This window comes from Ochotona curzoniae, unplaced genomic scaffold (genome assembly GCF_017591425.1).
Source record: "Ochotona curzoniae isolate NIBS_2020 unplaced genomic scaffold, NIBS_Ocur_1.0 contig_3520, whole genome shotgun sequence".
In the NCBI taxonomy this organism is placed as follows: domain Eukaryota; kingdom Metazoa; phylum Chordata; class Mammalia; order Lagomorpha; family Ochotonidae; genus Ochotona; species Ochotona curzoniae.
The window spans coordinates 17,665,920-17,774,323 of NW_024465894.1; the positions used below are offsets into that span (position 1 = coordinate 17,665,920).

Sequence of the window (108,404 nt, forward strand, 5' to 3'; positions counted from 1 at the left end):
TGGTGGAGACGCACTCCCAGCACTGTGCTCACTGCCCATGAGCAGGTAGCTGCACCAAGGTCTGGAGAGGGGAGCCTCCACCAGAGAAGATGGGCATCCAGCCTGAGGCTCTCCCAGGAACCCTTATGGCCCAGCTCTGGTGCTGCAGCCATTTGGAGAGCAAACCAGCAAATGGAAGATCTTATTGTCTCTCCATAATTTTGACTTTCAAATAAATAAATAAATAAATAAATAAATCTTTAATGGCCCTTGCAAGCACTGGGATCCCATATGGGCACTGATTCACATTCCAGCTGCTCCACTTCCCATCTAGCTCCCTGCCTGTGGCCTGGGAAAGCAGTAGAAGATAGCCCAAAGCCTTGAGACCCTGTACCCATAAAGGAGAATATTAATAAATATTAATAAATGGAACTCCACTCACTCCTTTCATCAAACACAGCTCCCAGAGTCAAGGAGCCAATGTACAAAGTTAGAGGGGATACTAGGAACATAGGAAATCAAGGCTTCTATCAGGAGGGTGCCCACACATCAACCAGGCACAGCCAGCCAGCCGCACACGGATAAGAGACACATGGTGGTCCTCCTGCCCTGAGTGTCATCACTGGGACACGAACTGGTGCCCATATAGGATCCCAGTGCCCATATGGGATCCTGGCGCTTATAAGGCCAGGATTTAACCATTAGGCCATCACACCAGGCCCAACCCCCCGGGTGCCCTTAAAGCTGCCAGAACAGTGATGAAAGTGACCGAGATGCCACTTTACCAGAACTTTGGGAACTAACTACAGGCTTACGACAAACTGAGGAATGTTTACTTTTCCCAGAAAAACACTGCTGTGGACAGCAGGTGCTGTGCAGCGGTGCACACCTGCACCCGTCCTCCATTCCCCACCTCCATGGCCGCCATGCCAGCCCCGGTTCACTCTGCATTCCTGCTTTTCTCCCTCATCTCATCCAATCCACCTGTGAAAGCTGTCATTCTAACAAAAGACACCCAGAATCCAGTGGTCTTTCAACACTATAGGCAACTCCACCCTGCTCCATGTTAAAAGAGATTTGTCTATTTATTTGAAAGGCAGAGTTACAGAGAAGGAAAGACACAGAGAGAGTGTCCATCCACAGGCCAGAGAAGGCAAGTTTGGGGGGGTTGGGAGGGGGGACACACTCTGAGACAGGAAACCTACATGGAAAGGACTTCTGTCCCGTATCCACTGCAGTTAGAAGCAGAATGTGGAGCCCCGCGGTGTTGGCCTAGTGGTTAAAGTCCTCTCCTTGAACATGCCAGGATCCCATATGGGTGCCGGTTCTAATCCCGGCAGCTCCACTTCCCATCCAGCTCCCTGTTTGTGGCCTGGGAAAGCAGTCTAAGACAGCCCAAAGCTTTGGGACCCTGCACCCGTGTGGGAGACCTGGAGGAAGATCCTGGTTCCTGGCTTTGGATCAGCTCAGCACCGACCATTGCAGTCACTTGGGGAGTGAATCATCGGATGGAAGATCTTTCTCTCTGTCTCTCCTCTGTATATCTGACTTTGTAATAAAAATAAAATAAATCTTTAAAAAAAAGAAGAAGAATGTGTGGTGCCTGGGGGCGGGGTCCAGTGACCTGGGGTTTCCAGCAAGTTTTAGCATATACCCAGGAATGTTGAATTTGTTTTGTTTTGCTATTTTATTTAAAAGGCAGAGAAAAAGAGATTCCATCTACCCATTCACTCCCAAAATGCCTGCAACAGCCAGGAGTAGGCTGGGTCAAAAGCCAGGAGCCAGGAATTTCATCTAGGTCTCTCACGTGGGTGGCAGGGACCCAGTCATTGGAGGTACCCACCCCAGGTGTGCATTAGCAGGGAGCCAGGACTGTCACTCAGCAGGCATGCTGATATGGGATGCAGGCATCCCTAGCCCTTCCGAGACCTAAGCCGTGTTGCTCCTGGGCTCAGGTGCCCCCAGTGCGGGCAGCTCACCACATTCAGAGAACAAATGTCCTTCACCGGCTATTCTGGCTCCATCTCCCATCACTGTCTTTTTTGCTTCTTCCCAGCCAGGGTAGCTGTATTACCCCAAGTGTGTTCTAATAAACACACAGTCACTTCTGAATCACGGTGGGTACGCTAGTGAAAAATAACCAGGACTCCACGAAATGGAGGAAGTGCAGCTTGGAGGAGTGCCTGCTTCCCCTGGGATGGAGACAAGGGGCTAAGGAAGCACACGCCACCCTACCCAGGTTGCCAGCACGAGTGTAAGCCCAACAGGTGCCAGAGAGCCAGGGGTGGGGGCTGGCTGGAAACCCACCCTGCAGGATATCAAGTTAAACCATACAGCAAGCCAGATTTCCCTGCAATGAAACCACCTGGTAAGGGTGCCACAGGGAGCTCATGGGTGCTGTTGGCCACTCTGCACTACAAAAGCAATCTTGTGAGGCAGCCTACAGGGAGAACATAGCGGAACCAGTCTCAGTCTCTCCCAGCTACGTCTCTTTAGCACCCTCCACTGGCAAACCTTTGATTGGCACCACCTGGTAAACAACATTGCCAGCCCACTCTGATGGGCACCGAACCCTATGACCTTCTGATGTTCTGAAAAACAAAGGGTGATCCCACCCCAAGCCTCTGTCGTCATTGTCTAGGGTGCTGGCTTCAATTCCCAACCACACCTGCCTGGCTGGCTCCCTTACATCCTGCTGGGTTCTGCTCAAATTGCTCTTGATCCGCAGGGGCCTCTCCCGACCACCCTAAGTATGTAGACTTGCGGTCACAGCACGTCCCAACGGCTTCTCCTGGATCCTCTTGTTCTCCACAAAAATGAATGTCATCTGACATTGTTTATCCTTCATCTGACTTCCCCTCCAAGAATGTGAGTTCACCAGGGAAAGGAAGTTTGTCTATGTTGCTCACTCTTGGGTATTCAGCAGACTGGAGCAGGGCCTACTGCACAGTAGCTTTCAGTAAACACAGACTTGGTGGCTGGCTGAATTGTAGTAAATAAGGCGAGTACACGAAGAAAAGGGAAAACAGAGTCTCCTCCTCATGTGAACTTCCTGGAGACTCTCCCTCAGGAGGCGTTTGGCTTTGTTTTGTTTACGTGTTGATAGGAGTTGTGCATACAGGCAGAAGTGTGTACCTACTGGAAGTATGTGGCTCCCTGAGCTTGGTCACCAACCCAGCCCACCCAGGTCAAACTCAGAACACCAGCAGCTGGATGCTCCCTTGCACGGTCATTGCTGTCCCTTGGAAGCATTTAGATGTCTCCTAGATGGCTCTGCATTACTGTAGCTCTTCCATATTCCTCTGTGTATCAGAATCTGTTGTGTAAAAACATGACCGTTTTTCCATTTTACTACAGATGGAGATTTAGATAGCTTCCAATTTGAGGCTGCTATGAATAGAGCTGTCAGGAATGTTCTTGCAGCTCTTTTTGTAAGCAGGTGTGCCTGTCATGTACACACCCAGGAGCGGACCTGCTTGGTCACAGAAGTTAGCTTCACCAATCATCCCAGAGACACAGTCTCCGATGTCAGCTAACATTCCCTGACACGTGGACCACCAGCCCCTTGCATGGCTCGGTACGAGATATTCTGGAAATGGCCCTGTGTGTGGTCTAGAAGGGAGAAAAACAGAGACAAATAAAGTGTATTACCTTCTCCTAAGAAAATACACATCACAAAACACTGTAAAAGAACAAGCTCTCTTAACTAAATTAGAATTGAAAGGCTCAAGATCAATAATAATGATGTCAGATATTTATTAACCACAGACATGGGTTTTTTAAAAGATTTATTTATTTTAATTAGAAAGACGGATATACAGAGAGGAGAGACAGAGAGGAAGATCTTCCGTCCGATGGTTCACTCCCCAAGAGGCTGCAACAGTTGGGACTGAGCCAATCGGAAGCAGGGAGCAAGGAGTTTCTTCCGGGTCTCCCACGTGGGTGCAGGGTCCCAAAGTCTTAGGCTGTCCTTGACTGCTTTTCCAGGCCACAGGCAGGGAGCTGGATGGGAAGTGGGGCTGCCGGGATTAGAACTGGGATCTCAGGTGTTCAGGGCAAGGACCTTAACTGCTCCGCTATCATGCCGGGCCCCACCGATATGTTTTCATTTAAACTTCAAGGAGATTCCATCATCCTGAAGTAAGTTTGACTTCAGGGCTGTCACTGTGGCATATCAGGTAAAGCTGCCAACTGTGATGCCAGCATCGTGTATGGATGCTGAAGTCCCAGCTGCTCTGCTTTGGATCCAGCTTTCTGCAATGTGCCAGGGAAAGCAGTAGAGGATGGCCCAAAGCCTTGGGCCCCGGTTTCCACCTGGGAGAACTGAAGAAGCTCCTGGCTTTGGCCTGGCCCAATCCTGGCCATTGCCACAACTTACAAGGTTGGGCCAGGCCAAAGCCAAGAGCCCGGAACTCCATCCAGGTCTCTGACATGAGGGTCCAAGTACTTGACACCATCTTCCACTGCTTTCCCAGGTGCAATAGCAGGAAGCTAGACATCATAGGTGGTAGTTTAATCTGCTACATTGCAGCATCAGCCCTTTTGATATCATTTCTTAAAATTTTTTGACAGTTTTCAAGCACCATCCCTTCCCTTCCTTTCTTGCCCAATTTCTAGCCTAGCCCATGGGAAGGCCTATGGGATGTTCCATCGAGCCTAGGTGCTCTTGTGGGACCCTCACCACAGCCCCACCCTTAAGGTACAATAAAGAGGGCGTCACTCCTCTTTGCTCTTGGGCTCACCTGGACCTGCTGGAGCAACTGTCCCACCTTCCCTTGAAAGGCCTCATTCCAGCTGACATGGGTGTAAGGTCCCCAGGTCTGACACCTGAACTGAACATGGGTGGGAGAACCTCGTAGAACATTCTCTTTCCATCTGGAAGTGATGAGAGCCTAGAAGCTATTGGTCGCCAAGTGATTCATCATTGTGTTTGTGTGTCCAGGCAGGGCCGACAGAGCTGGACACACTCCTTGCCTCTGTTCCAGTAGACAGTCTAGTACAACAGGTAGAAAAATAAACAGACTAATATATAAAGACACTATTAGCTTCCCTTGCCATTAACCATACACAACTTCAACAGGGTATTTTTAAACATTGTCTGTTTGTTTGTTTGTTTATACTTGAAAGGCACAGATACAATGAGAGACAGAGGTCTGCCATCCCCTGGTTTACTCACTAAATTTCTGCAACAACCAGGACTGGATCAGACCAAAGGAGTCAGGAACTCAATCCAGGTGTTCCAAGTAGGTGACAAGGACCCAAGTACTTGAGTCATCACGGCTCCCTTCCAGAACGTGTTAGCAAGAAGTTAGAATCAGAAGTGGAGCTGGGGCCCGGCATGGTGGCCCAACGGCTAAAGTTTTCACCTTGCATGCACCCGGGATCCCATAGAGGTGCCAGTTCTAATCCCGGCAGCTCCACTTCTCATTTAGCTCCCTGCTTGTGGCCTGGGAAAGCAGTTGAGGATGGCCCAAAGCCTTGGGATCCTGCACCCGTGTGGGAGACCTGGAGGAAGTTCCTGGCTGCTGGCTTCGGATTGGCGCAGCCACCGCCGTTGCAATCATGTGGGGAGTGGATCATTGGACTGAAGATCTTCCTTTCTGTCTCTCCTCTTCTCTGTATATTTGACTTTCCAATAAAAACAAAATCTTAAAAAAAAAAAAAAAAAAAGAAGCAGAGCTGGGACATAAACCCAGGGACTCCAGTATGTGATATGGACATCTCAAGAGGTGATAGAACACTTATCAACTGAGTCAGTTATCAAATTTAATAAGCTGGAACAATGTAGCTCGGCTGTGATGGACAGGCACCTATGTGCATGGCTGTTAACGGGTATGCAATAACACAACTGGAGGCCCATTTGGCAGAACAACTAACATTTTAAATAAAATCCTCCTCTTTCTCAGTGACTGCCCTTTTATGAATTTGTACACGTGTGAAGATCTAGCCATGCAACTAACAAGGGACACGCCCTGGCTCTTCCCTGCTCTTAAATCAAGTGTAGTTAAACGGACTCCCAAACCCGGCACTTGCACATACTCTGTCCCTTTCCAGCTCACAGAGCAATGCTGCCCCCTGGTGGACTCAGTTTTTATAAAGCACATTCCTCATTTCACCATTTTAAATTTTAACTGTACTCAATTTTTCAGACACGGCAATATAGTTCCATAGTTCAATATTGAAAAGGTTTAAAATGAGATTCAATGAAAACCCTCCCTTCCATTCCTGGACTCCTCATGAGGGTCCCTTCCCCGCCAGCAAAACAAATTGCCTGATTATTTACATACGGTATTCCAGAGGTATTTTATTCATGCACCTGCCTTCTGTGAGTGACAGTTTCTTTGCAGCTCCTGCTTTTACACCAAGAATATAGCTCCTAACAGCTTAGAAAATGCAAAAGGAACAATATTTCCGCACAAAGCACTCATTAGTGTCTGGTTTGAAGTCATGAGAAATCAGAGAGGATGTGAATTCTCTAGCTAGGAGGAATGGCTACGTTTTGCTACACCCACCGGTAGTCACTGCGGAGTCCCAGGCAGCAGCGTTGGAAACGGCCGATCCAAGCTGTGTGTAGCGACATCACTCAGGAGAGGGAATAGAAAGCTCAAAAATAAAAACAATTCCCTCCTTTAAAATAGAAAGAACACAATGGCAAGACAATGAGGTGCCATTTTTCAGCTGTCACACCAGAAAACTGTATTTCTCCTTAATGACAGTCATCAGTTCTGAGTAGCAAGCTGGGGCAAGGATAGCTACAAATGACAGGGGATAATGGGGTAATTGACTCAAGCCTTCAGGATAATTCATTAACTTTTTGCTCATTGAAATGCTTATATTCTTTGACTCAGACATTCCATCTTAATTAAATATAGAATAATCTTCATGCAAAAATATGTTCCTCATATTATGTTAGGGAAATAACGAAGGTAAATGTCCCACTACAGAGGATGAGTTAAGTAAAGATTTAATGAGATACTAATATCACCATGGTGTTGGTGAACATTTGGGGAATATTTTTGTTATTCAAAGAAATAGAATAAAATGAGATTACAAAACCCAGCAAGGAGATTGCTTTACTCCATTTTCTGTTGCTGTAAGAGAACAGAGGCTGGCATCTTGCTGGGAGTTGCTAGAAGCTCTTGGAGGGTGCAAGAGCATGGCACCAGGGCAGGCCTTGAGCTGCTTTAGTGAAAACAGGCAGGCCCATGAGATGATGAGACAACAACCCACTACCCTGGGCAAGGCACAAATCCCCTTCAAGGGCCTCCTAAGACCCTGAAATACCCACCACCTGTCCACACAGCCCTGTGACATACCAAGTGTCAACATGGAAGTGGCAAGGAACAATCCACAGTCAAGCCACAGCAGACAAAAGGCGAGTGTTCAACACGCGGGGTATTGAGCCTCTCACCATTTTCTTCCTACCCTCTGTGGATTTTTTTTTTTTTTTTAGGATTTTCTTATTGTTCATTTGAAAGAATTACAAGGAAAGGAGGAGACAGAATTTCCATCCATTGTTTCACTTCTCAGACGACTACAGTTGGCCACGTCAATGGAGCTTCCCTCTTGTCTCCTGTGTGGGTCCACAGGGCCATCTTCCACTGCTTTCCCAGGAGCATCAGCAGGAAACTGGGTCAGAAGTAGAGAAACCAAGACTCAACCTGGAATCCATATGGGATGCCAGCATCACAAGCAGAGGCCCAACCTACTGTCCCACAATGCCAGCCCCATCTGTGGATGTTTTTAAAAAATAAGTCATGGCACAGCGGGTTTCACCACCACTTGGGGAAGCCACCCACCCTGTATCAGAGTGCTGGTTTGAGTTCCAACTACTCTGACCATTCTGACCCAGCTTCCTGCTAATGCACATGGAAGGCAGCGGAGGATGGCCCAAATACTTAAGCCCCAGATGGAGTTCCTGGCTCCTGGCTTCAGCCTGACCCTGTTGTAGCTATTGCAGCCAGTTGAGGACCAGCAGATGGTTCTCTGTTGCTCTACTTCTGAAACAGTAAATCTTTTTTAAAAATACATGAATGAATAAAAATAAAAGCATACATAAACTGTGAGATAACATGCCTATGGAACTAACAAAGCAGGACTTAGATTTAAAGCTAGCATGAAACCTGAGGCCTATAATTTAGTCTTCACCACTACAGAGATGTACCGACATGAACTAGGGTTACTGTGAAAACTCGAACAGAGGAGATGGCTCACAGAACTCAGGGAAACTGCTGAGGACACAGATGGAGACAGGAACCAATAACTTGGATCTCCAATATCAGTGGCAGGGACTCAAGCACTCGAGCCATCACCTACCACCTCCCCAGGCTACACACTAGCAGGAAGCTGCCATCAGGAGTGGGGCCAGGACTCCACCCCAGGCCTCCAATGTGGGACATGGGGATCCCAAGCAGTGTCTTAATCTCTGCACCAAACACTGACTATAAATTAGCTTATTTTTGTTGCTGTTGTGCAAGTTTTCAATATAGTCTTGATATTAAACTTCAGAGGTAGATAGTGCCTTAGAGTAACTGAGATTTCTTAACTTTAAATAATGGGAAAGTAATACTCAATAGAATCCTTCCAATTCTGCATTTTGCATCTGCCTGGGTGGGTGACAGGTAGTACCACCCTCCCTGAAGAGCTGGGCAACTGGAGCTAGTACAGTGGCTCATTTGGTTAATCCTCCACCTGCAAGCATCAACATCCCATATGGGCATCAGTTTATGTCCCACATATTCCACTTCCCATCCAGCTCCCTGCTCATGGACGGAGAAAGCAGTGAAGGATAGCCTAATGCCTTGCTACCCTGTACCCATGTGAGAGACCAGGAAAAAGCTCCTGCTCCTGATTTCCAATTGTTTCAGTTCCAGCCATTGCAGCCATTTGGGGAAGAGAACCAGCAGACTGAAGCTCTCTCTCCTCTGTAAATCTGCCTTTCCAATAAAAATACATCTTGGGTCCAACACAACAGCTTAATTGCTAAATTTTCACCTTGCAGGCATCAGGATCCCATATAGGTGACAATTCTCCATCACAGATGCCCCACTTCCCTTCCAGCTCTCTGCTTATGGTCTGGGAAATCAGTGGAGGATAGCCCAAAGCTTTGGAACCCTGCATACACGTGGGAGATCCAAAAGAAACTCCTGATCAGCCCAGCTCTGGTCATTGCAACCATTTGGGGTGAGCTAGAGAATGGAATATCTTTCTCTGTTTCTCCTCCTCTCCGTAAATCTAATCTGCTTTTCCAATAAAGGTAAACCTGTTAAATACCCCAGTGCAATGGCTCAGTGGCTAAGTCCTCACCTCGCATGAGCTGGGATCCCATATGGGAACCAGTTTATGTCCCAGCTGCTCCACTTCCCATCCAGCTCCCTGCTTGTGGCCTGGAAAAGCAGTAGAGAATGGCCCAAAGCCTTGGGACCCTGCATCCAGTAGATCTGGAAGCTCCTGGCTCCTGATCAGCTCAGCTCCAGCGATTGTGGCCGCTTGAGTGAACTAGTAAATGGAAGATTTTTCTCTCTAAATCTTCCTTTCCAATAAAAATAAAAAAATCTTAAAAAGATGGGCAGTTGTTGTTAGCCATGGCTCAGCCAGCCATGCAATCGTAAGGACACAGAATGCTATTTTTATTGGAAAGTCAGATATATAGAAAGGAGGAGATAGAGGAAGATCTTCCATCCACTGATTCACTCCTGGAGCAGCCAGATCCCAAGGCTTTGGGATGTCCTCGACTGCTTTCCCAGGCCACAAGCAGGGAGCTGGATGGGAGTGGGGCTGCCAGGATTAGAATTGGCACCCATATGGGATCCCAGTGTGTATGAAGGGAGGATTTTAGCCACTAGGCTACCACACTAGGCCCCAGTGTACATTTTAAAGCCATATTTACCTCATTTCCCATTCACTGTTGTGCTTTCAGTGTCAGAATACATCATCAAATCAGATTCACCATGTTTTCTTTTAACACCCTGAGATTTTGCTTAGACTACTACTCCACTTTGAGTTAATGACTCAAAAGCAGAAACCAACTCAGTCCTTTTGCACATGGCTTTCCTCTTGTCCCTTTATAACACCCTAGAAGAGGCAAGATCTTACCGACTTTTCATGTTGTTGACTGGTCACATGTGCAAGGAACTTACTCTGTAACTTGATTCCTTCCTCTGGTCTATAGATCTATCTTTCAGTTGCGATCACTCCACTTTTGTATTAAGTTCTAAAAGCAGAAGTGTGAAGTTCCAGATCATGCTTTTCAGACTGGGCTATTTGGGATCTGGTCCTGGGTAGTTAGTAACTTGAGGATCAGCCTAGGTCAGACCAAATTTACATCAACTATACTGGATCTGTACAACTACTGCTGTCTTAATCCTGTACCTTCCAACCCACGAACACCTACTCAGGTTTTCTTACGGGAATTTTAAGCATACATCCTTTAATCTCGGCTTGATTCCTGGATTTTGGAATCCTTGGGTTTTGAACTTTGGGTTTTTGATATGTAGATATTCTCTGGCATCTTGTTTACCCCAACAGCAATCTTCTTTGCGGATTTTGTGTGCTCTTCCATCTTATAACTCTGCTGAACAAATCCAATGGCATGAGCAGCACTCCCTGGGAGCTTCTAAAATAACCACTTGCAGTTTTATCTCTTCCTTTCCAATTTAAATCCCTTTTCTTTCTTTGTCCTTAATGCTAACAGAAGTTTCAAGGTAACGTTGACAGCAACATCCCTGTAAAGCCCAGAATCCTCGTGTTCCTAATCTTAAAAACATTTTCAGTCTTCCACTACAATATGAAATATTCCATTGGTTCCCTATTGAATCACCCTTAAATTGCCAGTAGTACACCTTCAGTCTTTTCATTAACATCTTTGCGTTTCAACTTCTTTTCTATACATTTGAAGTTGATGTAGGAAATATAGGTGTGATTACTACTTATCAACTAAACAAAAGCTTGAGATGGGAGAAAATTCTGGAGATCCCACAACCTAAAAGTTGCATTAGGGAATGTGCATGCCTGACCCCAGGATAAAGTTGTACCAAAACTGTCATTCTCCACACAGGATTTGCTTCATATTTTACTAGACAAAAAATGTAACAGGACATACTGATGAATGAATGCCTTTCCAAATGAACAAATCAACCCATACTCCTCACCAACAATCATGAGTATTTATTTCAACAAACTCGTTTTGATGAGTCAAATGTTTTATTGCAGTTCAATTTTATAATTCTATTCTATGAGGCTGTATATCAGATGCAAATGTGTAATAAAATATTTTATAGGGAAGCAGCTAAGATTTGGGGAATTTTCTCAAGGCAACCCTTTTTGACTCTTAAGCACCCAATATATCAAAGATTTCTAAAAACAAATAGATACATCAGGTGCGTTTACTAGGAGTTTATTATAAACCAGTTTCATAGGCCACAAGGAAATAAAAGGACTATATACAGCCTTACAGGAAACAAGCAGGAAGCTGAGGAAGGCCAAGATGAGTCTAGGGCCTTGGTGGGTGCATTCCCGGGGGAGGGGGCCCTGTAAGGGAAACCAGACAATCCGGTGAGACTCCGTGAACAACAGCATAACAAACAAACAGGTCTGCGGTAACATGGCCCTGGGGAATCGGGCCCACGCGTCTGTGGATCTACTTCCATAACTCTGTGGCCAAGGATCAAAGAAGGCCTGAAGTAAGAGTAAGAAGTTTAGTCAGTGCCTGATCTGCAATTCAAATCCCCAGCCCTGTCCCCAGCCTCCCACACCCTAAAATTATCAAGTGACCAGGAGGATCATGATGGGTCTACTAACTAGGGAAATCTCTGGCCGACTCCATTTCCGAGCCTATACACACACAAATGGAAAATCCAATCTAGCGATGCAATGGCCACCAAGCTGGGCCATGAGTTACCTTAGAGGGCACTACAGAGCTTGGTGGGAAGAGTACTGAGCTGGGAGTCAGAATGCTGAGCTCTTTAAGGGTCCATTTTGTCATTCACACAAAGGCTCATCAACAGGAAGACATAATAAACACTACAGCAAAACCCACATTATCAAGCCTCAGGGCATAAGACAACTATGTAACCTTTGTTGGGGACTTCCAGCATGCTAAAGATACTACCTTTAACACTGAGAGGTACCCAGGGTGCTAAGGCCAATTTAAGAACTATTGTCTCTTATTTCCTTTGCTTTCTAGGGACAAAACTGTCTAAGAACCCATCTCCCCGGGCTTATGGCCCCAAAATCCCATCTCTCCCCCACTTTCCATCCCACTACTCTGGGGAAGGCAGCCAAAATCACTGGTGCGGACACTTACCTCGCATCCCAGGCGGAGGGGGCCGCATGCCTGGAGGGGGCATGCCCATCGGAGTGCCTCGTCCCGGGGGAATTCCCATTGGGGGACCCATAGGAGGCCTCATACCAGGAGGTGGGCCCATCATGCCTGCAGGAGAAAGGGCCCAAGAATATTGCTTAAGTGAAAAGGTAGCAAGAAACAGACAAAGCCACCCACAAAGTAGAGACAGATGGACCACTCCAACCACTCCTAGCAAAGTAGCATGTGAGCCAAAGAGCTGGGGCTTTCAACAGCCCTCCTTAGTCAGCTCCACGGTCAGTCCACCAGGCTGGATCTCAGAGTAATCCTGCTGAATTCCACAAGCTCCTCATTAGTTTCAGCCACGGGAGTGTCTCATCATGAATCCAGCTAAGCCACCTCACGCCAGCTAAAAACTAGGCAAGCCATGGACTCTTTACCTGGAGGAGGTGCCCCTCGGCCCATAGGTGGGGGAGGCCCAGCACGGCCTGGCGGGTACTGGGTTGGAGCTCCTGCAATGCTGGCTGTTGCAGCTGCAGCTGCAGCTGCAACTGTGCCTCTTCCTTGAGGAGTCATCACCTGAGAGGACATGGGATAGCACAGTCAGGCAGAACATGTGTTTCCCACCTTCCTTCCCACCTTGAGCAAGAAAACAGCAGACACTAAGCGCTTCAGAGCAAGAACTCAGAGCATCCGGTTCCTATCCAAACCCAGGTAAGTCAGTCAAAATATCAAGCTTGAATGTCCCAAAACCATTTTCTAAGGCCTGGATTTAGGGATGTCCAACTTGGAGCCATCACTGTGGGACAATGGGTTCAGCCACCACCTGCCATCACATAAGCCTCTCCACTTGGTCCAGCTCCCCGCTTACATGCCCTAAGACAGCTCAATAGTTTGGGACCCTGACACTCGCAAGTGGAGACCAGAATAAGTTCCTGGTTTGGCCCTGGCCTAGCCGTGACTGCTGTGGTCAACTGAGGAGTGAACCAGAGATACGAAGATCTCTCTCCCTGCTCCCACCCTACCCTTCTTCAGGCTAATATTACCTTTCAAATAAATAAATCTTGAAAAAAAAAAAGTGGGGAAAAATACCCAACTTAAGGCACCTGCATTTCCAAAAGTGACTGGGTAAGAACATATTTCAAATGTCATGGAAATATTTTTGCTCACATACATTTGGCTGAAAAACCTTTTGTACATATCTTTTAACAGCATCCGCTTATAGTGGCAAACTCTCCCTTTCACTTGACTCTGGTCACAGCAAAGTATTTATTGACAGCTGAAAATCACACACTCTGGACTTCCCAAACCAGGGTCCTTCCCTTGATCCTGCATTTTAGCCCACAGAAGCTGGTGACTTTCTCCCAATTTCTCACCTGCTGAGATGGCCCACCAACCCCACGAACTGGGCCGGCAAGTCCTGCAGGAGCCTGAGGCATGGGAACGCCAGCTGGGATTCCTCGGCCAGCTGCCCTGCCAATCCCTGGGCCCCCTGCAGCTCCAGCAAGGGGTACTCGGGCAATGCCAGTCTGAAAAATAAAAACACAGGCTAAGTGTAAATCGCTCAGTCGTCTAGAAATTAGAAGAGCACTTTTCGCAGCAGTTCCTCAGAGACACAAGCGTCAGGACAGGAAAGCTACTCACTTCTACGCATTAACTCTGCACTTCCTCCATTCAAGATTATTTGTCTGTCACTCTTGTAGCAGGCTTGAACCTAACTTGCCACAATTCAACCATCTAAATGTATTCTTCAGAGGGCCAGAATTCCTTTAAGAAGGGCTCAGCAGTCAAAATAATTGATCAGGCATCAAAGCAACATGAAATTTATTCCCACCTCCTTCAGTTCTCATCTGAGTGACAGTGAACAAATAACCTCATAATTGTTTCCTCACCAGCAAACAATGGGAATATTTTACAACTGATGTATAATGAGGGCTCGGCGTGGTGGCATAGCAGCTCAAGTCCTCACCTTGAACATGCCAGGATCCCATATGGGTACTAGTTCTACTTCCCATCCAGCTCCCTGCCTGTGGCCTGGGAAAGGAGTAGAGGACAGCTCAAAGCCTTGGGACCCTGCACCTGTGTGGGAGACCCGGAAGAGCTCTTGGCTCCTGGCTTCGGATTGGTTCAGCTCCAGCCGCTGCGGCTGCTTGGGGAGTGATTCATCGGACAGAAGATCTTCCTCTCTCTCCTCCTCTCTGTATATCTGACTTTGCAATAAAATAAATCTTTTTAAAAAGTTCATAATGAGTCATGGAACAGTCAACTCTACTATAACTAAAGTTATTTCTTTGAGCCAAAAAGGGGGTAATATCCGTCATAAGCATTTACAATTGGACAAAGCTGTAATATATCCTTAACACAGAGACCCAACAGAATCAGGCTCACGAGGGCCCAAAGCCTTGGGACTCTGCACCTATATGGGAAACGCAAAAGAATCTCCTGGCTCCTGGCTTTAGATGGGCTCAGCTCTAGCCACTGGACTGACCCAGTGGATGGAAGATTTCTGTCTTGCCTTCTCTTTGTAAATTTGATCTGTCTAATAAAAATAAATCCTTTTAAAAAAATCTAGCTCAGAGCAGGCCTCCTGCACACAAAGCTTCCCGCTCCAACTTACATCCTTGGGAGGAGGCCCCTCCACTGTCATGGAGACCAGGTTCTCTCCTCGCAGCAGCACCAGACCTAGGACCCGCTTCTCTTCCCTCTCAGCTTGTTTGGAGTTCTTCGGCCTAACAGGTTTAGAGACACAAAAGCAAGGGTGAGAAGATGAGTGAAGTTCAGGTGCACCTGCCTGGGGCCTCTAAGACTTCATTACATGCCATGTCCAAACAATGGTACATAAACTTTTCCCTACAACAGCCTCTCTGGGAACTAACACATAAGCCTATGGGTAGTTCTCCAGCTGTTTTCTATCAAGCTTGAAGCCCAACCGCACAGGAGCCGTGAAGCCTCATCTTCAGTCTTGATCACCCTGTACCTTCCCTTAGACCTTAAGGTCTCCCCAGTGTAAGGAGGCAGCTAAACGACGACCCCTTAAGGGCCGCATCCCACCCACTGCATTACATGCAGTCTTTCTTATACCAGTTCACCCTCACAGGTCTCCGCAATTCTGATCCTCACTTCAGACCAGTAACAGAAGCAATTAAGAAAAAGAAATTCCACTCACATGGAAACTGTTATTGCACGTCTTTTCTTCAAAAGCACAGAGCCCCTCCCCCCCAAGCTGCAACAGCCAACGATCATGAAGTAAAATGAACAAAATACATAAACAAACTAGAAAAAGGTTACTGTAACAGAATAGGGGTCAGGGGATGAAACAAGCCAAAGCCAAGACCCTAAAAATAAGACAAAATACTCTTGATTTCAAGAAACAACTGAGAGATTTCATTTCAATACGTTTACCAGTTTTCCATGGAAGCATATTTACCCTTTTTCATTTTCAAAATAAGTATGCACTGTTATTCCTTTTTAAGAAAAACCCATTTCAGTAATGATTTTTTTTCTCAGAAACTTTCCTGTATTTCTAAAAATATTTTCTAGTATATTTCTACTATCCAAACATGTGTTTCATTAAAAAAAAAAGAAGAAGAAGAAGAAGAAGAGATTCATTTGGCATAGCTGCGCACTGAGCTGCTGACCCCCCTTCAAGGAACAGCTGATACTCCAGCATCCCTACCAGACTTGACCTCAGGCCACAAGACACCAGCAGCCTGAATAAGTCACAGCTGGTGACAGTGTCACATGGACAGAGCATGTAACAAAACAGCGGGCTGGCCATGGATGTCACCTAACCTCTGGAAGCCTCAATGTCTTCAACATAAAGCTGGACAAATAGACCACGCCGTTATCTGTCACAGCTTAATTAATCTCTTAATTCTTAAGTGTAGGCAGTTAGCCAATTAACTCACAAAATCACAGTAAAGCAAAAGTATCTCCAATTGTTTCCATGAATGCCAACAAAAAGCACTGGCCCCAACCCCATGGGGAGCTGAGCACTTACCCCAAGAGGGTCAGCGGCTTCTTAAAGCAGTGTCAGAGAGCCGTTAGGCTACAGCTTTACAAACAGGCCCTTAGGCCAGAAAACCAAGCTCTCCCCCCTCACACACCTGTGGGGAGAACATGAGAGCCCTTTACCCCAGGACCCGGGGCACCCAAAGTCGAGAAGTAAAGCTAAAAAGCGCTTCTCACGGCTTGCGCCTGCCAAGCTCTGGAGAGCAAGGCTTGCCCGACTAAGGCGGGGGCTAGCTTTGGGCCCACTGTCCCCACTGAAATCTGCCCTCTATAGGAGAGCAGCAGAGAACCAACCAGAACTCCTACCCAGACCCACCTACCCAGGCCCTGCCTCCCCTCCACCAACTTCCCCACTCAGATGGTACTCACTTGATCTTGCGGAACTCGTCACAGTCGCAGAGGATCAGATTCATGTGCTTGTCGAAAGCCTTGAAGGTGCCGATGAAGATGCGGCCGTCCTGCAGGATGCACCTCATCCTGTAGTCGATGTGTTGCAGCATCTTGCTGCTCTTGCCCACCGTCTGCAAAATGCCACCAGGAGCGTGAGCTGCAGCTCTGGGGCCTGCACACCCCCTGGCCCGCACTAAAAGCACCCACCAGGCCTTTCCTGACTGACTGGATTTCCAGCTCTGCCTTCTACTCAATACTCTCTCGGGAATTCTCCCATGCCACCAGGATTTCAGCCCTGATCCCTTCCCCGTAACCTGGTCCTTTCCCTTCATCTAAAATTGGCTTATCCACTATGACTGCCTGTGTTATATTGGGTCAGTTGCAAGTGTACCTTCAACTGGATCAAATCCACTCACCAGAGTTAGCAATCTGCCATTATGCAGGTGTGACTCAAGTGCTGTGAAACATCCAAATACCATCACAAATATGGTACAGGCAGAGCTGAAAAGGATTGGCACCAAGTCCCCACCACCCCACACATTAACAAACCTGTTACCAGAAAGGAGCTGAGCAGCCCTGAGGTGACAGGTGACAGGGATGGAGCCTGGAAACCAGCCCACAGTGGGTCTCCCAGACCACCTGTACGAGAGGGAAACTTCTGCTACCTAGGACCTAGTCAGCGTGGACACATCACTGTCCTGAAGTCATCTGCTACATTCAATTCTTAATTTACACTAGGGCATCTACCTACAGCCTGGCTTGGATAACTACAACAACATCATCATGTGAAAGGACAGGTGCTCTTGAAGATTTCCAGAAACAAATCATGGGGCACTGGATCTGTATTACCCACTTCCCTGGAGTCTGACCCATGGGGGTCAGCTCTAACTCATCCTGGTCTTTCAGCCTCTAACACCTAGTGGGTACTCACCACGGGCGGGACACTGTGATAAACCACAGCACTGGGAGCTTTGTCATTCTTATTTTACAGACAAGGCCACCCCCAAGCTGGATAAAGGTTTATTCATTTGCCCCATGTCACAGCTGGCAAACAACCTGTCTGAATTCAGTGCCTGTTCTGAGCAATTCTGAACAGGCAATATCCATTCGTTTCTGTCAATTTCCGCCACTCTGGCTAAAATCCTTTAAGGCCACACCTCCCCAGCAACGAGGACACAGGGATACGCAAGTCCCTCGGGGACCACGGTGGTCTTCTACCCCACCTGCTTTCCCCTCCTGCTACCTGCACTGCCTTGGCTCTTGGAATTCTCGGGAGGTTAAAACATTCCTCCCGCGTTCGACGGGAAAACTTGGGATCCATCAGTCCAGCTCAGAAGCCATTTCCCAGGGAAAGTACTCTGGCCCCGCCCCCAGCCGGTACTTCAGCCGGAGGTCGAGTATACTACACCGCTCCACATCCCGAATCCCAATACAAAGCGCGCTCAGGGGGTCGGGGAAAGACGGGCCCTCCACTTGGTGGTGGGGTCCCGGCGCCTCGTTCAGCCAGACATTCGAGATCGTGCAAACATGCCGGACAGACGAGTCGAACTCTGCTTCATTCTTAGGCCCCACCTCCTCCCAGGCACGAGAGTCAGTAAGCCCCTCCGGGAACCGCCCTCAAACCCTGCACCTCTTCCAGCAACTCCAACGCTCATCTCCCTTTAGCAAGTCCGCGTATTTGCCTAAACACTCCCTGGTCTTCCCGAGGTTGCAGCACCTTCTCCGAAAACTCCCAACCCACACCAACTTCGTCAAAGTTCACTCAGAGCTTATCGAGTCCCGGGCACTACCGCTACAGCGGCGTCGGGTCGCGGTTCTGCCCGTGTCCCGTTCAAATGACCCTGTCTCCGCTGCCCGGCTCTGTTTTGCTCCCTCCTCCCCGTCAGGAATCAGCGGCGGCGGCTCGCGGCCTTCACAGCCCTAAGCGGACCCAACCCCAAGTTCCTCCTGCATCAAACGATACAACAAACTCCACAACAGACTCGGAAGCCCTCGAGCCGGCGGCCTGCGCTTCCTCACCATGGTGACGGTTCAGATGGCTCCGATCCGAGGAGGATTCACTTCGACGGAGGAATACAGGCCCGAGTGCACAATGATTCCCGCCGTTGCTGGCGGAAGTGCGGCCTTCAGTAAAATGCGACCGGGTCGAGAGCTACTTCCGGTCTCTGCTCCCGGCCCTTGGGTTCCGGTTCCAGGCCGGAGATTTTGTGTTCCGCGCAGAGGCGGGGCTTGGAACGTCGCGTTCACATCCGGTTTTGACCGTGTTCTGGGTTGCAAGTTGAGCACTTTGCTAGTTTAATGGCGCGGCTACCTGCCACGTTTCTCCCTGCTGCCCGTCCCCGCTCACCACCCACCTCCTCTCCCACCACCTTGTTGGAGCACTGTCTGCAGCCATTACCCTTGCTTTTCCTTGTGGTCTTTCCGCAGCACCTGCTTAAAGCTGCTGGCCATCCCTTCCTCCCCCCCCCCCCTTCCCCGTGTGCGTGTGGCTCAGGCCCTGCTTCCTTCAAGACTTGATTAAACAGCATTTTTTTTTTAAGAAGACTTTCCTGGACATCCCCTTTAAAACTGCAAGTACTCTCCTCACCCTCGTCTCTGCTTTTTCTTAACACTATGCCATATATTTTCTTATTGTACTATCCTCTGCCCAATACAGTGTAAATTCCATGAGGGAATGGGTTCTTGTACAGGGTTCCCTTACGAAATTAACTAGAACACTGCTCTGCCCAAAATAAGCACTCAAAAAAAAAATCTTTGTTGAATCAGTAAATGAATCTCATTTGGTCTCATGATTTTTTTTTTTCTTTAAACAATTTATTTCATTTGAAAGACAGAGCAAGCAGTTCAGCCCTGAAATGTTCCTATTGGGAGCTAGGACTTCAATCCAGGGCTCCCACATGGGAGATCTTACGCATGTGTCCTCAGGCTTACTGCTCATTTATCTCCAGTTCTCTCTCCCGGCCTATGTAAAACGTCTCTCAGTTCTCAAACTCCTTGTCCATATTCCAGGACACCCAGGGCTTCACTTCTTACACTAAGAAGGGACACAGACTCGTCCACACTCCATACACACCTGCAATGGCTTAGATTTGATTCCCTGGAGAGAAAATGAGATGAGAATGAAGGGCTCATTGTTGTGGAATGAGGGCAGCACTGGCTACAGGAAGCTCACTTGCAAGGAGTTTTCAGCAGAGTCCAGTGGAGGACCTGCACATCTGCTGGACCCTGGCGGTTCTCCCAGCTGAGTCCTAGGGTGCCCTGTGAGTCTGGGGTGCCCTGCTCAAATCTTCCCTATGATTCCTGCACCTACACAGCCTCCCCCAAGTGTGTCCTTCTTAAACTCCCTATTGGGAAGCTGCATAGCCCGCACCTGCAGCTCCCCTGGCTGAGCGCCCAGCCCTTGGCCCACACAGGAGCACACCTCTCTCTACAAGAAGCAGGATTTTCTCTCCAGCAGCTGAGATCTTGGTCTGCACAAAGTTGTGTGGGACAAATGCCACAGTGTCTGCCTCACACACCCCCATGCAGATTCTCCCTGAAACTTCTGACACAAAAGCCTTGCCCACATCCCCCCACAAAGAGCTCCCCGAAGGTGCCATCTTGAGCCCATCTCTGTTGCTCTCCCAGGCCACAAGCCGGGAAGCTGGATGGAAAGTGGAACAGCTGGGAAACAAACCAGAGCCCACATGGGATCCTGGTGCTTGAAGGGGGAGGATTAGCCAATTGAGCTATTGCATCAGGTCCTCTACTTAGTGTTAATGACTCCTATGACCCATGTGGAAACTTCCTTCACAGTTTTTTTAATTATAAAAAAGTGGTGAGTGTTTGGTTCAGGGGTTAAGAGAGCTGAGCAGCGTGTTTCAGAGCCTGTCCACACATAAAATTTACATGTACAACGCTTACAAGGCTGCTGATGTGAGTTTAAAATGAATGAGTGGCTTGATCTCATAAAAACTCCAAATTACTGTGAGAAGGTTATTTTGTGAATACTTCAATCTGTACTTGTATTCACAGCAACTGTTACACATGAATTAAGAGCAATTGGAAGTCCCATTTGAAAAGGAGTGACTTTGAACTTGATTTCTGATGAAATGTTTAGTATTAACTAGATTTACCCTAATTCCTCATGACATGTTAGGCTAAGAAATTTTGGCACAATCTGTAATACTCATTTGTCTTTCCATAGCTCATTTTTATTTGCTGTTTCTTACAATTTTGTCAAGGAGAATATCTGATTTTAAGCCTATTTACAAACATCCTGCTTGTTTGTAGACATTTAGCTTCATCTTCATTTTCATCAACTTAACCTGATAAAGAACTTTGGAGTTACTTTAGATATGAATGTGGTGAAATCATATTTTTACTTGCCCTATTTAATTTGCTTTAACAACACTTAGGTGGTGACTTTGAGGTGCCTGTGTTCTGAGCTTGTTTGCCTACGTAAAATTCAAATGGCACTTATAAAACTCATACATTTTATTTTAAAAGAGTGATCTAAGCCTTTGTTTCACACTGATGTGATTTGTTCTGATTTCCCATAGGAAGTTGGGTTCAGAAACGTAGCCACTTTATTTTCATTTACTCTAATTGGCAGTGCTATTTAGCAGGGAGAAGGGTCTTTCTGAGTGGTTTGTTGGCCTGTCATTCTGAGCTAATGCCCCATAGCTCACCATAAGCCAGCGTAGCTCCTGTTCAATTTAAAGTAAGCTGATTAGTTACGTGTATATTTGCTGTAATTCACAATCAAAAGTCTTTTGCTTTTGAGGTTAAAGTGAATCAGAGTCCGTAAAATTATACTGTATAAAGTGGCTCCCAAAGTAGTGCTTATCCTGACGAAGGACAAGTGGTTTTGAGGTTGTTTTCGGTCGTTTGGTTTGTGCTGCAGTCCCCCTGACTCCCTGTACCACTGCAGTCCCTGTCACTGCCATGGCCAAGTGCAACCTGGCCGACAGAGGGCGTGCCACCGAACCTCCAGAACCGAGGTAGGCGTGGGAGCTCCCATGGCCAGTCAACTCCTGGTGTGGAAGGACCTGATGGGTTTTGTTTGCTCATTCATTTGTTTGTTTGTTTTTAGGGACGCCCAGGTGCTCCCCTCTGTCCAGCAGGCCAAAACCTGCCCAGGGCCTTGGCTGCCTTCTTCTGATTAAAGTAGTGGGAGAGAAGCTGGGCTCTGTCAAGGCCAGCATGCTGGGACCTTTGAAGTGGAATCGTGGCCTCCGCCCAGCTCTAGAGGTCAATATCTGGGTTCAGAGTCAGGGTCAGAAGCTGATGTCCTCTCCCCAGACCCCATCTTGGATCCCTGCTTCCCCTTACAATGCTCAGACCAGCTGAATCCAGGATCTGAAACACAAGGTCAAGCCATAGCATTCTCTCCAGAGACTCTGAAAGTTGTCAAAATCAAAATAAAACTGCTTGTGTCAGCCCTATACAAATACGTCACTAAATAAAACTGGAGGTTTTAAAAAACAGGTTCTTGGGCCTAATTGCCTGATAGTGGCTATCACAAAAGATTCTGCCAGAATCACAGTGTGTTGCCGTGGCAACCCACGCAAGCTGGGACAAGGCCGTCTCCGCAGCAACAGTATCGTCACCTTGGTGATGCACCACCGTGGCCCAAGATTATTGTTTTAAAATATCTGATGGAAGCCTCTTCATTTTTACCTTTCAAAAACTTGGAGTTACTTCATTTACCCACTGGGATGCTCTGCTACTCCCAAATAAACAACATTATTCCTTGGAGAACATTCTGTGTTGTTGCCACCCTTTAGATTGATGACATTGATGCTGCTTGCCACATGGCCCTGCCAGGCCCAACCACCTGGTGCTCTGGGGATCTCCATCCTATATGACCTTCACCTTCTCGCTCAGGGGACGAGTGTCCACCGCTGCAGAAGCTGAGACCCTGATTCTTACCCAGAAAGCCAAGGCCTCAGCTTGGCCTTGGTGAACTAAGTCCCCAGCTTGTTTGTTTTCTTCTTTTTCAAAGATTGATTGGTTTATTTGGAAGGCAGAGTTACAGAGAGAGAGAAACAGCTCACTCCCCACGTGGCTGCAATGGTTGGAACTGTGCTGATCTAAACCAGGAGACAGGAACTTCTTCTGGGTCTCCCCACGTGGGTCCAGAGGGTCCAAACACCTGAGTCATCCTCTGCTGCTTTTCCAAGTGCATTGATAGGGAGCTGGATCAGAAATGGACAGCCGAGACATGAACCAATTCCCAAATGGCAGCCATATGGGATGCCGGCACCACAGACACAGTGTTATCACAGCATAGGGTTCCCCATTTTATTAGCTCCCCTAGGAAGGAGCTCCCATAGGATCCCTAGAACTTTGGTGCTTCAGAAAGTATTGCCATAAAGAAATGGAAACTGTAGTGCTGGTGCCATGGCACAGTAGGCTAAGCCTCCACCTATGGCACCAGTAGCCCATATAGGTGCCAATTCTTGACCAAGCTACTCTAGTTCTGATCCAGCTCTCTGCTTATGACCTAAGAATGCAGTAGAGGATGGCCCAAGTGCTTGGGCTCCTTCACCCACATGGGAGACCTGGAAGAAGCTCCTGACTCCTGGCTTCTGGCTTCAGCCTGACCCAGCCCCTGCCACTGCTAACCAAAGTGGGACACTTCTGGTCCAAAAACTGAGACTGAGCAGGGTGACAGTGAGCAAGAGTCAACAGAGCCCTCTCTTAGCATTTTAAAACTTTGGAGTGTTATGGTTCTAGCCCTACAATCTCACTCAATCCCTAACAGACCCTTGTACAAGTCATAGCAGAGTCACCTCCACCCAACAGCTGAAGAAGCATAGGAAGAGAAACCTTCAGTATCTTACTTTTGATCCACAGTCTTGGGAGGAGGTTGAAGAGAAAGTTGCCCCTGTCTGGATTGAACTACTACGAAGTTCCTGGTATGAACCGTCCTTCTCCAGTAAGGGCAGAATTAATGGAGCCTCTGAGTCTTAGCTCCCTCCGTTCTTTCCCTGATCCAGCCTCTGGAGTGCCAGAGGAGGCAGCAGGCCCGTGACCGTGGTCACCACTTGCTGCATGGTCACTTGTGGGCATCTCCCAATCTGTGTGCTTTGATGTATGGCAGCAATGCCATCGTCCTTTCCTGCCAGCCCTGGATACTGAGTGTAGATCTAATAACCCTTTGCAAACATGACCTTTCTACCCATTCTTCAGTGCTAATCAACAAAAGTGTGGGGACTAACATTCTGTCCAAAGAAGCCTTAGGAACCCCCTGCTTGGGATGCAAGCCCAAGCGAAGCTCATGGGGACTCGTTGCTGCTGCCTGGATTTCCCAGCCCTCTCACACTCTGAACCACAAACAGTGAGCTTTTTGGTGCGGGTCAGTAAGAGGAGGACAGTGGCCTTGCTGTAGCTCTGGCTCACATTGTCCAGCCAGGGTGCTATTGCCATGAAACTGGATCCTCCCCTTTGTGCTGGTTTACAACATTCTGTGAGCGATACTGGATGTTTTGTAAGCAGATAGCCATAGCTAATTATATATACATATCCTTTTAATTGGAGAGGTAAGTTAACAAGAGGGCCCAGGAATCTTCCTCTTTTAGCAAGGGATTTTATGGCAAAAGCACCACATTGGGGTTTTGGATGGCCTATAAGGTTGCACAAGTAACTTCTGATGCTGTTATATTGACTTTCAGGGAGTTTCATGTTGTCTAATCAAGTCACACAAATCAAAGAGAATAATGCAGGGATGACATCCTTTTAAAAATGATATGTGTTCAGGCCTGGTGGCGTGGCCTAGCGGCTAAAGTCCTCACCTTGAATGTGCCAGGATCCCATATGGGCGCTGGTTCTAATCCCGGCAGCTCCACTTCCCATCCAGCTCCCTGCTTGTGGCCTGAGAGAGCAGTCGAGGACGGCCCAAAGCCTTGGGACCCTGCACCCGCTCGAGAGCAGTCGAGGACAGCCCAAAGCCTTGGGACCCTGCATCCGTGTGGGATACCCGGAAGAAGTTCCTGGATCCTGGCTTCGGACCGGCATAGCATCGGCCATTGCAGTCATTTGGGGAGTGAATCATCGGACGGAAGATCTTCCTCTCTGTCTCTCCTCCTCTCTGTATATCTGACTTTGTAACACAAATAAATAAATCTTTAAAAAATGATATGTGTTCATTTGAAAGGCAGAATGAGGATAAAAGAGAGAGAGAGAGAGAACTCTTCCATCCATTGGTTTGCTTCCTAAATAGCCTCAATGGCTGGGTCTGAACTGGGTCAAAACCAGGAGGTAGGAATTCCACCCTGAACTCCTATGTGGGTAGAGGGGACCCAATTACTTGGACTATCCTCCACCACCTTCCCAGGCCATTAGCAGAGAACTGAATCAGAAGCAGAATAGTCAGAACTCAAACCAGCACTCTAATACAGGATACCAACATCCAAAGCAGCAGCTTAAGCACTGCTCTACAAAGCCAGCTCCAGGGTTATCATCCTCCAGCAGCATCCGCTTTAGTGATGAACCCTGAACCACAAGGACACCAAGGCCCAGAGTCAGTGTGACCTTCTTAATGTCGCTTAGTCAAAGCCAGAATATTCCAACGTCCAGATTCTCTCCGTCTTTGTCTTAGACCTCCCCAGGGGCCACACGGGCTCTGCAGCTTTGCATTCCCTCCATCTGAACCCAGGGTCACAGCTCTGCCTCGCCAGGCTGCTGCAGGGGACAAGGAGGTCTGATAGGAAAGTTTCTTATACAGCCAACATGGATATGCAGCAAACACACTGCATTCAAAGAGTTTTGAAAATCAGCCTTCCACACTGCCTGGCATAACATCCCACTCCTGTCCACATGTGTATGGGCCTTAGGAAGCACTGGGTTGGATTTCAGTGGTGTATAAAGAGAAAAGAAATTGCTCCAGGTTCAATGTTTGGCTTCTAAACTTGGAGTCTTAATTCCATAGCAATAGTTGTGGCAGATTTTGTTATAAGGGGAATTTGTCAGTTCCTAGACTTCCCCTTCTGCCACCAAGGAGCCATGAGGACTTGGTGTCTGTGTGTGTTCACAGACAAATCCCTGGAAAGGATGCCAGGGATCTACCAGGTGTGTGTTCTCTTGGAAAGGAAATAAGTGATTGTTGTTCAAGGTTGGCACTAGAACATGCAGGGATTGCCCCTGGAGAGGAAGGTGGTCTAGGAAGCTGTTCTCCCCCAAGCAACAGGGAGTTGGGAAGGGCAGGTTCCTCCCTGCATGGGGGCAAGGCCGGGGCAATGCCAGCACAGCCCTGACTCCTTCCTCTGGGCCCCGCAGCTGCAGTTAGTTGATGCTACTACCACAAGGAGTAATGGGACAGCCTGGTGAGCAGTCCCCTCCCTATCCTTATGCCCAGGCCTGGGGAAGCACTGCAGGAGCTGGGTAGGTCGGAGATTTAGGCAAAGTGTCTATTAGGAGCAAAAGTTAAGAGGCACTTGAGCTGTTCTCCAGTTGGGCATTTGAAAAGTCCGGCACACAGGGCAGTTCCTGTGCCACCTCCCTTCACTGCACAAATGTTGTGACCAGGTGGGAACAGGCACTCCTCCTGACCCTCTTGGAGGGGACATGAGCAGGCTCATGAACCTGGCCAGAGGCTGGGTGTATCCTTGACAGCCACAGATTTGCCCTGAGGAAGGTGGTTTTTGTTTGTTTGTTTGTTTTTTAAATTTTGATTGATTTTTTAAAAAGCAGCAAAGAAAAATTTTTTTTTTGCAAAGTCAAAATCTTATTTGTGTCACAAAATCCTTTGGCATGCCAGTAAGAGTCACAGAAATTTCTCAGAACCTAGATTTTTTTAAAGGCAACAAATAAAATACTCGGATTACAAAGGCCAATGATCCTGAAAAAAATAAGAAAACCATTTTAAGTATCTGCCATATTATGACACATGTGCTTCCTAGTAACTAAACAACAAGCTCTCAGGAGGTCTGTAACCATTATGATTTCAAAGTGGTGATAAGCATAAATGATACTTTGAGATCTCCCCTGACAGCTTAATGTGGTATAAAAATATCTATGTTGGGACAAAATCACATGTTTTTGTCTTCAGTCATAATTGAGAAAAGTAACAAGTTTGAGTTACAGGGCTAGGAAAAATGAGCACACATTATTGTCCCTGTCACTGTTCATAGACCCACAAAATTACACCCACAGCATTGAGATGCCAGGGATGCCAGGCTAAAAACTTCAGAATCTAAAGCCTAGTGGCCACCTCCCTGAGGGTATCTCAGAATCTCTTCTTTTTTAATGATTTATTTATTTATTTGAAAGACATAGTTACAGAAACAGATATTTCATCCTGTGGTTCACTCCCCAGATGGCTGGATGTGGCTAAAGCCAGGAACATCATCTGGATCTCTCAGACAGGTAGCAGGGTCCCAAATACTTAGGCTATCTTCTGCTGCTTTCCCAGGTGTTTTAGCCAGGAGCGGGATGGGAAGTGGAGCAGCTGGGCCTCTAACCTCCACTCATACAGGATACGGGCATTATAGGTTACAGTTTAGCTCATGGTGCCACATGACTTTGTCCCTTCAGAATCTCATGTGAGGATTTTCAAAGCAGCCAAATCTACCCTCCCTGAGGCTGGAGGTGTGGGAAGAGCGTTGAGGTGGGTTGAGGGGACATTCATTAGTGTGACCTCAGGAATTCTGGGTCGGGATGTGAGGTGGGGGCAGGATTGTGTGGGCCGGCCTAGGACTGTAGAATTCCAACATCCGGTGTTCATCTCAAGAATCTGCATTTTTAAAAAGTATTTATTTCTCTCTCTCTCTCTCTTTTTTAAGATTTATTTTTATTTTATTGCCAAGTCAGAGATACAGAGAGGAGGAGAGACAGAGAGGAAGATCTTCAGTCCAATGATTCATTCCCCAAGTGGCCGCAATGGCCGGAGCAGAGCCAATCCAAAGCCGGGAACCTGGAGCCTCTTCCAGGTCTTCCATGCAGGTGCAGGGTCTCAAGGTCTTGGACCATTATCGCCTTCTTTCCCAGGTCACAAGCATGGAGTTGGATGGGAAGCAGGGCTCCCAGGACACAAACCTGTGCCCATATGTGATCATAGCACACGCAAGGCAAGACTTTTAGCCACTAGGCTACCACACAGGACCCTTAAGAATCTGCATTTTTAACAAGCCTGGGTGGTAACTTGTGCAAACATCTTAGAATCTCACTGGTGCCTTGCCCCTGTCAGCATCATAAAGACCCCCAGAGGTTCCTCCCATCTTCCCTGGCTGGTATGCCAGCAGCATTACTGCCAGAAGATTGGTCTGTGGCTCCAGGCCCCTCCAGGGCCCCTCATATGTAAGTGATGCCTGAAATGTGAGGCCAGTGCCTCCGCACAGGGAAACCTGAGCAGAGGAGTGTGCAGCCCGATTGATGGGCTGGGAGCTGCCACCTCCCTCCACACCTCTCTCCACATTCAATCTCTAACAGCCTGAGGAGCAGGGAGCACTGCCCAGCTCAGGAAGAGAGGCCAGCAAGCATGAGGACAGGCAGGCGCCCCTGGCTGGAGGCGAGCATGGCTAAGCAGACTGTGTGAGCCCAGACAGGGCCCGTGGGAACCCTGCCACCATGAGCCTCCAGTCCCAGGGCCTGGAGGAGAAAGGTGAGTCTGCTCCCTTATCTTTGTGGGGCCCACCCACCGGGTTCATGGGCAGTAGTGGCTACAAGGAAGCAGATGTGGCAGTCAGCATAGAGAGGGCAGGGTTCACCTGCAAGCCAGGCAGACCTCAGTCTGGGTACTCAATGTTTCTGGGCCTTGTGCACAATGTACAGGGGATATTTAAAGCCACAGATGCAAAGGACCATGCTCAGACCTGTGGGACTGTGAGTGCTGGCTGCCATCATGGCCTCAGAGCCCATAGGGTCACTGAGCCTCCTGTTGTCTTGGTTACATTTCTTATTGGCAGTCCCTCAGCACATGTCCGTTTGCCTTCTAGCCTATCTGTCTGAGGCATGGGATGGTAAAGATTCTGACATCATGACTGTATCTAGGATGTCAGAAATGTCACAAGCTGGGGGCTCCAGGTCTGGGTTCCCATGGTGAAATGGGGGAACTGCCAGGGGATGGTTTCCAAGAACACAGACTGATGTCAAATCCCTTCTTACAGCCCGAGGAGGAGGGAGAGGGCAGGCCAGGAGCAGCTCTCCAAGCACAGGTGAGAAAAGGGATGGGTTCCCGGGTCATCTGCTGTGCCCAGCTCAGCACCACCAGCACAGCTATCCATCTGCCCAGCCCATGTGCTCCTTCATCTTCCCTCTCCTTCTACATTGTGCTTAGAACCTACCAGAGGCAGGTATTTAATGGCAAAGGGGCCTGAGATTCAAGCAGAGAGAGCCAGACACTCAGCCATGGGTACCAGGAGAGTACAGGACCCTGGACAGCAGCGAATGTTCTCCAAGCCTGGGCTGGCCAGTGAGAAACTCACAGGCAAGGCGACCTGGCTCCCAAGGCCATGCTCTCACCCTCTGACAAGTATCAGAGGCAGTGAGGACTAGGGGTCCTTCCCCTTGGGTCTGTGACAGAGCCAGCTGGCCCCAGCAGAAGCCACAGGCAGGTGGCAGAGGAACCCTCAGATGCCTGATGGAGAAAGGGGTAGACAAAAGCTGCAGTGCAGCTCAGGAACCCTGCACACCATGTCACAAGACATCAGAAAGTGACATCATTCTCTCTGCTTCAAGTGCAAACCCTACACCCCAATATAATCTCGGGGGCCATGGACTACAAGGGGAATGGAGGAGGATTCCCTCCACCCTATTCTAAGAGGGCCCTCACTTGGACCCCCTCCAATGATTGTGGAGGGGCTGGCCCTGGGATCCTCCTCATCTTTCCAGACCTTCTCCCTTTGATATTTGCCCCTGTTCATATTACCTTCATTTTATTTTGTAAGGTAGAGAGACAAACAGAGAAATAAAGAGAGATCTTTCATCTGTTGATTCATTCCCAAATGCCATGCTCAGGTCAAAGCCAGGAACCAGGAGCTTCATCTGGGTCTCCCACATGGGTTCAGGGGCCCAGAACTTGGGCCATCTTCCATTGATTTCCCAAAAGCATTAGCAGGGATCTGGATCAGAAGTGGAGCAGCAGAAACTCAAACTGGCACCTATGTGGAATGATGACATTGGCGGCAGCAGCTTTAACCCACTATGTTACAATGCCAGCCCTATTCTATGTTTTAATTAACTAGCTAACAAACTAACTAACCAATTTCAAAAGCAGAGTAACAGAAAAAGAGAGGGAAAAAATAAAGGGAGAAAGAGATCTGCCATCTGCTGGTTCACTTCCCAAAAAGCAACAACTAGGGTTGAGAGCTCCATCAGGGTCTCCCACAAAGGTGTCAGGGGCTCAAGAGCTTGGGCCATCATCTGCGGCCCCCCACGTGCATCATCAGAGAGCTGGGGCAGCACCCTGATATGAGACACAGGCATCCCTCCTGGCAGCTCACTTGCTGTGCCACAACACCAGACCCAAGATTCCTATTCTAAAGTTCCTGTGGGTTCCCCTTGGAGGGGACTTGATATCCTATTACTTCAGTTTACACTGCACAAGGAGAGAAAAAAAATGTCAGAGAACACACAACTCCTTTCTCAAAATCATTACAATTAGCCATCCTGTTAACTGGAATGAAGGATCAGAACGCTCGCCTTTCCCGCAGCGCCTGGCAGGTGCACTGGGCCATTAAGATAACTGCAGCAGAGGACGAGCCAGACCCTCTCAGCTCTTCCAGCTTCTCCCCAGCCTGGCTTGTGCTCTATAATTTCTGTGACTCAGCCAGGTGCACAAACATGAGGAGGCCTCTTAGGTTCAAGGGAGCGTGTGCTGTGCTTGGAGGGCTTCCTAGTGAGACAGCTGCCTGTTGAGCTCCTAAATTATGTATCATGTGGAGTGCTTGGGAAAGTGGCTATGAAAGAAAAACATATCAAACCAAACAGCTTGTTTTCTCTGTAGACGAGGTTCAGGGAAGATTCAAAGGCAAATGCTAGCTTGTTTTCTATGTCACCCACTAATTTCCTTGAGTTGGGGATGAGATTGCAACAGGAAAACAATTGATGAACTCCATGTTACATCTACCTTTTTTTGAGAGAATGTTTGCTTCTAGTTCATTACCAAAATGGAAGTCCTCTTATTAACTGATTGAAGACACTCGCAGAATTTTCTAGAGGATACAAACACATATTAATGCCTTTCTCACTTTTAAGCTATGTGGAATTAGTCTTGATGGGGACTCAGGAGTCTCTTCTATTTATTTATTTATTCATTTTATTTATTACAAATGTGAAGGGTGCACATACCCATGTGGACCTCTGATTCGGATGGAGAGGGTTGAGGTTGTGGGGGGAGGTGAGTGAGATAAATGTTTCCTTTCCCTCCAGTGTCCATTGGGGCAGGAGGGGGAAGGGAGAGAGAGTCTCTTTTTGACCCTTGCCTCCAAATCTGCTTCCCTTTCCTCTTTAAGATCTTTGCTGAATCCTAGAACTTTCCCACCATCTTACTCCATCCTCCTTGCCCCAACTGAAGGGGCTGAAGCCTTCCAAAGCAGTGAAGAATTTATCTACTGGACAAACCCATCTCTCACTGACTAGTACAAACTGGCTTCCTAACTTATTTATTATTATGCCAGTCTTTCTTTACATTGCCTTGCCAAAGACTCTCTTCCTACTGTGGACAAGGAAGGAGAGAAAGAGGTTGGTGTAGGAGTGGACTAATAAAATCTACCGTGTCACACATGCAATGACCTATTTTTGAATCTCTAAGTAGCATTGCATACTTTCCAGTGCACCTACACCATTATCTCATTATTCCCTATAGAGATCTCAGCAGCAATTTGAAACCAAGTCCCAAAGGTTGTTAATGCCAAGGTCACCGCTGTCTCATGATTCTTGCTTTCACAGCCAAGTAAACCTTCCTTGGCAAACATGCTCGCCAGACCTTCACTACAACTGGGGACCAGTTCCCAGCCCACGTCGCCCTGGGCCACACTTCCACAGTGATCTTTTAGTGCAGCTCTCACCCTACAAAGTGTGCTGCAGGGTCACTCCCCCAATTCCAGAATAGGTCAAATGGGCCTGCAGATGGTTTTCAGCTGAAGGTCATTGTAGTTGTTTTCCCTTATCCTTCTTTTTGCTTTCAGTGATTTCAATTAACCACGATCAACTCCAGTCTAAAAATATTAATGGAGAATTCCAGAAATAATTTAGAAGCGTAGAACTGCATGCCATTCTCCGCAGTGCCGTGAGATCTCACACTGTTCCCCTCTCCATCCTGCTGAGGTTGTAAATGATCACTTTGTCCAGTGCATCCACCACCCTCCTGCTAGTCAGTTCAGAGCTGTCTCAGTCATCAAGTCAACTGTCATGGAATAGCACTGCTGCCTTGTGCTCAAATAACCCTTATTTTTACTGACGGCTGACCTCGGAGTGCAAACACAGTGATGTATGGGCCAACGTAGTGGCATAGCAAGTTAAGCTGTCAGTTACAAAGTGGATATCCCATATCAGAGCCCTGGTTTGAGTTTAGCTATTTCATCCCCATCTACCAATCTGCCAATCTTTCACCTGGGAGGGCAGTAAAAGATGGCCCAATACTTGACTCCTTACATCCCATGTGAGAGACCAGTATAGAGTTCCTGGTGCTGGCTTTGGTTTGGCCCTCAGCTGGCTATTTTGGCCATTTGGAGAGTGAACCAGTGGATGGTAGATCTCTTTCTCTCTCTCCCTCTCCCTTCTTTCTCCCTTCATCTCTCTGTCTCTCTGTCTCTGTCTCTCTCTGGGACTCTATCAAATAAATCTTAAAAAAAAAAAAAAGAAAGAAACTCTTGTATCCCATATCGAAGTGTCCCATTAGAGTCCAGTGCAGCTTCCTGCTGATGTGCACTCCGAAGGCAGCAGTGCTGGCTTAAGTTCATATCCCTGCCACCCGTGTGCACCCTCGTGATAGCAGGCTTTTTTTGGGGGGGTAGTGAATTCGCAGATGGAACATTCTCCACCTGTCTCTGTATGTTTGTTTCTGCCTTTCATACAAAATGAAAACAGATAAATGAAAGTTTTTAAGAAGTAAAGTCATGCTTGTAAAGACAGAGGCACAGCACAAATTCCTCATCAGTAAAATGAGAGTTTTTCTTTTTGCCTTTGAGGGTGAATTGAAGGCAGAAGCAAAGGTCTTGGCACTTAGGAGATCATTGAACCTCCTGACTTCAGCTTACCTTGCTGTGTTGCTCTCTGAGGACAATGTCCCAGGGCCTGGAGCTCCAGCTCGCTGCACAGCACTTGTCTTCCCCGTCCACAGTGGCTCCCCATCCAGGCAGATTTCCCCAACTGCATTATGGCAGCCCAAATTCTGGGCAGAATAAAGTGAGATTTGCCACCCATCATCTCTGGCAGCCATCCTATAGTGATGACATCTAGACACTGAAACCTCAAGTTGTCAAATTCTCACCTCTTCCTGTTCTTTGCGCTGCCTCCCAGGGCTGTGCAGGCCTTGCAGGACGACAGAAAGGTGAAACGCCTTTTTGCTTGGTCATGTGAAGAACAGTACCTGTGGGAAAACTTCAAAAACTCTGGATTGGGTGGGCATGTAGTGCAGTAGTTGAGGCACTCCTTGGGACATCTGCATCCCATAGTGAAGTGCTCAAGTACAAGTTCCAACTCTGATTCTCAGTCTAGCTTCCTGTCATTACACACTCACACAGATGATATTTCCATTGCATTTCCCTATGGCACCTAGAGGTGGCTGCCTGTCCAGAAGTCAGGTTCCTTGGAAGCAGAACTTGGGATAGGGATTTCTATATATAGTAATCTGCTCTCAGGAGACAAGGAATAAGGGAGACTGGATCCTGCAGGGACGGATGGGAGCTGAGCAAGGATCCATGTTCAGCTGGAATCTAGTTTCCATCTAATCCCATCGGGGAGTCTGGAGCATGAGTAAACCACAGACTTGCTCTGCCTTGAGATAGAAGAACTGGATTTTTGTAACCCTGGATCAGTCAGTGATTGCTGAAGGATGGCCCAAAGAGAGGAGAGGGATATAAATCCGCAAATATTTATTTCTCAGCAGGGTGGTGTCCACCATCCCAGGGCTCCCTGGAGAACAGAGAAGTTGCAAGCTGGCAGAGCCCACATGCACAGCATCTAATGCTGGTGCACACACTGGAGTCCCCAAGAGGACGCTGAGAATATGCAGCCTAGCAGGGTTTCCCAGGTAATGCTCAGCAGAACCAAGCTGTAGGCCCAGGCAGCCAGGATCAAATCCTCAGCTCCACCTGTGCCCACCCATGGTCAACCTGATCCGGCTGCTATTTCACAGGGTGAGTTTTCGGAGTGTGAAAGGGCAGAACTCATGGTTAGGAAAGCAGACAGGCAGTCTCACTGAAGGAACTGGGGTGCGGAAAGGTCATCTATCTGTAGGCACAGAGATAAAGAAATGCGAGAACTGGGACTTCTGTGCAGACCAGCTGGCTCCAAGTCTGTGTTCTGTTCATAAATGAAAAAAACTCTTGGGGCAGTGTCATGGCTTAACCAGCTACCCTTGGTATGGCTATCCCATAAGAATGCTGATTAGACTCCTTGCTGTTCCACTTTCAATCCAGCTCCCTGCTAATGTAACTGGGAAAGCAGCAGCAGATGACCCAAATACATAGGCCCCTGGACCCACAAGGGAGACCTAGCTACAGATCCAGGCCCCTGGCTTCACCCTGGCCCTGTCCCAGTTCTTGCAGCCATCTGGGAAATAAACCAGCTGATGGAAGCCTTCTGTCCCTGTCTCTCCTCTCCTCCTCCACCTTCTCTATTGTTCTGCCTTTCAAATAAATCTTTTTAAAATCTTGATTTTAGGAGTGTCTGGGTCATGACACCCTCAGATGTCAGTCCTGGTGCTGTGTTCATTAACAATCAAATTAGAGGATTAATATACCCATGTTATGATCTGAGACTTGGAGAGAGCAACTGATTCATTCAAAAATGGTCCAGCTAAGAAGGGGGGTGGGGAGAGGTTGGTTATTAACACCAGACCCTCCCGGATATGCCTGTATTTTATTTGTAAATGCCTTACATGATTGGTTGTTCTTGAACTAGCTGTTGAGCAAATGGCTGTGGAAAGTTCACCCCACAGAGAAAATTGTACTCCACTGGCTCTATCACAGACTACCACTCAGAGGGGAAAAAAATACATATATCAGGAGTGTTGAGGAACTGGCTTAACCCGGCAGGGCAGCTCTCACCCTCCACTCCTTCCTCGTGCTGGAAAAAGGCACATCAGCAGACAGCAGCCCAGGCCAGGCCTTGATGGCTCAGTGATCCATCCTTACTGGATGGATGCCCACCCCTGACCTTGGCACTGGGGGCTGGACCATGACTCAGCTCTCACCCAAAGACCTGGCCATCAGAGGAGAGAGGCAATCCCTACCCCTGGCTCCCAAGGTCGGTGGCCTTGGGAGCTCTGGGGAGAAAGGATTAATTCCCTCACCCATCACAAGGTTCTAGACTGAGACCTCCTATAACAAAAGACAGATCAATAAGAGAGAGAATGCAATGTGTTTAAGTTTTTCTGTGACTTGGCAACTTTCAGCTAAGACCCAAAGACCTGGGGAAAGCTATACTTCATAGATAGCTGTGCAGACTTAAGGACAAAAAGGGGTAACCAGCAGGGGAACCCCAGCAAGGCCAGTTAGTTCAGGTTCTTGCTCTCTGAGTGACGTTTCTTCCCTCCCTATACAGGGCAGGACACCTGTCACACAAGGGTCTCCAAGGGGAATCAGTCATCTGTGGCTTTCCCAATCAGCTTAAAATACTTAGTGTGCCTCCTGCGGGTTGGGGTGTCATGTTCTGTGCCCAGAACGAGCCTCCTGGAATTCTGGTTTCTCTCCGTGGGGGCAAGGGGGGGGGGGACACTTTCCAGGGACCAAAGCCCCCAGAACAGTCAGTTTTCTGCCCCTACAGGTGACAGATCCGGGAGGAGGCCCTCAAGGAAACCAGTCCCCAAAGCCGATGCGGCACAGGGCAGGCATGGAGCCCAATCGGGCAGAAAAGAGCGAACCCTGGGCAGCCCTAGGCTGGGGTCCCCCAGGAGGAAGCAGGCGGAGAGCAGGCGACGTGACCTGGAGCTGCGGGGACGGGAACGAAGCTTTGCCGACAGGGCCCGCGACAGCAGGAGGAAGAGGGACGGGCGGGCTTCCCTGAAGGAGCAGAGCGCGTCCTCGAAGAAAGGAAAGAGACATCGGAGGAAAGAGGAGGCGTGGGAGCGACAGAAGAAACCCAGGTGTGTGGGGCTGGGACCCAGGGCCGCCCAGACCTCTCCTGGGAGGAGCTGATCCCTTCCTGGTGAGGCAACCCCTGCCAGCTTGCAGCCTCCAATCTGGTTACTGCGCAGGGGGCGGATGAGGCTTCCAACCTATTACAGATGAGCCTCCTCACACAGGCTGGTGAAACTGAGTGGACATGGCAGCGAGGGGCCACCAATGCCATCAGCTGAAGGAACTTCAGGGGATTTGGGAGCCTTGGGAGGGTTAAGGCTGCCCTGCCCTGCTTTGGACCTGTTCCCAATTCAGGAAGGGGTCTGGCTCTGAAATTCTGGGTGATGCAGGAGTCTCAATTCTTTCTTTTGCCTATTTTGCTCCGTTAGCACTAGCACATGTGGGATAATGGACAGAACAAGCTCATGGAATCAGAAAGTGGAGATTTCATTTTTCCAGATGTATTGCTACCAATTTTCTGCTAAAATTTCTTGCTCTCCTTTCCTCCCATTTTTACTCGCTAGGAAAAATAAATATAACCACATCTCGGGAATCCCCTGTGATGTTAGGTAGGGTTTTGGAAGCAGTTGGAAATATTAGATTTAGGGCAAATATTTGATGTTCCCTCCTTCTGCGTCTAGCAGTTCTCTGCCCACACAAGTTTCCACTGTCCTGAGTGGACCCCGGGTGAAGGTGTGGCTGATGCTGAATGAGGGGAAGAGCCAGGGACTCATTGGTGCTATTTTCAGCTGTGTATTAGGACAAGATGTAGAGAACTGAAGAAGACCCCAATCCCAGCCAGACAGACAAGTTGCAGGCTGCAGGGAAGATAGCATAGTGTTTGATAAAGCGCTGTACTGCTGGGGTGCCAGGTACCAGGCTTCATCCATGCACAAGGTGAGCATTTCAGGAAGGTCTGGAGAACAGACAACCCCTTAAATCAAACAGGACACCCCCTAAATCAAAGGAACACCCTTTGCAAAGATGTAAAGTCAGTTATTGGGAGTGAGTGTGAGGTCTGGCAGAATACCCGTCCTGGGCATTCTCCTGTTCCAGGACACCCTCTTTGCTCCCTCAGGAGTTCATCAGAAGCTAAAATTAATAGAGACTATTGCAAGGGAACGTCTGAAACCTGCAGGAACTCAAGCCCACATCCTGATTCTGCCTTTTATGAAACTGGCTTAGTTGCCCAGGTACAACTGTTCTCCAAACGGCTCAGCTGAGAGTCACCATGGCAATCATAAAGAAGTCCCTGGGGAGGCTCTGAGGAGCACTCCCAATTGTTGGATTTTGCTGCACAGAGCACCAGTGTTGGCTGGAGGATGGTGCGAGTGATTCCACAAGGGTTCCAGCTGGATGTTTTCCACAGCCATGCTGTCCAATGTAATAGCCACCAGTCACACATGGCTTCAAGCACTAGACATTTAGATAACAGGACTGAAGAAGTGAACTTCCAACTTAATTTTAATCCAGTGCTAATACAACAGTTGACACAGCAACAGTGAATTCACTTAACTTTGACAGATGACTATAGTTTTGTAATGGCTATAAAGCATTTCTTATAGGACACAACTAGCTAATTTTGTCATTGTAGAAGCAAATATCAAAAGAAGATGATGTTGTACTACTTGACCAAGTTATTAGAGAACTCTTAAGTGTGCCTAAAATGACGTGGGTATGATTTGCTTTTCCAAGTACAAATTTATGAAATCCAAACTCAGATGGAATAGGTCCAATGAAAATGTGATATCTGGGTTGACACACACTGTGAGTATAGAAAGATTCTGAAGACATTACCAAAAAAGATAATTCTGTAAGTATCTCATTAATAATCAGTACATTGATAATATATTGAAAGTGCCATTTTCAAGTGAAATATATTGTGAAATCAAGTTTATTGAGTACTTTTTCTATTTTAATGTGGTGACCAGAAAATGTGTAATTGTAATATATGACTCACAATCTACTGTGGGCCAGCACTGCCCTGGAGTGTGGCACATCAGGGAAGACTCAGGGAGCTCCTTAGGGCAATCACCCTGCCGTGTCTTGGGCTACAGGGTAGAGTTGGACTCTCTGACAGAGGTGGGTGTTGCAGGGCTTCTGAGGAGGGGGCAGGTGAGGTCAGCCAACTGAGTGCCAGGGAGCCTGCTTCTCTGTGAGGCCTCCCCATTCTACAGCAAGCAGTGACACCCACCTGCCTTCCATCTCTCCCCGGGCTTCCCTGGCTTGGCCTCCAGGTCACTCTCGTTAGCCTCCAGTGAGGACTCTCTGTCTGAGGAGGAGTTGGCCCGCATCCTGGAGCAGGTGGAAGAAAAGAAGAAGCTCATTGCTACCATGCGGAACAAGCCCTGGCCCATGGCCAAGAAGCTGACTGAACTCAGGTAAGTGGGTGGGCAGTGGACTAGGGCTTCTCAACATTCAGAAGACTCAGTTCCTTCTAACGGGAATGGGAGGCCCTTCCTGCTCTCAGCCTCCCACCTCCCCAGCACAAGCACAGCACTCAAACACAAACACATTACAGGTACCATGAGAGCCAATGCAGAGATGAGCCATGACTGCTCATGGAGGCCCTGCTGCTTGCCAGCACCAGGAGGGGCATGGAAGGGCAGGGACCCTTAAGTGTGCAGCTCTCCCATTACCTGGCCACCCTCATTGTCTGCTAGTTTCTGTGTCTCTCATGACTTCACACATACATGTCTTTCCTGGGGGAGCTCTCTCCGACAACCTCCTCCCTTACCCCCAAAGGACTCCAGCTTCTCATGTTCTTTATTATTTTTTTAAACCTTTTTGTTGTTATTTTAATATTGATTACATGAGTGAAGGGATTGCAGACTCATGTGGGCCTCTGATTAGGGTGGAGCGGGTCAGGATGAGGGGGAAAGTGGGGAAGACAGACATTTAAGTCTTTTCTCCTGGGTTAGGGGAAGGAAGAATAGAGGGGCAGGGGGAGTACACCACTCCTTGCTGTCACACTGCACTGGCACTCTTGGATGGAGATGGTCATTTGGCGTCCTCTTTGAGGCCCTGGTGCAGGGAAAACTGTATTGAGGATGTTACTTGACTGGTCTTGATTATTCTGAGAAGTTGTCAGCTTCAACACACCAGAGGGTGAGAAATTTTTTCTAAAGTCTGTTGGCTGATCATGTGTACCTCCATGTGCCCACAGACCTAGCTGCCTGTTGTAAAGCTTGGCCTGCAGTATTGTTCAACCTGTCCTGCTTTCCATCTTTTGATGAGGTGCTCAAACTCCTCTGTCCCTTGCTTATTACCTGGGGCAGCAGTAGAAGATGTCCCAAGTCCTTGGGACTATGCACCCACATGGGAGACCAGGAAGAAGCTCCTGGCTTCTAACTTTGGATCAGTTCAGCTGTAGCCATTGTGGCTGCCTGGGGAGTGAACCAGCAGATGGAAGATCTTTCTGTCTGTTGCTTCTTCTGTCTGTAAATCTTCCTTTCCAGTGAAAATAAATAAATCAGAAAAAAAAGAAAGAAAGAGAGAGAGAGAGAAAGAAAGAAAGAAAGAAAGAAAGAAAGAAAGAAAGAAAGAAAGAAAGAAAGAAAGAAAGAAAGAAAGGAAGGAAGGAAGGAAGGAAGAAAGAAGGAAAGAAAGAAAGAAAGAAAAAGAAAAAAGAAAGAAAGAAGCACCCTCCATCAGGTTAGCATAGCCACTGGCTACCTGTGGATAGTGAGCAGTGACGGTCATCAGTGCAACTGAGACATCAATGTTCTTGTTCTTTATTTCAATTTAGATTCATGTACCATGCAGTGATTTATAGTAACAACAGATTGTATACTCTAAGAACTGCTGTAAGAGTAGATAAATGCTCTCACCACATAAAAATACTAAGTATGTGAGACACTTCCTGTGTTGATAAGCTTGATCTAGCCATTTCACCATACATGTGTAGATCAAAACATCGCAGAAGGCAGCATTCATATATACACTATTTTTGTTTCTCAGTGAAAAAAGTGGGGAAACTTGCCAACAGCAGCATGTGACCAGGGGCTGAGCTCCAGGCCTTGGGCTGTCCTCCTCCTAGGCTCCTCCCTCCAAAGCCTTTCTCCCTGCCTCCTCCTGTGGTTGGAGCTGAACAACCACAGGTCATTCTTGTATAGCCTTACCCCACCTAGGGGGTCACCTGAACACTTGGAAAAAGAGCAACTTTGATGCACATGGGAATGAAATCTTGGGGACCCTGAAGATCCCACAAGTCTGTTCAGCTTCCTCTGAAAGAAATCTGGCATCTCCTTGGGACTTTGAGAGGTTGGGCCTCTGTTCCAGGCATGGTGGGAAGTGACTAAGGTCTGAGGAAACCCGATCTCTCCCACTGGAGCAGGTCTCTCCAGCTAATAGGGACCCCCTCTCTCCAGCCGCACCCCTGCCTCCTTTTCCTTGTTCTCCAGAAACTTCCATCCAAGGCGTCCCAGCCCTGGGTTCTGTTCCAGCTGGTACATCTGCCTGGAAGATCTTTGCTTTCTGCCAGCCCACCTGGCCAGTTCCTATTCACCCCATCTGCTTCCCAAGGCACTGTCTGCTTCTCTCTTAACTTGATGTTCTTGTTGGCAGAGCTGTGTCTTATATGTCATTTAATACTTCTCCTGTTTAATACATCACCAACATTTGCTCAGTGTGCCCAGTGTGCCTGGCACTGTTGTGAGTGCGGTATGTGTAACAAGTCATTTAATCCTTGCAAGCACTCTGAGAGGCAGGTACTGTTGGCACAGAGAAGTAGGGTTCTTGGAGCAAGCAAAGGCAGCCAGGTTAATTCAAAGAATGTACAAGAATGTACGCTCCTGAGGGCGTAAATGTTGGCTACCAAATCTGGAGTGAGGGCCGCAGGAGCTGGAGTCTTCAGAGCTGCAATCATTCCATGGAGCAGGGCATCAGAAACTCTTGCCAGAAAGTGGTTGTCTTGTGGAAGAACTGTCTTGCCTCTTGCTTAATCCCATTTAGGCTTTCTGTTGCCTTTGATCTTTTTCTGTGTGTTTTAACAAGTGGCTTTACCCTTAACTCATTTAGCCTCTGAGCAAATGATAGTTGGAAAAGTTTACTAACAAATTATCAGCAGACAATTCAGCTGTCAGAGTTTTTGAAATTCCTTTGTCTCAGCTTCCACACTTAATCCTCAGCGGTCTCCTAGTCAGTGAAACTATTTGGTTTTATTGAATGTAGCCCATGAAATGAAAATCCAGGGGAGGAGAAATTGTTTGGAAGAAAGGAGATTTTTAAAAGTCCCAGATGGAGTTCCAGGCTCCTGGCTATGGCTTGGCCCAGCCCTACTCATTTCAACCATCTGGGGAATGAACCAGTAAATAGATGAATAGTGAGAAAGTGTGTAAGATAATTCTAAGTAAGAAGGGTAAAAGGGCAGAAAGAGAAGTAAGTTTTCTGCATTTTATTCTAAAAATATACAGCTATGTACTGAATAAAAAGCTTATAGAGACAGCAAACGGAATCTTAAAATAATATCCAATTTACCCATGGGAAGATGTAAGAAAGAAAAGTAAAAATTAAAATGCAGAGAATACATAGAGAACAAAAAGCAAAATGAAAAGTTTAAGCTTTAATATATCAGTGATTACATTACATGTAATTATTATGTGATATAAATATGCCAATGAAAAGAGATTGACAATATTTTAAAAACTAGATCAATATATTATGTCCTTCCCTCTAAAGCTCATTTTAGGGCCTGGTACGGTAGTCTAGTGGCTAAAGTCCTTGCCTTGCATGCTCCGGATTCCCATATGGGTGCCAGTTCTAATCCCAGTGACCTCGCTTCCCATCCAGTTTCCTTCTGCGGCCTGGGAAAGCAGTAGAGAATGGCCCAAAGCCTTGGGATCCTGAATCCATGTGGGAGACCCAGAAGAGGCTCCTGGCTCCTGACTTCAAATCAGCAGAGCTCCGGCCATTGCAGCCGCTTGGGAAATGAATCAATGGACAGGAGATCTTCCTCTCTGTCTCTCCTCCTCCCTGTATATTTGACTTTCCAATAAATATAAAATAAATCTTTTAAAAAGAAGCTCATTTTATTTTAAACTATTTTCTTTAAAGATTTATTTATTAAAAAGGCAGATTTGCTGAGAGGAAAGGAGAGAGAAAGCTCTTCCATCTGCTAGTTCACTCCATCAAGTGACCAGAGTGGCTGGAGCTAAGCCAGTCCAAAGCTAGGGCCCTGGAGCTTCTTCTCAGACTCCTACACAGGTGCAAAGTCCCAAGGCTTTGGGCCATAGCCGCTGCTTTCCCAGGCCACAAGCAGGTTGCTGGGTAGGAAGTAGCAACCAGGACATGAAACCGAGTGAACCTGTGCATGGAAGATCTTTGTCTCCTTCTTTCCATAAATCTGATCTGCCTTTCCAATGAAAGTAACTAAATCTTAAAAAAAAAAAGGGGGGGGGCGGGGTTGTCACTCTTTTTCCCCACAGTTTACTTGAGTGTCTTTATGATACAGCAGATGGTTCTTTTCCAAAAAGGGTAATTCAAGGAAGGAATCACATGTCCTACTCTAAGAAGTCCTGAGCCATCACGTCTTCCATTTCCTGCTTATTGGAAGCAAGTGACTAGGTTTGGCCCACATTCCCAGGGAGGAGAATTAGGCTCTTTACACTTTGAAAGGAGAAATGTCAAATAATCTGCTGTTTTGTTTTAAAATCGCCACCTGTGGGAAGCCACACATGCCTTGGCTGCCCTGGGTGGCTCAGCGCAGTCTCCAGGGCAGGTGCCAGGGACTGGCGGATTTGGATTTCCTGCTGCACTGGGTTCAGCTTCTAATTCTCATCACCCCAACTAAAAATGGCCATTGCTTCAGGACAAAGGGAACCACAACAGCCAGAGCTGGGCTGAACTGAAGCCAGGAGCCCAGAGATTCTTGCAGATCGCCCACACGACTGCAGGGGCGAAATGGGGCCACAGTGCCATCCCTGAGTATTGATTTTCTTTTGCTTTTACAACACAAGAAGCTTATCAATTTGTTTATTTTTTTATTTTTTAAAGTCAAATATACAGAGAGGAGGAGAGACAGAGAGGAAGATCTTCCACTGGCCAAGCTGCTGCAATGGCTAGAACTGAGCCAATCCGAAGCCGATCCGAAGCCAGGAGCTCTTCTGGGTCTCCCGCAGGGGTGCAGGGTCCCAAGGCTTTAGGCTGCCTTGATTGCTTTCCCAAGCCACAAGCAGGGAGCTGGATGGGAAGTGGAGCTGCCAGGATTAAAACTGGCGATCCTACTGCATACAAGGCGAGAACTTTAGCCACTAGTCTACCACACTGGGCCCAAAGCTTAGCAATTTAAAATAACACTCATTGGTTACTTTACAGTTCTTTAAATCAGAACTCCAGCAGGGAGCAGCAGGATTCTCTGCTTAGGGTATCACTGGGCTGAAAGTAATGCATGAGCATGGCAGTGGTCTTCATCAAGGTTCTCTTCCAGGCTCACTGCTTCATGGAAGAATTCATTTCATTCTCCTGCTGTCTGTGTAGCCTCTTCTCAGAAAGAGAAGCAAGAATTTTGTGCTCCTGAGTTCTCTGACTTCCCCTCACTTACCACAACCCTCTCTGCCTTCCTCTTTTTGTTGTTCTTCCTGTTGTTTGTTTGTTTTCTTTGAAAGGCAAGAAAGAGCAGGAAAGACAGGGACAGAGATGCACAGGCAGACATCCCATGCACTGATTTCACTCCTCAAATGCCAAAAATAGCTGGAACTGAGTCAGGCCAAAGCCGGAAGCCTGTAAACTCAAACTAGATCCCCCACGTGAATGTTAGGAACCCCATGAGGCCCTTGGGCCATCGTCTGCCACCTCCGGTGCACTAGCAGGACTGTCAGACTTGGATGTGAGCCCAGGCTCTCCAGTGTGGGATGCTGCAGCCGAGCGGCATCTCCAGGCCCGCACCAGCTTCCGCCTGACTCTCAGTTTTAAAGCCAGTAGTCCTAACTACAGCTGCCATGTGTTTTTGCTGTGTAGCACAGCTTATTCACAGATAGGAACCAAGGAGTAAAGGCTATGGAGAAGAAGGAGAGAATTTTGATTACCACTGTATCTACTCTGTAGGCACTTGGGAAACTTGTACTTGACATTTGGAAAACATCAATGGGAAAAATGGGGGGAAAATGCTCTGGCTTCATAAAATTTTCATTTTAATCAGGAATATGAAAATGCATGAGGCTTTCAGCCACACACACACACACACACACACACACACACACTCTTCACAGTGCATGTTTCCTTTGATTAGATGGTGATTAAATTCCTGCCCTTTTTTCTAAGCAGGGAGGCCCAAGAGTTTGTGGAGAAGTATGAAGGAGCCTTGGGAAAGGGGAAAGGCAAGAGACTGTACGCATACAGGATGCTGATGGCAAAGGTGTGTGTGCAGAGCTGGTAACCCTGTGGGAAAGACCCGCTCAGCTCCAGCATCGGGGCCCAGGAGGGAGGGCATCCCATGTGCATTTTCAACTTCACCATTTGCGCCTAGCTGTCTCCAGAATCCTGAGCATGAAGGTCAACTGAGCCCTCCAGTTCATCCATGAAAAAGAGCCATTTTCTGTAGAAGTATCTGTCAGGGCTCTGACACATTTGAGACTCATTTTCTCCCTAGTGAATAAATTCACCGAAGTCTTAAAAAAAAGGGGGGTTTATTTATGTTGGAAAGGCAGATATACAGAGAGGAGGAGAGACAGAGAGGAAGATCTTCCATCCAAAGATTCACTCCCCAAGACGCTGCAACAGCTGGAGCTGAGCCAATCAGGAGCCAGGAGCCTCTTCTGGGTTTCCCACACGGGTGCAGGGTCCCAAGGCTTTGGGCCATCCTCGACTGCTCTCCCAGGCCACAAGCAGGGAGCTGGATGGCAAGCAGCGCCCATATGGGATCCTGATGCATACAAGGCAAGGACTTTAGCCACTAGTCTACCACACTGGGCCCTTCACCAAATTCTTAATGTTAAAATTGCTGGGATCTTATTTTCCAAGCCCAAAGGAGGACACATGGAGTTGATGATGTTCCAGGAAGCTGAGGTGAGACCTGTAGATGGCAGTCATGAGGGCAGCCTGCTTTATGGAGTATGTCATCTGGGCCGCTGCCTTAGGGGATATGTTCTGTGAGTGGCAGTTTAATGTGGGAGTAATGAAGGACATTTCCCTTGAAGTGTTGAAGTAGCTACTTGCTCAGAAGGCTGCACTGTTTGAGGACTTGAACAATCGTTGGGCTCATCATTCTGGCTTCCCATAGTTGCCTTTGGTTTTCAACAGTGTCTTGGCTTTGTCTTCCTAATATTTTCTCTTGTAAAACCACTTGGCCATGTTCTAACATAGATATTGATGTTTTAATTTATTTTTTAATCCTTAAGGTTTGGAGGACTCCTTGTTGATATAATATTTAGCTTTCACTTCTATGAAGATTGTATACTACTCAAGCTTTCTATCACATTCCTCAACAAAGTTATTAATTTTAATAATCTTTTCCATGTTCTAAGTTTATTTCCATATTGATTACATTCTAGTTGCTTTGGCAAATGGAGCAATTTGTCATTAATTTAATAACTAGTTATTTGTGATATGTAGGAAAGCTTTAAATTTGTGTATTAATTTTGCATCTGATTTATTATACTTGATAATTCTAATCATGTCCATTTGATTATGTATGTAAAATGATTTTTGTTGTGTTCTTCTAAATCTAATATATCAATTATTCTTTCAGATTTTTTTTATTTTTAATTGAGAGAGTTACACATGAGAGACAGAAAGAGATTTTCCATCTGCTGGTTCATCCCCCAAATGCCCAAATGGCCACAATGACCAGAGCTGAGCCAATCTGAAGCCAGGGAACTTCTTTTGGGTCTCTCATCTAAGGTCTTGAGTCATCCTTGCTGCTTTCTCAGGCCATAAGCAGGGAGCTGGACTGGAAGAGTAACCAGGACTCTAACTGGTGCCCATACAGGATGATGGTGCCACAGGCAGAGACCTTAGCCTACTATGCCACAACACCAATCCTTAATGTATCAGTTCTATCCTAAAATGGGGGCTAGTAATTCTAGAACAACTTCAGGTGATAATGGGGATGATAGATCTGGAAACTAATAACCCAGTCTCAGAGCCCCCGTCTCACATAGCCTGAAGGAACAGAGGTGGGGTTTCTACCCATTCCCTAGCCCCATTTCCTGGCTCTGTCAACCAAGGGAAGATGACACTGCCAGGGCCTGACCTTCTCCCAAGCCTCTCCGCCTCTGCCACAGCTCTGGGATGTCACTCATCAGCTGTGAACCCGCACAGCCTCAAGGGCTGTTGTATGCTTTCCCAGGGGTGGGCCGGGCCTCCAGGAGCCTCACTTGGCACTGTCTGTTACCTCTGCTCTAGTCCTGAGCCTCGCAAGCCTATATGCTATCCCGATTTTATCAGCACCCTGACAGCAGATCTGTGTCACAGGCAGTTTATGAACCTGATATATAAAACCAGATACTGGATGACTAATTCACAAGCAGAAATAACCAATGCAAGAAGCAGGAAGTTCTAAGTCCACATCGGTGGTATCTTTTAGTTTTGACAGTCAAGTTAGTTACCTGGAAAGGAAAGTCATCATCCCAAGTCCCATCTACTAATTACAATGAAAGCCACAGCTGGAGACACCCAAATACTCAGCCAGGATGGCTGGCAATGCTGTGCTTACAGACAGACTCCTATTGGAAGCCAAATCAGCCAGACACTTGCTGAGAACAGAGTGAGAAATAGGGCAAACAGTGGGAGTGTCTGCCATCTACTATCCCCACGTCCCCCCAGAACTTTTGCTTAGAGGATCCTCTTCCCCTGTACATCTGTGACTATCTAATTTTTAAAAAGATTTATCTATTTTTATTGGAAAGGCAGACATACAGAGAGAAGGAGAGACAAAGAGAAAGACCTTCTATCCTCTAGTTCACTCCTCAAGTGGCTGCAATGGCCAGAGCTGAGCCAGTCTGAAACTAGGAGCCAGGAGCTTCTTCTGGGTCTCCCACGTGGGTACAGGGTCTCAAGGCTTTGGGCCATTTTCTACTGCTTTCCCAGGCCACAAGCAGGGAGCTGGATGGGAAACGGAGCAGCTGGAACATGAACTGGCACCCGTATGGGATCCCAGTGATTGCAGGGAAAGAATTAACCCAATTGAGCCACTGCACAGGGGCCAATCATCTCCAAATGACAGATGATTTCCTTCTTGCTGCAATAACCATTCAATCAGGAAGGACATAGCAGTCAGGCTTGGAAAGCAATCTGATTCTTCCCGTAAATTTTCCCTTTGTGTCCTTTAGTGAATTTATAAAAGGAAATGTTAGCTTTATGAATATTATCTTAGGGGCCCAGCGCCATAGCATAGCGGCTAAAGTCCTCACCTTGAACACACCAGGATCCCATATGGATGCCGGTTCTAATCTTGGCAGCTCCATTTCTCATCCAGCTCCCTGCTTGTGCCCTGGGAAAGCAGTTGAGGAAGGTCCAATGCTTTGGGATCCTGCACCTGCGTGGGAGACCTGGAAGAAGTTCCTGGATCCTGGCTCTGGACTGGCACAGCACCGGCAGTTGTGCTCACTTGGGGAGTGAATCATCGGACAGAAGGTCTTCCTCTCTATCTCTCTTCCTCTCTGTATATCTGACTTTGTAATAAAAATAAATCTTTATTATCTTAGGAAATCTTTTAATAATAGCAAGTGGTCTTAGGTTCTGCTCCTTTCCACCTTGCAACCTGCTGCCAGAGTGAGAAAGAGGAAATGAGAGATATCTTTCATCTACCAGTTTGCTTTCTAAATGGCTACAACAGCCAAAGCTGGACTGGGCTAAAATCAGGAGCCAGCAACTCCTTTTGGGTCTCCCATGTGGATAACATGGGCTCAGGTGCTAGAGCTTTCATCGCCTACCTTCCCAGGTACATTAGCAGAATCAGAAACAGAGAAGCCAAGATTCGAACCAGTGCTCCTGTGTGGGATGCTGCACACAGCAATGGCTTAACCCACTGTGTCACCACTCTGGTCCCTATTAGTTGTTTGATTTTTAGATTCCAAATGGATTTCTTTCTAGGCAGTGGGGTTGATGAAAAGCAGTCCCTTAGGGGATTGACAAAGCAACTTGATACATAAGACGGCTGCTCAGGTTTCTGGTTGATACAAACGCTGGTGTCTGATCATAGCTGGGCGAGACAGAAATGCCTCAGGTAACTCCCTCCATGGTTGTTGCTTTCCCTGGAGAACAATGAGAAACCATAGATTGAGATCTCTTTACCAATTCCACCAGCTTGGTCATTTAGCAACAACTCCTATCACATGTAGATCTGAGAAGTGTTGTGATATTTCTTTTATCCAGAAATTGTACACAGAATTTCTAAAGTTCACGTGTATACTTTCCAAACCTGAGATTTTTATCAGCTGTGTAGTCAGATGGAAAATATTGCCAATACCCTGGCTTCTCTCACCCCACCCCTGACTTGTGAAAGGTAAATGCTTGGATATCCACTGCTGACAGCCTGGGATCAAACGCTGTAGAGAATGGGGACCCTCGTGGTGACATGTCAAACATCAACATGCCATCCAGTGGACCCCCTCTAACTTCCGATCCAGCTCCCTGCTAATGTGCCTGGGAAATTAGTGAGAGGATGTCCTATGTCCTTGGCCCTGGACCTGGAAGAAGGTCCTGGCTTCAGATCCCACTTCCAGCCACTGCAGCCATTTAGAGAGTAAACCAGCAGATGAATGATCTCTCTCTTTCTGTCTCTCCTTCTCTGTGTAAGTCCGCCTTTTAAAATAAGAATAAATAAATATTTTTTTAAACTTCATAAGAAAAATAACTGAGAGTTTCGCTTGTTTTATTTCAGAAATGGGTCAAGTTCAAGAGAGACTTTGATAATTTTAAGATGCAATGTATCCCCTGGGAAATGAAAATCAAAGACATTGAAAGTGAGTATTTTTGTGCCATTGCCTTTTAGTTTTCTGAAGAATTTTCCTAGAGCTAGGATTATGTCCTTGACCTTCTGGTTAGACCTTTGTAGGTTCTGTTATATTGGAAAAAAATAATGAGTGGGTTTGGACTAGTCACACCAAGATTTAAATTCTACATCCTCACACTCTAGTTTGTAAAAGAGGCTGGACAGGTAAGTTATCATTGCAGAGCCTCAGATTGTTTATCTGGGGGAAAGAAGGGTGATCAGGCTATTTGTTCCAAAGACTGATGTAAAAACTGAATCCAGCACATACAAAATGTACAACAGTGTCAGTTCTTGGCCGTGACAGCACCTTAACCCACTGCGCCACCCTCTTCTCCCCCAGGTCACTTTGGTTCTTCAGTGGCATCGTATTTCATCTTTCTCCGGTGGATGTATGGAGTCAACCTTGTCCTTTTTGGTTTAATATTTGGTCTTGTCATAATCCCAGAGGTAAGATGAGAGCTTCCTATATCTGTTGGTAGTGCCAAGGCTTATCATGATCACCATCATCATTTTCATTAACCAAACACTGTTTTACAAAACAAGTCAGTCATTCGGTACAAAGAATGGAACCAAAATTCTTGTGTTTCTGAATTAATTACAAGATATCATTTCTCAGCCTTTTGGCTAAGACCAAGTGAATTAATTACAAGATGACTTTACATTTCATTATACCTTAATCAGTGAAGTAGTAAAGAGCTAATATCTCAGTGAGTTTTTCTATTTTTTTTTTTAACATGTATTAACTTATTTGAATAGCAGAATGATAGAAAGAGGGAGAAAAAAAAACCTTTCATCTACTAGTTAACTCCCCAAATGACTGCTGTGGCTGGGCCTGGTCCAGGTCAAAGCCAGGATCTTGAAACTCCATCTGGATTCTCCCCTCTGGGTAAGAGGTCCAGGTACTTAGACTATTCTCCCCTGCTCTCCTAAGCACCCCAGCAGGGAGCTAGATCAGAAGTAGAACAGTCAGGACTCAAATCAGTGCTACCACATGGGATGCCAGGCTCACGATGAAGGTATAAGCTGCTGTGCCACAAAGGCAGCCCATGCTTTCTGGTTTGCTTTTTGTTTTGTTTTGTTTTGTTTCTAACCCTGTGAAAAAGAATGATAGGATGCATGATGTTATCATTTTTTACCAGTAAAAACTTTGCCTTTGAGTATCACTCTTAACTATTCCCTCTCTCTTACAGTAGATGTAAGTAGACCTTTACCTGCAGATAACTGAGAGACAAAACAGGGTACAAGTGACACCTGCAAATCACATGGCAGGTTTGTGTTTCATGAATTAAGACCCCAGGTCCCCATAATACTACCCTGCATTCTTTCCCAAAGGAACACGGGTTCCAGAGGCCAGGGTTCTAAGTGACACAGTCCTATTGAATTGGCTGGTGCTGGTGCTGGGTATGCAAGCACCTGCAAGTATACCTACTTCAAGAGCGCTCAGCATTAATTCTCCCTGGGTGTTCAGCATTTTCTTTCCTATGGATTTATTCATTGATTCTAGGAAGACCTGTCCCTATCTTGCTGTAAATGATTCTGCAAGCATGTTGAAGGCAATTCTTTCTGCAGGCACGTGTGACTTTTGTACACACCCATTTTTCAGAAAACGGATTACTTTCAACACCATGTGAATTAAAGCAGATTAGTCAAAAGAGGATGATGGTGCATTATAGCAGCCGTTGGTAGCAAAGGAGTGTCACATCATTTCTAAAAGCATTGGATGCTTTTCTATAGCACCTATGGATGAATGCCAACAAATATGTCACTAACCCTCCCGTCTAGTTCCTTGCATTCACACTTGGAGATCAGCAGTATGTGTCCACTTAGCCCTGTTTATATTTCACTCAGCATCACTCTCTGACTCAGGAGTTAGGATTTTAATCCTCTGACAAATGTAAGCAAATGCTCCTGCACCCACTCTAGTTCTCCCCAGGGAGGAACTATTGTTAGGAGATAACTGATGTCCAACAATATGCAGTTCATTAAGTAAGCTCATTATAAAGCACATACAATCAACTATGTACTTCAGAATACTTTTTTTGAGAAGCACCTTATAGCATGGAGAATTTGTCATAAAATATTACATTAACCAATTAAGTAAATATATGCTAATAGATAGTTGGATAATCAGAAATGACCAAAAGGAAATACACAGATACCTAACAGTGATTCAGAAGGGGATAAATTATTTTTAAATATTCTGGTGGTTTTTCCACATTTTGTACAGTGCGTGTGTATTACTTTGGAAGCCAGGAAGGGGGTTAATGTCACTCACAAAAAAGAGAATGTCTGTGTCCTGCTCTTGAAAGGCAAGTATTCAAACCAGGACGGGTCGTGAATGTGTGTGCATTTGTGTTTGCTCTACGTACACTCCTGCATTCTCTCTTTGCTCAAGGTACTGATGGGCGTGCCCTATGGAAGTATTCCCAGGAAGACAGTGCCTCGGGCTGAGCAAGAAAAAGCCATGGACTTCTCTGTCCTCTGGGACTTTGAGGTACCATTGCTAACCCTTCAGTGCACTTCCGTTGTGGGGCTGCAAAGCCAAAACAGTGCATGAGCATGTGTGAAATACTGAATTTAATTGTTGGAAAACCAGAGCTATGATTACATCGGAGCCCAGGATGAGGAACTTACAACTATAGCTCTCTAGTCTCCATCGTTTTTTTCCCACCAGTCCCTCTCTCAGCCACACTCACTCATGGATTTGAGATCCGATGAGGCTGTTGCTCCCCTCACTCCACCATCTGTGAAATCTTTACATGAGGAGATCCCACAGTAGGGATTTCTCCCCGAGTTCCCACAGTAGGACCACAGGCTCTCTCCCCTCAGTCCTTTGCTTAGTCTCACATGACAGCTGCTACTGAACATCTAAACAGCTTCTCAGATTCAACACCTGGCCAACCAAAGTCCACACCTCTTTCTCCTGTCTTCATCACTGGAGCCACCATTCGTCCCATCATCCAAGCGAGATGTTTGATGGTCAGGTTGTTCCCCCTCCTCATCTCAACCCCCATCCAATCACTACCAATGAGCCTGTCTGCTAAGTATTTCCTGACTCAGTCCCCTTTCTCCAGCCCTTGTAGTTTTGCTACAAGTGTTGTAAGAAGCTTCTAGAAGATTTTAAAATCTCCTTTCCCTCCACTGCCAAAGTGACCTTTCAGGATTGCATGCCTGATCTGTGACTCCCCACCATGGCTGATCACCAACTCCCATTCCCAAATGGAATAAAATCAGTGTTTACGACAGAACAGTATTAACCCTGATACTGCCTACCTCTATTGACCCGTGACTAGACCCACATCTGCCCAATACCTCACACTTACTGTCCCGAAGTTCTTAAGATTAGGGGGAGTCCCCAAATGCATCCCATGCTTTCCATGCCTCCCTGCTTCTGCTCAGGGTCCCCTTGTCAAAGCTGCCTTCCCTCCTCTGTGAGGCCCCATACCCCTGTATCTCTGACTGAGAGTCCAAGGAGCCCCTGCCCACAACAGGTCACCGCTGCTGCTACCCCTCCTCATTCTCTGTCAGATTTGAGACCCATCAGAGATAGACAAAATTAAGTTGGAGTAATTTTCCAAATGATTTCTAGCAGGAGCCCCCAACTAAATTGCTAGAGTACCCTTGTTCTTTATTTCACCCAAGTTTCCCTATTGACCATCTTGTGTAGCCAAAACGTTGTTAATTATTAATCATCCCTTGCTTATGTTTAGCAAGGCATGTAAGAAGTACTAGAACTCTAAATTGTTATTAAATCTTAGAATGTACTAATTATATCTAAGTCAATTACAATAAAAAATTTGAAGTTTGGTGTTAAACCATGAACCTTACTATGTACCATTTTCCTTGGAGATTTTGAAACTTTGTGAAAGCTCACAGATTCTCACCTACCTAAATTATGCCCCCTGAGGGTGGAGAAAACAACTTGTAGCTTTACGTGCATATCTGTGCATGCAAGGATGCACACACTTGCACCCATGTGCATGCTCACACACATGCACACTTCATCCCTGATTTCATCTCAAATGCTAGCAGCACTGTCCCCTCTCTCTCATATCTCCATTTGCTTTATGGGACAGGGAAATAACAGGAATGAAGAGGGGAAGCACGAGACCGGGACAGATCCCGGAACCACGCAGGGAGGCAAAAGAAGTAAGAACATTCAGAACTTTTCCTTCTCAGACTCTGGTTAAAACACTAAGAATCGTGGGTAGGATGGAAGTTGTCTGGTGCCTGTCTGCTCTGAGCTCACAAACCCGCAGCTCTTGGACTTGCTGTCCTGCAGGGATACATCAAGTACTCGGCTCTCTTCTATGGCTACTACAACAACCAGAGGACCATTGGGTGGCTGAGGTACAGGCTTCCCATGGCTTACTTTATGGTGGGGGTCAGCGTGTTTGGCTACAGCCTGATGATTGTCATCAGATCGTAAGTACACCTGTTTTGTGTGCAGACTTTGCCTTGTCTTCAAAGAGCTTACTCCCCTGGCTACCTGGTACCTACTCGCCCTCCTGTGAGGCATTTAGAGAGACAATAAGGAAAGCAGATGCTCCAAAGAAAAAAATGTTTTGTAATGTGTGGCATAAAAGATATAAACTGGGTAATGGGGCAAGTTCTTGAAAATGAAGTGGAAATGACTATCAATGAGTCCAGCAGCTGCCACAGGGGGAGTGTGTGCAAAGGCCCTGAGGCAGCAAATATCATCTTGTGTTCCCCAGACTAGCCTGAGAGGAAGCAGATGAGACTGGAGGTGTGCAAGGCCTGTCTGGGTTCCTCCAGAATGTGACTTCCTTTGAAGAACTCTGTCACTCTAGCTTGAATGTTGGAACCAAGCTTGGCCTTACAAAATAAAGACAAAAAAAATCACAATAAATTAATGCATGTTGCAATAGCTAACATGTCTGGACCCAACTACACCTAAATCTGGGGTCAGAAATGTTCTTTTAACATGTCTGTGCCTCTGAGTTCATATTCTCAGGACAGCAAATTAGGCACAGCTATTGCATGGCCTTCTTTGGGGTCGGAGGACCCCATCCCTTAAGGTCAGGGGGGGAGGTGGAGGTACAGGATCCTGCAGGAGGCTAACCAGCAGGGCCCACTCCCTCTTCAGCAAGACCTTGAGGAGTTATTTCTCCCAGAAAACTGTGGGTATCTTTGCCTCCAGAACAGCAGCAGAACACCCCCAGAAGCCAAGCCAGAAACCCTAAAAGGCCAATGAGTAAATACCATGGCGGAAAATGCTACTGTTCATAAAGCCCTGCCCAGGTCTCTGCAATGACCACTTGGTGATGCCTGGATCCCCGGCTCTGTCAAGCAGAAGAGAAAAAAAAGAAAGAAAGAAAGAAAGAAAGAAAGAAAGAAAGGAAAGAAAGAAAGGAAAGAAAGAAAGAAAGAAAGAAAGAAAGAAAGAAAGAAAGAAAGAAAGAAAGAAAGAAAGGAAGGAAGAAAGAAAACAGATTGGTTTTATTCTTTTTTATTAATGTGATTAATTTTTTAAAATTTTTACTTGAAAGTCAGAATTAAGAGAGAGACCAAGAAGAGATCTATCCTTTGGTTCACTCCCCAAATAGCTACAACAGTCAGAGCTGGGCCAGTCCGAAACCAGGAGCTTCTTCTGGGTCTCCCACATGGGTGCAGGATCCCAAGGTTTTGGGCCATCCTTCATTGTTTTCCAAGTAGAAATAGAGCAGCTGGGACTCAAATTGGTACCTATTTGGAATGCTGGCTCCACAGTTAGAGAATTAGCTTACTGAGGTACTGTGTCAGATCCTTGTTTTATCCTTAGCTATTATATTATTATTTTTTTTTCTTTTTTGAAAATTTATATATTTTATTATGTATTTGAAAGACAGAGAGATAAATACTAGGAGAGAGGTCTCTCGGGCCTGGCACAGTGGCCTAGAGGCTAAAATCTTCACCTTGCACGTGCTGGGATCCCATATAGGCACAGGTTCTAATCCCAGCAGTCCCACTTACCATCTTGCTCCCTGCTTATGGCCTGGGGAAGCAGTCGAGGACGGCCCAAAGCCTTGAAACCCTCACCTGCATGAGAGATCTGGAAGAAGCTCCTGGCTTTGGACTGGCTCGGCTCTGGCCATTGTGGCCACTTGGGGAGTGAATCATCAAACAGAAGATCCTCCTCTCTGTCCTCTTCTCTGTATATCTGACTTTGCAATAAAAATAAGTGCATCTTTTTTAAAAAGAGAGAGAGAGAATCTCAACCACTGGCTTATTTCCCTGTTTCAGGCAGGTTAGTTCATGCTGAAACCAGGAGCCAGAAACCTAATCCAGGTCTTCCATGTGCATGGCAGGACCCTAACTACCTGAGCCGTAACCCGCTGCCTCCCAGGAAGTACACTGGCAGGAAGCTGGAATTGGCAGCAGAAGCAGGAATCAAATCCAGGCCCTTGGATCTGGATTGCAGGCATCCATGTCAGTGATTAACCACTATGCAAATGCCTGCTACTACTTTTCCTTTTTATCATCCCAAACAAAGTATAGAGATAGACAATGCTCCCATGGTGAGCCAAAACAACTAAGTCCTGTGGAACAACCAATCTAAAAACCCAACAAGTAAGACAAAACTAAGGAGGAACCTCTCAGGGCATCTGATTGAGCACCTGCAGGCAATTCGGTGATCCCCACAGGGGTGAAGTATAGGCGACAATAAGATATGAAGGACAAGTAAGAGAACATAGGAAGGTCTAACATACTTTCATTTTGCTTAAGAAAATGGGTATGATTGCACTAACAAGTACCATAGGATTTATTCAGCTTTGAACTAGAAAATGGGTATCGTAGAAGTGGATGTTGGGGCGACCATATGGCTTAGCTGTTAAGATGCTGGTTAGGGTGTGTATACCCCACACCTAGGGTCCTAGGGTCCCTTCCCTTCTCTGATTCCTGACTCCAGCTTCCTGTTAATGCAGATCCCAGGAGGCAACCAAGATGGCTCAAGAAAATGGGGTCCTGCCACCCATGTGGGAGACCTGAATTGTATTCCCAAATCCCAGCTTCAGCCCCCGTCTCACCTCAGCTGTTGTGGGCATTTAGGGGCATGAACCAGCGCATGGAAGCTTGCTCTCTTTCTGCCTCTCAAACAAACCAACAGGTTGATTGTTTAAAAAAAAAAAATGTATCATGAAAGAAAGGGATGTTCCATTTTGAACATCTGAGAAGGCAAAATATTCCTGTTTGAGTTGTATTAACCACAGAGATAATACCCTTACTTATTAGAGCAGATGCTGTAAGAATTACATGTGCTATCATGAGTTAGTGTAACATGAACATGTAGCTGGTTGGAAGTGTCCCCATAAAGAGTTCTCAAACTGCATTTGCAGGTGAATCAAGCCATAGGAAACTGGGCTGAGGGTAGAAAACACCATCAAGCGACCAGCCTCCTGCAGCCTCCTTATTACCCCGCTGACACCCTGTGTGTCTGCAGGGACCCTGGATTTAGAGGGAAGGGTCCCTGGCTGTCATCAGAACTGTCTCGGCTCAGGTCTCTGCCCGGGTCCTTCCCTCAGTGGATGTCTGCTGTCTGTTCATCCTCCCTGTGCTCAGGCCAAGGGTTGGTGTGCTACAGCAGAAACAGGACAAGTATAACACCAGTGTGTGTCCAACAGGATGGCCAGCAATTCCCAGGGGAGCACGAGTGAGGGGGAGAGTGACAACTTTACCTTCAGTTTCAAGATGTTCACCAGCTGGGACTACCTCATAGGGAATTCAGAGACAGCCGACAACAAATATGCCTCCATCACCACCAGCTTCAAGGTAGCCACCCAGAACAGCTCCCACTGGCAGGGCAATCTCTGGGTCCCCCCAGCTCTTGGAGAGTTCTCCCAACTGAGGCAGAAGGGAAAATTTCCCCACAATTTGTGGCCAGGATCTTCTTTTTTAAGTTTTAAACATTACTGAAAAAGAATTAAGAGATAAAGAGATATGTCATGGTCATGGATTGGAACAGGGGTTTGCCAAATTATGATCTTAGGCCAAATCTGCCTACTGCCGGCTTTTATAAATAAAATTTTTGAAGTAAAGCCATGCTTATTTATTTGCATATTTTCTACAGCTGCTTTTGTGCTACAATGACATACATAACTGAGTAGCTGTGAGAGGAGTCGTATAACAAAATAATGTTGCAAAGCCAATGATATTTTCTACCTGGCTTTTTGTGGAAAAGGCTTACTAACCCCAAAATTGGAATACTCAATATTGGTCAAATTCAGCCAGAATATAATTGATGTGTAAATTAAAACAATCCCATCTCAGAAGTTACTGAAATCTCCCTAGGCCCTAGTTCTGCAGGGTGGGTAATGATGGTAACTAGTATGTTGGTTTGGTATTAAGGTTAAGAGAGAGTTTAGTATCACAACTGGCACATGGCAATTTAAGTCTAAATGGACTTTGCTATTTGTACCAGATAACAACAACAACAAAGTATATTTATATCAAGAATATATTCAATTATTCATAGGCACAGGATATAAAATCCCCCCCCCGTATTATTTCATCTATAGAAGCAGAAGGTAACTTTCTCAGATTCCTGGCCTGAAATTATTCACATCTCATTTTCCCATATTAAGGAATCAATTGTGGATGAACAAGAGAGTAACAAGGAAGAAAATATCCATCTGACAAGATTTCTGCGTGTTCTGGCCAACTTTCTCATCATTTGCTGCTTGTGTGGGAGTGGGTACCTCATTTACTTTGTGGTAAAGCGATCCCAAGAATTCTCCAAAATGCAAAATGTCAGCTGGTATGAAAGGAATGAGGTAAGAAGGATGCCCCCAGTGAAGACTGACACTGAGGTCACACTTGCCCACGCCATTTAGCAGACTAATTGATGAGCTGGATTATAGGATTTGATTTACAAGGTGAGAGGATGTCATGTTGCCGTAAGGTAGCTGTAACTTCTTGAATGAAGAGTAACATGTTATTAAGCCTGGAAAGCTGGCTTTCCTAACTAAATGAAGTTGGATTATAATTAACGTATCAGTCAACTGGATATCCCAATTGTTGTAACACCAATTATTAATATTTATTTATCTTAGGCCTGGCATAGTAGCCTAGCAACTAAAGTCCTCACCTTGCATGCCCTGGGATCCCATATGGGCACCGGTTCACGTCCCAGTGGCCCCACTTCCCGTCCAGCTCCCTGCTTGTGGCCTGGGAAAGCAATCAAGGAAGGCCCAAGGCCTTGGGATCCTACACCCGAGTGGGAGACCCAGAAGAAGCTCCTGGCTCCTGACTTCCTAGCTTAAGATCAGTGCAGCTCCGGCCATTGAAGCCGCTTGGGTTGTGAATAATCAGATAGAAGATCTTCCCCTCTGTCTCTGATCCTCTCTGAATATCTGACTTTCCAATAAAAATAAATAAATAAATAAAATAATTCCCTGGATGGGAAGTGAAGCAGCCGGGACACAAACTTGCATCCATATGGGATCCTGATGGATATAAGGCAAAGATTTAGCCACTAGCCTATCACACCGGGCCCATAACACCAATTATTTAAAAGTATGTCCTTTCCTCAACATCTCCGCAATGCCATACAGCACAAACCAAGTGTCTGTAAAAGCATGGGTGTGATCTGTGTGCCCCCACCATTCCTTGGATCTGTTTATCTGTTTTACAATAGTAATACATTCGTATCTACTGACTTTATGTGTTGCATCTGGAAAAGTATACTCTGTCATGGAGATCCACAGTAAAATCCATTCAGGCTTTGGGCCATCTTCGACTGCTTTCCCAGGCTACAAGCAAGGAGCTGGATGGGAAGCAAGGCTGCCAGGATTAGAACCAGCACCCATATGGGATCCTGGCACGTGCAAGACAAGGACTCTAGCCACTAGGCCACGCTGCCAGGCCCTGATGCACATTTCTTTGCAATGCTATTTTTATAGTGTCTCTCATGAAGAAAAGGGAATCTTTATTCCTAATTCCTTAAATCCAGCTTGCTAGGGCCATGTGACTTGCGCAGTCAATCAGACTGTAGCCACCTGCTCTGTTACTGTTCTTGGGAAAGCTGAGACCTCTACCTGGCTGTTGTAATGAATGATGAGAGACACAGCTGTCAGCCTTACAGCAGTTATGATGTGCAGACATTGCTGATTGCTCAGGACAGGTTGATGTCTGCCAGGATCATATAGCAAGATGTGGAGACCCAGGGCATCTCTAGGGCAGAGAAAGGACATCAGGCAATGAAGACCGATGGTCTTGGGCATGCAGGGCTGACAGCCTAGCAAGTGACATCGATGACATAAGTGACTCGGGCTCGGTTGGCTTCTCAGGTGGAGATCGTGATGTCCCTGCTCGGGATGTTTTGTCCCCCTCTGTTTGAAACCATTGCTGCCTTGGAGAATTACCACCCACGCATTGGACTGAAGTGGCAGTTGGGACGCATCTTTGCGCTCTTCCTGGGGAACCTCTACACGTTTCTCTTGGCCCTGATGGATGATGTCCACCTCAAGGTAAAAACTCCCTAGTCTTTGGGACCCATCATATCTCCTTTGTTAGTATAATTGTTTCATTATGCATAATTCATGTTAATAAAATAAGTGTTGGAAGGTCAGAAAAGTACAAAGAAAAAAATCCCCACAATCTCTGACCCAAATAGCTGCCATAAAGGATTAGCAGCCAAGGGGATATGCCATGCTGACCTAACTGTTCATAGGTGCTCCCCAGACCCTGAAGGTACATCTGCTATGCCTGGCCCTGGGATACAGCAGACAACAAACATGGTCCTGTTTCATGCATATCCACACTCTGGGCTGGGAGACAAACTCCTCCAGAACAGAAAGATGTGGGATGCGTTCCCATGGGGGCAAGCCCAGGGCAGCATGACAGGGCTTAGAGAGTGACACTCTAGGAAATCTTAACCAACATGCTAGGAAAAGCAGGAGACAGTGCTGGTACCCAGGAGTTTCATGATAACAGAACAATGGAGTGGAGGAGACAATGTGAAAAGTGAGACTGGAGGGATGCTGGCTGCTCTCCTTCCTTCCCCAGCTTCCTCCTCATTACTGATCCACAGGAGCGCTCTCTTGAGGGCAACAGGAAACTACTGGACGGTTCTGATTGTACCTGACCTCACCTCCACCCACATCTCTGGCTTTCCGCTTCCTCCAGAATTCTTTTCCTCCTTTGCCTTCCATTTCTTCCACAAAGCAGAATTCTCTCTTGCCTCTCTCCCTGTTTCCTCCCCATGCTGTAATACAGTTCATCAGGTGCTAATCTTCTCTTCACTGCTAAAGCCCCCACTGGCTTCATCAATCCCCACAATTGCCCACAACTCCTTTGTTTATGTTCCGTGTCTATGAGTCCAGCCTTGTTCTTCACTAGTCTGCTTTACATGTCCAGAGCGAACTCTAAATGAGTTATTTTTGAAAGAATGAATGACGGGATGGCAGATGGAAGATGGAAAGACACCAACCTAAAGAAGAAAATAGCTGCATGGGAAAGACGCAGGGACTGAAGTCAGTTGTCTTCTTTCCTGCATAGACTGAAAGCTTGTGGAAGACATTTCTGGAAAGACTGTATTCTCAGTCAGGGTCAGAACTGGATGACAACATTATGGCCTTTGTCAGCTTGCCTTGTTGTTGCCATGGAAACAGCTGGACCATCTCTGGCTCTTTCCAACCCCGTGCTTTTCTCTTCTGTTCTAGCTTTCTCATGAAGAAACAATAAAGAACATCACCCACTGGACTCTGTTTAACTATTACAACTCCTCCAACTGGAATGAGAGTGCCCCCCGGCCACCCCTGCACCCTGCAGACGTGCCCCGGGGCTCTTGCTGGGAGACGGCGGTGGGCATTGTGAGTGTCACCCTCTCTGCCAAGGTGATCCCTACTCAACGCTTGGTTGTTCCTTCATTGATGTTTCTGTTTCTTTTTAAGAGTTATTTATTTGAAAGGCACAGTGAAACAACAAGGAGAGGGGAATGAGAGACAAGGAAAGATCTTCCATCTGCTGGTTCACTCCCCAAATACCTGCAACTACCCACCTGCTGCACTGCCAACAGAAAGAATCCTCATGTCAACACAACCATCCCCACTCATCAGACGGTGGAATTAATCACTTCATGATTCCTTTGGGACAACCCGCTGTGCAACTCTGAGATGCAGCCACATCTCTCGCCCTCCTCCCTGACTGCCCATCATTTTTCAATCATTGATTAAAGTGCATTTCTTAGGGCAGTGCTGTGGCATAGCAAGTTAAGACCACTATGCCTGGTACAGTAGCCTAGCAGCTAAAGTCCTTGCCTTGAATACACTCAGATCCCATATGGGCACCGGTTCTAATCCCAGCAGCCCTGCTTTCCATCCAGCTCCCCTTGTGGCCTGGGAAAGCAGTCAAGGATGGGCCAAAGCCTTGGGAACCTGAACCCATGTGTGGGAGACTTGGAAGAGGCTCCAGGCTCCTGGCTTCAAATCGGCACAGCTCCAGCCATTGTGGCCACTTGGGGAGTGAATGAGCAGACGGAAGATCTTCCTCTCTCTCTCTCTCTCTCTCCTTCTTTCTATATACCTGACTTCCCAATATAAATAAATAAATAAGATAAATTTTTGAAAAAATATAAAAGACCTCTTACAATGTTGACATCCCATTTCAGAGTGCTGATTCCAGCCCCAGGCACTCCACTTTGTATTCACTTTCTTGCTAATGTAACTCTGTAGGCAGTATTCCCTGCCATGCATGCGGGAGTCCAGGATGGAACTCCTGGTTCCCGGCTTTGGCCTGGCCCAGCCTGTCTGTTGCAGCCACTTGGAGTATGAATGGGTAGATGGAAGATTCTCTCTTGTTCGTTCTCTCTCTCTCTCTCTCTCCCTCTCTCTCTCTCTCTCTCATTCTGCCTTTCAAATGCAATGAGCTCTATCTGAGCTCACCTCCATTCACCCCCACCTCCACGGGTAGATACTTGACTTGTGTAGGCTCATTGTTTACTTAGCAGCACATTCTGAATTCTTATTGAGAAATAACCTTGAAGAGCCATCAGCTGTTCAATCAACAAACATTTCTTAATCATCCCAGAAGATACAGAAATGAATAAAGACTTGGGTTCCCTAGGAACTCCAGATCTATTAGAAGTTTCAGACAATGATGGTGTCTGGGAGATCCTTTCCATTTTTTCAAGAAATTAAAAAAATAATATGCGCAGATTACAGAAGCAGAGCATGCTTCATTCTTTTGTTTTTGGCTCATCTGCTAGGTTCTTCTGTGCAAAAATTGTTTACTTGCTGTACATATTAAGGGGAAAAAAATCACAATTACCAGGTGCTAAGGAAGGCTGGTCTCTGTCCTCGGGGACTGATGGTCTGTCAGTCTTAGCAGGAGCAGCTGTCACTGCAGAGCAGGTGGAGGGAGCTAAGAGTGAGGCTTAGATCCTGACTCTGCAGGAATATGACAGCCACCACACACTGGGCATCACTCGCACACCAGGCAATTTGCAAGCATAATCACTGACTTCTTCACCAGCACTGCAAGGCTGATAACCTTTATCAACTTCAAGAGGTTCAAAGATTATCTCAAAGGCACAACAACGGCAATCTGTAGATGTGGGATCTCAAAGCAGCATGCTTCAAAGCCTACCATCCTGTTTCTGCACTACTTCTCTGCCACAATTCAGAGGATCTCAGAGATGGCTTCCCAGAGTGAATATGTGGCTGCAGCCCTACAGCACAGGTGGCCAAGGTCGAACTCTGACAACCCACTTTCTCTGTGTTCCTCCCTGCAGGAATTCATGAGGCTGACAGTGTCTGACATGCTGGTAACGTACATTACCATCCTGGTGGGGGACTTCCTGCGGGCTTGTTTTGTCCGGTTCATGAACCACTGCTGGTGCTGGGACCTGGAGGCTGGCTTTGTAGGTCCCTGACATCCTGCAAGTACTTGCAAACAGATGCTTTCTTGGGCACTTTACTTCCTCAGATGCTCTTGTCACCCTCCACTCAGAGAAGCAGAAGAGTGTTTAATCTGTTGCCTTTAAAGAGTTCTCTTTTAAAATAATAATCTCTGCTTTTCCTTGGTGTAATGAACAAAACAACCTATAAAAAACTTTGTCTATTTTGAAGGCAGAGCCAGGGCCAGGGGGAAAGATTCTTAATAAACTAGATTCTTCCATCCACTAGTTTATTCCTGCACATTCCTGCAACAGCCATTGCTGAGCCATGTCAAAGTCAGGAACCCCAAACCTTACCCAAGTGTCCCACTTGGGTAGCAGGGACCCAAGCATTTGGAACATCATCTACTGCCCCCTAGGCAGGCTAGAAGGGAGTTGGGTCAGAAACAGAGCAGCGAGGACTGTTAGGCAGAGGTTTAACCAGTTACTCTACAATGCCCATTCGGCAATGTGCTTTCCTATCTGGGGAAAGAAGCACTTGGCCTTGGGGAAGTACTACACTTCAGTGTTAAACAGAAATAAATATCTGAGCAGGTTCTATGTTTATTAGGGAGGCTAAAAACCCGGAGTGGCTATGAATGTTTCCAGAAGTCCTGGAACATGCCAAGAACACAGTAATCATTGACCTGCAAATCCCAATGGTGTCACTTCTGTGAGCTCTGGCCCACTCACCTACCCCAAGCTGGTCTCTCCTACAACACCTTACTGCCCTTCCCCCCGCACTAATGACTAGATAGTGAGTAGAGCTCCTGGTGGAAGGCTCCGTGTCCTGTTCATCTCTAAGGTCCTCACTCTGTACGGACCCTTGGTCAGGTGTCTGCCATCCATTTTTCTCTTTTAGTCACCAGACACAGTTTTAATCAACCTCCCTCAGCTCCTTCTCAACAGCAAAAAGACTGTACTTGTCTAAGAACAAGGAGAGAAGAACCTCATGCTCAGAGGATGCCATCTTTGACAGAAAGGCACAAGGTCACAGGGATGTCACTGTCCTCAAAGTAATAAGTTCAACAAGGCCCCCAAATAACACTGACGTTCATTCAGAAAATAAGCATGTAGGAAAAGCTGGGATTCTTTCCTTTCCTTTCCTTTTCTACTTTTCCTTTTCTTTCATTTCCTTTATTCACCCTTCCCTTCTTTTCCTTTCTTTTCACAACAGAATTCTCAGCTAGCTAATCCTCCATCTGCAAGTGCCAGCATCCCATATGGGTGCTAGCTCATGTCCTGGCTGTGCCATTTCCCATCCAGCTCCCTGCTTGTGGCCTGGGAAAGCAGTTGAGGATGGCCCAAAGCTTTGAAGTCCTGCACTCGTGTGGGAGACCCAGAAGAAGTTCCTGGCTCCTGACTTCCTAGCTTCAGATCAGCTCAGCACCAGTCCACTGCGGTCACTTGAGGAGTGAATCATAGGATGGAAAATCTTCCCCTCTGTCTCTTCTCCTCTCTGTATATCTGGCTTTCCAATAAAAACTTTAAAATCTTTAAATAAATAAATAAAAGCAAGCTTTAAAGAAAAGAAAAAATATCTTACATGCAGCAACAGTTGGACCAGGCCAAAGTCAGGAGCCCAGAGCTCTACTCAGATCTCCCAGTGGGCGATAGGAATCCAAGAACTTGGCCATCACCTGCTACCTCCATAGAAGCACATTAGCAGGATCCGAGACTATGCAGCAAAGCCAGGACTTGAACCCAGGCACTATAATATGGATATGAATGGGCATCTGAGCCACTGTGCCAGATGCCTGTCCCTCTAGGAAAAAATCTTCAAAGAGAAGAATGAGGAGCCTGCATGGCACAGTACGTTAGGCTGCCACTCATGACACTGGCATCTCATATTGGAGTGCCAGTTCAAGCACTGGCTGCTTCCAATCCAATTCCCTGATAATATGCCTGGGAAACCAGCAGATGATGACCCAAATACTTGTGCCCTTCCCCTGCCACCCTTATGGGAGATCAAGATGGCTCCTGACTTCAGCCTGGCCGTTGTGGGAATTTAGGAAATGAGCCAATGGTTGGAAAAATCTGTGTGTGCCTTAAAAAAATGGGGCCTGGTATAGTAGCCTGGTGGCTAAACTCTTTGCCTTGCATGCACCGGGATCCCATATAGGCACTGGGTCATATCCCTGCTGCTCCACTTCCCATCCAGCTCCCTATTTATGGTCTGGGAAAGCAGTGGAGGATGGCCCAAAGCCTTGGGACCCTGCATCCACATGGGAAGGTCCTGGCTTCCTGGCTTCGGATCAGCTCAGCTCCGACCTTTGTGGCCATTTGGGAAGTGAACCAGCTAGAAGATGTTTCTCTCTGTCTCTCCTCTGTAAATGACTTCCCAATAAAAATGAATAAACCTTTTTTAAAAATTGTGGTTATAAAATGACTCCTTTTATCAGAATATTGAAGAAGAGGAGAAGAAAAGGAAGAGGAGGAGAAGAAAAAGAAATTTGAAAAGCAAAATCCTTAAATCTTAGATTTTCTTCTAGTGTCCAGGGCAGGCTCTTTGGGAATAGCCTTGGACTAGACCACAGGCTGATAGCGGTCTAACACGCTTCTCTGTTGCCTCCTTTGCCCCTCTCTTCCTCTCCTGCCTCCCCAGCCTTCGTATGCTGAGTTTGACATTAGTGGAAATGTCCTGGGTTTGATTTTCAACCAGGGAATGATCTGGTGAGTAATCCATGTTATCTATTGCCTCCAGAGATCATCTCCTCTAGGGACTCAAAAAGCCTGCACGCCCCAGACCTTGCTGCTCAAGTAGTTTGGAGGAGTTCTGAATCTTCTTTCACACACAGAAGAATAGAGGGTGGGACTAGAGAACAAAGGCAGTTTCTAGCCCTTCCGCGTGCTGCCAGAGAAGTAGAGAGGGAGGGAAAGAGAAAAGGAAAAGGGAGTGGGAGAGGGAGGGGAAAGGCAGAGGGGAGGGAAGAAAAGGAATGAGGGAAAGAAGGACTAAGGAAGGGAAAGGAGGGAGGGAGGAAGGGAGCAGCAGAGCAGAGGGGAGATGAACTAAGGATGGTCCTGCTCTGAGCAGTGAGGCAGAGGAGGCTGGGAATGTCAGCCCAAGCTTTAGAAATGCCACGAGCTCCTGCAAGCCACTCTGTAATTCTCTTAATGCTTCCCAGAGCAAAGCTGGCAATTTTCCACTGCCTGGTGGCAAGGCAGGGGTGCAGTTCAGGCCAAAGCCCCAGGCAGCATGTTCCTCCGGTACCTGGGATAGAAAGGCTCTGGTTAAATGGAAGGCTGCCCCCTACCTCGGGGCTCCATGCTCCTGAGCCAGCCCCCCTTTTTCTCCTTCTCTCCTCCTCCCTTCGCCTTCCCTGCTGTCAGCTCAATCAGGGCTCTGGTCTGTATCCCTCCAGGATGGGCTCCTTCTATGCCCCGGGACTGGTGGGCATCAACGTCCTGCGCCTGCTGACCTCCATGTACTTCCAGTGCTGGGCCGTGATGAGCAGCAATGTGCCCCACGAGCGCGTGTTCAAGGCCTCACGCTCCAACAACTTCTACATGGGCCTGCTGCTGCTGGTGCTCTTCCTCAGCCTCCTGCCGGTGGCCTACACCATCATGTCACTCCCACCCTCCTTTGACTGTGGCCCGTTCAGGTACGCAGCCTTGGCTGCTTCCCTCCTGGCTGCCGGATTCCTGTTCACATTTTAGGTCAGCCCAGGAAGAGCCACGGAGCTTGGCCGTTCCCAGACGCTCCATCTGTGTTGCCCAGGATGGCGGCCACCAGGCATGCATGGCCATTGAGCACTTGAGATGAGAAACTAAGACACTGAATCCCTAACTTTTTTTAACATAAACGAAGAATCATGCAGTTAAGATGATGGATGTACACTGGGTTTATCCACACCTGGGGCCAAAGGTTAAGTGAGGCCGGTGAGTAAGAGCCTGCACTGTGCTGGTGTGGCTCCTTCAGCTGTGCACCCCAGCACCTCAACCCGCCTTACCAGCCCTGCCTCCTCCCATTGGGGGAAAATTTGCCTTCTGCTTGATGAGGTCCAGAGCAGATGTTAGCAGGAATATTCCAACAAAGTGTGGTCTATGCAAACAGGGTTTCAGTTAGAGCAAAGGACAGGCCAGTCTAGCATGGATGAAATGGCTCATCCACAGGAGACTCCAGGCTTGCAGGCACCAGACTGAGGGAGCTCTAAGGAAAAGCCAGTGGCAAGGCTGCACAACCTGTTGCTGATGCTGCTGCGAGATCAAAAATCAATGAACGTGCGTTCACCCAGAGGATGCTGATGAGGAGCAGCGGGCTACTCACAGATGTCAATCATCTGGGCAGAAACCAGGACTAGAGCTAGCAGTATCCGGGAGAGACCGCACAGGACCCTTTTATCTGACAGCGAATTCCCTTGACATTTATGCAGAATTCACAATGTTTTTCAGAATGTTCTATCAGGAGAAACACTGCTAGCATGAAGAGAAAGGGGCAGAGTGAAAACAAGGCAGGAGGCAGGTTAATTAAAAAAAATCCACTCAGCCAAAGCCTATGCTACAGCTAAAACCTACTGGAAGGAAGAAGGACAGTTCCCAAGACCTGGAGGGAACAACTACAGCCAGAGAAGCTGGAGCCAAGAATCCACAGGCTTTCCTGTGAAACCTAATAGTGTTGGCTGTTGGGGTTTCAAACTGCTGGTTCCTTTTTTTTTATATATTGGAATAGCTACACTTCCCCTATGTATTTTTGGGAGTAAGTAACTTGTTTCTGGTTTCTCAGCTCCACAGTACAATTTTGCCCAAGATGAATCATACCCACAGTCTCACAGTCACCAGATTTTGATTTTGATACTGAGATCTAGGGATTTTGAACTCAGGACATTTAGAGGAGATTTTCAACTTTAAGTTGATGCTGTAATAAGTTGAGAATTCAGACATAGGGATAGGATAGGTATATTTTGCATGTGGGAAGTGTATGAATCTTTAGGGGTCAGAGTACAGATTGTGGTAGGTTGAATAATGGCCTTTAAATACACCAGGGCCCTAATGCATGGGACCTGTGATGTTTCCTTAAATAACAAGTGGGCCTGTGCCATTGTGATTGAGTTAAAGGCCTTGTGATAGGGAGGATTATCATGAGCTATCTAGGTGGATCCTGAATAACAGATGCACTTCCAAGAAGGAAACAGAGGGCCACCTGCGATATGACAATGGAAGCAAGAAGAGACTGGAGATGCTCTGTGGTTGGATCTGTAGAAGGAAGAAGCCACGAATCAAAGGCAGGCAGCCGTAGAAGCTGAAAAATGGAAGGAAACACACCTGGAGAGCCTCTCGAGAAAGGGGACAGCCATGCCAACACCTGGCTGTGAGCTATGAAACTAAGGCAGACTTCAGCCTCCAGAATGTTCAAACAATCCACTGTGTTGCTTGAAGCCGCCAGTGTAGGAACTTGTTGTACTAGACACTGCAAACTAACACAACATCTGTATCAATGAGTAAAGAATCCACACTTACCCATGACTTGAAAGCATAATACTTGAAATCCACTTTTTTCCCTTTGTTTTTCCACAAAAACCATGTATGAGTAATACAATGTCATGACATAGTGGCACCTGTGACACCTGAAGTGCTGTCATGTCATAGAGGCATCATTACAGTGTGTGGTGTGCTGCACAGCAGTCCGAAGCAGGAGAATGGCCACACGTGGTCTCTGACACCATTGCTCATCTCTGCCCTCACAGCACCAAAAAACCACAGGCCATTATACATGAGTGGGCATGGTTGTGTTCCAGTAAAACTGTTTACAAATACCAAAGTTGGTACTTCAATAATTATGTGTCACAAGATACTCTTTAGATTTGTTTTCAGCCACTCAAAAATGTAAAAATTATTCATAGCTTACAGAGTTTATGTTATAAAAATAGGTGGCAAGCTGGATTTATCCATGAGCTGTTGCCAGTCAAATGCTATATCTAAAGTTTATAGGAGGACAACACGGGCTGCCAGTAACAACATTTTGGCAGGCACTAGAACTAGGCCCAAATGAGCTCAAAGCTACCCCACCTTTGCAGCAGAGAAATTTCTTTAATGAGGAAAGCATTACCTGTCTGCTCTTATACTATACTACCTACTAGTCACTTGACTATTGGGTACTTGACATACATGACTAAAAGACTGACTTCTTAATTTTATTTCAACTGATTTTTAACTGGTTGTTCACAGCCACAAATGACAGTGTAGTCCCAGTGAGGACAGCCAGGATATTCAGGCAGGCCTCAGGAGTACAATTATACAGATGGTGTCCCACAGTAGGGAGCAAGGATTTGAACCCAGAAATCCCAATCCCAAAGCCCACTTCTTGGTGCCAGCCAGGAGCCACCAACATAGGGGTGTCTGGACAGACATTTGTAGAGCCAGCCAGCACTGAAGCATCCAGGCAATCTGGTCTCCTGGAGCTGTAACTGAAGGTCGACTGCGGTTACTCAGAGAGGCACTGTGAAGTAGTTTCCATGCGGGGAGTTCAGAGGAGGTCCTTTGCCGAGCATGTTACTACATCATGGGCAATTTTCTTCCATTATAGTTTGAGCAAATCCCTGTTTATCTTGCTGGAGGAGCCAGAACAGACACCGAGTTCTGGCTCCTCCAGCAAAATGGCAGCAAGCAGCAGTTCTAGGCCTGTTGGTGTTGGGTGTGCCAGATGAGCTAAGCTGCACACTGTAACACATCCTCTCTTCTTTCCAGTGGGAAAAACAGAATGTACGACGTCCTCCATGAGACCATTGAAAATGATTTCCCGACCTTCCTGGGCAAGATCTTCGCTTTCCTTGCCAACCCAGGCCTCATCATCCCAGCCATCCTGCTGATGTTGTAAGTGACCCAGGGCCCAGGGCTCCACCACAGGCAAACCAGCCCTTGCAACTGAGACTTCCTTGGCAGGTCCTTCCGTCTTAGCCTCTTGGTCTGCATTCCTCAGAAGCACACTCTAAGACAGAATTCAAACGCAAGTGTGTTACAGAGGAGTGGGTAGGGAATGGAGACAGGGAAAGGGAAGTGCATAATGACCATTCTGATGGCTCCGCTCTGATCCTGCCAGGGAGGTGCCTCAGCCTCACCTCTCCCTGCAGGTATAGGCCACCAGTGAGTGCTCCCATCACTCACTGAAGGGGGAAATCTCTAGAGTTGGAGATTTTGCCCAGTTATGTTCATGGGCTTGAGAGGAGCCACAGAGGAAGAAAGAGGGTTTATTCCAGTTCACATTTTTGGAAGTTCCCGAGCCGACATCATCCCATCCCATTGGTCTGGCTTCTGCCAAAGGCCATGAGTGAATAACTGATTGCAGAGGGAGGCTCATTTGGTGACCCAGAGGCTGAAGGAACAGCTATGTCAAACTCGGCTTAGTCAGTGCTCTCAGGCAATTTTTGTCAGAGATGAGAGCTTCTTAAAATCTTCTTGGGCCAAGCAAGATGGCTCAACAGGTTAATCTTTCCCCTTGCAAGTACCATGATCCCATATGAGCACCAGTTCATGTCCTGGCTGCTCCACTTCTCATCCAGCCCCCTGCTTGTTACCTAGGAAAGCTGTGGAAGATGGCCCAAAGCCTTGGGACCCTACATCCATTTGGGAGACCTGGAAGAAGCTCCTGGCTCCTGGCTTCAGATCAGCTCAGCTCTGGCTGTTCAGCCACTTGGGGAATGAATCAGCAGATGGAAGTTCCTTCTGTCTCTTCTTTCTGTAAATCTGTCTTTCCAAGAAAAAAATGAATCTTTAAAAAGAAAATATCTCAAATCTTTTCCAGAAACATGCAGGGCTCTGGGCATGGACAGAATCCAACAAAGCATGCGCATGACTTTCTAGAGTCCTAGGAATATCTTGGAGCTTTTAAAATCCCATCCTCTGTGCGTGTGTGTTGTATTCCTTATTTCTTCCTTTTAAGCTTTCTCATTAGCCTATTACATACCCCAACTGCTATCCACTACCTCACATGGTCATGATGTTAATTTTTAAAAAAGATTTATTTTACTTGAAAGAGTTATACAAAGAGAGGGAGAGAGAAAGAGAAAAATCTTCCATCCTTTGGTTCACCCCCTGAATGGCCACACAGCCAGAGCTGAGGTGGTCCAAAACTGGGAACCAGGAGCTTCTTCCAGGTCTCCCACATGAATACAGGGACCCAAGGACCTGAGGCATCCTCTACTGCTTTTCCAAGCCATAAACCTGATCTCTATCTGGAACAGAAGTGGAGCAGCTGGGACTCAAACTGGTGCCCATATGAGATGTTGGTTCTGTGCCACTGTACCAGCTGTAGTTATGTTCATTTGTATACATTCTTGAAGAAAAGGCTGTTCGCACTGTTGAGCTTTGCAGAAATGAGGAAAGGAAGGGATTAGTGAGTTGAAATGCTGCCAAGCTCCCTGTTCTTGCTGAGATCCTCTGTTTTCCTTGAGTAGACACGCTAGATACGCTGCACACCTGGCATTAATTTCAGAGTTCTGAGGAAGTTGATTCTGGCAATCTTCGCTTTGTATTCTTCTTATTTTTATGGTGGAGATCATTTTCAGAGGTTTTACCCCTGCCATTATGGCCAATGTCTGGATTGAAATTTCGTCCTTGGACAGCCTCTGACAGACCTCTTTAATATCATCATCCCTGCTAACTCCATGGTTATCTCTTGTGCTTTGGATAATGTCCACCTGCCTGTGTGCTACAATTCCCCGAGACATTCAACATCTGTTGCTTCTCCTCCTCAGAGCTCCCTCCACCTCTGGCAGGTCTGATGGGGCCAGCCTCCCCAGAACCCAGGGAGAGTTCCCCAGCTGCCCCAGGGCCACTGGCCTGGAGGGGAACTGGAACACCCAGCCTCAGCTAGCCTCCTCACCCAGAGCCCAAGTGGCACATTTTTTTCTTGCAGCCTGGCTATCTACTACCTGAACTCAGTTTCCAAAAGTCTTTCCCGAGCCAATACCCAGCTGAGGAAGAAAATCCAGGCGGTGAGTCTGTTGGGAGTTTCATCCAGGGGAGTTGTGACGGTTTTGGTTTTCACTGACTTTTACTTTAAATTCGATTTTTAGGTAAATGGAGTTTTTCTTAAACCAAACCCAAACAAATCTGTCTTACAGGATGTAGCCTTGCTTTCTGGGTCTTGAGGGGTTGGAACAATGATGTGGAGAGGTAGCCAGGAAGTGAAAGAAATTCAATGGGGCCCACAGAGGTAGGACAGGATGAATCTCAGGCCCAGAATGAATCCTACAGATGAAAGCAGTGCAGATTCTAACAGAAACACTGTGGCTAGGACACTGTGCCTGTGCGCCTTGGTTTCGCACGTCTCCTGGGTCCCATCACCTGAGCCGCCTCCCTCAATGTCCCAGCTGTAGGCTGACTTCTGACAGCTCTCCCATCCCTACTCCACATACCCCGCAAGATCAGGCCCTGACCAAGTCCCATGCTCCTGCCTTCCAATTTCTGTCCCTCTCATCCCCTCTGTGTGGCTGCTGGTTGTACACACCCTCAGTTCTTTCTGCCTGCCTCTCTGGGCTCCTGCCAGATACAGAGACCATTAAGATAGGATTGGAGTGGTTCCATATCCCTCCAAATGCTGTGCACATCTGGGAGCCTTGAGCTGTCCTCTCCTAGCAGAAGTGAGAAGCAAATAGCAAGTGGCTGCAGGTGGTTAGCAACCCCATCCTGCCCTCCAGTGCTCGCCCTCCTGGGGCCTGTGTCCCTGGACCAGACCCAGAGTCCGTCTTTCCCTGCAGCTCCGTGAAGTCGAGAAGAGCCACAAATCTCTCAAAGGCAAAGCCACGGCCAGAGACCCAGGGCATCCACTGGAAAGCAGTTCCAAAAATGCCATCCCACTCCAACTCACCAAGGAAGGTAATTTCTTTTTCATGGTGAGCACTGTCTGCAAGGCCATATGAAATGTGTCAAGAGTCCATGATGTGACATGAGGCTAACAGGAAACTTGAGTTTAGAATGCTGACAATTATTCACTAGGAAGCTGCAGGGCCGCTCCAGAGAGCTCCAGTTCAAACTACCCACAACGTCTCTCCTCCTCTTTCTTGTCTTGGTTCATTTCCCAGAAACCACACCTCACTCTGCCAGCCAAAGCCAGACCCAGGACAAGAAGGCACAGGACCCCAGGATGGATGCCAGTGTCACCGGCAGGAGCATACCATCTGCCTCCCGGCACCTCCCTCGAGCTCATTCCCCTGGTGTCAGAGCAGATCCTGGCCAAGCCCGGTCATAGGCTCATCTGTGGAGGTCAGGCTCAGGAAAGGGTGCCCAGAGGCCTCACTACTGATAGTAAGACTCAAAGGTGCACGGTGTAGGGTGAGGGGGCGCTGAACTCTGGGCCCCAACTCCTCCCCACAAACTTATTTCATTTGTGCTAACAAGGACACTTTGATGCATTGTCCCAGCCCTAGCAGGGGAGCTGGCGTCACCCCTGTGGCAACCACTGTCACCTGTATCTTGATACAGACAACTCCAGACCTCACGCTCACAGTGGCTTCCCTTGGCTCCAGAATCTGGAAGGAGGACACAGGCCCTCGCCGCCCACCCTTGTAGACCTTGTCTGTGGGGCTCTGCAGGGTCCTGGGTTCTGTGCTAACTCGGAGGGGGCTGCAGAGGGGACTGTGTTTGTGACCACCACCTCTCTCCAAAGGATGTGAAGCAGTTTAAGCAAAATGTCCAGGTCACTTCTGAACCACCAGCATGTGGGCCTTGTGCTCTAGACATTTTGGATGCTTCTTCCTCCTCAAATCTACCAGTCACCCTCCAGACCTCTGCTCCAAGGCCACTCTGCATGAGCTGCAGAGTCATTCCAAAAACCCCACCTGCTCAACCCAACTCGGCCGGCAGCAGCACCATAAGGACATCTTCCCAGTCTTCCAAAGCATCTCTCCTGTTCTCCCATGCTGTTTTAGTGCCACAAGTGAAGCCTTTATCCCACTGCACTACGATGAGATGGGATCAGGACCACGACAGAAAAGTGGCTGAGCCTCACTAATGTAAAACCCAGGCTGTGAATGGCATGCAGTGAGCAATGGGAGAGGCCTCGGCCAAAGGCACTCCTGCCTCCCAGAGTCCAAGCTGAGCCACACAAAAAAACACCGTAAGAACAAGCCCCTCTGCTTCCACGGCATTTCCCATCCCACTGGTCAGGGAACGAAAATACAAAATAAAAACAAAAACAAAACCTACCTTCCCATCACTGTCTCAGGACAACATGCTCACAAGTTTCAGAGTCAAGGTGATTCTGTCATCTCTATTCCAGCGCAAGCCTGCAGAGACAGGAAAATGGGTGACATCCCCAAATCCCGCTTAGGGCACCTGTTGCCACTAAGCACAATGCATTGGAGCTGCCCAGTAGTGAGACAAAGCAGGGGTAACAACAGTCTTCTTGTTGACCTAAAAGAAACAAAATACTGTACAAGGCAGAAAAATGTTTTGCATTCACCAGAGTATAAAGGGCATTTGATAATCTGCTTATCGGTGCCTGGAAGATGGTTTACTTGACGCATGTGGCAAAGGTATGACACAGAGCCTTGTCCCTAATGCTTCTGTGACTGCTTGGCATCTCATCATGATTCTCTGCTGGGTGTCTCTCAACGGTGTAGGCCTCAGCCTCGTTAGCAGGGACAGCGGCTTAGCAGGGAATGGGGTGACCGACCAGGACTGGCCAACAGGTCCGGGTGCCTTGCAGACAGCTTCTTCCTGCCACTACTCTGTGTTGAACATAGTGTAGCTGCAGGATGCAGGAACTGTGTCATCTTACATCTCCACAAGGGAGTCCCGTCCCTGAGCCAGACATCCTGCCATGCCACAAGGTCCCCAGGAGTTCCCAGGAGAACTCCAACAACTGGAAGTCAGGTACCACCAGGAGGCAAGGCGGAGATTTTAAAAATTTCATAAGCTACATAATGAAAATAACCTTGGGATCCTACTCAACTCCTTCCTCTTCCTAGCCCAACCTCACATCTTCACACACTCTGCAATGGTGCAGGAATGGAGACTAATGTCCAAGAAATATAGCATAAATCATCTCATCCAAGCTCATCTCAGGGCAAAGCCAAAGCAGACACTGCAAGGCCTCGTCTCCATAGAGCCCAGGGCTAACTCCCAAATATAAAACTGCCCTGTGCCACCTGCTATATTCTACTAGGAAACAGACGGATCTTGATCTGACCTACCTGAGACCTTGTTGTGACTTAGAAAATGAGACCCTGTGGCAAAGGCTTTATCCCCAGAGTCCTATGTGCAGGGACTAAGGGCTGAAGGTAGGCCTTGGATAGACTCATGGGGCTGTCAGCTTTTGTACTGTGACCTCCAAAATCAAGAGCTGGGGAAAAAAAATAGTAGCTTATCTCAGGAATTCTTTGTCAAGATGAAAATCCAGAAGGCTCAACACAGGAACCCAGGTGATCTTCTCCAGCCAAGCAGGAATGGAAGGTCTAAAGAGGACCACCAGGCCAGCACCGGGCCCTCAGTTCCATCCTACAGAGATAATGCCAGCTGCTGGGGAAGGGAACAAGAGGGGTCATCTCCTAGAGCCATCAGTATCCTAGTGACTGCTAGCAGGCATCCAATGTCTACCAATACGTCCAAACACCCATGACAAACACAGACTCCAACCAATTGTCCTGTCTTAATGGAGCACGATTTTATGGAGGGAACATAGTGCTTTATAATAGCATATCCCTAAAGCATTGACACCTTAAAGTAATCACTGTGCAGGATGAGCATTTGGCCTAGTGGTTAGGATTTCAGTTTGTGCACCCATGTACCACACCGGGGCGCTTGGGTTCAATACCTGGCTCTTCTTCTGACTTGACCCTTTTGGCAGTGCAGACACTGAGTGATGACAAAAACGGTTTCCATTATTGGGCTTCTTCCAGGCACATGGGAGACTTACATTGAGGTCCTGGCTGGGGCAAGCGTTGGCATAGAGGTTGAGAGACCGCTGCACTCTGTATCAGTGTTCTGCTGCCACTTCCAGCTTGCTGCCACTGTGTAGCGTGAAGGGCAGCAGGCGATGGCTCAGGGACCTGGATCCCTGCCACCAACACAGAAGACCCAGATGGAGTTCTGAGGTCCTAACTTCAGCTTGGCCTTGCACTAGTTGTGCCTATTTGGGGTGTGAGCCACCAGAACTGAAGAACTCTCTCCTCCATCCCCATCTCTCTGCCTTTCAAATAAAATATTTTGTAAACTAAATCAGGACTCAAAATAAATGCAAATGAACTAAATTTTCTAGCTAGAAGGCAAAGATTATCCAATGGATATTTTTAAAGCCCATAGATTTTTAGATTTTTTAAAAAAAATTTCTTGCAAAGTCAGTTATACAGAGAGGAGAGACAGAGAGGAAGATCTTTTGTCATATGGCTCACTCCCCAAGTGACCACAATGGCTGGAACTGAGCCAATCCAAAGCCAGGAGCCAGGAGCTCTTCTAGGTCTCCCAGGGTCCCAAGGCCTTGGGCCATCCTCGACTGCTTTCCCAGGCCACAAGTAGGGAGCTGGATGGGAAGCAGGGCCGCTGGGAATAGAACTGGCGACCACATGGGATCCTGGTGCATGCAAGGCAAGGACCTTAACCACTACGCTATCGCACCAGATCCGAGATTTAGTTTTAAAACCTAAGGATTTGGGGGATATAGATGTTATCGTTTTTAGCTTCTCGTAAATATCATCAAATGTTCGAGGTTATGGGGGCATGTACTTGGTGCAGTAACTACAGCGCCACTTGGGACACCCATGTTCCTTATCAGAGTGCTGGGGTTCAAGTCCCAGGTCTGCTTCCAATTCCAGCCTCCTGTTGATGTACACCCTGGTAGCCATCAGATGATGACTTAGTACTTGGGTCCCTGCCACTCATGTGGAAGACCCTGACTAAGCTCTAGGCTCCTAACTCCAGTTTAGATTAGCTGCAGTCTCAGCCATTATCAGCATTTGAGCAGTCAAGCAGCAGATGGGAGAGAGTGCCTGTCTTGGTCACTGTGCAACTCAAACAAAAATAAAAATTTAAATGTTTTTAAAATTGTAGGTTGAATTTGTTTTTCAGTGCTGGGAATAGCTCTTCCTGACACCCATATGCAGGATCACACAGGGCCATTTGTCCTCCAGTACAGCGACTTTGTGTCCAAGGTCACACTTGGCTACATGAAGTCCTCAGAGTATAGAGACTGATGTCCCTGAACCAGCTCCTTGCAGTGGACTCTACACAGCCAACCTCCAAACGTTACTGAGACAGGTCCCACAAGGTGATGTGTCTGAGAGAGTGTGCCCAGTGTCTAGCAAATAGGAAGATACTGCATGCTCAGAAAAGATGGAGATACTTTCAGGCCCAGGTTGTGAACACAGCCTCACTCCTACACAAAACCTCTACCCTGGGAACCCTCATCTATTGCTATCTTCAGCATCACTTCCAGAAAATACAAGCAACCCAGGGCTGACAGCCTTCCTGGGGAGCCCCTCCTTCCTCTGCGTCCATACAGAGCCATGGCCTTTGTGTGAGTCAGGACCGCGGAGGGCGCCGGGGCTTCGTTGCATGGTTCAGCAAAGGGCCCAGGAGCTGCCGCCGTGGTAAGGAGTTTCATACCTGCACATTGAGTGTAAGGTGTCCCCATCTTGTGGTGGGCCCACGCAATTTCCTTCCCTCAGACTCTCCTGATTGTTATGTCCATAGATCCCCATTTATGCTGAATAAAAACAAAGTTAATTTACACCAAAACAGCATCAAGGTCATGTGATACAGTGCATGCTCCCCTCCCAATGGGTGAACAGGGTCACCTAGAAAAAGACCCACATGCCCCATGGCTCCTACCGGCAGGCACATTCCTGGCAAACCTGCAGCCCCACTCAGACCTGCCCACCCAGGCAGCACACACTCAGTTGAAATCTGTTCTGCAAACTTTCTCCTCTACTTGGATTAATCTCCAACCAAATGCTGCTTGATGCAGGATCAAGAATCTCCTCAGACCCAAACCATTCATCCCAGCTTCCATTCAAAGCTTTTCCCATTCTAAGTTCTGTTTTTGTCTAACTACTGACTGGATGAATTTAACGCCCCACAGGAATTTTGCTTCCACATTTTCTCCATTCTCACATTCTCCTGTGACTTAAAGTACCTTTTAGCCACAAAGCCCACCCCTGCTCACTGCCCCAGGCTCCTACTTGGTCAACCTCCATGCTAAGGCATTGCAGTCTCTGGGTTATGTCTTTAACTTGGAGATCATGGGTTTTTATTACCACTGTTTCCATTTTTCATTTATTTGAGAGCAAGAGAGACAAAGAGGTCTTCTCCAGTGGTTCACTCCCTAGATATTAATGACAGCCAAAGCCAGACCACTCCACAGCTGGGAGCAGGGAACACAACCTTGGTCACTCACGTGAGTGGCAGGAACCCAATTACTCAAGCTATCACTACCACCTCCCAGGGTGTGTATAGGTGGGAAGTTGGAGTCAAGAGCTGGACTTGACCCAAGGACTTGAACCCAAGCAGTCCAGTACGTGATGAGAGGTGAACACCCACTCCCAACTGCTGTTTTCATTCACCCCCCATCCTCTGCATGGGTGGCTCGCTTGCTTCCCTTTCTGCTCCCCATCACCTCTGCACCAAGGTCCTCCATGAGACAATGCAGTGCTCCCTAACACTTGCAGCATCTTTTATGATGTTAATTTAATTTTGATTTTTACTGTGTTCCAAGTACTTGGTATACAGTATACACACAATTTTTTTTAATTTATTAATTCTTTAATTGCAAAGTAAGATTTGCAGAGAGGAAAGACAAAAAAAAAAAAAGGTCTGCTTTCTGGTTCAGTCCCCAAGTGGACACAATGGCCAGAGCTGAGCTGATCTGAAGCCAGGAGCTTCTTCCAGGTGTCCCGTGTGGGTGCAGGGTCCTAAGGTTTTGGGCCGTCCTTGACTGCTTTCCCAGGCCACAAGCAGGGAGCAGGATGGGAAGTGGAACAGCGGGGATATGACCAGTACCCACATGGGACCCTGGCAAATACAAGGTGAGGACTTTAGCCATTAGGCTACTAAGCTGCGCTCCACACAAATTTTTAATGAATATAATAACTGATTGATCTCTGTAGCTTCCTGAACACAAGGAGTTAATAAATGATTCCTCATCTGTGTCTTGATTTTTAACTATTTGTGTCCTCTTTCTCCTGAGAGGTTCTTACGTAGGAAGCTTGGTCCCTCGGCTGGTAGGAGGCAGTGGATCATAAAGAGGTGGGTCCCGGTGGGAGATCCTTAAGTTACTGGGAGCCAAGGTCTTTTCCAGCGACACCTAGTAGATCTCCCAAGACTCCTGCTCTCAGAGTAGACCTCACCCTACTTACCTCCACCTGTTTTCTGGCTCAAGATGCCCCAACACACTCTATCATCTCCCTCTGCTATTGGGACCCTCCAAAACTGTGAACTCAAATAGATTTTTTGTAAGTAGCCTGGGTGAGGTAATTTATTCATGACAGGAAGCTGCTTCATAAGAAACAATGTCTGGTAACACACAGGTCAACTGAACTCAACTGTTTCATTGGGCTCAGAAAATAGAGATGCTGCTTCAGGCTCATCTCTCTGCTCCCTTCCCCCACTGCACTCCCTCCCACCCCCACTGCGGCTCTGATCTTCCTGTCCAGAAAGTGCAGGTTAAAATGACTCCTCTGGGCCTAATGCACATACAAGGATGCCTGCCATCAGGGTCACGCCAGCCTGGAAAGAACACACTGTCCCTTCTCCATGGCAACCAGGCTCTGCATGCTAACGTGTTCTCATAAACCCCACTGCTGTTTTGAAGAGCTGGGGAGGAGAGGATTCCGACTCCATTAAAGCCAGAAGGATTGGAGATGCTGATCAACAGCAAAAAAATGTACACACTGCGGCCATCTTCCCCTGGTTTCAACACTTGATCAACAAATCACCCAGTTACCATTAGAACATGGAACTAGCACAGAATCACCTTCTACTGGTTAAATCCAATCACAGACCCAGGCCAGAGAGGTGGGGGAAAACACAGGGCCTGGATCATGCGTGGCCATCTTGGGAGGCCATTCCCACTCGTGGTCCATTATCTTCCCACTCCTCCACGCCACTGTGGGCATCAACTGAACCTGAATGGATAGTCTGCCTTAGAACAACGGAATGGATTCTGGCAGGCAGAGGAAAATGAAGACAGAGGCACCAAAGACTGAGCCCACCCGTGGGGAGGATCTGACCTAGGCAGGAACAGTGAGGCTGACAATCAAGGAGGGAAGGATCTAGAACATCACACACTGGTAAAAACCGCCCAGAGGGCTGGGATCATGGTTGTTAGGGTAGGAATTTGAGTAAGCTGAGAAAGCTGAAGGAATGCTGCATACTCCCTTATCCCAACACTATCCTTTAGCATAGCACCTGTGGAAGCTGAGGACTCCAACCCACCCAAGTCTGACTGGGGCTATCTTTTGACTCCCAGGTTTTTATATACTTTATGTGTGTACATAAGAAAGTTATCTGTACATACACATTAAAAAAAACCCTATTTATTTATTTGAAAGGCATTGTTACATAGAGGGAGACACAAAGATCTTCCACCCACTTGTTCACTCCTCAAATGGTCACAATGGCCAGAGCGGAGCCAGTCAGAAGCCAGGAGCTTCCAGGTCTCCCATGTGGGTACAGGTGCCCAAGGACTTGGGCAGGGAGCTGGATTGAAAGTGGAACAGCCCGGCACGATGGCCTAGCGGCTAAAGTCCTCGCCCTGAACGTGCCGGGGTCCCATACTGGTGCCGGTTCTAGTCCCGGCAGCTCCACTTCCAATCCAGCTCCCTGCTCGTGGCCTGGGAAAGCAGTCGAGGACGGCCAAAGCCTTGGGACCCTGCATTTGTGTGGGAGACCTGGAGGAAGTTCCTGGCTCTGGATTGGCACAGCACCGGCCGTTGTGGTCACTTGGGGAGTGAACCATCGGACGGAAGATCTTCCCCTCTCTCCTCCTCTCTGTATATCTGACTTTGCAATAAAAAATAAATAAAATCTTACCAAAAAAAAATTGGCAACTGGCACAAACATGGGATAATGTTTATATATAATAAAGGTAGTGATTTTATGTGTTATGCCGTGGTGCCAACCCCATATGTATGTACTTCTATGTATATTTATGTATACATATGTATATCTTTTTTTTAAAGATGTGTTTATTTTTATTGGAAAGGCAGAGATACAGAGGAAGAGACAGAAAGGAAGATCTTCCATCCAATGATTCACTCCCCAAGTGGCCACAACTCACTCCCCAAGTGGCCACGACGGCTGGAGCTGAGCCAATCCGAAGCCAGGTGTATCTTCCAGGTCTCCCACATAGGTGCAGGGTCCCAAAGACTTGGGCCGTCCTCAACTGCTTTCCCAGGCCACAAGCAGGGAGCTGGATGAAAAGCGGGGCCACCAGGATTAGAACTGGGGCCCAAATGGGATCTTGGCGTGTTCAAGACAAGGACTTTAGTCATTATGCTATCACGCCAGGCCCTACATATGTATATCTTACAGTGTGACACCCTTTTCTACTTTTTAAATTTTTTATTTGCAATAAGGAGGTTATACAGAGACACAGAGAAAATTTTGTCTGCTGGTTCACTCCTTAAAAGGCTGCAAGCACAGGAGCCAGAGCACCACTCAGGCCTGCCACATTTCGGCCTTCTTCCACTGCTGTCACAGACAGTGCAGCAGAGAGCTGGATCAGAGGGCTTTCAGAGCAGATGCCATATGCCATCGCAGCTTTGCTACCCACCATGCTACACCAGCCCCAAATTTACACACATTTTTAAATGTTTTAGACACCTGACTTCTTAGTGGGTAAGCACCTGTAACTTCAGCAAGAGTTAGCACTTTTTGGAAATAACGAAGTAGTTGAAAAACTGACATCTTAGGGTTAGTACTTAATACTACACTTGCAATCATGTTTAACTTGGTGTATTCAGCCAAGTGAAATAACAGATCGGCTCTGCCAACTCCACTCTAAAATATTAAATGCCATAACTGAACTGTCATCCGGACATAAATAGGTTTGGACTTTTTTAACTCCTCACTTAAAGCAAAAGGGGTTTCAAACAGTCGCCTGAGCGCCCCAAAGCCGCAGGCAGGACACGGAAGCAGCGCCCACGCAGGTCGTGAGCAACACGTGGCCTGCCAAAGCCGCTCCCGTCCGGGAAGCAGAGAACAAGGGGCCGACCCCGCAAGACGGGCCGTGGCCCCTTCCCTCCATTACTGCCTGACCAAAACCCTTTCTTAAAGTAACCGAAGTAACCCCTTCAAGCCGCGGTGAAGCTGCCAGAAGCCATGTTCCCCGCGTGGCCTGAGCCAAGCCCCATCCCGTCCCGGAGAACCTCGGAGGGCGGTCCGCGAGTGGGCGGCGGGGCCTGGGGTCCTTAGGGGGGTGGGGCGCGCGGAGTGGCCAGGAGCCCACGAGGACCCACGCGGCGGGAAGCCGGCTCGCCCACGGGCTCGCCCACGCTGAGCATCTAGCCCCTGCGTCACTGCGCTTCGTCGCCCACCCCTTATATTCGGAAAATAAGGGACATCGGGCTACCACCCGAAAAAGCTCTGCGTCCACGCAGTTCCGCGGCCTGCGAGGGCCTCACCGAATAACGCGCGTCCCAGGCAACCGCCGAGACCGGAAAAGACCGGCTCGCGCGCGCTCCGGCCGATACCACCTCAGGAGACTGCCCCTACGAAGTCGCTAAAATGGTGCCTTCCCCGGCCTCTGATTGGCCGACGCGGCGGGAGGCGGGGCCTCGGGAGCCCGGTTCTGCGCGCCAGAGCGCGCCTAGCCGCATTGCGAGCCGGGCGAGGAGCGGACGCCATGGTGAGGAGTGGTGAGGGTCGCGGGGCCTCTGGGAGGCCGTGGTCTGGGCCGAGATTCGAATTCCAGCCCAGGCCCGGAGCTCGGGCTTGCCTGGGAGTCGGGGTGCTGGGCGAACGTGTGGGTTGCGCTGACGTCTGCTCCCCTGCTGCCCCGTTCCAGGTGCTCCTGCACGTGCTGTTCGAGCACGCGGTCGGATACGCGCTTCTGGCGCTGAAGGAAGTGGAGGAGATCAGCCTGCTGCTGCCGCAGGTGGGTGGGTGGGATAGGCCGGCTCTCCCGGCCGCACCGCAGCCCCTCGGCCGTGCGCCCCCCGGCATGCACCGCGCGCTCCCACGTGGCCGGCAGCGCGGGGAGAAGGTGGGGGGGGCGTCCTTACCCTGTCGCTGGGACCCGGGATCGCCTTAGAAATGAGCCTACAGAGGCTGAACCCTGCACGTGGGCCGGGCGGAGCCATCCTGGTTTTTGGAATAATGACGTCCGTGGCTCGACTGCGCCCCGCGGGCTCGAGCAAGGGAGGGAAGCCATTCATCGTCTTTTCCGCAGGTGGAGGAGTGTGTGCTCAACCTGGGCAAGTTCCATAACATCGTCCGTCTCGTGGCCTTCAATCCCTTTTCCTCGTCCCAGGTTGCCTTGGAAAATGCAAATGCGGTGTCCGAAGGTAAGCGGGCCGCCGGCAGGTGTTTGTGTGTGTGTGTGGTGGTTTCGGCCTGTGTGTCCTAGGTCGGATGTGTGCTGGGCACACGCAAATGTTGAAATTAAATGGGTAAGTGTGTATTTCACATGTGCAGTAAATGTACTTCTGAGCCTTTGGTCGCAGAAGGTAAATTGGCATATGACATACTTTGAATTATGCGACACTTGTTTTTTAAATTATGTGCCACTTTGCTGACACGGTTTCAATGAGTAATTTAATGGAAAGGCAGATGTCACCCCCCAGATGGCTGCGATGGCCAGAGCTGAGCTGATCCAAAGCCACGAGCTGCTTCCGGGTCTCCCACGTGGGCCCTGAGACCCAAGTCCTTGGGGGCCAGCCTCGGCTGGCAGCCGGGCACTGCGTCGGAAGGGGAGGTTGCAGCACCGCAATAACTTGGCTACTGTTCCATGTCTATAAAATGCTCTCCCATGTGTTCATTAGTTCACAGCTTACTGTGCCTAATTAATAGATGAAGCTTTACCACAGGTGTGTTTGAGACACATACGTCTAGTTTTGGGTATGGAATCCATTTGCAGGGATTTATGCGGAGTTGCCTGCAGGCATAGCAGTCTGCTGTGTTACACACTTGGGCAGCCAGAGTCCAGCTTCTCCCATGGTGGAGTCGAGCCAGGCTTTGCAATGATGACTCAAAAAAATCTGTCAATCCCCTGAGTACTGTCATTGATGTCTCCATGTCTCTGAGCAAATGCCTGGAGGGGAGGGGCTGAAGAGACTGCCCCACAAGGGTCCCCCAGCCCCCTGCAGCTAGTTAGTGGGATCTGTGTTCTCTGTCCTGAGGCGTCGTTCACGAGGACCTCCGCCTGCTACTGGAGACACATCTGCCGTCCAAGAAGAAGAAGGTGCTCCTGGGAGTGGGGGACCCCAAGATCGGTGCTGCTATCCAAGAGGAACTGGGCTACAACTGCCAGACCGGAGGAGTCATAGCCGAGATCCTGCGAGGTGAGGCCAGTCCTGACCACAATGCTCTCTGAAGGGCTTCTCTGGGGTGATGGGGGGTAGCTGCTTAAGGAGGTCTTCTCCTGGTAGGCTGGCAGCACCCCGGGAACAGGAGCCAGCTGAGTGCCCTTTGTGCCCACACATCTGCCCTCCAGGAGTTCGTCTACATTTCCATAATCTGGTGAAGGGTCTGACTGATGTGTCGGCATGTAAAGCCCAGCTGGGGCTGGGACACAGCTATTCTCGTGCCAAAGTGAAGTTCAATGTGAACCGGGTGGACAACATGATCATCCAGTCTATCAGCCTTCTGGACCAGCTGGACAAAGACATCAACACCTTCTCCATGCGTGTCAGGTAATGAGTTCAGGCCACCCTGGCCGTGGGTGTTGGGCCTATCACTGGGGATTCTGATCGGGACTGGCTGGCTCAAGGGGGTCGTACTGTGAGGGCTGGGCCTCCCGGTGCTTACCACAGGCTGTGTTCTTACACACTGGCTGTATAGGAAGAGGAGGCAGAGCAGACCTTCCCCATATACACCCCAGCCCAGGCCCTGTACCCCATGCCTGGTCTGTATTGTGAATGGGGAAACACGGAATTGAGGGGTATCGAGTCTGGCCTGTTTCCTTTAGGTGGACAATAGGGGTGGAGGGGTCATGGCGTGGTTCAGAGGGGTGCCAGCTGAGCCGGGCAGTGACCGACTCTCCACAGGGAGTGGTATGGCTATCACTTCCCGGAGCTGGTGAAGATCATCAATGACAACGCCACCTACTGCCGCCTCGCCCAGTTCATCGGGAACCGAAGGGAATTGAATGAGGACAAGCTGGAAAAGCTGGAGGAGCTAACGATGGATGGAGCCAAAGCTAAGGCCATCCTGGATGCCTCGCGGTCGTCCATGGGTCAGTACAGAGCCCCGCGGCCAGCCCCAAGTGGAGTACTCAGACAACCCGGCACCTGCACTGGCTCACACTGCTGTTTCCAGGCATGGACATCTCTGCCATTGACTTGATCAACATTGAGAGCTTCTCCAGCCGCGTGGTGTCGCTGTCGGAGTACCGCCAGAGCCTCCACACGTACCTGCGCTCCAAGATGAGCCAGGTCGCCCCCAGTCTGTCAGCACTCATCGGAGAAGCGGTATGTCCCAGAGGGCACAAAATGGAGAGGGCGGGGCTGGGAGGTGTGTGCACGGGATCATGCAGCCTATCAGGGAGCTGCTCTGACCCGTTCCCCAAACCTCTTCCAGGTGGGTGCACGTCTCATTGCTCACGCTGGCAGCCTCACCAACCTGGCCAAGTACCCAGCATCCACAGTGCAGATCCTTGGGGCTGAAAAGGCCCTGTTCAGGTACCAGTGAGGGCACCTGCCAGTGCTCAGGTGCCACTTCTGGTGCCAGTGCTTATTAGGGAATCACGGTGATGGCCAACTAGGGCGCCCTGACCCCTGCAGCCCTCTGCAGTGGGAGTGATGGCCGGTCCTGGTGTCTGAGTGATTCCCAGGGCCCAACAAAGGGACCAAGTGTCCATCCAGGTCAGAGCTGTCAGATGCCCTCCCTCTGCCTCTGGGAGCTGGGTTGGCCATGCTTCAGCCCGGCTAGAGGGGCACTCTGGAGGCCAGGTGGGAGGGGAGGAAGCGGGAGGAGCTGCCATGGCTGGAAGGGGATTGTGAATGCTGATCTTCAACTCTCCGCTGAATGTTCTCCCAGAGCCCTGAAGACAAGGGGTAACACACCAAAATATGGACTTATTTTCCACTCCACCTTCATTGGCCGAGCAGCTGCCAAGAACAAAGGCCGCATCTCCCGCTACCTGGCCAACAAATGCAGTATTGCCTCGCGAATCGATTGCTTCTCTGGTATGGGAGGGATGGCAGTCGCCAGGAGAAGGGGCTTGGCAGGGAGGGGGGACAGCCACCTTAGCAGCTTCTACAATGATGGTCATATTTTTCGTCAACAGCAGTTCACCTAGTGAGTGTTGAGACTCTGGGTCTGAGTGAAGCTAAGGGTAGAGGGAGGGGAACTCCTGTGTTTGGGGGAAGTTGGACCCTAAGGGCTGATCCTCCCTGTTCACCACACACACACCCAGAGGTACCCACAAGTGTATTTGGGGAGAAACTTCGAGAACAAGTTGAGGAGCGACTATCCTTTTACGAGACTGGGGAAATTCCACGCAAGAATCTGGATGTCATGAAGGAAGCCATGGTTCAGGTCTGTGTGTATGGGCTCACTCGGGGTGTGGGGTCTGCAGCTGGCTGTTGGAGATGATGAGCCATCTTATTACCCTGACCTTGTGGCATGGAGGCAAAACAAAATAACTGATTTAATGAGCCTGATCCAGTAGAGCCAGCAGCCATGGGGTGCTTATTGGGAGAGGCAGGTGTCCTCAGCCAGCCTCAGTGCCTCTCTGTGCCCAGGCGGAGGAGGCAGCCGCAGAGATCACCCGCAAGCTGGAGAAGCAGGAGAAGAAACGCCTGAAGAAGGAGAAGAAGCGCCTGGCAGCACTGGCGCTGGCATCTCCGGAGACCAGCAGCAGCACCCCAGAGGAGTGCGAGGTCAGTAGCAGGGCCACCCCGGGAAAGCCGCCCAGGTCACAGGACTGGCCATAGCAGAGCCAAGGATGTGCTGCGTGGAGCCATGGTCTGGATCCCAGGCCTGTGGACTGAAACCTCTCAAACTGCCTCTTGATTCTATAGGAAGGAGATAGGTGCTGAGAGAACTTGCTCAAGAGCCCAGAGAGCTGGTTGTAGCACACGCCCGTCCCCTGGGCACGTGGGCTCTGTCCTCGGCTGCCTCCCAGGAGTCCTCAACCGGGGGTAGTGTAAACTCTGCTCTTGTTCTCAGGCGTGTGTCCGGAGGCGGTAGTGTCTCACAGTGGGGCTGGGGGCAGGGAGGTCTCCAGGTGCCAAGCCAGTTTCCCCCCAGTCCCTCTGGGTTCTCTTCACCTAGCAAGGGGGTTTGTGCTTAGGGTCCCCTCTGGGACTGACCTGAACAGCATGGTGGGCTTTTCTGCAGGCCATTAATGGGCTGAAATACTTTCTCCAGAATTTCTAGCGGGGAATAATGTTGGATGGACTTCCAAATGTATACCCGCACAACTAACATCCCTTCCCCAGGAATATTGGGCTGTTGTAAGGGAATTTGGCCAGTTTTTCTGCCCTGTGGCTGTGATGGCTGGGACTTTCCTATGGGGGGGTGTGTGTGTATGCGAGCACCACAGGTGACACCTTTCCCTAAGACTGGGCTCCCCCATCTTACCCTTTAGGAGGTGCATGAAAAACCCAAAAAGAAGAAAAAGCAAAAGGCCCAGGAGGTTCCTCAGGAGAATGGAATGGAAGAGCCAGCGGTCTCTTCCTCCAAACCCAAGAAAAAGCGATCTTTTTCCAAGGAGGAGTTGGTTAATAATGACCTGGAAGAGGAAGAGGGCAACGCAAGCCCTCCCAAGAGGAAGAAGTCCTCAGCCCAGGAGGAGGTGGTGGTGAATGATGTGGAGGAGGTGGGCAACAGGAAGGTCTCCAAGAAAAAGCGAAAGTTCTCTTCCAAGGAGGAGCCTGGTAGCAGCCCTGAAGAGGCTGCTGGCAGCAAGAGCAGCACCAAGAAAAAGAAAAAGCTCCACAAGGCCTCCCAGGAAGACTAGCACGGACACTGCTTGGAGGGTACCCCCCCCAAGGCAACCCTTCCCAACCTGTGCCTCCACCCCAATAAAAAAAAAAATCACATCTCTCAGTATATTGTTTTTATTGAGCGCCATACATGACCAGGGGCAGGGCCTATGGGTGGGGCAGGGCAGCAATGACAGCCTCAGTGAAGTCGTGGCAGGTGGCATAGCCACCCATGTCAGAGGTGCGAACCTGTGGGTGAGAATTACCATCATCCTGTGGCCTGGGCCCTGTCCCTAACAGCCCCCCACCAGCAACACTGTTCCCTAAGGAGCCAGCCCCAGGACGACCTGGGCTCTGCCCAGAGGCGAGTATGGTCCACTGCACACAAGGGGTGTATGGTCCCGGTGAGGTTGGGAGGACTACGGGGCTCTAGCCCCCATGGGGGTGCAGATGGCCGATGACAGACTTGATGAAGTCGGTTGTGGTGCTGTAGCCGCCCATGTCTCGAGTCCGCACCTACAACCACCAGCGGCGACAGCCGTGGGGAAGGAGAGAAGACAGCCCATGAAGTGTGGTAGGGCAATGTGACCAAGGAGATGGATACCAGGAGAGGTGACATGGCCACAAGATGGTGATGTAGCAAAGATGGAAGGAAGGGGCCGGGCTTGGAAGGGCAGGGCCAAGTCCCAGCCTTTGCCAAGCCACCAGGAGGGTGGTGCTGCTACCCAGGCAGAATGGGAAGGCTGAGCAGTAAGTGAGGGAGGAAGAGGTACATCAGAAAGGATGAGGTGACCTTGGTAGAAATAAGGAGACAGAGCAAGAGGCAGCAAAGGGGACCACAGCAGAAGGGAGGCTGGCCAGGGCTTGCCTCACACTACACCCCGGTCAGCCACAGGTGCTGCCTGCAGATGCCCCTGAAAGATCAGTGGATGAAGCAGGAGAGGGCGGCCAGCAGATGGGAACCCAGGGCAGCCAAGTACAGCAAGAGGATGAAACAGCCAAAGAGGGAGGTAAAGAACAGCCCCGAAGAGGAACAAAGGAAAGAGACAGCAGATGTTCTGGGGCCTCGAGAGAAAGCAGGCACCTGCTTCAGCTTGCCAGCGCAGGGCCACAGCCCGGAGCTCAGCAGCCTCCCCGCTCACCTTGCCAGCTTTGATCACCTTCTTCACGGCTTCTGCAATCATGCTGGAGTGATGTTCGAGACTGCCAACAGGTACGTGACGAAACTAAGGCCATGCCCAGGACCACTGCCCACTAAGGATGCCCAAGCACCACCACCTCAGCCTCCCAGTACCTACTTGAGATGCCGCAGCATGTTGGAAGCTGACAACAGCATGGCTGTGGGGTTGGCGATATTCCTGCCCACTGCCTGGGCAAACGGGTGCCGGGCTCCCTGTGGAGGGGTAGACCAGAATGGGAGGAGGGTATGCAAAGGCTGAGCTCAGGACAGAGCATTATGTAGGAGGGTAGGCAAGGGTCACTGAAAAGCAGCATAGGGACAGTGGAAGAGCAGCCAAGGTCATCAGAGAAGACAGTGGTGTTGGAGTGGCAGGTCAGGGGGATGGCATGGTCAGGCTGGGAGAGGAAGCTCGCTTGCTTACCGTCTCAAACACAGCATACTCAGCACTGTAGCTCTCTCCAGGGACCACACCAGCTCCCCCGACCAGGCCAGCAGCCAGGTTATCGATAATGTTCCCATAGAGATTGGGCATCACAAGGACATCAAACTGGTAAGGGTTCTGCACCAGCTGGGTGAGATGTGGGCAGGAAGAGCAGCAGTGAGGTCACTGGCCGTACTCCCTGAGCCCAGAGGCAATGGGTGGAGACCCAGAGGGCCTCACCTGCATGCAGCAGTTGTCTATGATCATTGTCTCGAACTTGATTTTGGGGTACAGTTCGGCAACTTCCTCACAGCACTGCAGGAACAGCCCATCCCCAAGCTTCCTGCTCGAGGGTCAAAGGGAAGAAAATCCGTCAGGACGGTGTTGGGGGCTGCCTCCCCAGATACCCACCCGTAGGCAGAGCCATGTCCCTCACATGATGTTGGCCTTATGGACAGCTGTGACCTTGTTCCGCCCCTTCTTGGTGGCATAGTCAAAGGCAAACTTCGCAATGCGCTGAGACTTGGTTCGAGTGACAATCTTCAGACACTCAATCACGCCCCTGGCACTCTGGGTGACATGAGAGAAGCAGCAGGTGGTGGTGGGATTAAGAGTAAGGAGCAGCTCCACCTCTCGCCTTCCTCTGTCCCTGCCCTCCCTAGCTCCCAGGGCCTCACCTCATGTTCCAGGGAGCTATACTCCCCTTCTGTCTGTTCTCGAATGATCACCAGGTCTAGGTTGTTGTGCCGAGTCTTGTAGCCAGGAAGCGACTTCACGTGGACCACATTGGCAAACAAGTCCAACTTCCGCCTAGAGGAGGACAGAGCCATCAGCTCGATGCCAGGTGCCCGTGCACTCCTCTGGCCATGCCCCGTCTCCCACTTACCTCAGCCGCATATCATAGGAGGCTAGTTCTCCTTTATACTCCATCGGAGTATGGATCTTTCCTGCACAAACCAAGCAAGGGCAAGCATGTGAGGCACTGGGATCCAACGCCCCCAGGGACACAGCTAAAGCCTGACTCCCAGCTCCCACTCCCAAACTGGTGCCTCTAGCTGCCTCTGGGGCCGAGAGGCAAGAATGCAGGCGAAACAGAGGAACTTGCTGCCTTGTTTTTCATCACCGGATGTACTTTATGTTGAAAATTCTCAATGACCCAAAATAGAGGTCAGGGGCCTGGCACGATGGCTCAGTGGCTAAATCCTTGCCTTTCATGTGCCAGGACTCTATAAGGGCGCTGGTTTGTATCCCAGTTGCTCCACTTCCCATCCAGTTCCCTGACTGTGGCCTGGGAAAGCAGTCAAGAATGGCCCAAAGCCTTGGGACCCTGCACTCGTGTGGGAAACCTGGAAGAAATTCCTGGCTGCTGGCTTTGGATTGGCTCAGGTTGGGGCACAAACCAGCGCCTTCTCTCCTTCTCAGTAAATCTGCCTTTCCAATAAAAATAAAATAAATCTTTAAAAAAAAAGGAGGACAGATAACATTTTTCTCCCTAAGAGCCTTTGTTTCATACAGGTTAAGAACAGTAGGAGCTCTGTGACCTTTCTGGGTGTCTCTGTGTCTACTTATTTGACATCTGTCAACCAGCACTTAGCGAGTATCGACTACCTGCCAAGCAATAGGGATGTGCTAGCCCCAAAACACATAGCGCTCAGCCTTCCAGGAGCACGGAATGTGCTGGGGAAGATCAGAGTGTGGAAGACCTGGCGAATACCACAGGGAAGGAATCCCCCGGGTCTGCCAGGGGATGTCCCAGGGAGCTGGCACCTCAGGCAAAGCTTAAAGTGAAGTAAATCCAACAGGTACCTTCAGTCTAACCTGTCCAAACCCTATATCCCCAAACCTGTAAATATGACCTTTTCTGGAAAGAGTATTTGTAGACATAATGAAGAATCTTAGATGAGATCATCCTAGATTAGGATGGGCCCAGTGACAAAGGATCAAATGCAAAGACTCCAAGGCGGAAGTCCTAAGAAGCCAGCAGCAGGGACTGGGGAATTGATTGTTCCTACACCAGAAGCTGCAAGAGACAGAAGGACTTTCCTGGAAGTCTTGAGAAATGTGGCCCTGTCAATACCATGAGGACAGGCTTTTAGCTTCCAGGACTGGGAGAGAATGTATGTGCTATTTTTAAGCTACCAGGTTCCTGGTATTTTTTAATGGCAGCCACAGGAAACTAATACAAGGCATGAGCAAGAAGGATTCTAGTAGCATCCAAAGAACAAGGTGCTGGGCAGGGGGAGAGCAGAAGTCAAGACAGCAGGTGGAGTTGCACAGTCTAATCTGATCAGAGCACACAAGCACGTGGGGGGCAGGGAGCGGGAGAAGCCCCAGCAGAAAAGCTGAAGCCAGCCGATGGAGAACTCCCTTTGCTCCGCTCCAGCTGTGCTGAGCAAGGTCATCCCAATCTGAGACGTATAAGGTGCGCAGATGAGGAAGGAAAGGAAAGGAAGCCAAAAAAAAAAAAAAAAAAAGGCTAAGGGGACATGAAGGAGGAAGGAGACAGAAGGGAAGACAGAAGTAAGGGAGGGGGGTGCTCTGACATTCTAGCAGCACAATTCCCAAGATGTTAAGACAGGAGAATGGAGCAGACCCTCAGGGCCTCATTGATAAATGCCCGGGGGCAGTGGTGTCCAGTGTGGGGAAAGCAAGCAGTGTCCACCTTTAATGCCAGGTGAACTTAAAGGACCAAAGGACCCCCAGGGCAGACACCACGCCTACCGATAATGGCCACCTTGTTCTCTTTCATGGAGCTCAGCACCTGCTCCAGCTTCTCCTCCGAGGCCATATTCTGCACCTCGCTCAGGTGATGCTCCTGGAATTCCACTGGGACAGCCGCAGCCTAGAAGGAACAGGTCCTTCCATCACCTCTGGGTCCCGGGTGGCCCCCCGGGTGGGTCCTCTCCAACCCGCACCCCGGGCATCCCAGTCAGGCGCCTTCACCTTGAACACCTCCTTGACGGCGTGCATCAGCTCAGGCCCCACGCCATCGCCCGGCAGCATGGTCACCGGAAAGGCCCCCTCCACCCTCACATCGTCGGCCTGCGGGAATGGAGGGGACAGGGACAGCTGCAGCTACAGCCGGGTGGAGTGGGGACACTCTCGGGGAGAGCAGGAGGGGGAAGATAGGGATGCGGACGGCCAAGAGGCCACACCGGGGCGCGAACCTGGCTCGCCGAGGCAGCGCGCGCCGCCGCCGAGGTACTCAAGCTTCTCCATGCGCCAGGGCTGCGGGCGGCGACCAGCACCTGCGACAGACACGCCGCTCAGAGCTGGGACCATCCCCTCCCCGACCACCCCTCTTCTGTCTCGTCTCGGGACAAACCCTCTGCTCCCGCGCCCCAAGCCCGGCGTGTCCCTGAGCCTCACTCGGGTCAGCCAGCGGACACCGCTCAGCGCCGCCATGTCCTCCGCGGGAAGTCGCGCCGGAAGTGACGCGGCAAGAACGCAGTGCCCCCGCAGAGCTGGCGTCTTGCTCTGCCGCAGCCCTGGGCTCCGTGGGCACTGCCCGATCCTCCTCCTCCTCTTCCTCCTCCTCCTCGTGTTTTTCCTGACGGGAGGATCTTGGACGTTTGAACATGTTGTCTATTACGTCATTTTCTGGAACAATATGTTGGAACTTTCAAAATAGCATTAAAGGCAGAGTAAGTGACCTCATGTCTGTCAGACGAGAACCCGTGTACCAAGAGGTTGGGAACCAATTCTGTGGAATCTGGCTTTTCGTAGTGTTTACAGGTCTGGGGGCTGGTTGCTTCTCCGAGAACCCAGCCCAGGGGAAGAGCCTGCCTGGCTGCTCGCGGGACCCCGCAGCCCGTCCCGTCATCCCATGTTCACTCTTCTTGGAGTTGTGTGCTTCATGGTGATACTTGTTTTGCGTGAGCTTCCCAAGACCCGCCCAGTAGTGGTGCAGACAGGAGCTCATGTATAAATGGAAGACTTGCCTATCCCACTCTTCGGGAAGTGAGGACTTTTGGGACACTGAATAGCACCGAACATTTGTTAAAAGTGCTGGTTTACAGAGCCAGCATAGCAAGTAAAACTGCCGCCCCAGATGGCAGATCCCACATGGGTCCCAGCTGCTCTACTTCCAATCCAGCGCCCTGCCTGTGTCCTGGCAAGTGTAATGGCAGATGGCCTAAGTGTTGCAGGTCCCTAACACCCATGGGTGTTGGGATCCGTGCAGTGGATGTAGGGGACACGAAGATGTGAAGAATATTGTTCCATTGCAGAAAGGGCTGCAGGGAACTTCTCACTGTTTGGCAGGGCCCCACAGACGTCTCTGCAGCCACCTGAATGCAGCTCCACCTTCTTTTGCATGGACACCAGACCACCCTGCCAGGGAATTCTAATCCATCCAGGCATTGTTTGCTGCTGTGGGGCTGGCCTTTTGTTCAGTGTGAGCTTGGAGGTTAATGTCAATGATAGCGTCTTGCAAAGGGGTCTTCTATTATTCTTACTGTCTTGACTGTCCCCATTGACCTTATGCGAATCAAGGGACCTACATTTAGGCTTTCATTCTTTCCTCATTCTTTACATTCCCCTTTTCTTTGTGATACAAGATTGAGTTGTAGGATAATTGTAGCAGGAACTTCTATTGTTTCTAAGTAAAACTTATGGCAGAATTATCCTTAGAAATTCCCAACTTGACCATGACGTAAAAAGTCTGAGCCAGAGTTTGATTTTGTATAAATAAAGTGGACAGCTTTCCTGCCATTGTCCATTATGATCATGAAATCCTAGTGGTCCGTCTTTCTTTCCTCTTTGCGCCTCATCCACGCACCCTTCTCGAGTTCCGAACTCAGCTGGAGCTGGACTCCGGCACATGGGAGACCCAAATGAAACTCTTGGCTCCTGACTTAAGCCTGGTCCAGCCCTGACCACTGTAGCCATCTGTGGAGCGAACCAGTGGATGGTGTCTCTGAATCTCTTTCTCTCTTTCAAGTAGATAACTAATGTGTTTTTTAAAAAATGTATCCATGCACAAGCTTGCTAACCCCAACCCAGATGTGCTGATTCCAAAGTTAAGGGTGGGCTCCAGAAAATACATTTTAAATAAGCTCCCTCAGGCCACACATAATAAATTATTTTTACCTTTATTTTTATTTGAAAGGCAAATTTACAGAAATATAAGGACAGAGAGAGAGTATTTCATCTACTGGTTCACTTTCCAAATGGCAGTAGCAACCTGCTGTGCCAAACCTAAGCCAGGAGCCTGGAGTTTCTTCCAGACCTCCCACGTGGATATATAGTGGCCCAGGGATGTGGGTCATCCTCTGTGGCTTTCCCAGGTGCGTGAACAAGGAACTAGATGGAAAGTGGAGCAGCCGGGACAGGAACCGGCGCCCACATGGGATGCTAGCATGCGTTACACCATGTACCTGGCTCCAACACATGCTAAAATGAAGAAACCACCAGACAAATGCTCTACATACCTCATTTTACACTGCACCCAATCAATATGCTGGGCCAGGGGAGAGGACACAGTAGTTCCATTACCAGAGATGGCTGATCCTACATTTGTTATGCAAGAAAGAATTCAGGGGTTGACACTGTGGCATAGCAAGCTATGCTTCCACCTGTGGTGCCAACTTCCCATACAGGCCCCAATTCGAGTCCCGGTTGCTTCACTGCCGATCCAGCTCCCTGCTGATGGTCTGGGAAAGCAGCAATAAGATGTTCCAAGTCCTTGGGCCCCTGCACTCATGTGGGGGAGCAGCTGCAGTCTCCTGGCTTTGGATGGGCTCAGCTCCAGCCATTTATAGCCATTTGGGGAGTGAAACAGTGAGTGGAAGTTATCTCTATCTCCCCTTCTGTCTCTGCAGCTCTACCTTTAAATAAGTGTCTTTAAGATAAAAAAGAACTGAAACGTGAGAAAGTAGCAGTAGCCAGTTTGGACGAGGAGAAACCCACCTTTGGGATTGGGTGGGCATCGGGGTGACAGGCTGCGAGCCCTGTGTGTGTTCAGGTGGGCATCTCTATAGACAGGAGTATGGCTCTCCTCCCTCTTCTGGGGCAGTATTGGGTCTAGGGTTTTCTGAGTGTGGAGTTCCTAAAACATCCTCCTAGGGCTTTATCCGCACAGTGTTCCTGGACCTAATAGCACCCGTGGTTCAGGGCAGGGAAGTTCTCCTCGCTGCCGCCAGGGAGCGGTCTAAGACCCTTCTCATAACAATGACTTAAGATGTGATTGCGGTCCATTCTCAGGGCTCGCCTCCCTGTTCCGTTGCTCATAATTTAACTTTGTTTACAAGTTCTCCTTGCCCTGGCTTCTCTGACGCACGCAGCTGCTGTCTACCTGGCTCCCCTAATGGTTCTAAGCCTGCGGACCAAGCCTCTTTGTGCCACAAGAACTCCTGCAGGTGGGGTGTTTTTCTCTATAGTAGTAATGAGAAGCTTAGGGTGTGTAAGAGTTTAGCCCAAAGGAAAAATACCATGTAAACATGAGGCTGTTATTAACATATAACTTATGAGTATAATATTAATGACATATATTACTCTGTCTCATGTATTTATGGAGCAAATAAAAACCAGTGTGTACCTTTATTGTGCCCGCATGGTCTCCTGGTCTCTCCACTGCTGTTGCCATCCAGTACCAAATCATTCTTTCTAATGAAGAAATGTGAAAAAAAAAATCCTATATTTCATGTGACTCCAGGGAATTCAGAGTGAAAGAGAAACTGCCCATCTTGTTTTGATTACTGATAATAATCTTTATTGCACATGTTTTGTTTTCTTGAGGGAGGCTCTCCTGTCATCCGCATCCCTGAATTCCGCCTAGAACTGAACCCAGCCTGACCCTGAAGAAACACCTGCTAACTCACAAACATTCAGTAGTTGTCAAAAGGGTGAAAGGGACTGGCAGAGGCTAACGGTTGACCCATGCCAAGGAGGTGTGACCACTGTTGGCCACCATGTTCTCCACTGAGCTTGGCGGGCTCGCCAAGAGCTTGAATCTCCCTGCAGACGGCTTTCATGTCTACTGCCTGCTGATGGGAAGGCCACGCAGGACCCCAATCTCCATCTTGATACAAGGAAGGCAGTTGATCCCATCTGTTCCTTTCTAACTGGGGTGGGGACTCCTCCACTTGCCACCAGAGGCCATGGCAAGGACTAACCTACCTGCACATGTGCTGTCTCCAGAGTGAGGCTGGGTGAACTGAATGTCGGCTTCTCGGTCCCGCACATCTGCCCCCGGGATTTCTAACCGGAGTCGAAAGAAATTGTCCATGAGTAAAATCAGTACAGCCAACTTTGATGGGAAAAATTCACTGCGGGACCTGGCACTGTGGATTGACTGGCTAAATTTCCCCCCTTCAAGTGCCAGGATCCCGTATGGACATTGGTTCATGTCCCAGCTGCTCCACTTCCCATCCAGCTCCCTGCTTGTGGCCTGGGAAAGCAGTCGAGGACGGCCCAAAGCCTTGGGACCCTGCACTCAGAGGAAGCTCTTGGCTTCTGACTTCAGATTAGCTCAGTTCCGGTCGTTGCAGCCATTTGGGGAATGGATCAACAGATGGAAGATCTTCATCTCTGTTTTGCCTTCTCTATGTGTATCTGATTTTCTAATAAAAATAAATAATAAATCTTTTTAAGAAAAGACACAGTTTGGGCCAGTGTTAGGTCAAGCTGCTGCCTGCAAGGTTGCCATACCATATGAGTGCCAGTTCAAGTGTCAGATGTTCTGCTTCCAATCTGGCTCCCTGCTAATGTGCCTGGGCACACAGCAGAAGATGACCGATGTACTTGGGTCCCTGCCACCCATATGGCGACCAGGATAGAGTTCCAGGCTCTTGGCCTGGCCCAGCCCCAGACATTGTAGCCATTTGGAGAATGAAACCAACAGATAGAAAAATTGTCTTTCTAACCCTGCTTTCCAAACAAATCTTTGCAATAAAGGAGATGGATTGCCCAAGCTCTGTGTTCCTGAAATGCCACACAAAGCTGTGACATGCCTCTGCGGGGCCTCCCCACAAGCTCCTTGGGGGCAAGGGACTACGTGTACCCATTCTGCTCATGCTGCTTGTTGTGCCATGAGCAATAGCATCCTTTGTCTCCGACGCAGGCCAGTATCCATTAAACAGTCAGAAGCTAATGACTCGCTCATCAGCAGAGGCAATGAAAATGCCAGGTGTTGGCAAATGCCGGTGCTGGCAACAAGCATGGGATGCTGAGAGACACATGGCTGCCTGGGAAAGGAAGCATGGGGACCGTTTAGGGCGGGATGTGAAGGCTCCCCAGCATATGCCAGTGACTTCAGCCTGGTGGACAGGGCTTAAGGCAGTGGGGGTCTCGCGTGTCCTACCTGTTATAGAGGCTCTGCAGCGAAGCAGAGAACTAAGGCAGACGGTGCTTTGGCGTGTGCTCACCCCCTCCACGCAGGAGGAGGCGGGGACGTGGTGACAGAGGCAGCAAGCCCCGCAGCTCCACCGTGAAGGCAGTGCAGGTGTGACTGCTGACTGAGACAGATAAACGGCACCAGCCCTCTTCCTTCCGTGCTGCCTGATCTGTCTCTTCCCTCTTTGATGCAGCTTCACTGGCTCTAACCAAACAGCTGAGTGAGCTTAGCAACTATGGGGAGATGAAAGCTTCAAAACTTTTTTTAAAAATGATTTTTTGTTGACATGCAGAGTTATATAAAGAGATCTTCTGTTCTCTGCTTCACTACCCCAAAATGGCCACAATAGCCAGGGCTGGGCCAGGCCAACTCCAGAAGACAAGAACTCTAACCAGATCTGCCTGTGTGGTAGGGACCCAAACACTTAGGCTATCTCACACTGCTTTCCCAGGCACATTAGCATGGAGCCGGGACCTGAACCATCTTCAGCATAGCAGGCAGCAGCTTAACCCACTGTGCCACAATATCAGCCCCTGGCCTCAACATTTTTATAGTTCTGTTGCGTCCAAGTGCCGAAATAACCATCAGATGCAGTCTTTGCATGGGTGCATGGTGTCTTAAAGCCACAAGGGCTTGGGCCCAGTGCGGTGGCCTAGCAAGCTAAAGTCCTTACTTTGAATGTCCCGAGATCCCATATGGGTGCCGGTTTGTGTCCCAGCAGCCTTGCTTCCCATCCAGCTCCCTGCTTGTGGCCTGAGAAAGCAATTGAGGCTGGTCCAAAGTCTTGGGACCCTGCACCCATGTGAGCGACCCGGAAGAGGCTCCTGGCTTTTGTCTTTGGTTTGGCTCAGCTCTGGCTCTTGTGGCAGCTAGGGGAGTGAATCATCAGACAGAAGATCTTCCTCTGTTTCTCCTCCTCTCTGTATATCTGACTTTGCAATAAAAATACAAATAAATCTTAGGGGAAAATGTAGCAAGGGTTTGCAGAATGGAATGGGGTAAAAACCTAAGGAACTCCCTTGGGACTAGACACCCCTGGGCAAACTCTGAAGTACATGGGGAAAGAAACAGCTCTACTGCTCACCTTGAAGCCAGGGTGCCAAGGGAAAACGGAACTCGCCTCGCTGCCCCAATGAACAAACCCCCCAACATCCTGCCCTTCCCCACTCTCCTGCCTGGGGTTGAGGTGGGCATCATCTCTTGACAGCTGTCACTCCAGCTTCTGAACTTCTGGGTGTGACTTCCCACAAAGTAAGGAAAGAAATCATTCAAATTCCGCCAATGGATTTGGGGTGAAGTTTGCCATGGGGAAGGAAAATCAAAGTAACCTGGCACCCAGTGTTGGATGTGTAACTTTTTTAAAGGCTTATTTATTTTTTATTGGAGAGGCAGATATACAGAGAGGAGGAGAGACGGAGAGGAAGATCTTCTGTCAGATAGTTCACTCCCCAAGTGGCCACAAAAGCTGGAACTGGGCCAATCTGAAGCCAGGAGCCTCTTCCGAGGGTGCAGGGGCCCAACTTTGGGCCATCCTCAACTGCTTTCCCAGGCCACAGGCAGGGAGCTGGATGGAAAGTGGACCCGCTGGGATTGGAACTGGCATCCACGTGTGATCCCGGCGCATTCAAGGCGAGGACCTTAAACGCTACGCTATCACGCCGGGCCTGTATGACTGGTTTTGAGGCTTGTACAGTGATTGCCCATGAGTGTCTGAAGGGTGTTGCCCCTTCAGAGCCCGCTGCATGTGCAAAGGTGATTGCTGAACCCTGTGGTCCGGACGTTAGATTCAAGTTGTCCGGTCCTGACGGCGTTTTTCAGCACAGCAGCGCCATCTCTCGGACAGCGTCCTCAAGCACATCCCGTTTATTTTGATTTAGTTAGTCTTTTTTTGCACATTCCTTTTTTGAAAAAGCAACCTATCAGTTGCTCACCCAAAGAGCTCCAAAGCCTCCCAACCCAACTCGTCTGTTCTGAGCTGACTCACCTTAGGTTCAGTGACGATTAAGCGAAAAGCAGCACGCTTTATTGTCAAATAGCAATGCTCTATTCTAAAACACGCCTCTCCCGGCCCTAGCATTATCTGGATTTCACATGAACGCATAGTAACAAAGATCCTGTGAGGGAAGACTTAACGTCTCACTTCACCACCGGAAGCAAAGCTTCCAGCTGACCATGGGACTTACACGGCACAGAGGGTATCCTAAGCACCTGGTCCGATACATGGGCAGGTCAGCTAGGCTGACGCTTATAACGTTCACATTCAACCTCAGTACCTGATTTGCAGAGTCAAAGGCAGGTGTGGTCCCTCTGCCCATGGACAGAACTCAAGGCAGGGCTGGTAGTCCTGGCCAAGATTCCCCTGGCGAGCCGTGTGGTGTTTCCGCTGCCTTCCGCACTCCTACACATGACTTAGCTGTGTTGACTGCAAGGTGGGTGGATGGATTGGCAACATTTCTTATTGGAACTGCATTCTGAGAAAACATTCAAGTTGCCCGTCAGACAGCCTGGAGATGGCCAGTCAAGGGGTCTTTTTTGGACTCAGGCTGTTATTACAGCTTTTGCCATAGAAGCACCATCAATGCCTGGATCCCCCATCACACCAGATGTTTCCACACCACATGTTTCCCTTCACAACATGGACTCAAAGCTGTGTGCCTCTGATTCAGAAGTTACCACTACATTTCATGCTGTGAGCCTTTTTGTTTATTTATTCTCAATTTTTTTTTTCAGAGCCTGGCACGGTAGTAGCCTAGTGGCTAAAGTCCTCGCCTTGCATGCGCCAGATTTCCATATGGGCCAGTTCATGCCCTGACTGCCCCACTTCCCACCTAGCTCCCTGCTTGTGGCCTGGGAACACGGTTGAGGACAGCCCAAAGCCTTGGGACCCTGCACCCATGTGAGAGACCCAGAAGAGGCTCCAAATTCCTGCCCTCAGATGGGCGCAGCTTCGGCCATTGCAACCTCTTGAATCTTCGGATGGAAGATCTTCCTCTCTGTCTCTCCTCCTCTCTATATATCTGCCTTTCCAATAAAAATAAATAAATCTTTATTTTTTTTTATTCCAGGTCTCCTCTATAGGTTGGCAGGAGCCGAGTACTGGACTCCCCAGCTGCTGTTTCCCATGGCGCATAGCAGCTGGCAGTTGGAGTCAGAAGTGTACCAGGACCTGAACCCTGGCACTCCGGTACAGGAGGCAGGCTTCCCAGCAGTGCCTCAAACACCTCCCCATCTCTCAGAATTTAGACAGCTTGTCTCACTGTGAATGGGGACTGTTTGGCACAGGGTGTTGCCCCACCTGTCCGCAGAGGACTGGCTGTGTCAAAGCCCTGGGTCCTCACTAGGCTCTTATCAGTGACCCTCAGCCAATGGCACACTCCTAAGTTATGATATTGCAATCTCCGTCCGTTCTGGTCTGATCCAAGTCTGTGACTCTAACCAAGCATCTGGTGTCACTGAGCAGTGGCGTGGTCTCCTCAAAACCCTCTGGCCGGGCAGGCTTTGAACACAGTAGCTAACACACCACTGGGAATGGTGCACATCCCATGTCAGGGTACCTGGTGCAAATCCCAGCTCCGTGCCTAACTCCAGTTCCCTACTAAGCGCACCCTGTAAGGCTGCAGCTGATGTTTCAAATAGTTAGGTCCCTGCCAGCCTCAAGGGAGACCCAGACTGAGTTCTGGGCTCCTGGTTTCAGCCCTACGCAGCCTCAGTTGTTACAGCTGAGGGAGTGAACCAGCAGATGGGAGATGTGTGTGTGTGTGTGTGTGTGTGTGTGTGTGTGGTATCTGTTTGTCTCCTAGTCTCTGTCTCTATGCCATTCAAACAAAATAAATTTTACAAGTTTTCAAAGCTTTGGGTGTCCTCCCATGCCTCCTTTCTGTCAGCAGAGTCCAGCGAAGCCGTGCGCCCACGGGAAGCAGGCGTCATTGCTTCTCAGCCCTCTCCTCAGACATTGCCAGCATGAAGGCAGTGGGGGAGTCTTACCGAGTCGTTCTGGAACACAACTGGAGCCTTCTGGAGGCTGAGGCTGTCTCCTCCAGGGCAGCCAGATTTGTACATCTTCCAGGCACCAGCATGGCAGAAGGTGCCTAAAGAATTCAGACTGAATTATGATTCAGCCACTTGTATTTTCTTTCTGGGCAAATGTGATCCTGGATCACAAACCTACCAGGTGCTTGGCTGGGTACCTGGCTTCCCAAGTCCCCACCCGCCCTCCCCCATAGACCAAGTGGGGGGTACAATAGGGTTTCTGTATCTTTTATAGAAATGCCCTCATCCTACTCCAATCTGACCTCTCCAGAGAAAAGGTCTGGGTTCATGTTCTGGCTGTTCCACTTCCCATCCAGCTCCGTGCTTGTGGCCTGGGAAAACAGCAGGAGATGGCCCATAGCCTTGAGACCCTGTACCCATCTGGGAGACCCTGAAGAGGCTCCTGGCTCCTTGCATCAGATCAACTCAACTCCAGCCATTGTGGCCACTTGGGGAGTGAACTGGCAGATGGAAGATCTTTCTCTCTCTCCTCTTCCTCTTCTCTGTAAGTCTGCCTTTACAATTGAAATATAAATAAATCTTGGAGAAAAAAAGAAGAAATACAAGGCCCCGGCCACCCTTTGCCTGGGAGATTTCTCAGGGGTGTGTGTACAGCAAGCAAGCTTGAGGAATGAGAACAGGCTGCTTACCACTGTCTTTAGTAGACACGGGTCCCCCATGCTCAGTACTCCTCTTGTGGGATGCCAACCCACTATGTGACCCACTATGTGCACACAGGTGGTCACATGGCTCCTCCATGTTGTTCCCCTGGGACTGGGGCACAGCCAGGAGAGCTGATTTATGCCCAGTGCTTTTGCTACCAGCTGGGCAAAGAATATTGAAGTTCTTGGTCTGATCCAGGAATCTCCCATCTTTTGCCAGAATCCATGAAGCAGTGGCAGGTTCACTTACTAGCTTGGAAGTAGGGCAAAATCAGATCCAAGGTACTTACGAGGAAGGAGGGCACAACTAGAAGCTATGAGAGGGGTCGTTAGGGATGAGCACACTACTGGGTATTATACCGGTCAGCCCAGGCTGACATCATAAACTGCCGTAGACAGAGTAGCTCACACAGCACAAATGTGTTTATCACGATTCCAGAGGCTGGAGGCCAAGACCAAGGTACTGGCTAGATGGGTTCCTGGTGACATCCCTGCTGTGTCCTCGCGTGAAGGACAGGGAGGCTCTGGTGTCGCTTCCTCGCCTTCCGAGGGCACTCTGCCTTTTAGGTTAGGAGCCCTCTCTGAATGCAGTGAGGTCAAGGCTGAGCCCTCCAACATGTGAATTTAGGGAATGCCTAGTGTCCATGTTTTAGTTAAGGCTGGAAATCCAAGAAATCTTTGAAAGACGGTTTGAGATTGTGGGGAAGGCAGATCATTTTTAGAAGGCATCCTGTGAGTGGGGGTCACTGCAATTGTTGAAGTGAAGATGTAACAGGCCAGAACCAACAGAAAACAACATTTGTGGAGCTGGGATAGGGCCCGGCAGCCAGCCGCTGGGCTCCATAGCTTCAGAGTGGAGGGCCAAAACAGATAAGAGAAGCATTAAAAAAAAAAAGTTGATTTCAGGTAAATGTATGAAAAATCAGAATACCGTATGGAAATGAAAATAAGCTATCCTTATATGCAACATGGATGAGTCTCAAGATAGAGCCCTGAATGAGAGGCTGATAGAAAAAGCTATACAATGCAGGTGCCATTGACATGAGCTTTGAGAATAACAGTAATTGATTTATAATGCAAGGAGTCAGGCACAACGGGTTGCTCCTAGTATGCTGGGAAGTGTTGACTGGAATAGGCTGCAAGAAAGCCCCACGTTTTCATCTGCATGGGGGTATAGGGGCAGATATGTGTGAAGAATCTATCACAGCACGCATGCATTATTGTGTCTTTGCTGTGACATTCTGTAGGATATGCCATCACTTTTTAAAGCAAATAAAATTTTTAATTAAAAAAAATGGGAACTGGGCCATTTTGATCATTTACATACATCTCCCCCACATGGAATGATCTTGCCAGGAAAGAGGACTGCCTACACGCAGCCTGGCAGGGATTTTAGGGCTGCCATCCAACACGCCCATTCAAATAAGGCAGGCCTCTGGCACTGGGACCCACATGGAGCGTGCTGGGATGTGTCACCTGGGAGAGCTTGGAGAGCCCCGGTGAGCGCCTCCTGCAGTGTGTTCAGTGCCACCAACTTCATAGATTGAAACGAACCATGGCAGCAATGTGTGCATCACAGAAACTGGCAACTGCTCTACATCACAGGATTGGGTTATCCCAAGATGTAGTCATGTTTTTGAAAGTCAAGAGACAGATAGGAAGAGGGAGAGAGAGAAAAAAAATTCCATTCACTAGCTCACACACCAAATGCCTGCAACAAACAAGGCCAGGTTAGGCTAAAGCTAGGAGCCAGAAATTCCATCTGGAATTCCCATATAGGTTCTAAAGGCCCATGTACTTGGGCCATCTTCCATTGCCTTCCCAAGTGCTTTAGCAGGGAGCTAGATTCAAAGTGGAGTAGCCAGTACTCAAATCAAATGAGATGTGGACTTCTGGCAGGGTTACTTAACCAATTACTCCCCAATGCCTGTCTCCAGGCTTACTTTATGAGGGGTGTTGTTAGGACTGGTTTGTAGTGTAATGACAAACTACCACCAGCAACTCCCACATCCCATAGCAGAGCACCACTTCTTAAGTCCCGGCTGCTCTATTTCCAATCCAGCTTCCTGATGAAAGGGCCTGGGAAGGCAGCAGAGGCTGGCCCAAGTGCTTGGATCCCTGCCACCACTGTGCGAGACCCAGATGGAGAGTTTGCCCTGATCTAGACCCTCCCATCACAGCTTTTTAGGAAATGAATCAGTGAATGAAAGCTCTCTCTTTCTAACTCTCTCTATTGCTCTGCCTTTCTTTTTTTTTTTTTTTTAAAGATTTATTTTTATTATTTTTTCATTGGAAAGGCGGATATACAGAGAGGAGAGACAGAGAGGAAGATCTTCCGTCCGATGATTCACTCCCCAAGTGAGCGCGACGGGCCGATACTATGCCGATCCGAAGCCAGGAGCCTCTTCCGGGTCTCCCACGCGGGTACAGGGTCCCAAAGCTTTGGGCCGTCCTCGACTGCTTTCCCAGGCCACAGGCAGGGAGCTGGAAGGGAAGCGGGGCTGCCGGGATTAGAACCGGCGCCCATATGGGATCCCGGGCGTGCTAGGTGAGGACCTTAACCACTTGCGCCACCGCGCCGGGCCCAATTGCTCTGCCTTTCAAATGAAATAAAATTTAAAGAGAAGGAAGTAGTAGCTAAATACTTACTATTACATCACTGGACTCCCAGCCCTTCCTTTCCATGCAATGAGTGAAGCTGGAATATCCAGGTAGCTTGCTTGCTCACATCATATCTCCAGACCCCAAACCCATGGTGCCCATTCTAGGGCCCTGGCTACAATTGGCCCAGCAGCTGTGGGAGGCTGTGGAGCAGAGAAAAGTCTGTCTACTGTGTCTGACCAGGACCTGGCCTGGGCAGCGGGGCAGCTCAGTAGGAAGTGACCCATGGTGACTGTGCTGGGACCATTCCTTTGAGGTCCCCCTTTGGGTCCCCACATAGCCAGTCTCAGGCATTCCTGACCTTCACCTCCCAGGCAATACTCAGTCCACAAGTACGTATGCCCCAGGTAACACTATTCTGCAGGGGACAAAGGGACAGAAATCCCTGTCTGTAAGAGGAACAGGGCCTTGGCTAACAAGATGTCCTTTCTGTCACATGAATTCATCCTGTCAACAGGGCCCACGGGAAGATGCAAGTTTGCAGGGACCTGAAGTTTATTCAGTTTGGGAGTGGAGCTCCCCAAGACAGCACAACAATGAATACAAACTATATGTGTGAAACCACATGCACACATCACAAGGAACTCTCAAGCCCATGTGGATGGAAGGATGAAGATCAAACCTGCTAGGTCTTCTCTCCATGCCACCCAGGACCAAGGCAGGAGCAGCCCCTTCCTGCCTGTCCCTACACTCCCCTCACCCCCTGTCCTACTGACTGCAACCTGGAAGGAGATGCATTTCTTGAGACGGAGAGAGAGGGAAAGACAGAGAGACAGAGCTACCTGCTGGTTCACGCTCCAGAGAGCCAAGCCAAAGCCAGGCACCAGGACCTTCACATGAGTCTCCTATGTGTGTGCAGGGAGTAAAGAACGCAAGCCACCCTCTGCTGCTTTCCCGGGTGCATTAGCAGGAAGCTGGATCAAAAGTGGAGCAGCCAGGACATGAGCTGGCACCTATATAGAATGCTGGTTCCATACACAGCAGGTTAATTCACTCCACCATCATGTTGACCCTAGTTTCAATTTTTTGTCACTGCCTCCGGGATATTAAAGAACATCCATCTAGGGATGGGGTGGGGGCTGTTTTGCTTTAGGTTAGAGACCTGGAGGCACCGGACCCTCTGTGAAAGGTGGAGGATGGGCAGAAGGGGACATCTGTACCTCTGTCAAACGGATGGAGCTGGCACATCTTGCTGCACTAGGAAAATGGTCCCTTCCTCCTCGTCAATGCAGCCTGAGAGAGACTGCCTTGAGGCTGTGATGGGCAGGAGTGTGGACCACAGGAATAACAAGGAAGCGTGTGCACGCAGCCTTTGCTGCAGCTCAGAGACCGCAGCCCACCTCCCTCCCAAAGCATCCATCAACGTGGCATGCCAACGACGGTGGTGTCCAAGACTGAGAACCTCAGCCCAGATATGGGGACTGGAGTGTGTCCTAACAAAAGACTAACTCTGGTGTGGGCCTTTTCTGAAGCAGCTGAAGCCAGAGATGACAGGGAGGGAACTGGACTCAGGAGCGTTCCTAGCAGGCAAACCTCTGGGACAGCCATGGTCGCTTCTGGCTTTCTTCATGCCATGGTGCCATCATAAACGCTTGCTTTAATTTAAAAAATACTTATGTATTCATTTGAAAGGCAGAGGAAGAGAGAGTGTAAAGGCTCTTCTCTTCCCCAAGTGCCTGCAACAGCCGAGGCTGGACCAGGTCAAAGCTAGGAACAAGATGATAAGGGCCCAGCTGGTTGGACCATCATTTGCTGAGATCCCTTCCCTGCGCTGCCCTGCATTCATCTCTCCATTTCTGTATTCTTCCTACAATGAATGGAAATAAAGAGTTTTGAGGGCAAGTGGATGCAACTGCCTGCATGGCACCATGCAGCCTCCAGGGGGTGCTCTGGCCCAATCCAAGCCTGGGCAAGTTGTTAACCTTTGCCTAATGCACTCAGCTAAAAATGCCAAGAAGCAATTGCCTGTGCTCCACGCAGCACTTTAGATCTCTTTATAGGATCCTGCCTACTTTGGATAGAAAAGAGTGGTCATCGGGGTGTAGAGTTATGCTGATTTTTGTTGTTAAAGGTATTATTTTAAGGCCCAGTTCTACAGAAATACCTCCAAGTTCCCTGGCAAGGTGTGCTAGATGCCAGCATAGGGCCCCGGTGATACCTGCTGCCTGCCAGCCAATGCACCTGTTGGCTTTTCCAAGGATGCTCCTCCCACCAGAGCAACCCTGCTCACTCCTCGGGCCCTTCTTCTGGACTTGTCCAGGTCGGTTCCCACTCTGTAATAGCCGCCATGATGTGGCACTGAGTATGCTGGGGTCTCCCGCCACACACTGTGAGCACTTCTAGAGTGCAGCCTGGTGTCACTCTGCTGCTGAGTTTCAAGTACTGGGCATGAGGTAAGGGTGAGGCAAGAGGCTCTGGCCTGGGGGTGTGGGGGGACTCCTTCCCTGGGCCAGGAAGCAGGTGGTATTCTCTGCAGGCTTGGACCAGCCTCCTCTGTTACCACCACCTTGCCAGCTCTGTAGCCACAGTCACAGCAGGTTCCCCAAGCCCCCTTCTCATGGATAAGCAGATGCAATTTAAAAGGGGGAAACATGCCAAAGGACCTGAGATAAATAATGAAAATTTAAAAGCACACACAGAGCCCCAAGAAGTAGATTTTCAATGGAATCTGAGGTGGAGAAATTAACTCCGACCCCAAAGCTGACCCTTTATTGGCTGTGTTGTTTGGTTGCCTCCTACCTCTGGACTTACCCCCACAGCTCCCCTCACCTGCCCCCTTCACCCCCTGATGCCCCTCTCAGCTCCTTGGTCCCCCTCATCTCCCCTAGCCCCTTGTTCCCCTTCACCCCCTCAGCCTCATCAGCCCCCTCATTTCCTCGTCCCCCTTGCCCCCTTCATCTCCTCACCCCCTCACCCACCTCACTCTGCTTGCCCCCCTTCACCCCCTTGCCACCTTGCCCCTCTCACCCACCTCATCCCTGGGTTCCACAGCTCTGACCCAGACTCCCTACGACTGTGGTTGACTCCTTTGTTCTCCACATGATCAGGACAGAGCCCCGTGCTGACCGGGAGCCTATCCCATGTGTATCTGAGCTCTAACTCAAGGCCACTTTCCTAAGATACCAGGTTACTTCTGAGCACTGACCTCTCCCCCGTCAATCTACCTTGGGGAGAACCTTCTAGAACCATGATGCTCTGAAGCATACATGCATCCCACCATCATGAGAGGGCTCACGGACACCATTGGCTCCCAACAGAAAGATGTTCCAAAAGTGAGAGGTGCCTTGGCTTAGAGAGGTTATGGCTCTGGGATCCTGCAGGCAATTAATGCCCGAACTTAGAAAGCTCACGGTACCCAGAAGCTAGAAACCTAACCCAGTTATGGTGCCCGGAAGGTGGGGCTA

General features: G+C 48.7%; 4 protein-coding genes and 5 non-coding genes across 14 annotated transcripts; 7 read left to right on the forward strand and 2 right to left on the reverse strand.

The window, feature by feature from the left end:
* Positions 1-11,358: 11,358 nt before the first annotated feature.
* Positions 11,359-29,242, reverse strand: SNRPB (small nuclear ribonucleoprotein polypeptides B and B1). 3 transcript variants are annotated; one of them, XM_040981725.1, is made up of 9 exons: positions 29,231-29,242; positions 29,126-29,128; positions 18,701-18,741; positions 16,661-16,812; positions 14,898-15,009; positions 13,657-13,809; positions 12,721-12,859; positions 12,284-12,409; positions 11,359-11,655 (listed from the first exon to the last, which is right to left on the reverse strand). In XM_040981725.1, the coding sequence occupies exons 3-9, from the start codon at positions 18,701-18,703 to the stop codon at positions 11,645-11,647; spliced, it is 696 nt and encodes a 231-aa protein (XP_040837659.1). In that variant the 5' UTR covers positions 18,704-18,741; positions 29,126-29,128; positions 29,231-29,242; the 3' UTR covers positions 11,359-11,644. The 3 variants fall into 3 exon arrangements, with proteins under 3 accessions (XP_040837659.1, XP_040837657.1, XP_040837658.1); XM_040981723.1 differs by lacking the exons at positions 29,126-29,128; positions 29,231-29,242 and having other exon boundaries at positions 11,359-11,508; positions 18,701-18,814; XM_040981724.1 differs by lacking the exons at positions 29,126-29,128; positions 29,231-29,242 and having other exon boundaries at positions 18,701-18,814.
* On the forward strand, positions 28,232-72,879 carry TMC2 (transmembrane channel like 2). Its single transcript, XM_040981721.1, has 20 exons — positions 28,232-28,265; positions 28,771-28,818; positions 35,594-35,912; positions 38,124-38,267; positions 44,149-44,239; positions 48,707-48,788; positions 49,158-49,264; positions 51,213-51,311; positions 53,100-53,242; positions 56,440-56,587; positions 57,400-57,588; positions 59,104-59,283; positions 60,478-60,627; positions 62,547-62,675; positions 65,296-65,363; positions 66,056-66,295; positions 69,378-69,503; positions 71,545-71,623; positions 72,389-72,506; positions 72,713-72,879. The coding sequence occupies exons 1-20, from the start codon at positions 28,232-28,234 to the stop codon at positions 72,877-72,879; spliced, it is 2,661 nt and encodes an 886-aa protein (XP_040837655.1).
* A 9,476-nt stretch (positions 72,880-82,355) lies between these two features.
* NOP56 (NOP56 ribonucleoprotein) lies at positions 82,356-87,829 on the forward strand. Of its 3 annotated transcripts, XR_005884025.1 has the most exons (13): positions 82,397-82,470; positions 82,630-82,719; positions 83,014-83,128; positions 83,963-84,124; positions 84,277-84,475; positions 84,830-85,017; positions 85,101-85,252; positions 85,362-85,462; positions 85,821-85,969; positions 86,200-86,321; positions 86,528-86,665; positions 86,807-86,926; positions 87,376-87,464. XR_005884025.1 is itself a non-coding variant. In XM_040981726.1 (12 exons), the coding sequence occupies exons 1-12, from the start codon at positions 82,468-82,470 to the stop codon at positions 87,745-87,747; spliced, it is 1,791 nt and encodes a 596-aa protein (XP_040837660.1). In that variant the 5' UTR covers positions 82,356-82,467; the 3' UTR covers positions 87,748-87,829. The 3 variants fall into 3 exon arrangements, 2 of the variants coding, with proteins under 2 accessions (XP_040837660.1, XP_040837661.1); XM_040981726.1 differs by lacking the exon at positions 86,807-86,926 and having other exon boundaries at positions 82,356-82,470; positions 87,376-87,829; XM_040981727.1 differs by having other exon boundaries at positions 86,807-87,469.
* On the forward strand, positions 83,799-83,870 carry LOC121157510. The gene has a single exon (XR_005884039.1). It is a non-coding gene; the product is annotated as a small nucleolar RNA SNORD110 (small nucleolar RNA).
* LOC121157551 lies at positions 84,574-84,714 on the forward strand. The gene has a single exon (XR_005884071.1). It is a non-coding gene; the product is annotated as a small nucleolar RNA SNORA51 (small nucleolar RNA).
* On the forward strand, positions 85,524-85,609 carry LOC121157509. The gene has a single exon (XR_005884038.1). It is a non-coding gene; the product is annotated as a small nucleolar RNA SNORD86 (small nucleolar RNA).
* Positions 86,040-86,110, forward strand: LOC121157546. Its single transcript, XR_005884066.1, has one exon. It is a non-coding gene; the product is annotated as a small nucleolar RNA SNORD56 (small nucleolar RNA).
* On the forward strand, positions 86,370-86,449 carry LOC121157545. The gene has a single exon (XR_005884065.1). It is a non-coding gene; the product is annotated as a small nucleolar RNA SNORD57 (small nucleolar RNA).
* Positions 87,830-87,833: 4 nt separating the features above from the next.
* IDH3B (isocitrate dehydrogenase (NAD(+)) 3 non-catalytic subunit beta) lies at positions 87,834-92,746 on the reverse strand. 2 transcript variants are annotated; one of them, XM_040981729.1, is made up of 12 exons: positions 92,683-92,746; positions 92,481-92,561; positions 92,257-92,355; positions 92,035-92,155; positions 90,200-90,260; positions 89,991-90,123; positions 89,750-89,883; positions 89,554-89,656; positions 89,314-89,460; positions 89,011-89,105; positions 88,855-88,915; positions 87,834-87,961 (listed from the first exon to the last, which is right to left on the reverse strand). In XM_040981729.1, the coding sequence occupies exons 1-12, from the start codon at positions 92,716-92,718 to the stop codon at positions 87,881-87,883; spliced, it is 1,152 nt and encodes a 383-aa protein (XP_040837663.1). In that variant the 5' UTR covers positions 92,719-92,746; the 3' UTR covers positions 87,834-87,880. The 2 variants fall into 2 exon arrangements, with proteins under 2 accessions (XP_040837663.1, XP_040837662.1); XM_040981728.1 differs by having other exon boundaries at positions 87,834-88,228.
* Between the last annotated feature and the right edge of the window lie 15,658 nt (positions 92,747-108,404).

Excerpts from the sequence above, each read along its gene's own strand:
- SNRPB (XM_040981723.1), bottom strand. Across the intron at positions 13,810-14,897 it reads AGGGGCCTCCTCCCAAGGAT|ACTGGCATTGCCCGAGTACC; the intron begins GTAAGTTGGAGC and ends TTTATTTTTCAG. Across the intron at positions 12,860-13,656 it reads TTGGTGGGCCATCTCAGCAG|GTGATGACTCCTCAAGGAAG; the intron begins GTGAGAAATTGG and ends ATGTCCTCTCAG.
- TMC2 (XM_040981721.1), top strand. The coding sequence starts at position 28,232 with ATGAGCCTCCAGTCCCAGGGCCTGGAGGAGAAAG. Across the intron at positions 35,913-38,123 it reads GAGCGACAGAAGAAACCCAG|GTCACTCTCGTTAGCCTCCA; the intron begins GTGTGTGGGGCT and ends CTTGGCCTCCAG. Across the intron at positions 49,265-51,212 it reads GTCTTGTCATAATCCCAGAG|GTACTGATGGGCGTGCCCTA; the intron begins GTAAGATGAGAG and ends TCTTTGCTCAAG.
- NOP56 (XM_040981726.1), top strand. Across the intron at positions 85,018-85,100 it reads TGCCTCGCGGTCGTCCATGG|GCATGGACATCTCTGCCATT; the intron begins GTCAGTACAGAG and ends TGCTGTTTCCAG. Across the intron at positions 86,322-86,527 it reads TGAAGGAAGCCATGGTTCAG|GCGGAGGAGGCAGCCGCAGA; the intron begins GTCTGTGTGTAT and ends CTCTGTGCCCAG.
- IDH3B (XM_040981728.1), bottom strand. The coding sequence starts at position 92,718 with ATGGCGGCGCTGAGCGGTGTCCGCTGGCTGACCCGA. Across the intron at positions 90,124-90,199 it reads TCCTATGATATGCGGCTGAG|GCGGAAGTTGGACTTGTTTG; the intron begins GTAAGTGGGAGA and ends GTCCTCCTCTAG. Across the intron at positions 88,229-88,854 it reads AGGTGATCAAAGCTGGCAAG|GTGCGGACTCGAGACATGGG; the intron begins GTGAGCGGGGAG and ends TGGTGGTTGTAG.